This window comes from Brassica rapa, chromosome A01, assembly GCF_000309985.2.
Source record: "Brassica rapa cultivar Chiifu-401-42 chromosome A01, CAAS_Brap_v3.01, whole genome shotgun sequence".
Lineage (NCBI taxonomy): Eukaryota > Viridiplantae > Streptophyta > Magnoliopsida > Brassicales > Brassicaceae > Brassica > Brassica rapa.
The window spans coordinates 4,152,506-4,284,455 of record NC_024795.2 but is presented as its reverse complement, the minus strand read 5'-3'; the positions used below and the strand labels follow the sequence as shown (position 1 = coordinate 4,284,455).

The 131,950-nt window shown below is 36.6% G+C and overlaps 27 protein-coding genes, 2 long non-coding RNA genes and 1 pseudogene across 41 annotated transcripts; 22 read left to right on the top strand and 8 right to left on the bottom strand.

The window, feature by feature from the left end:
* The first annotated feature begins 1,049 nt into the window (after window positions 1-1,049).
* Window positions 1,050-3,861, top strand: LOC103855244 (annotated as a pseudogene).
* Window positions 3,862-11,053: 7,192 nt separating this feature from the next.
* On the top strand, window positions 11,054-12,670 carry LOC117132419 (transcription factor bHLH23-like). The gene is made up of 3 exons (XM_033286432.1): window positions 11,054-11,530; window positions 11,657-12,538; window positions 12,589-12,670. Coding segments are annotated over exons 1-3 (966 nt in total). The 5' UTR covers window positions 11,054-11,528.
* Window positions 12,671-12,969: 299 nt separating this feature from the next.
* Window positions 12,970-14,382, bottom strand: LOC117132081. The gene is made up of 3 exons (XR_004455572.1): window positions 13,925-14,382; window positions 13,681-13,826; window positions 12,970-13,518 (listed from the first exon to the last, which is right to left on the bottom strand). It is a non-coding gene; the product is annotated as an uncharacterized LOC117132081 (long non-coding RNA).
* Window positions 14,094-18,958, top strand: LOC103855208 (putative transcription factor bHLH056). The gene is made up of 5 exons (XM_033285585.1): window positions 14,094-14,308; window positions 15,280-15,345; window positions 16,867-17,193; window positions 17,286-17,364; window positions 17,458-18,958. The coding sequence occupies exons 1-5, from the start codon at window positions 14,270-14,272 to the stop codon at window positions 17,460-17,462; spliced, it is 516 nt and encodes a 171-aa protein (XP_033141476.1). The 5' UTR covers window positions 14,094-14,269; the 3' UTR covers window positions 17,463-18,958.
* LOC117132084 lies at window positions 17,206-19,558 on the bottom strand. Its single transcript, XR_004455573.1, has 2 exons — window positions 19,474-19,558; window positions 17,206-19,392 (listed from the first exon to the last, which is right to left on the bottom strand). It is a non-coding gene; the product is annotated as an uncharacterized LOC117132084 (long non-coding RNA).
* LOC103854095 (putative transcription factor bHLH056) lies at window positions 19,266-21,704 on the top strand. The gene is made up of 7 exons (XM_009131011.3): window positions 19,266-19,410; window positions 19,487-20,261; window positions 20,348-20,425; window positions 20,512-20,577; window positions 20,650-20,715; window positions 20,878-21,210; window positions 21,310-21,704. Coding segments are annotated over exons 1-7 (1,527 nt in total). The 5' UTR covers window positions 19,266-19,408; the 3' UTR covers window positions 21,517-21,704.
* Window positions 21,513-23,145, bottom strand: LOC103854107 (zinc finger HIT domain-containing protein 3). Of its 2 annotated transcripts, none has more exons than XM_009131021.3 (8): window positions 22,904-23,145; window positions 22,790-22,821; window positions 22,575-22,616; window positions 22,400-22,474; window positions 22,160-22,252; window positions 21,991-22,079; window positions 21,858-21,908; window positions 21,513-21,759 (listed from the first exon to the last, which is right to left on the bottom strand). In XM_009131021.3, the coding sequence occupies exons 1-8, from the start codon at window positions 22,984-22,986 to the stop codon at window positions 21,721-21,723; spliced, it is 504 nt and encodes a 167-aa protein (XP_009129269.1). In that variant the 5' UTR covers window positions 22,987-23,145; the 3' UTR covers window positions 21,513-21,720. The 2 variants fall into 2 exon arrangements, with proteins under 2 accessions (XP_009129269.1, XP_009129271.1); XM_009131023.3 differs by having other exon boundaries at window positions 22,400-22,471.
* Window positions 23,146-23,208: 63 nt separating this feature from the next.
* LOC103854070 (methyltransferase-like protein 5) lies at window positions 23,209-24,715 on the top strand. Of its 2 annotated transcripts, XM_009130988.3 has the most exons (8): window positions 23,209-23,305; window positions 23,379-23,435; window positions 23,632-23,729; window positions 23,812-23,881; window positions 23,967-24,015; window positions 24,084-24,220; window positions 24,312-24,371; window positions 24,457-24,715. In XM_009130988.3, the coding sequence occupies exons 1-8, from the start codon at window positions 23,246-23,248 to the stop codon at window positions 24,550-24,552; spliced, it is 627 nt and encodes a 208-aa protein (XP_009129236.1). In that variant the 5' UTR covers window positions 23,209-23,245; the 3' UTR covers window positions 24,553-24,715. The 2 variants fall into 2 exon arrangements, with proteins under 2 accessions (XP_009129236.1, XP_033141454.1); XM_033285563.1 differs by lacking the exon at window positions 23,967-24,015 and having other exon boundaries at window positions 24,089-24,220.
* An 8,512-nt stretch (window positions 24,716-33,227) lies between these two features.
* On the top strand, window positions 33,228-36,483 carry LOC103854061 (protein SPEAR3). Of its 2 annotated transcripts, XM_009130981.3 has the most exons (6): window positions 33,234-34,519; window positions 34,619-34,848; window positions 35,180-35,254; window positions 35,726-35,799; window positions 35,959-36,034; window positions 36,178-36,483. In XM_009130981.3, the coding sequence occupies exons 2-6, from the start codon at window positions 34,621-34,623 to the stop codon at window positions 36,268-36,270; spliced, it is 546 nt and encodes a 181-aa protein (XP_009129229.1). In that variant the 5' UTR covers window positions 33,234-34,519; window positions 34,619-34,620; the 3' UTR covers window positions 36,271-36,483. The 2 variants fall into 2 exon arrangements, with proteins under 2 accessions (XP_033141465.1, XP_009129229.1); XM_033285574.1 differs by lacking the exon at window positions 35,180-35,254 and having other exon boundaries at window positions 33,228-34,848.
* Window positions 36,484-42,058: 5,575 nt separating this feature from the next.
* Window positions 42,059-44,400, top strand: LOC103854043 (probable xyloglucan endotransglucosylase/hydrolase protein 26). Its single transcript, XM_009130962.2, has 4 exons — window positions 42,059-42,920; window positions 43,015-43,115; window positions 43,221-43,414; window positions 43,849-44,400. The coding sequence occupies exons 1-4, from the start codon at window positions 42,749-42,751 to the stop codon at window positions 44,258-44,260; spliced, it is 879 nt and encodes a 292-aa protein (XP_009129210.1). The 5' UTR covers window positions 42,059-42,748; the 3' UTR covers window positions 44,261-44,400.
* A 239-nt stretch (window positions 44,401-44,639) lies between these two features.
* Window positions 44,640-47,648, top strand: LOC103854025 (casein kinase 1-like protein 3). 5 transcript variants are annotated; one of them, XM_009130934.3, is made up of 14 exons: window positions 44,640-45,002; window positions 45,084-45,124; window positions 45,242-45,311; window positions 45,417-45,565; window positions 45,647-45,742; window positions 45,813-45,883; window positions 45,973-46,034; window positions 46,097-46,160; window positions 46,252-46,336; window positions 46,413-46,539; window positions 46,624-46,700; window positions 46,779-46,836; window positions 46,937-47,061; window positions 47,164-47,648. In XM_009130934.3, exons 1-14 carry the CDS (start codon window positions 44,927-44,929, stop codon window positions 47,314-47,316), a joined length of 1,254 nt encoding a protein of 417 aa, XP_009129182.1. In that variant the 5' UTR covers window positions 44,640-44,926; the 3' UTR covers window positions 47,317-47,648. The 5 variants fall into 5 exon arrangements, 4 of the variants coding, with proteins under 4 accessions (XP_009129182.1, XP_033141384.1, XP_033141381.1 ...); XM_033285493.1 differs by having other exon boundaries at window positions 46,624-46,836; window positions 47,164-47,338; window positions 47,446-47,648; XR_004455508.1 differs by lacking the exon at window positions 47,164-47,648 and having other exon boundaries at window positions 46,753-46,836.
* A 1,577-nt stretch (window positions 47,649-49,225) lies between these two features.
* On the bottom strand, window positions 49,226-52,663 carry LOC103854017 (E3 ubiquitin-protein ligase ATL42). Its single transcript, XM_009130924.3, has one exon. The coding sequence runs from the start codon at window positions 50,846-50,848 to the stop codon at window positions 49,595-49,597; it is 1,254 nt and encodes a 417-aa protein (XP_009129172.1). The 5' UTR covers window positions 50,849-52,663; the 3' UTR covers window positions 49,226-49,594.
* A 27-nt stretch (window positions 52,664-52,690) lies between these two features.
* Window positions 52,691-54,972, bottom strand: LOC103853999 (AFP homolog 2). 3 transcript variants are annotated; one of them, XM_009130900.3, is made up of 4 exons: window positions 54,783-54,972; window positions 54,446-54,494; window positions 53,378-54,333; window positions 52,691-53,314 (listed from the first exon to the last, which is right to left on the bottom strand). In XM_009130900.3, the coding sequence occupies exons 3-4, from the start codon at window positions 54,267-54,269 to the stop codon at window positions 52,926-52,928; spliced, it is 1,281 nt and encodes a 426-aa protein (XP_009129148.1). In that variant the 5' UTR covers window positions 54,270-54,333; window positions 54,446-54,494; window positions 54,783-54,972; the 3' UTR covers window positions 52,691-52,925. The 3 variants fall into 3 exon arrangements, with proteins under 3 accessions (XP_009129148.1, XP_009129161.1, XP_033141398.1); XM_009130913.3 differs by having other exon boundaries at window positions 52,691-53,311; window positions 54,783-54,971; XM_033285507.1 differs by lacking the exon at window positions 54,446-54,494 and having other exon boundaries at window positions 54,783-54,944.
* An 8,769-nt stretch (window positions 54,973-63,741) lies between these two features.
* LOC103853983 (bark storage protein A) lies at window positions 63,742-67,119 on the top strand. 2 transcript variants are annotated; one of them, XM_033285526.1, is made up of 5 exons: window positions 63,742-64,682; window positions 64,952-65,024; window positions 65,132-65,287; window positions 65,751-65,984; window positions 66,446-67,119. In XM_033285526.1, exons 1-5 carry the CDS (start codon window positions 64,462-64,464, stop codon window positions 66,803-66,805), a joined length of 1,044 nt encoding a protein of 347 aa, XP_033141417.1. In that variant the 5' UTR covers window positions 63,742-64,461; the 3' UTR covers window positions 66,806-67,119. The 2 variants fall into 2 exon arrangements, with proteins under 2 accessions (XP_033141417.1, XP_009129133.1); XM_009130885.3 differs by having other exon boundaries at window positions 63,742-64,687; window positions 64,957-65,024.
* A 936-nt stretch (window positions 67,120-68,055) lies between these two features.
* LOC103853975 (DNA topoisomerase 2) lies at window positions 68,056-74,108 on the top strand. Its single transcript, XM_009130872.3, has 18 exons — window positions 68,056-68,822; window positions 68,892-69,184; window positions 69,275-69,341; window positions 69,431-69,701; window positions 69,793-69,989; window positions 70,066-70,275; window positions 70,361-70,474; window positions 70,557-70,664; window positions 70,751-70,915; window positions 70,999-71,340; window positions 71,405-71,538; window positions 71,634-71,982; window positions 72,056-72,242; window positions 72,319-72,368; window positions 72,459-72,896; window positions 72,986-73,148; window positions 73,235-73,399; window positions 73,488-74,108. Exons 1-18 carry the CDS (start codon window positions 68,253-68,255, stop codon window positions 73,901-73,903), a joined length of 4,239 nt encoding a protein of 1,412 aa, XP_009129120.1. The 5' UTR covers window positions 68,056-68,252; the 3' UTR covers window positions 73,904-74,108.
* A 393-nt stretch (window positions 74,109-74,501) lies between these two features.
* LOC103853965 (rac-like GTP-binding protein ARAC7) lies at window positions 74,502-76,491 on the top strand. Its single transcript, XM_009130860.3, has 7 exons — window positions 74,502-75,123; window positions 75,296-75,383; window positions 75,470-75,579; window positions 75,663-75,726; window positions 75,805-75,929; window positions 76,010-76,119; window positions 76,217-76,491. Exons 1-7 carry the CDS (start codon window positions 75,025-75,027, stop codon window positions 76,248-76,250), a joined length of 630 nt encoding a protein of 209 aa, XP_009129108.1. The 5' UTR covers window positions 74,502-75,024; the 3' UTR covers window positions 76,251-76,491.
* A 377-nt stretch (window positions 76,492-76,868) lies between these two features.
* On the top strand, window positions 76,869-78,951 carry LOC103853953 (cyclin-dependent kinase F-1). Its single transcript, XM_009130852.3, has 3 exons — window positions 76,869-77,431; window positions 77,591-78,523; window positions 78,726-78,951. The coding sequence occupies exons 1-2, from the start codon at window positions 76,928-76,930 to the stop codon at window positions 78,503-78,505; spliced, it is 1,419 nt and encodes a 472-aa protein (XP_009129100.1). The 5' UTR covers window positions 76,869-76,927; the 3' UTR covers window positions 78,506-78,523; window positions 78,726-78,951.
* Window positions 78,952-78,999: 48 nt separating this feature from the next.
* Window positions 79,000-80,953, top strand: LOC103853943. Of its 2 annotated transcripts, none has more exons than XM_033285519.1 (3): window positions 79,000-79,412; window positions 79,740-80,163; window positions 80,282-80,925. In XM_033285519.1, exons 1-3 carry the CDS (start codon window positions 79,235-79,237, stop codon window positions 80,784-80,786), a joined length of 1,107 nt encoding a protein of 368 aa, XP_033141410.1. In that variant the 5' UTR covers window positions 79,000-79,234; the 3' UTR covers window positions 80,787-80,925. The 2 variants fall into 2 exon arrangements, with proteins under 2 accessions (XP_033141410.1, XP_009129092.1); XM_009130844.3 differs by having other exon boundaries at window positions 79,169-79,412; window positions 79,854-80,163; window positions 80,282-80,953.
* Window positions 80,954-81,185: 232 nt separating this feature from the next.
* Window positions 81,186-84,622, top strand: LOC103853935 (protein tesmin/TSO1-like CXC 5). Its single transcript, XM_009130831.3, has 8 exons — window positions 81,186-81,949; window positions 82,224-82,331; window positions 82,564-82,741; window positions 82,830-83,189; window positions 83,270-83,373; window positions 83,457-83,551; window positions 83,645-84,004; window positions 84,090-84,622. Exons 1-8 carry the CDS (start codon window positions 81,630-81,632, stop codon window positions 84,314-84,316), a joined length of 1,752 nt encoding a protein of 583 aa, XP_009129079.1. The 5' UTR covers window positions 81,186-81,629; the 3' UTR covers window positions 84,317-84,622.
* Window positions 84,623-84,664: 42 nt separating this feature from the next.
* Window positions 84,665-89,364, bottom strand: LOC103853925 (peroxisomal fatty acid beta-oxidation multifunctional protein AIM1). Its single transcript, XM_009130821.3, has 18 exons — window positions 89,099-89,364; window positions 88,939-89,010; window positions 88,698-88,760; window positions 88,563-88,619; window positions 88,372-88,439; window positions 88,197-88,278; window positions 88,052-88,107; window positions 87,667-87,969; window positions 87,500-87,586; window positions 87,200-87,374; window positions 86,881-87,002; window positions 86,604-86,767; window positions 86,268-86,522; window positions 86,054-86,175; window positions 85,866-85,987; window positions 85,633-85,781; window positions 85,299-85,437; window positions 84,665-84,936 (listed from the first exon to the last, which is right to left on the bottom strand). Exons 1-18 carry the CDS (start codon window positions 89,193-89,195, stop codon window positions 84,901-84,903), a joined length of 2,169 nt encoding a protein of 722 aa, XP_009129069.1. The 5' UTR covers window positions 89,196-89,364; the 3' UTR covers window positions 84,665-84,900.
* Window positions 89,365-92,805: 3,441 nt separating this feature from the next.
* Window positions 92,806-93,549, top strand: LOC103853913 (glycine-rich protein 23). Its single transcript, XM_009130812.3, has one exon. It carries the CDS (start codon window positions 92,885-92,887, stop codon window positions 93,326-93,328), a length of 444 nt encoding a protein of 147 aa, XP_009129060.2. The 5' UTR covers window positions 92,806-92,884; the 3' UTR covers window positions 93,329-93,549.
* A 1,352-nt stretch (window positions 93,550-94,901) lies between these two features.
* Window positions 94,902-95,660, top strand: LOC103853905 (glycine-rich cell wall structural protein). The gene has a single exon (XM_009130803.3). It carries the CDS (start codon window positions 95,028-95,030, stop codon window positions 95,391-95,393), a length of 366 nt encoding a protein of 121 aa, XP_009129051.1. The 5' UTR covers window positions 94,902-95,027; the 3' UTR covers window positions 95,394-95,660.
* A 2,055-nt stretch (window positions 95,661-97,715) lies between these two features.
* On the top strand, window positions 97,716-100,011 carry LOC103853893 (S-protein homolog 74). Its single transcript, XM_033285593.1, has 2 exons — window positions 97,716-99,600; window positions 99,674-100,011. The coding sequence occupies exon 1, from the start codon at window positions 97,782-97,784 to the stop codon at window positions 98,256-98,258; it is 477 nt and encodes a 158-aa protein (XP_033141484.1). The 5' UTR covers window positions 97,716-97,781; the 3' UTR covers window positions 98,259-99,600; window positions 99,674-100,011.
* Window positions 100,012-100,253: 242 nt separating this feature from the next.
* On the top strand, window positions 100,254-103,634 carry LOC108871108 (S-protein homolog 21). The gene is made up of 2 exons (XM_018657167.2): window positions 100,254-102,239; window positions 102,354-103,634. The coding sequence occupies exons 1-2, from the start codon at window positions 101,988-101,990 to the stop codon at window positions 102,576-102,578; spliced, it is 477 nt and encodes a 158-aa protein (XP_018512683.1). The 5' UTR covers window positions 100,254-101,987; the 3' UTR covers window positions 102,579-103,634.
* Window positions 103,635-103,865: 231 nt separating this feature from the next.
* Window positions 103,866-106,298, top strand: LOC103853882 (26S proteasome regulatory subunit 4 homolog A). The gene is made up of 6 exons (XM_009130785.3): window positions 103,866-104,409; window positions 104,480-104,725; window positions 105,293-105,462; window positions 105,545-105,761; window positions 105,849-105,989; window positions 106,078-106,298. Exons 1-6 carry the CDS (start codon window positions 103,936-103,938, stop codon window positions 106,159-106,161), a joined length of 1,332 nt encoding a protein of 443 aa, XP_009129033.1. The 5' UTR covers window positions 103,866-103,935; the 3' UTR covers window positions 106,162-106,298.
* LOC103855178 (L-type lectin-domain containing receptor kinase V.9) lies at window positions 106,102-109,335 on the bottom strand. The gene is given in 2 exon segments (XM_033285476.1): window positions 106,102-107,256; window positions 107,258-109,335. Coding segments are annotated over 2 exon segments (1,710 nt in total). The 5' UTR covers window positions 108,196-109,335; the 3' UTR covers window positions 106,102-106,484.
* Window positions 109,128-111,743, top strand: LOC103853873 (aspartate--tRNA ligase 1, cytoplasmic). Its single transcript, XM_009130776.3, has 10 exons — window positions 109,128-109,163; window positions 109,327-109,830; window positions 109,907-110,017; window positions 110,096-110,209; window positions 110,307-110,597; window positions 110,683-110,793; window positions 110,865-110,918; window positions 111,020-111,215; window positions 111,297-111,411; window positions 111,472-111,743. The coding sequence occupies exons 2-10, from the start codon at window positions 109,345-109,347 to the stop codon at window positions 111,596-111,598; spliced, it is 1,605 nt and encodes a 534-aa protein (XP_009129024.2). The 5' UTR covers window positions 109,128-109,163; window positions 109,327-109,344; the 3' UTR covers window positions 111,599-111,743.
* Window positions 111,744-112,039: 296 nt separating this feature from the next.
* On the top strand, window positions 112,040-115,988 carry LOC103853867 (altered inheritance of mitochondria protein 21). Of its 2 annotated transcripts, XM_033285456.1 has the most exons (8): window positions 112,040-112,262; window positions 112,408-113,749; window positions 113,840-114,048; window positions 114,130-114,202; window positions 114,267-114,562; window positions 114,645-115,063; window positions 115,139-115,463; window positions 115,535-115,988. In XM_033285456.1, exons 2-8 carry the CDS (start codon window positions 112,408-112,410, stop codon window positions 115,817-115,819), a joined length of 2,949 nt encoding a protein of 982 aa, XP_033141347.1. In that variant the 5' UTR covers window positions 112,040-112,262; the 3' UTR covers window positions 115,820-115,988. The 2 variants fall into 2 exon arrangements, with proteins under 2 accessions (XP_033141347.1, XP_009129019.1); XM_009130771.3 differs by having other exon boundaries at window positions 112,041-112,262; window positions 113,840-114,202.
* Window positions 115,989-116,115: 127 nt separating this feature from the next.
* LOC103853860 lies at window positions 116,116-117,676 on the top strand. Its single transcript, XM_009130766.2, has 3 exons — window positions 116,116-116,211; window positions 116,643-117,255; window positions 117,335-117,676. Exons 2-3 carry the CDS (start codon window positions 116,643-116,645, stop codon window positions 117,460-117,462), a joined length of 741 nt encoding a protein of 246 aa, XP_009129014.1. The 5' UTR covers window positions 116,116-116,211; the 3' UTR covers window positions 117,463-117,676.
* A 161-nt stretch (window positions 117,677-117,837) lies between these two features.
* Window positions 117,838-119,537, bottom strand: LOC103853851 (auxin-responsive protein IAA27). Its single transcript, XM_009130760.3, has 5 exons — window positions 119,025-119,537; window positions 118,677-118,936; window positions 118,463-118,604; window positions 118,291-118,352; window positions 117,838-118,136 (listed from the first exon to the last, which is right to left on the bottom strand). The coding sequence occupies exons 1-5, from the start codon at window positions 119,393-119,395 to the stop codon at window positions 118,099-118,101; spliced, it is 873 nt and encodes a 290-aa protein (XP_009129008.1). The 5' UTR covers window positions 119,396-119,537; the 3' UTR covers window positions 117,838-118,098.
* Between the last annotated feature and the right edge of the window lie 12,413 nt (window positions 119,538-131,950).

Sequence of the window (131,950 nt, the reverse complement as noted above, 5' to 3'; positions counted from 1 at the left end):
GAAAGAAATCAGTAGAAGAAAAATAAATTCAAAGGATCTGACCCAAACACACTAACTTCCAAACATAACCCTTTAGAAAACATCTCAGTTGTGTTGAACAAAAAAAAAAAGGGTATGTCTCAGTTGTCAACATTTTTTTGTGTTCTATAGGTAGTTTCTTGGAGCTTTATGGCTCGCTAAACCAGAAGTGAAACCAGAACAACAACAACTTTTTCTTTTTTTTTTCATTAACAAACAACTTTTTCTTTTACGATGTCAAAATCTTTTATTCACTTTTAACAATCACTTAATTTAAGAATACTATATAAGACAAATCTCACAAAAGACCCTAAAATGATTTTCTTTTACCAAACGAACAAAGAAGAAAATTACCAAAAGATATTTTATTAAAAAGTTAAAAGATCTTTTAACACTTAAATTATATAAATAAACATTTAAATAACTAAAAGATTCTTTTTGAAACTTTTTTGAATTTATTCGAAACTTTTTTGAATTTTTAAATGTTTTTTTTTGAAATTTTTATTTTGAAATCAAACTTTTTATTTTGAAACTATTTTTAAATTTTAAATATTATTTATTATTTTAAAAAAATTTTAAATTCCACCTCAAACCACATCCCTAAATTTAAACTATGAATTTTGATTAATAAATCTGATCAGTATAAATGTCTTTTACATCTTCAGTCCATTCTATGTAGATTATTTTGATATCCCCGTGTTATATTTGTGATAAAAACATTTTTATTGTTATCTTAAAAAATATATTGTTAATGATAAAAGGTGTAGATACACAGAATTTCACAAGTTTCCACTGAGTTTTTGGGCTACTCCCACAGGGTTTTGTATCTTTATGTCTTAAGATATGAATCAGCTCTGTTCCCGACTTTGGAACCGACGATGATTCTTCCTCACCTTCTTCTACTTCTACTTCTTCTTTCTCCTCCTTGAATCTCAATCTCCTCCAGAACATTAATCCATCATGTAAGTTCCGTTCTGATTGTCTCTTTATCTCTTCTTACTCACACGGTTCTTTTTTTTCCTTTTCATGCAATGTAATGACAGGAATCTGAAGTTAGGGTTTGGTTTTCTTTGTCAGGGGTGAAGATGATATAGTGGAGCTCTTATGGAAGAGCGGCCAAGTTGTTGAAAGCAGCCAGACACAGAGACCACCTGTTCCTCCTCCCATTCTCCGAGGCAGCGGAAGTGGCGGCGGCGGCGGAGAAGAAAGTGCTCCGCTTCCACCGCCTCCGCCTCTCCATAGTCACCAACAGCAACCGTCTGATGATCAGAATCTATTCATAGGCGAAGACGAAATGGCGTCTTGGCTTCTCCATCATCCTCTCCGCGAAGAAGACCAGTTCCACTCCCATCTTTTCTACTCCGGCGTCGTCTCAGCCGTCTCATCTACTCAGCCGCAGGCCTCCGTCTCTCTCACACCACCACAGCCACCAGCAGCTAATACGGTTTACACACCGACGGCGACGGAGAGACCGATGGGTCAGGCTATCGCCGCGAGAAGGGCGGAGAGCGTCTTCAACTTCTGGAGGCTAAGAGAGAATATACATAATACACGCGGTAGAGTTGAAGCAGCAGCTGCACCGTGGGTTCCGGTGGTTAAAGATTCGACGCAGGTGGGATCAAGCGCGACTCCGTCGTCTTCGGTGGCGACGGCCACTAGCGGAGTCTTGCAGGCTTTTGCAGTTCCGAGTCTTTGTCAGAGGGGGGTTGAAACGGTTTGCGAGGTCGCCGGACCATCTTCGTCGGTGGTCTCAAAGACCGAAACGGAGCTGCTTGGGATAGAGACGGAAGCTGGTGATGATGAGAGGAAGCGAAAGGAGAGAGAAGAACCCGCTGATGATACCGAGGTGAGTAGGTGCATGTTAGTCACTTTGACCGCGTGCAGAGTCAGTCAAACTGTTTTATGGTTTACGTGGCGTTACAGGAAACTGGTGAAGAAGCTCGTGGTTCAACCTCTAGGAAGAGGTCACGGGCTGCGGAAATGCATAACATCTCCCAAAGGGTTCTTTCACATTATCCTTTCTTCAGTTTCAAGCCAACAATGTGATGTGATGGCTCTTCTGTTTCATCTAACATTCTTTTTCTTTTTTTTGTAACAGAGAAGGAGAGAAAAGATCAACGAGAAGATGAAAGCTCTCCAAGAACTCATTCCTCGCTGCAACAAGGTTAGTTTTATACTTACTCAAGGTAAGGTTGATGATTCTGTTTGAGATCTCGTGTTCGGCTTCGTCTTTGAACAGACTGATAAAGCTTCAATGCTGGAAGATGCTATCGAGTACGTTAAGTCGCTACAGCTGCAAATACAGGCATGTCCTAAAAAAAAACAAAGTTGTATTTCTTTTTCTTGGTAATAGATCTCATGCAGAAAAAATAAAAGGTTTAGGGTTTTAGAGTTTTTTTTTTGTTAATCAACAAGCGTTTCCAGCCACCATGGATTTTGGTTCCCTATACGTCTGCAGAAGATTCATATTCGTGGAAGGTTTTATAAAAAAAGTTTCATGGAAGAGGAGGATATGCAATAAGTCTCTACTTGGAAACTATGGTACTTGGTTTAGATAAATGGACTTGATAGCTGATCGCTTTTATTATGCCCTGTTTCTTGCATGTCATGCATATGCTTCCCACGTTTACAGCGTTATGAAGAAGGGTCATGACTCATGACCGAGTCAATTTTTACCTGAATCGAAAATGCAGATGATGTCCATGGGAAGCGGTGGTATGATGCCGATGATGTATACACCAAATATGCAACGTTTCATGCCCTCCTCGGCAATGGGAATGATGGGTGTGAACCGGCCTCCATTTGTACCTTTCCCTGGCATGGCTTTACCTAGGCCGGCTCATATGGAAGGTCTAGGTCCACCGTATCCACCACCGCGATATCCTTTTCCAAACGTCCAAGCCTTTGACCCATCCAGAGTCCATTTACCAACTCCGCAGCCTGACTCGAACCAGCCTCAGTTTCCGGGTTACGTGAATCCTTATAGCCAGTTTGTTGGTCTCCAACATCTGCAACAACCTCCTCCTCCTCCTCAGTTGCAGGTAGTTCTTTCCCATTATCCATTGTCTTTTTTCATCTGTTCCTACATATGGCCGATAGCTCACAAGATAGTGTTTAAAAATGTTTCTATAGAATCAATCATCATCACAGCTGAGTTTCAGCCAGGCAAGTAGTAGTAAGGAACCTGAAGATAAGAATCAGGGAATGTCCTGAGGCATTTCTAGCGAGATGAGTTAATGCTCATGATTTGACAGATACATCTCCATCGTGTTGTTGCAGGTTAATAAAGGGTCGGTTCTCCAAGCAAATCCACAATGTTGAAAATATAACCAGAGACATAGCATGTAAATTTTAGTCAAGGTTAAAGTAGGCCCTCTTTTTCTGTTTCTGTAAATGTCAGTACATGGAATCTTGAGGCTAATATAGACAGATAAGGTGAGTAATAAGAGAAGAGATATATGTGTTCACCAAAACGGTCTTGTTTTTTCTATAAAGACAATGAACATTTCTCTCCTGCAACTAACAACGTTGTAACGAAAACAATAATCAAGAGTACTTTTGGTCTGGAACTTATGTTTGGATGCTGCGACTACGATCATTGCTTGTCATTATTCTTGGAAGCTCGATAGGATCTGAAACTCACAAGTTGAATATAGGAGCTAATTTCTTTGGATATTTGGAAAAACTAGTATTTGTAAGATTTTTTTTTTTTTTTTATAAATCCTATCGGTTGATCCGGTCGATCTCGGAAAAAAATACATTTATAGTGCTACAAAGTGGACTATCTCGAAAGCGTACCATACTGTCTGATCCAGCCATTATGGTTAATGTAATGTATAAATATACAAGTGAAATATTTAAATATAAAGGAATCCACCCACACCTCTTTTTTTTTTATAAATGTAAATCTAAATGAAAATAGAATACGAAATTTATGTACATACTTTCTCAATTTCATTTCTTTGTTCGATCTATTTAATACGGATAATCCGAATTCGATGGGAACCTTTTGATATTTCGAAAAAGGGTTATCCCATAAATGATAAATGGTTAACGAAAAACTAGTATCTGTAAGATTTTTTTGAATAAATTCTATCGGCTGATCCGGTCGGCTCTGGAAAGAACGCACTTAGTGTTAGAGAGTGAACTACTCCGAAAGCATACCATACTCTCTAACCCGAATTTAAAATACTTTCTGGTTAATGCGGAGGTCTACCGATTATATGTGATCCACAATGTAAACTACTTGGACAAAAATTCAAGTGCAGACTGACCAAAGAGTAAAATTTAATCTCTATGAAAAATCAAACTTAGAACTGTACACATGTTCCATGAAATTATCACTAGACTACCACCACTCGATTATTTTGGTTATTGTAAGATATTTACTACGATTGATAAAAGAAACTCAGTTTTGAGAGAATATACCGCTAGATTTTCTATCGGTCATCCTCCAGATTCTTCTTTTTTTGGTATGTTGTGGTATCTGAAATGGTTTTATGAAAATAACACTAGCTTGCTTGTTCTTATATGTAAAATACTATTATTTATGTACCAATGTGGACCCATCAAAAGAGAGAGACAAAAGTCCCCACTTGGAAAGTGATGACGTCATGTAGATATAGTAAACTTTGTAGCACGCACACAAACACACTCACTTTCGGGGAAGAGGAGATAGAGAGCTGATTATTTGTGTAAGACACAAAATTCGAAGTGAACATTCAGATAAACAGAGAAAGAACCGAAAGAACGCAGGAGAAGGAAAAATAGATTTCGTTGTCCAAAAAAAAAAAGGAAAAATAAATCCAAATAATCTGACCCAAAACACACTATCTTCCAAAAAGATAATCATTTTTTTTCTCTGAGGTTTTCCGCAGGGTGTTTTTTTGGGTGCGCTCTGGGTGGTTTCTTGGAGCTTTATGGCTAAACCAGAAGAGAAACAGCTACAAGAAAAAGTTTATTTTGTCTTTTTTTTTTTTGGTCAACTTGAAACTTTCATTAAAAATAAACTTGAGAGGTGTTCATGGCCTCAGGCCCAAAGAAAAGAGACAAGACTTAGCTAAAGAGTCCGCTGGGCCGTTTTGGGCTCTAGGGATAAACTGAAAGAAACAATTCGAGAAAGATGAGGACGGAGAGAACGCCAGGGAGTCGATATCGGAAAGGACTCCGTGAAGATCCATCGTTCTACTTCTCGAGGAGATTGCTCGTACGAGCACTTGGGAATCTGTTCTGAGGCAGATTTGATTGATGTTAAGGGAGGAGGCGTGCAGGAGTGCTTCTCTGATGGCTAGCGCTTCAGCCATGCAGGCGGAGGAGACATGATGATGAAGACGTGATGCTCGATTTAGTTCCACCGAGTCCTGATCACTGAAAATCCAACCTAGACCCGCCGCTTTCTGATCTGATCGCCACGCCGCGTCTGTGTTGCAGATGACAGTTGAGGAATCGATCACCGATGATTGGAGAGGCAAGCTGTGCGTATGCGGAGCTGATCTCTCTGGAGTTTGTGCACTCTCCCACTCTCTACACAGACTAATGGCTTTTGTCACCACCGCTTGCGGCGTACAAGTTCTATTCTCGAAAAGAAGTTGGTTTCTTGAGATCCAAAGGGTCCAACAGAGCCAAGGGATGAAGTTTCCCAAGATCCCATACGGTGGGAGGTTTATCCAAGTGTGGGACGCTTGTAGAAGTTCTTTGAAGTTGACAAAGTGCAGTGGGTTGGGCTGATGGAGCCACGGTCCCACCTCCCATACCTCCTTTGCAAAGGTACAGTGAACAAGAATATGATCGATAGATTCAGTCTCTCCACAGCGAGCACAGTTGGTATTGATAAGAAGTCCCCTTTTTTGCAGATTGTCACCAGTTGGGAGTGCATTGAGAGCTACCTTCCATAGGAAAAACTTTAGCTTCGGTAGCAGGGGAGGGGACCAGATGTTCTTCTTCCAGTTCCATGTATCAGGTCGCATTCCAGGGGAGCTGATCGAAGTGTCACCCTGTGTATGCATTGAGAAGTAACCCGACTTTGCTGTGTACTGGCCTGATTTTTGTAGAGGCCAGACATAAGTGTCTTGGATTCCAAGGATACTTGGTCGGATAGAGAGGATCTGTGACGATAGTTCTGGGAGCAAGCAGTCGATCTTAGCCTTATTCCATTCCCGTGTCTCTCGAGACAGGAGGTCTGAGACTATTAGATCCATATCTTGGGCGAGTACAGGGCCAAATGGTTTTATGTTGCTCGCTGGCTCGATCCAGTTGTCTGACCAGACGTTAATAGAGTCTCCATTCCCCACTGCTTTGCCTAAATGCTTGATCAGAAGATCTCTGCCCAGAAGGATGCCTCTCCATCCATGCGATATGGAGGAAGAGGGATTAGTCTTGAGGAAAGAGACTTTGTGGCAGTACTTCCCCAGCAGAACTCGAGCTAAAAGGCAATCTGGCTTGGTTATAATTCTCCACGAGATCTTTGCCAAGAGGGCGTGATTGAAAGTTTGGATGTCTCTAAAGCCCAAGCCGCCGATGCTCTTAGGTTGCGTTAGTTTGTCCCAGGATATCCAGCAAATCTTTCTTTCTCCCTCCTTTGAGTCCCACCAAAACCTAGTGAGCACTGACTGTATGCGCTTACATAGGCTCACTGGTAATTGGAAACATGTCATTGCAAAGTTCGGGATGGGAGATAGAACAGACTGTAACATGGTGGCCTTACCCGCTGTTGACAAGAACTGGGTAGTCCAGCTCAGAGACTTCTGCTTCATTCTGTCGACTATGGAAGAGAAGAGATCTTTCTTCCTTCTGCCAAAGTGCTCTGGCAGGCCCAGGTACTTTCCTACACCTCCTTCTTTTTCTATACCAAGAAGCAGTTTGACTCTCGCTCTGACTTCTGGTGACGTTTTTGATGAGAAGGTTATTGATGACTTTTGTGCATTTATCATCTAGCCTGAGACTCGCTCGTAGCTATGCAAAATCTCTAACAGGGCGGAACAGCTGTGGGGGTCAGATTTAGTGAATATCATCGTGTCATCAGCGAAAAGGAGGTGATTTATCTTTGGGCTGTTTCTGGAAACTCGGATACCTGGTAGAGATCCCACTGCTTGCGCTTTCTTGCAGAGCCCGGAGAGGACTTCCCCACAGATGATGAAGATGTAAGGTGAGAGAGGATCTCCCTGCCGAATGCCTCTCTGTGGCGTGACTCTCCCCACAGCTTCATTGTTTAGGAGAAAAGTGTAGGACACGGTGGAAACGCATTGCAAAATCCAGCCGATCCAGGTATCGCTAAACCCCATTCTTTCCAAAACCGCCCTTATGAAAGACCATTCAAGTCTGTCATAAGCCTTACTAATGTCTGTCTTTACTGCCATTGAACAGTTCTTTATAGCTCCAGAAATTTTCAGATAGTGCAAGACTTCATGGGTAATGAGAACGTTATCCGAGATGGCTCTTCCAGGTATAAAGGCGGATTGATTCTCAGAAACAATGTCTTGTAGTACTGGTTTGAGTCGTAGAGCAAGGATCTTCGAAATGATTTTGTAATAGACATTACAAAGCGCTATAGGTCTGTAGTCGGAGACAAGCTTAGGACTTTGAATCTTTGGGATGAGTCGTATATGAGTCTCATTTATGGAGCATGGTAGATCGCCTGAAACAAAAAACTCTTGTATTTCCTTGGTGATCGCAGGGCCGAAAGAGTCCCAGTTGGATTGAAAGAAACTAGCCGAGAAACCATCCGGGCCTGGGGCCTTATCGGGATGGATGGCAAAAACTGCATTTTTGATCTCAGAAAGTGTGGGAACAGCCGTTAGCCCTTCGTTTGTTGCAGCCGAGATACAAGGAGTGATAGCTTTGTTCACTATCTCGGTTGCAGAGGGATTAGTGGAGGTGAAAATCTGTTTAAAATAACCCGAGATGACCTCTGCAATCTGTGTGTCTTCATAAACAGGTAATCCCGCGTCATCCTCAATAACTGATATTCTGTTCCTAGCTCTTCTGCTTTTCGTTGAGGCGTGAAAATAGGAAGTGTTCTTATCCCCTAGGTTTAGCCATAACTGTCTGGACCGTTGTTTCCAAAACTCTTCTTCTAACTTGTATGCCTTTAGCAGATCCTGGTTAATCAAAGAGATGATCACAGAGTTCGAAGCGTTGCTAGCCATAGCTGCTTCGAGGGCATTCTTTAACCCCACTATCTTCTTCTGGCTGTTGAGGTGAGTCTCCCTACTCCACTTTGCAATTGCTCTCCTGCAGTTACTGATTCTCTCCATAACGGATATATTTTGTCTAGCGTTCCAGGCTTTATCCACCAAAATCTTTACTTCCTCATTGTTGCGTAAGCGTCGATCATATCTAAACATACCAGAAGGTTTTTTGAAGGTTGAATCAAAAGTGGAGAGGATAGGTCTATGGTCAGAGCCTTCAAAATCTAGATAGTGCGCTCTCCCGTACGGATATCTATCAGACCAGGCACTATTCGCGAGAGCCCTGTCCAGCCTGCAGTGGACCAGGTGTGTGTGCCTTTGTCCCCGCCAAGATAGAAAATCCCCCGTATGCTTCAGATCAAAGAGGTCGCAGACAGAAAGGAAAGAGCGGAAGGCGCTAAAGGAGGTTTCAGGTCTCTCTCTACCTCCTGATTTTTCCGCATTGCCAATGATATCATTAAAATCCCCGGTAAGAAACCAGGGGAAGTCTCTTGAGGATGCGATATCTATCAGTTGATCCCAAACTGCTTGTTTCTCTGCTAAGACAGGAGCACCATATACGAAGGTTCCATTGAAAGAGGATCCCTTAAAGGATATCAAAGTATCAACGAAATTACTGTTCGAGGTGAGAACCTGTAAATCAATATCCTTCCTCCATAATAGAGCTAAACCTCCTGATCCCGGATTGTCAGGTGAGACGAGGAAGAGTGAATCAAAGTTCAGGGGTTCCAGCTCTGTACGTACCATATCGTCTTGGTTCTTTGTTTCAGATAGGAAGATAATATCAGGGGAACATTTTTTGTTGAGTTCCTTGAGCCTTTGGACTGTTATGTCGTTCCCTAGACCACAACAGTTCCAGCTCAAAACTACTAAGGAAGACGACGATGGTGGGTGTGAAAATCCTCTTGAGATCTTCTAGAGGGCTGCGCCAGCGGAGGAGGGGGTTGATTGGAAGCCCCATCGCTTGACACTGTCTCCCTCTGGATTGGTCTGACAGGGGACGAGTGAGGAAAACCATGCCTGGTTGAGGACTGGACTCGAGACATGATACGCCTCCTGGAACTTGCACCAACGAAAGTACGGGGACTCGCTGAGATTCTCTTTGACTTTGTGATTTTTCCACTGCTCCTTCTGACAGATAGCCGTGAAGAGGTTTCAATTGGTGCGATGGGAGTAGATTGGACGGGAGGTTCCAGGAGTTGAAAGTTTGCCCTTTCGATGTTACGCTGAGCTGCCTCAATGATTCTAGCTGCTGTAGATTCCATCAATCCCGATTCCTCGCTATTGATGACTTTTTGTTTCCTAGCTGCCCTCTCGGTGGGATCAGGACAACTGATATATTGGTAAGTAACCTCTCGCAACTCGTTCATAACCTCTTCAGTAGTTGGGACTCCTGGAAGCGGTGGGTAATCACTTATGGCGAGATTTCTCTCTAAAGGGGGGCGTTCCTCAGGCGCCACAGAGGTGATTCCATTTGATTGGAGTTGAGAAGTGCCTTCCAAGTTTGCAGATGGTGGGGTTAATCTTTTTTCCCTCCAAACTTGTTGAAGAGGTCTAGTGAACTGATGTCTATCAGAGGTTGCCTCCTCCCTCTGTGGTGCTTCGGTTCGAAGCTGGGGTGAGATCCTCCTCACTGACCCATGAGAGATTCGTTCGGTTGGGACAAGATGGGTCTGCATAGTTGAGTGGGGAGTGATCTTATTTGTGAGAGGAGGTCCTCGTGAGGGTGGGGGAGGGAGTCTCTCTCCAAACGGGTTGCCATGTCGATCAACTCTCTGATTGAAAGCTGTATCTGGTCGCGAGCTCACTGGGACCAGCGTAGACTCATGTAGCGGAGCTCTGTCTCTGGGTCCCTGTAGTTCTCCATAGTTGTTTCTTCTACTGGGGGACAGTCTGGCTGAAGGAGGGTCCCTTCTGGGTGCTGGCTGGTTCCTGTCGGGACAGGTTCTGGCTAGATGCGTCAGTCTGTTGCAGTTGGAGCAATGGTATTCCAGAGCCTCGTATTCCAGCGTGATGGGTAGATCTTCTCCTTGGTCAAACTCAATGAGAGCTTTTTTAGTTAGAGGTTCAAGTCCATTTATGATAACTTGGATCCTTACTGAAGATTTTGTTATCTTGTAGTCCGCTAGAATTCCTAAGTCTAGGCCCACATTGTAGATCATCTTCTCATGCCAGAAGTGGAGGGGAATCCCGTGGAGTCTGATCCAAAAAGGTATCTGCGAGGGGAAGAGAAGAGAGATGACCGGCTCCCATTGTTGCAGAACTAACATCCAGTGGTTGTAGTGATAGGGCCTCCCCGCTAGGACTGCCTTCATGTCTTCTTCTAGTTCAAATCTAAATTGGAAGCATGATTGTCCTAGGTCAGAACCTGAGATATGGCCTCTGAGGTTCCATTTCCTAGGGAGAGCAGCAATGAGGGCTTCCACTGGTTGTTCTCTCGGGTTAAGGGTCCTTCCTATGAGAGTGAGGGCGTTGTGTCTATCTCGGGGGCTCTAATGCGTCTATACCCTTGCAACGTCTGTGAGATGGCGACACTCTTGCCCTTCTCTTCTGTTGTAAACCTACGAGCCATACTGTCTATGGGTGAGCGAGCTAGTTGGGTGGTTCGTGAGAGCAGGCGGTACCGAGATCTGTGTGTGCAAACTTCAGGGCAGTGATAAAGTTGCGTGCTAAGTACGTCAGGAAGCAGTTCTTGTGTCTTTGAGTTGAGGGAGTGTGTGAGCTGGTCCGAAGTAGGGGCGAGAGCGGTGGAGGTGAGCGGCCTAGAGGAGTACCGTCGACTCTAGGAAGCCGCTTACGTGAAGTAGGAGTTCAGAGGGGAGCGTCGACGAGCTGGTCTCCGGTGGTTAACCGGAGAGGGAGTTCCCCGGAAACAAGATTTTCCAAAGGGCGGTTTGAGATTTGAAAAACTTTACTTCTTTTAGTTAAAACCAGGTGGTTGAGTTGAGACTTGGTGAGTGGAAACCTCTTATCGTTGACCAAAGAGGAAAGCCGGTATTTTCAAACCCTATCTCGAAAATCGTGCCTGGAAGAAACTCTCTCTCTCTCTCTCAACGATTGCCACTTAAGTTTATTTTGTCAAAACTCTTTTAGGAATATTTAAAATACTATATATATATATGGTGGTACATAGATACAAGTTCACAAATTTCCAATATCAGTTTTTGGGCTACTCTCAGAGCTAGGTTAAGGTGTCTCTATATATCTCTAAGATATGAATCAACTATGTTTCAGACTTGGGATTTGACGATGACTCTTCTTCACATTCTACTAATTCTACTTCTTCCTCCTCCTTGAACCTGTCTACCCCAAGAACAGTCCATTATGTAAGTTCTTGTGTTTTTTTTTGTGGTAAAAAGTAAGTTATTGTTTTTATCATCTCTTCTTCTCTATTTTTTCTTTAACTGTATCTCTTCTTACCCTTTTAATGTAAGTTGTGCTTTTTTGGTTAGGGGTGAAGATGATATCGTGGAGCTCTTATGGAAGAGCGGCCATCTTGTTCGAAGCAGCCAGGCACAGAGACCCTCTCTTCCTCCTCCTCCTCCTGTTCTACGAGGCAGTGGAAGTGGCAGCGGCGGTGGCGGTGGAGAAGAAAGTGCTCCGCTTCCACCACCGCCTCCGCCTCTCTACACTCTCCAGCAACCGTCTGATCAGAATCTTTTCATCCGTGAAGACGAAATGGCGTCTTGGCTTCACCATCATCCTCCCCGCGAAGAAGATGAGTTCAGCTCCCAACTTTTCTACTCAGGTCTAGTCACCACCCCATTTACTCAGCCGCAGGGCTCCGTCTCTCTCACACAGCTACTACCGTTACAACCACCGCCAGCAGCAGCAGCAGGTAGTGCTATTTACACTCCAACGCCGGCGGAGAGACCGATGGGTCAGGTTATAGCCGAGAGAAGGGCGGAGAACTTCTTCAACTTCTCGAGGCTAAGAGGGGACCTACATACAAGCGGTGGAGTCGAAGTAGCAGCTGCACCGTGGGTTCCGGTGGTGGTTAGAGATTTGACGCAGGTGGGATCAAGCGCGACACCGTTGTCTTCGGCGACGACGGAGTCATGTCTGACACCAGCGATGGTCACTGGCGGAGTCGCGCAGACTTTTGCAGTTCCCAGAGCGGTTGAGATGGTTTGCGAGATCACCGGACCATCTTCTTTTGTGGTCTCAAAGGTCGAAACAAAGCAGGTTCAGATGCAACAAGCGACGGAGACGGAAGCTGCCGAAGAGAGGAAGAGAAAAGAGAGAGAAGAACCCGTTGACGATACCGAGGTGAGTCAGAGAGCACCGAGTGCGCATGTTAGTCACTTGCGCGTGCAGTTTAGCAAGTCTCAAAGGTTTTAATAAGTCAACTGTTTTTTTTTTTTTTGGGTCTCGTGGCGTACAGGAAACTGGTGAAGAAGCTCGTGGGTCAACATCTAGGAAGAGGTCAAGAGCTGCAGAAATGCATAAGAGCATCATTATCCTAGAGACACTAAATGGGTCTCTTATTTTTTTTTAAATATTTTTTAATTGTAAAAGTGAATTAAGAAACTGGATTAAGAGACCCGAAAATTTACATGCTCCATTGCAAGTCTCCTATCTAAAGGTTCTTAAAAAAAAAACATACAAGTTTTGAATTAAATTTAAACTTTTTCTTAAGTAATACTAGTTTCATTTATACAAGTTTTGTAACGCATATGAATACTAGTACTTACAAAAACATACAAGTTTTGAATGTATTCAAAAACAAGAAACGATATGAAGTGTAGCTTTGAACGTGATGATATCAAAGGTGTAATATAATGAAATGATTTAACAAATGTGAATAAGGTCTTACAAAGCGTTTTGTTCAGTTATGGCAATTCAAGTTCAAATTTAATTTTATCTCGTTGCTAGGCTGAACGTGCGAATCATATGTTGCCGTAGGTACTACATTCGGTTACCATTCACTTTGTAAACACAAGTTCAAGCATTCAATAAACTTGAAACTGATTCAACTGCCTTACCACAGACATGGAGCTGAAACAAGGCAGTCTAGAGAAGAAATCAATTCGAATTAAGAAAAGTAATAGGAGAGTATAACGCACCAACTTCTGTCCACTCATCAATCTTCGCCACTTCGTGATGAGATAAAGCAGGCATGCATCTCCTGTCCACAATCTCAAGTATCTTCTCTGTTCTCCCCAGATGCATCGCAGCTTCTCTCACTTCCACTGCCGTCACCAAACACTTCATTCCAATCACCTGCGCCGCGTTGCAAAAGCATCCCGCTACTATGTCCGACTCCATTCTCTCCACATTTTTCAACAGAGCCTCCTCCTCTGTTCCAACATCTCTGAAATAACCAAAGCCAAAAAACACCAAAACTCAGACTGATTGAGATTCCAATCTAACAAGAAACGATTCAGATTCGGAAAAGTCACGAAATCAAATCAATATAGTGGAGTATTCAAACACGAAATCTACTAGATTGATTGCTATTTGAAAAACAACTCACCTGCGCCCATAAGTTCGTCAAACAGAGCTCGTTGAGCATCCATGGCAGATTACGAAGAAATCGAATTGAATCCAGAGGAAGAATTAGGGTTTCGTTCACTTCCCACAACTCACTCGGATGTCCATACAAACACAAATTCTCCTTCTCTACACAAACAAACAAACAAAAAAATCACATCTCCCAAACAAAAAAGGCCAAAACTTTCTTATCCTGGATCGCAGAGGAAAGGAGATGAAGAGATTACACCGGAAAAGTCCTACTCCTGCCATGGCTTCTTCTTCTTTCTTCCTTCTTCGCGATAGAGAGAGCAAGAAGAGACCGTCTCTTCTTTTGCTTGATTAAGAGACGTAGTTTGAGATAATTGCTATTTTTTTTTTTTTTTTAATTCTGAAAACACTAAGAGACGGGCTTAAAAGACCCCGATAATGATGCTCTAACATCTCCGAAAGGGTTCTTCATATTATTTATCCTCTCTTTGAGTTTCAACACTGGGGCTCTCTTGTGTTTCTTATTCACTAACAATGTAGTATTCTTTTTTTTTCTTTTTTTTTTTTTGTAACAGAGACGGAGAGAAAAGATCAACGAGAAGATGAAGGCCCTCCAAGAACTCATTCCTCGCTGCAACAAGGTTAGTCTTGTACATATCTTTCTCAGGGCATATACAACCATATTCCATATTCTACTACAAACATCATTTTGAACTCAAATCTTTTTCAACCTTCAGTTCAAAAAAAAAAAAAAATCTTTTTCAACCCCATTCTATTTTCAGTCCCAAAATAGAGTATGAAGTAATCTTACCATTACTTGATTTTGGGTTGAACTTTTTCTATTTATGAAACTGTCCTTTAAATCTTGAATGTTTTGGTTTCTTACTTAAATAATATTTTAAAATAATACAATAACATAAATAAACAAGATATTCCATTATTTAATAATTTTACATAAAAATACATAGTATAATTAAAAAATGTATAAAATAAAATAACATAAAAGGATCTACAGTTGCTATTGTGAAATGACCTGTTCGGTTTTGGAAAAAATGTGTTACATGACATCATGAATACATGTATAATTTTACATAGCACAATAATTGAGGATGAACGTGAATTCGATGCACCAATTAAACTTGGAAGAGAAACTCCACTTCTAGATATCGAAATTGCAAAAGTTGAAAACGTTCGATTTCAAAATTTTCTTGCTCAATTTAGGAATATCAAAGATAAAGAAGCTTATTTTTCATTACAAAATGCATTAGTTGATCATTTGTGAGAAAAATATTCTAATGTCATTATTGAACCAATTTATAAATATTGTTTTTATTTTATTTTTATGATTTCTTGTATTTTTAATAATAAATATTTAATTCAAATAAATTGTATTTAAGGAATTTTTGTAATCATAAAATAGTTGGAGTTAATTTATAAACTTTTATAAGTATAAGATATTACTAACAATTATAATAAAATATATTATTTTTAGAGCAAAAAATGAAATAATACATTAGAGTAAAATCTTACTCTATTTTGGTGTTTCACCATTTAGGAATAAAAATGAAATAATACATTGGAGATGCTGATAAGAGTTTCTGTCTTTAAACAGACTGATAAAGCTTCAATGCTGGAAGATGCTATCCAGTACGTGAAGTCGCTACAAATGCAAATACAGGTATGTCTTTAAAAAAGACTTGTGTATTAAAAATATCTCCTAAAAGAAACTCTGTTTTAAAGTTTACAAAACTCTATATTTGAAGTTTAAAGGTGTTCTTCTCCAAAAGCAAAAAAACTCAATTTCAAAACTATTTGTATTTTATAATATGGTCCTTATATTTGTCATAACTAATTTGAATTCATAAAAAAGCATAACTAATTTGAATTCATAAAAAAATTGTAAACAACTAGCACATATAAAACATATTACAATAATATTAATTAATAAAATATTATATTAAAATATAAAATTTTAAATAAAATAACTTAATTAATATTAAACTTCAAACAAAATACCATATTATTCTATAAAATAATTTTTGTAATGCATATATGAACTACTAGTACATTTCGAAGTAAAAATGGCTCTCCTCATTTTTACAGTGTAGATTACAAGCTAAAAGTTGTTGAAATCGGGTGATATTAATACTTGTAAATACATTAGATCAAAACAAGAAAGTAAAAGAGAAACATAAAATATTGCTAAAAGAATATTTTTTATCAATGATATTAATACTCGTGAATATATTTGATACGAACAAGAAAGAATTATACGAAAAAGACATCAAAAACAATAATAACAACCATCTTCAGTTACACAAAACAAAATTGGACAATATTTGAAAACTTTGAAGGTTCTGGATCAAACTTACCTGACTATTAGTGTTGCTGTAATATTTAAATTTGCAATAGTTATGTCTTCATGTAATTTTAAAAGCTTTTTTGTAAAGTTTCTTTTGTATATTATTGTTGTCTAAATCTAGTTTAAAATATTTTAAATCTTATTTTAAAATTTTATTTAATTTTATGTGTAAAACTTAAATTCTGTAAACAAAATTTAAAATATTTATGAGATATAATTTTTTAAAGGATTAAAACAATAAACAAGAAAATATTTATGAATCCTAAATGTGTTGTGTAAATTGTAAGGACCAAAATGCAAATACAAATATAAAACTTCAAATTTGAAGTTTTGAGTAGTGAAACTTCAAATATAGAGTTTCACTCCTCAAAACTTCAAATTTGAAACTTGAAGTTTATTTTTGCAGAGCAAAAAAAATCATATTTAAAGTTATAGAGTATCTTTTGGAGATGCTCTTCGAAAAAATATTTTTTTCCTCGTCATTGGTCGTCATAGATCTCATGCAGAACCATAGAGGAGGGTTTAGGAGTTTTAGAGTTTTTTTTTTCTTTGTTAATCAACCACCGTTTCCAGCGACCATGGATTTTGGTTCTTAAATGTCTGCAGAATATTCTTCTTCGTGGAAGGGTTATAAGAGTTCTATGGAAGAGATGAGCAAAATATATAATGTCTCTACTTGGAAACAATGGTACTTCGTTTAGATGGATGGACTTTGATAGCTGGTCGCTTTTTGTTTTACCCTGTTTCTTGCATGTCATATTTGCGCCAGACGTTTACATCATTATGAACAAGGATCATGACCAAGATTTCAACTAATCCCATGAATCAAAAATGCAGATGATGTCTACAGGAATGCCGATGATGTATACACCAAATATGCAACGTTTCATGCCCTCCTCGGCAATGGGAATGATGGGTGTGAACCGGCCTCCATTTATACCTTTCCCTCGCATGGCTTTACCTAGGCCGGCTCATATGGAAGGTCTAGGTCCACCGTATCCACCACCGCGATATCCTTTTCCAATCATTCAAGGCTTTGACCCATCCAGAGTCCAACAGCCTGACCCGGTCCAGAACCAGCCTCAGTTCCCGGGTTGCTTGAATCCTTATAGCCAGTTTGTTGGTCTCCAACAAATGCAACAACCTCCTCCTCCTCACTTGCAGGTGATTGTTTCCCATTATCCATTGTGCTTATTCCTCTGTTCCTTACAAATGGTCCATAGCTCACAAGATGGTGTTTTAAAATGTGTCTACAGAATCAATCATCATCACAGCTGAGTTTCAGCCAGGCAAGTAGTAGTAAGGAACCTGAAGATCAGGATAACAAACCAAAAGGTTAGTAAGAATCAGGGAATGTCCTGAGGCATTTCTAGCGAGATGAGTTAATGCTCATGATTTGACAGATACATCTCCATCGTGTTGTTGCAGGTTAATAAAGGGTCGGTTCTCCAAGCAAATCCACAATGTTGAAAATATAACCAGAGACATAGCATGTAAATTTTAGTCAAGGTTAAAGTAGGCCCTCTTTTTCTGTTTCTGTAAATGTCAGTACATGGAATCTTGAGGCTAATATAGACAGATAAGGTGAGTAAGAGAAGAGATATATATGTTCACCAAAACGGTCTTGTTTTTTCTATAAAGACAATGAACATTTCTCCCCTGCAACTAAAACTTTGTAACGAAAACAATAATCAAGAGTACTTCTGGAACTTATGTTTGCATGCTGCAACTACGGTCATTGCTTGTCATTACTCCTGGAAATGCTCGATATAATTTGAAATTTACGAGTTCAATATAGAGCTATGGTTGTTGTACTGAATGAGCTGAAGTGAATTAAAGATGTGTTAGTAACTATGGGTATATGTTTTTACATTGCAGATAATCATGTGTTTCATAAGAGGAAGGAAACATGTGGAATCGCATTGTCGCTTTATAAAGGATGATATACAAGTAAAGATTCTACGCGTGAATCAGATACCCACAACGGATAAATTTGTGTAGATGTCTTTGTTATAATATTTAGATGATGTCTTTTTCAAATGATGTTACCCAAACTAAATACTTATATCTTTATTATCTTCCAATTTGAAGGGGAATTTGAGATCTATATATATTATATAATAGTTATGAATTAAAATTCAGATGTTTTAGTCTATCCAACCATTCTAGTTATGTAAGAACAACCTTGTTGAGATAATATCTTAAAATGGATTTTAGCAAATTTATAATACTAGTTTAATATAAGTTATATAACTTATGATTTAATTTTAGTGCTGAAAAATAACTAGAAATAAGTGTTTTATGGTATATCATAGGTTATTTTTGAGAACTCTCTTATATTCTCTTTCATACTTTTATACTTTCTTCATTTTTTCAATGTTAGGGGTACTCTTCAAATACTTCCATTGAAAATGTTCTAATAGCATTAGAGCATCTTTGTTCTATATATCCTATTCAGGTTTTTTTTTTAGTTTTTTTCTTCTGATTTAAAAAAAAATAAAAAGTGAACCAATCGCGGGTTGCCACATGTCGGTAACTTCTTATGGCTGACTCTTTAGATACTTGGAAAACTAGTTTGTGTAAGATATTTACTACAGTTGATACAAGAAACTCATTTTTGAGAGAATATACCTACAGATTCACCGCCAGATTCTCGATCTCATCCTCCAGATTCTTCTCAGGGATGTTGTGGTAATCTAAAATGATTTAGAAAATACCACTAGCATGTTGTTTTCATATGTAAATACTATTATTCTATGCTCAATGTGGACCCATCAAAAGAGAGAGACAAAAGACCCACTTGTAAAGTGATGAGGTCATGTAAGTATCGCAAACTTGGTAGCACGCACAAAGACGCTCACTTTTCGCGGGCAGAAAAGATAGGGAGCTTATTATTTGTGTAAAGCACAAAATTCGGAGTAAGCATTCAGACAAAATAAGAGAAAGAACTGAAAGAAAGGCGTAGAAGCAAAAATAAAATTCAAAAGATGAGTGTAATGAGACCCAAATGCACACTATGTTCCAAAATATATAAACAAAAATATCTCAGGTTTCAACAGTTCACTTTTTGTTCTTTGGGTAGTTTCTTGGGGGTTTATGGCTAAACCAGAAGAGAATCAGCTACTACAAAAAAAAAATGTTTTTCATGTCAAACTCTTTTAACAATATTTAAAATACTATATATATATATATGGTGATTCAACTTCTCAAATTTCCAATAGGAGTACTCTCAGAGGTTTGGTGTCATTTTATGTCTAAAGATATGAATCAACTCTGTTACCGACTTGGGATTTGACGATGATTCTTCTTCATTTTCTACTACTTCTACTTCTTCTTCCTCCTCCTTGAAACTCAATCTCCCCCCTGAGACCAATCCATCATGTAAGTTCTTGTGTTCATTGTCTCTTGACTTGGTAAATACTTTTTCCTTTTAAAGTAAGTTACCGTTTTTGGTTAGGGGTGAAGATGATATCGTGGAGCTCTTATGGAAGAGCGGCCATCTTGTTCGAAGCAGCCAGGCACAGAGACCCTCTCCTCCTCCTGTTCTACGAGGCAGTGGAAGTGGCAGCGGCGGCGGCGGTGGAGAAGAAAGTGCTCCCCTTCCGCTTCCGCTTCCCCACAGTCAACCGTCTGATGAGAATATTTTGGCGTCTTGGCTTAACCATCATCCTCCTCCAGGCGAAGATGAGTTAAACTATCATCTTTTCTACTCCGGCCTCGTCTCAACCCCATTTACTCAGCCCCAGGGCTCCGTCTCTCTCACACCTCGTCCACCACCACAGCCACCGCCACCGCCACCGCCAGCTAGTTTTATTATGTTCACTCCGACGGCAGCGGAGAGACCGATGGGTCAGTTCATCGCCGGGAGAAGGGCGGAGAGCTTCTTCAACTTCTCGAGGCTAAGAGGGAACGTACATACAGGCGGTAGAGTTGAAGCAGCAGCAGCAGGTGCACAGTGGGTTAAAGATTCAACGCAGGTGGGATCAAGCGCGACTCCGACTTCTTCTGCACCCGAGTCCTGTCTGACACCACCGACGTTCACTGGCGGAGTGGCGCAGACTTTTGCAGTCCCCAGTCTCACTCGGAAGGTGGTTGAGACGGTTTGCGAGATCGCCGGACCGTCTTCTTCTTCGACGGATACAGAGCAGGTTCAGATACAACCAGCGACGGAGACGGAAGCTGCGGATGAGAGGAAGAGAAAAGAGAGAGAAGAAGCCGTTGACGATACCGAGGTAAAGTCAAAGCTTGGAAGCGCATGTTAGTCACTTGGACGCGCGCAGTTTTGATAAGTCAACTCTTCTTTTTTTTGGCGTTACAGGAAACTGGCGAAGAGGCTCGTGGTTCAACTTCTAGGAAGAGGTCACGCGCTGCGGAAATGCATAACATCTCCGAAAGGGTTCTTCTTCACATTATCCTTTCTTGACTTTCAAGCAACAAATGTAATGCCTCTCCTGTTTCATTCTTTTTTTTTTTTTGTAACAGAGAAGGAGAGAAAAGATCAACGAGAAGCTCAAGGCTCTCCAAGAACTCATTCCTCGCTGTAACAAGGTTGGTCTTGTACATATCTTGACTCAAGGTAAGGTTGATGATTCCTTATAAGAGTTTCTCTTCTTCAAACAGACTGATAAAGCTTCAATGCTAGAAGATGCTATCGAGTACGTCAAGTCGCTACAGCTGCAAATACAGGCATGTCCTCAAAAAAAAAAACAAAGTTGTGCTTCTTTTTCTTGGTAATAGATCTCAAGCGTCCATGGATTTTGGTTCCCTATTACGTCTGCAGCAGATTCATCTTCGTGGAAGGGTTATTATCATTTTGATTTCAACTAATCCCTGAATACCAAAATGCAGATGATGTCGACGGGAGGTATGATGCCTATGATGTATGCTCCAAACATGCAACGTTTCATTGCCCCCTCGGCAATGGGTATGAACCGGCCTCCATTTATACCTTTCCCTGGCATGGCTTTACCTAGGCAGGTTCATATGGTAGGTCTAGGTCCACCGTATCCACCACAAAGATATCCTTTTACAAACGTTCAAGGCTTTGACCCATCCAGCGTCCATTTACCAGCTCAGCAGCCTGACCCGAACCAGCCTCAGTTTCCGGGTTACATGAATCCTTATAGCCAGTTTGTTGGTCTCCAACAAATGCAACAACCTCCTCATCCTACTCAGTTGCAGGTAGTTCTTTCCCATTATCCATTGTCCTTTTTCATCTGTTCCTACACAATTTGATACTCACAGGTAGGTGAGTTTTCAAATGTTTTTTTTTTTTTATAGAATCAGTCTCAGGTGAGTTTCAGCCAGGCAAGTAGTAGCAAGGAACCTGAAGATCAGGACAACAAACCAATAGGTAAGCGGGGAAGGGGGCAGAGACATTTCTTGCGAGATGAGTTAATGTTCACGATTTTGGCAGATCCATTTCCATCGCGTTGTTGCAGGTTAAAAAAAAAAGAATCAGCTATCCAAGCAAATGCTCAAAGTTGAAGATGCAACCAGAAAGATAACATGTAAAATAATATAGTCAGTTTATACAAAGAGGTTAGATAAGTCGGAGAAGAGATGTAGGCGTTTGCGTTGTTTTTTTGTTTTAGGCCAATGAATATTTCTCTCCTGCAACTACAAACTTTTGTAACGAAAACAATAATCAAGAATGCTACTAGAACTTTTGTTTGCACACTGCGACAATGATCATTGCTTGTCACTACTCTTGGATATGTTCGATAGAATCTGAAATTAACAAGGTCAGAAACTTAGCAGATGCTGGTCATTTACTCTTTGCATGTTCTTGAAAAAAAAATGGATAAAAAAGGCTTCAGAAAGTGTACCTTTTCTGTGAGTACGCGGAAAGCTTCTACTCCCATGGCTTCATCCAGTTCCTGATACATCCACATATAGTTTCGTCAATACCAGTAAAAGATTTCATCTTTAATGAAACATGAAGATGTGGAAGGGCGTAACCAGTAAAGGGTTGGGGGAACTATCGATACTGGAGATGAGTTTCTGAAGGGCTTTATCCTTTAGAGCTTCTCTGATTTCACTACAAGAAGCTGCAAAAAGTTTCTAAAATTAAGAAATGGTTTATGAAGAAGACACGGATTCATTCATACTTTTCTTGGGAGAACATTACCGATGGCCTCGAGCTGTGTCTTCTCTACGACATACTTTTCTTCCTCCACAATTATCGGTCTAGCCACTGGAACTTCCTTTGCTGCAGATGAAGCTACAAAACACACAGGTAATGTGACTCAAACCAAAGTTCAAATGTTCCTTGTCTGATGCTAGATGCTAGCTAGCATCTCTAACTGCTTTAGAGGTTTTAAAGCGCAGCACAAATATCTAAAAGAGACTTAAGTTGGAAGAACCATACCACTAGCCTTGTGATCTGTCTTTACTACCACATCTTTGTTTTCCACTACCGAGACATCCTTTGCTGGAGAAGCTGCTACAAAACAAGATCAAGACTCAAACCATGATTGACACTAAACAACTGAGCAAATCGATAAATAAACCAAGAGACAATAACAATGAGTAGATGCAGTAACCTGGCTTCTCCTCGGTTGAAGAAGGTTTAGCACATGGAGTCTCTGCATCATAAGTCAGATTACATAGTTAGTAACCTACGTCAACTTAAACCTAAAGTAACTTCAATGAGGCAAAACAGATTACTTCTCTTGGGAGCACAATCAAGAGACACTAATCCAATTCACAATTACAAAAGACAAAACACTTTTTAGGTGAGAGTTAAAAAATAACTTGCCTTTGTGCTTCTTGAAACAACCCAAGGAACAGCTGCAGGACACAGAACGAAGTAATATCAATGACAATGCCAAAAATAAAAGCGACAGCTAGATGAAAGAGAAGAAAGACTTACTAAGGAACAAGGCAAGAGGGACACTTGTACTTGGATACAACTTTCTCGCAGATTTCGCATGTCGGAGCAGCTCGAGGACACATCTCTCTGTCTGTCTGTTACCTCAGCAAGCGACGCGACTCAGGGTATAGAGAAAACCCCTCTCAAGAGGGTAATGCGTTGTTAGTTTGTTACCTCTTGAAACAGACGGAGAGAGAGAGAGAGAGAAAGCCTAATGGGCCTAGAGTTTAATTATTGGCCCATAAGTTTAATTATTGGCCCATACTATCTTTTTTCTTATTTATTTTTATTTCTCCGAGTCATTGTGTAAAACTCAGTAGTAGTTGAGAAGCGCCGGAGAAGATGAAGCTGAAGCAGTTAGAAGGCTTGTTGGGTGGTCTTAAACAGTTCTATAATCCTAAAGTATGCATAAAGTTTATGTCTTTTATTACCTTTGATTGAAAGTTGAGTTTTTTTTTTGTGTTTTGTCTTGCAGGTGGAATTGGAGCAGTACCCAACTGGTCCTCACATTGCTTCTCGCATGCTTTTCACTGTAAAGTCTCTTTCTTTTGTTATTATGCGATCACTTTCATTCTTTCTGTGAATTGGGTTGTTTCATAACTGGCTAGTTAATGATTTCAATGAGTGGATGTGTGTCTTAAGTTGTTGTTTGGCTTGCCTTTGTTTCTGTATTATTTTTTTTAGGACTAAAGTGTGTTTTGGTTGAATCAATGTGTGTCTTGTTATAGGCAGAGAATTCATATGGAGACATAACTGATAAAGTTGTTGCGGATTTTGGTTGTGGCTGTGGTACTTTAAGTGCTGCTGCTTCTCTTCTAGATGCCGCGTGAGTTTAAATCTTCATCTTTGCTTTAATCTTTATCTCATCAATACTTAGCTGTATTCACTCTGTGTATTGCTTCAAACAGCTGTGTGATTGGATTCGATATCGACCCTCAATCTCTTGAAACAGCAACACTAAATGCAGAGGAGCTTGAGGTTAACTCTTCTTCATGTAAATGATGAATCTTCTTATTTTGTGGTTCTAGCAAATACTGTTAGCTGTAACTGGTTAGTTTGGCAGGTGGAGATAGATTTTGTTCAGTGTGACGTTACAAAGTTAGAGTTAAAAGGTGAAACCTCCTTTTTCAATTTTAGTTTCTTTAGACAAATAAATGAATCCATATTTGCTTATTGATAGGCCAGATTGTGGATACTGTTGTGATGAATCCTCCCTTTGGGACAAGAAAGAAAGGAGCTGACATGGAGTTTCTCTCCGCGGCAATGAAGGTCGCCTCTCAAGCTGTTTACTCCTTGCATAAGACATCTACCAGAGAAGTAAGCTGGATGAAGCCTTTCTTCTTCTTCTTCCTTAACTATCTAGTTTGGGTATATATTATAGTTTGTGACAACATTTTGATTATTGCAGCACATTAAAAGGGCAGCGTTGCGTGATTTTAATGCCAAGAGTGCCGAAGTTATATGTGAGGTGAGGGCTATAAAGATTTGAAAACATCATATGAAACTCTGATGAACATGAACATTCTAATTTATTCATGTTGTTCCCCATGCAGCTCCGGTATGACTTGCCGAAACTCTACAAGTTCCACAAGCGAAAAGAAGTCGATATCGCGGTTGATCTCTGGCGTTTTGAACCTAGACAGAACTAGACCGCTACGATCTTGCAATGTTTAGCTTTGAGTTAAGAGTGTGACAATATGTGAAAGGATTCATGATATGTAATGTTTGCTGATAAGGCTTTATTAGGTAACCTCACAGTTACAACTTACAAGCATGTTTCCTGACATAACCAAATGTGTTTGTCTAAAGAAACGCTGCACTAACATACATAAAATTGATCCGTCAACCTCTATGATTAAGATGACAATCGGATGTTAATATGGGCTCAACATAACATGCTTAGCCCGCATTCGAAAACCTGTCGAAACCTTAATTTTGCGAGTTTTTCTTGTTTTGGTGGAAAACTCAACTTTGCAGTTTTGATAGAAAAACTTGATTTTGTGGTTTTGGCGGAAAAACTAGATTTTACGGTTTTAAAGGGAAAATTCAATTTTCCGGTGTTGGCGGAAATTTTTATTTTGCAGTTTCGACGGAAAAACTTAATTTTTCGGGAAAATTCGATTTTGATGATCAACAAGCTGGAGGAAGAAATCATTTTACATCTTAGTTTTAAAAAAAAAAAAAATACCAAGGTTTTTTTAATTTTATGCTTAGGTACAGAAGACAAAAATGAATTAAATAAACTTTTTTCAATTAAATTGATTAACTCTGGTACCAGCCTTAACTAAAATAGGGCTGGGGCTTATATTAAACAAAAGAGTACTAGGCCCTACCCTATAATTAACATCTCTAACAATCATCAACAACTTTAATAACATTGTTTAACTGGTTGCCTCTGAAAATGTTATACCTTGTGGCTTGACCACTATAGTCTCCAGAACTTATCTTGGGGTTACATTCAACAAGCTAACTCAAGAAAAGTAGAGGCACTCATCGAATTCTCAATTACAAAGTCCAACACTTTGTAATTAAAAACAAAACAAATAACTAGTAGTAATATATTGATGTAATGGCAGGAACAACATGGATGCCAACTTAATTGTTTAATACATAATCAACCAACGGATCAAATCTGTACTATCTAACACATAGTTAAAGCTTAAAAGTAATCATTCAGAAAAAGCTGGAAAGCTATTAGTTAATACAATGGTGGAGGAAGCTTCATAGAACAGATAATGAGATACTCCTTAATAAAGATCCAGACATCAACGATTCTCATGATTTAATTATATCTTCTCCCACGTGGGACGAACAAAATAACTCTTAGATGGATGTCGCATTAATCAAAATGTACATTTTGATTAACATCGACCTATATATATGATGAATATTTTCTTGAAGTGGTTTAATAAGTGTATGCATTACACACTCATACACGAACATAACCTAACAACAGTTGCTGCGTAAAACGAAGCTCCAACATGTACTGAATGTATATCTAGTTGAGTTATCGGACGGAAGAAACTTTTTCAGTTCGACTGCTCAATAAAAACCATCAAGACATCAACAGTTATACTTTATATGCGACTGAATCAATGAGATATTAAAATTCGTAGACGTATATAATTCCTCTAATAATCTAGGCATAATATTAACAAAAAAATAGTTTGGAATAACCTTAAAAATAAACCATCGTATCCATAAGCGCTATATCCAAGGATAGATCACACGGGGAAACTATATAGGGATGTCGTTTTAGCTACAAAACCAACATATCCATACTTAGCTATACGACGACTTAACCAATACTTGTAAGGATACTGTATAACATTGTGATCTATAGGAAAGATAAATGATTTATTCTTATTAAAAACATGATTTATTTATTGGGGTGTCACCAGTTATCAATCTTGACATAGATATAGCTTTCTCAAAGTGTATAACTTGTGATCATTTAAATGCATGGTTTGGATTTAAACGAATCAACGTAATTGTTAAATTATCGTGTATCTACTTCTATATAAGTATATGTACGTACAAGCATAGTATTTTGAAAAAGAAAACGTTATTCTAATTTTTTTTTCCTTGTTTCAAAAAATATCGTTCTATATTTTTAATGCAATTTTAATATACACTTTATTTCTTATCCTTTTAACTAACTAATATATGTTTATTTAAATTATTTTTATTTAAATAGTTGTATATTAAATATTAATATATTTTATCATTTTTTTAATCTAAACAAAATATTTTTAAATGATATTTTTATGAAACGGAAAAAAATATATCTCGATATCATACTATATATAAAAAAATCCGAAGTGAGATTGGTAGACAACTAGAGAGAGATGATTGACCTTGGAAAATGAAAACTGAGATATCAGCTTCCCGAATCCTGAAGCCCTTGCATGTGGTGAGATGCTCTTTTGGACATAACTTAGGTTCACCCCCTAGGGTGAACCTTTAAATTCACTCCACCATTTATAACCAATCAAATTTCCACTTAGATTATTAATTAAAAAACATTAAAATAAACAAAAAATAGCTGTAAAAAATAAAAATGCTAATTTTAACGACGCTAACGCTTTCAGCGAATCCCTAAACCCTAAATTTTAAATTCTAAACCCTATACCCTAAATTCTAAACTCAAATCCAAACCCCTAAACCCAAACCCTATACCCTAAACCCTAATCCTAGACCCCTAAACCCAAACTCTATACCCTAAACTCTAATCCTAGACCCTAAATCTAAACTCTATACCCTAAACCCAAACTCTATACCCTAAACCAAAAAACTAGACTATAAACCTAAACTCTATACCCTAAACCCAAGTCATAAACCTTAAACCCAAACCGTAAACCTTAAACCCAAATTATATACCCTAAACCCAAAACTTTAACCATAAGTCCAAACGGTAAATCCTAAACCCAAACGGTAAATCCTAAACCCAAAACCTATACCCTAAATCCAAATCTTAGACCTAAAATCCAACCGGTAAACTCTAAACCCAAACCCCAAACTTAGATGCTATAGGGTTTGGGTTAAGGTTTACGGTTTAGGTTTAGGGTCTAAGACTTGGGTTTAGGGTATAGGGTTTAGGTTTATAGTCTATTTTTGGGTTTAAGGTATATAATTTGGGTTTAGAGTCTAGAATTAGGGTTTAGGGTATAGAGTTTGGGTTTAGGGTCTAGGATTAGGGTTTAGGGTCTAGGATTAGGGTTTAGGGTATAAGGTTTGGGTTTAGGAGTTTGAATTTGGGTTTAGAATTTAGGGTATAGAGTTTAGAATTTAAAATTTAGGGTTTAGGGATTCGCTGGAAGCGTTAGCGTCGTTAAAATTAACATTTTTATTTTTTGTAACTATTTTTTGTTTATTTTAATGTTTTTTAATTAATAATCTAAGTGGAAATTTAATTGGTTATAAATGGTGGGGTGAATTTAAAGGTTCACCCTAGGGGGTGAACCTAAGTTTTGTCCTGCTCTTTTTTTTTGTCAAACACTTCGCTTTTATTTTCTTTGCTTTATTGTTTTTCTAAGTATATATATTAATTAACTACTCTCTTCTTTTCTAAATATATATTAGATTTTTTACATAAAAACATGAATATTAAAAATTACATTTTATCAAAAAAATATAACTAAAATTTAAAATAATTTGATCAATCACAAAATAGACTATTAAATATGATTTTCTACACATATTTTAATAAAGTGAAAAATTACTTTAAAATATAGAATATTTTATATATTGAAACATAAAAATATATTAAATATCTTATATTTGGAAACGAAGGAAGTATAATTTAGCATTTTATATTTTAACATTTTTACCTCGGCAAGTTAAATACGTCCTGGCAGCGTCCATGCTCACTTCGATCTCTAGTCTGGCCCACCTCGGTGGGGCCAGAATACTCGGTTAGAAAAAACAAAAAAAAGTTAAATACGTAGGATTTGTATTGTATACATGATTATAAGATTTTTAACTGTCAACACTTGGGACTTTTATTATTATGTTACATATATACCATATGATGCCTAATCTAGAGCAATAAGTCAACAAATTTTGAACTGTCCAATATATCTACATGATATGGTATTGGAACCTTCACTTCTGTGTTCTGTGTGTTCGTGCAAGCAAAACCAAATATGATCGATGTATTATTAATCTGAATCAAATTTAATTCGGTAAATATGCAACAACCAAACTCATCATTATTTAATCTATTTATTTAATTTAAGCTATTGTTTACTTTCATTCAACAAATTACAAGTTCAGTGCACCAATTTTTAATAATGTATGAGCTAAACTTTGAAATTCAATAAAAAGGACAACACATTGGTGTTGATCAACAGAACTCCAATCTCTAACGTAGAATTGTATGCACGTCCGCATTACATCGCAAAATCATTACTAAAATCAGGATAAATAAAAATTTCCAAAATAAAACTACATCGCATGCACGGAAATCTTCATAATACTTTATTTGTGTATTTGATATAGTTGTTGAAATTTGAACAGCCAGTTGGTTTTGTTACGTTATGCATGTGTTTTTATGTGACCAATCTCTTTGTTTAATGAATTAACTAGATTTTTCGTCCGCACATCCGTGCAGATAGATTTTCATTTTATAAATATATAACATATACCATCGCAAAACTTTGAAAGATATAATTTATATTTTAATGTTATATACTGTGTAAATCTATAATGTTATTGGTTATCTTATTCGATATTATTAATGTATAATGATTTGTTTAATATATTTTACTTTATTATTAATTGTTATTATATATTAATATATTTTCGAGTTTGGTAAAATAAATTCATAGTATGAAATAAGAGAATCTCCTTCATTTTTTTTCTAATTTTTACAAACTGAATACAATACATTTTAAAATTTTATTTAGTTATACTATAGAACTGATATTTTCTTAGCATAATTTATATTTCTATGTTATTTATTTTAGTATATTGTAGAATTTTATAAGCATATAGATTATAATAATACTATATTATTAATTATGAAATCACTTGCTGCATTAATTTAAAAATATTTTATAATTTTATTAAGATTTTGTTAGATTTTTTCAATATATTTTGTTATAAGTAAAAATAAAATTTAAATTTACAGTTAAAATTTATTTTTTAATATCTATATAATTTATAAGATTTTTAGAAATGTTATATATTAAAAATATTAACTTAAATAATCAAATATATCTAATTGATGAAATAGATCTAGTATGAATTTTTTATGGTATTTCTTTTAATAAAGAAGATATAGAATATAATTACAAAATTTTAAAAATAGCATACACTTTTATTTTGTTTTGTTTTATAATAAAATCTTAATTTAAATGAATGTATAATAGTATATATTATTAGTTACGAAATTAATCAATGGTATTAATTTAAAGAAAATATTTTAAATTTAAAAAAAAAATTGTTAGATTTTTTCTCAACATTTTGTTGTAACTAAAAACAAAATTTAAATTTACAGTTAAAATTAATTTATTATTAATATCTTTATATATTTAATAGATTAATATAAATAATTAAATAAATATAATTAATGAAATAGATTCAATAAAGCTAGTATGACTTCTTTATGGTAGATAAAAAAGGTACTTCTCTTTTAATATAGAAGATTTGATCTCCATCGCTGAAGCCAATTTAATTGGATACATCTTATTAGATATATTTAGCTAATAATTAAATGTGCATATATAGTCGAAACATCTAAGCAGTGGATAATTATTTGTTACAAACGATAATTATTTTTAGGCCCCTGCGTCCATAATTCATATGTGATATTGTCCCCTGCTCGAGACATATACACTACGACAGAGAGTAAATATTTTAAAAAGAAAACTCCGGAATTCTGCTTCAAATTTACTCTTTATCTTCTTAATCCTTGTTCATGCTTATTTATGGTTAGTTCCGACTATTCCAGCTTTTTTTATCTTATTTCTTAACTGTTTGTTACTCTTCTTTTGCTTGATTCGTTTTAGTTGTTTAATCTTTTGCTTGTTTTGCATGTTAGTACTAGTTAACTTTGAGACTTTGATTGCCTTGTTTATTGTCAGCTTAAGATGTAAAGGGAAAAAAGCTTCCAACTACAAATCTTTTACCTTATCTTAATGCAATTTACCATCATCTTTATCCTGTATATAAGAAAAAAAAAATCTCTAGAACTAAAACTCGAGTACATTGATATTTACATCTCAAAAAACACCAAACAAAAATTAAAAATATGATTAAGATAAATATAAATAATAGGATTATTTTGCAACATGAAACTTTATGTTTGATTGGCTGTCAACGTAAGAAGAGGATCAACAAGATTTGATTCTGATCCCTATTTTATAAAAAAAAAGTATTTCAGAAAATAATATGACACCATTTAAAAAAGATAGAAAGAAGGATATGGACAGTGTAATAATATTAGTAGCAGGAAAATGCATGTGCAGGAAATCTACGGTAGATATTATTTCGTAGATTATAAACTAGTTATGGTGTATACATTCGTTCCACTATGCTATGTAAATTATTGTATCATGCTATCAGGATATATAATCTAGTGGGTTTTACTAGTGTTGTAATAGCTTCACACCATCTAAATTTAAATATGCATATATATGATTTGATACTTGTATCACTTGTGCATTATGGCAGCTTAATAGGCGTCTGAGTTTTGATTTTCTAGTAGCAAATTTGATCAAATTAAAGCGTAGTAAAATCGAGAGCTCTCTGTTCGCCGGTAGATCGAGGCCGAGGACGGTTTCTCTCAATAATTTGTTTTAGATAAAATATGATTACCACTCAAAACCTATTGATGTATTAAACATAGTATAACTCAAAAATTAAGTTTACTATGAAAGTGGCGTCATTACTAAGAAAGAATATTAACTCGTCACCATCTGACCTACCAAGTGGCACACACCTGTTAGTTCATTGTCTTTAAAAAATGTGACCCTTTGCTACTTAATTGTTATTTATTGAGTTACTAAGGCTAGGAGAGATGTTCGGGGGATCACATGATTCACGACATACTTATACACTCCAATTTATAATTGGTATTCTTTTGGCAGATAATATAGTATGATAAATTGATAATTGTATTGTAGCTAATATAATTAATCGATGGCGATTGTTTTATATTTATAGAGCATCCTTAGTCTAATAGTACTAGTGCCGAAAACTCGTCCTCGCGTATAAAGCAACCACACAACCCGAACTAAAGAAAGTTCTTATAAGCTACTTATAAACAATGGTTAGTTAAGTATACATATTGTGACAAAGTCTTTAGAATTAGAAAGTAAAATATAATTAAACTTATTGGAATGAACTCTTAGACTATTAGTAATATTTTTTGTTGGTTGATACTATTTCAACTGTCAGTTATTATTACCTCAAATGACTTACGAGAACATACTTAAATTAGGAAAATTAAAAAAAAAATTATCGATCTTTAGAGATAAATGGAGTGAAAAAATTATTTAATCTTTGCTGAGGCTCTCAATGCAAGGAGGGCATCGATAAAGTATTTATTGAATCTGCAATATGAATGACTTTTGAGTTTTGATCAAACTATAATATGCAATTAATTATATCTATGTCGTTTTACGTTATAATATATTGGTCGATTGCTTTCCTTTTTCAGCTTTTTAAGCAAGTCCCTTATGGAAGTGTTTATCTACATTGCATCCCATAAAAGTAAAATTTCAAAGCTATTTATAATCATCGCTGTCCCAGAAATTTTTTTTCTTTTTATTTACAGCCAGCACACTTATTTATAATACAAGATTAATGATTACTAGATTTTGACCCGCACGCCCGTGCGGGTGTATTTTTAAAAAAAAATATGATGCTATTTGCTTTTTATGTCACTATTTAGGGTTGGGCAAAAAACTCGAACTCGAAAAATCGAATCAATCCCAATCCGAATAAGTAGTACTAAATCCGAACCGGAATTGATTAAATATTTGAATTATTCAAAATTTTGGTATTTGAAGAACTGAAACCTAATCCGATCCAAACCGAAGTATTTTGGGTATCCAAAATAGATTTATATACTTATATATATTAATTATTTTTAGATTTAATATATTTAAAGACATCCTAAATATATATGATACTTTTAAGTTCGCATAAATACTTGAAAATATATATAAATAATCAAACGTAAATATTTTAAATAGTTAAAAAATACTCAAAACTCCAAAAATACGTAAATAATTATTAATTCTCTATCCAAATATTTAAACCAAACCTATTTAAATTGGTTATCCAATTCCGAACCAAATCCTCAAAGATCTGAACTGGGCATGAAATCCCAAAAAGATCCGAAAACGAACACGAACACCCACCCCTAATCACTATTATATATATATATATATCCTATATGTGTCATCATAGGTTACAATATATGTGTTATCTTATAATTAATTGTATTTTATATGTACCATCAAATAAGTTTTCTTATAGTTAATAATATTTTATACGTACAATCATATAAATAATCACATATATTATATTTTTAAATTTAATATGAAATATAAAAACCATAATTTAAGTTGGTATTTGAAATTGGGCTTTGTATTGTATTTTTATTATATATATTGAAAACATTTTTATAATAGTTATTGGAAAATATGTTAGCAAAAATCAAATTTTAAATATATGTATATTTTTGAATAAATTTTTGATATAAATCAATTTTAAATTATTATTTTGATTTGAATATATATATATCAAGTAACATAGACCCATTATTTTTTAATATAATGTAATAGACTTTCAAATTTTTAGTCCCATTATTTTTTTTCCTAACTTACTGCTATCCATGTTTCCAAACAGTACTATTTTTTAACTACTATCCATATTGCCAAACAATCTCAATGTGTACTTCAACTTTAATAATATAGATATATGCAACACCAGAATAATAATAAAACAACTATACTTTGAGAAAATTATGATGCGGCATGAAAAAAGTAAACAAAATATTACACAAATGGTCAAACCTTAAGCTATGGGTGTCTTAGTAAAAATCCGTTTCTGGTCCAGTTTCAGAATTTACAATATAATTATATATTGCGAATTGAGTTTTGGATTGTACGTAGTACTGTAATCAGAAATAGTTAATCAGAAGTATTTTCTTACGCATAAATGTTTTTAATTGGTGTATGTGTATAGATGTTTTGTTCGATTAAGATTTATATGAATATCTAAAATGTACAATAGGATTTTTTTCTATCTATTTTAGCTTTTAGATCTATTTGCCAGGTAATTGTTGGTTTTAATTGTACATCTCTAGTATAGCCCGATAATTAAGATTTCAAAATTGTGATTTCATTTTCTAATCATTTAACATATCCATCAAAGCTTTACAATTTCTATTTTAATAAAGTAATATCGATATATCATGAGGACAAGGTAAAAACACTATAGTAAAAATGAAATATTTTTAACTAAAAGAATTTTTAGCATTTTATAATTAATTTAAAAAGAAAAGCAAGCCCAAGTTATAATATTTTTTGCTATCATATAATACTGATATTGTATATACAAACCTATTATTATGTGGTTTACTGGTTTTTATTAAAACCCCTCATTTACTAAAATACTGAAATAAACTGTTAGCTAATGAATATCATACATGAAAATACTGAAATAACCCGTTAGCTAGTGAATAATATTGTATTAATTAAGATCCTATATTTTTTTTTAATTTATGTAGTCTTTTGTGTTTGAAGTCATTCAAAAACGATTTAAATAGGAAAATATATGATAAATCATGATTAAAATATCACACAATCATTGTTATTTATTAAATGATATATTTTTGTCAGAATTAATTGTGAAATCAAATAAGGGCATAAATTCTATGTAATGTATGTATGTGTGTGTATGGGACGTATCTAATGAAATCTGGACACAATCTGATCCAGCGATGCAATAGTTACTGATCTTTAAAACAAACCAAAAAAGTTGTTTTTTCTTTCTTAAAATATAAAATAAAAATCTTATAAAAAAAAAGTCTTATAAAGAAGAGATCACCATTGGACATCTCTTTGATTCCTCAGCTCAAAGCTAACCAAACCAACCCCACAGGTACACACACATACACACATATTGTTGGGTCTCTCTCTCTCTACCAATCTTGTCTCTCTCTAGGTATTGATTATCAGTTGCTTCGGTGTATAAATCAAGAAATGGGTAGTAGTTTCTTTGGGAGACCAAAAATGGGTGGATCTTCGTCTTCCTCACCAACATCTTCTCCGGCAAAGAGAGGGAAGAACAAGAATGGTTCTGACAAGCCTAAGCAGCCACAGAGAGGTCTCGGGGTGGCGCAGTTAGAGAAGATTAGATTACACAGCGAATTAAACTGCAAGAGTTTCAATACTTATCCTTCTTATCATCCCTCAACTAATAATGATCAGGTAAAAACTCCACACATATATAGATTCATTAATCTAACGTTAAAAAAATATCAAAATTAACTTTGGTATTGAGTCTATTAACCATGATAGTTAATTAATCCAAGAACGTATTTGCTTTATCTGTTGTGTGTTTTAAAGATTTTGAAGCACAGGTTTAGAAAGAAACCATATTTGCATTTATAGCATAACATCATATGATCATTTATCGCAAAAAGCTTATATATTTTAATTTTCAGTTACAAGAAAGTATTTTTTATATTTAAATCGAGATGAATTATGTAGTTTTAGATGCATTTTTCATTCGTTTGTTTCATCTTATTGACTACTTCAGGAGGATGTGAGGATTCACGCAGAATATTCATCTATACCATCATCAACTCATTATGGCCTTCATCCAAACATAATGGTAAATATATATATATATATATATATATATATATATAAGCGTTGCATGTATACACACAGTCTATACGGTACTAAGTATAATATCATTAATTGATTTCACAAACTAATGTACACATCACATGGTGTTCCCAAGTGCATATCTTTTAGATTATAAGAAATTTCAATCAGATTCTTAATTGAATTCGAAATCATTTTCTTTTCAAACATCTGATCTTATAATACGCAAAATCTTTAATTGTGATTATCATGTTTTAAAAAAATAGTTACAAAAAAAAGAATTATCATGTTTTCTAACTATCAAACAAAAGGAATTTTAACAAGTTTCATACCGAATTCTAATTATTTTTATGAACTGTAGTCATGAACTGAAAACAAATAAATAAAATATATTTAACTAAATTCGAGGTAAATAATAATATATAACAATGTTTTATCAAAGCACTTTTTCATTATTCTATTTGCGATCTTGCAGATGAATGCAAGTAATGATCTATACGAGAGAACACCCATAAGATACAGAGATGCTCAGCCTCACATAGCAACAAGGTGTGTACACATTGTTATAACTAGCTCATAAATAAATGTATAATATTTAATTATATGTCATGGTGTTTTTACACACACACACACACATATATATATATATATATATAATAGATTTATGTGTTATATAAATAAAGGCTAATGATTTTTACATGTGTACAGTTGGAACCCCAACTACGGCATCTTGGAGAGCCAACATTTTGTTGAACCTAACATAACCAGACACTTTTTACATGAGGTTAGTACGTACTATATATATATATATATATTGTGTCAAGATATTTAATGCAACTTAATTTGATATGATCATCTGCGTTCATCGTCTTAAAATTAGGGCTTAATAATATATGGATCTCTGAATGATTTTCCGTAATGATATAGGACCAGAGAAATAAATTGGGATCGGGTATCCAGATGAACTTCGAAACAAGTGACGCAACTGAGCCAGATTTGGAGTTGAGATTGTCACTTTGAGTAATGTATGAACTCATGTTATTTTCAATGAGGCCATGGATTTGTTATACACTCAAAGCAACTTAGAAAGAAATAATATGTAACTTAGGTCATCATTTGATTTCATTTGATTTTTGGGAATCAGATTTTGATATCATGATGCTATGTTTTCTAAAGAGTATGTTTGTAAATCAACATAAGTTTCAAATACAAATCAAAGCAGTTATAAAGTCATCTCCGTATATTGCTAAGCCATGCAAATGCAGTAGATGGAATTATTAATAAGAAGACAGAAGATCATGAGCTAAAAACTGTATACCTGTTTTTTTCTTGTGTAATTAGCACATACTTCAAATTACGTAAGGGAAGAATATGGTGAGCTTGTCATCAAAAACAAAAGAGGATGGTGAGCATACTTACGTACCGTAATTAAGTAAACAAAATCCTGACAAAAGTATGTTCGGATCAATTTAAATGTTAGTCATACTTTTATATGATTAGATGTTGTAAGAAGAGCCAACAATGGTACAACGTCATAAAAATGGTGTTGACTGCTTTCTTTTCTGATTATGATTAAAATTCATTGTTATGTAATTGGTTGGCTTCTTCGGTTAAGCGTAAAATTATTTGGAATGATAGGGACTGGTGGCACTGAACAATAATGACAAGAAATGAAAATGAAACTAAAAGTTTTGAATAGACAATCATGATCATTTCTGAACAAGACTATCAAAAACGCGATCAACATTCTCTTTTACTCATTATCAAACTTTGTCTCGTACAATATTTGTCTATTTACCATTGATCGAGATTTATTGTGAATATAACATAAACGAATATTCCAATACTAATCAACCCCACCGAAAGTTATTCTTGATTGATCACTAGCTAGATTTGATTATTTTTTATCACAAAAAACTTAAAACACGTTATTGTTATGTCTTAAATATTTAGTCCTTTATGAATGTGAATAATCAGAATGAAGAATTACAATGTTAAAGCTTACAAATTCCAATGTTAAAGCTTACCATGGCCGAAATAATATTGCTTTTGAAAAGAAAAGACACATTATTTTATTTTCCAATCTCTGCTATGTTCAAAAAGAACAAAGATTGTAAGATGGCCAACTCAATGGACCCAGCCCGCTTAGGCCAGCTGACCAGCTGGAACGATCGCGACAACGTTTAGCCTGTCCAGAAGGGCTATATACGGGTCCGATACTCAAAGGAAGTAAACATAACCAACGACATAAACAACACCATTATCTAACGTGCAATGTTGGCGGTACCAAAACTGATCAAACCTGGTTATTTAAATTAAGTAGTTGTAGATTATGGAAAGTGATAATATTATTAGAGCCTTTGTAGAGTATTTATATACATAGAGAGTAGGGTTTAGGAGTAGACTAATTACATAGAGATCCTCTACTATTTATATTTACATATATATACAATACGCCCCCTCAAGATGGAGGGGCTGTAGTCACTCCAATCTTGCTGCAAGCTTGATGAAAATGATTCCTCGGGAGTGGTTTGGTTAATGCGTCTGCGAGTTGATCTCTAGTGGAAACGTGAGCAACCCGCAACTGGCCAGCTTGTATCATGTTACGCGTGAAGTGATAGTCCAATGCAATATGTTTCATACGAGAATGAAAAACCGGGTTGGCACAGAGATAGGTAGCACCAACATTGTCACAGTAGATAACCGGTGTAGTGGGAAGGTCGATGCGAAGATCAGAAAGTAAGGAACAAAGCCATGTTACCTCTGAAGCTGTGTTGGCAACAGCTCGATATTCTGCTTCCGTTGATGAGCGAGCAACACCATTCTGTTTCTTAGATGACCAAGAAATCGGGTTTCGTCCTAGATAAATGATGTAGGCATTAGTGGAGACGTAATCATCAGTGTCACCGGCCCAGTCTGCATCGGAAAAAGCATGTAGTGCCAGTGGAGAGTTCTTGTGAAAGAAGATACCATGACTGCGAGTACCGGCAAGGTATCTGAGTACACGTTTAGCTGCCTGCCAATGCTCCATAGTCGGCTGATGCATGAATTGTGAGAGACGAGTTACAGCATAGGAGATGTCCGGTCTAGTAAATGCCAAGTACTGGAGACTACCAACAAGCGATCTATAAGGAGCCGCATCAGTGAGAAGAGTTCCACCAGAAAGTGTCAACTTCGGTGAGGTTGGTAATGGAGTCGACACTGGCTTGGCGTCTACCATGTTCTGTTTACTGAGGAGATCATTGACGTATTTTCTTTGCATGAGATGGAGTCCTTGAGGAGTCCTAACTGCTTCAATGCCCAAGAAGTAGTGTAGATCAACCGGGTCTTTGATGGAGAATCTTTCAGCAAAAGATTGTAGAACTTGTTGAACAACAGCAGGGTCGCTTCCAGTCACAAGTATATCATCAACATATACAAGAACATATGTGACAATATGGCCATGTGTATGAACAAAGAGCGAGGCATCAGCAGTGGAGTTTATAAAGCCGATAGTGAGAAGATGATGTCTGAGCGAGAGATACCACGAGCGTGGGGCTTGCTTAAGACCATAGATTGGTTTCCTCAAGCGACAGACATGATCAGGACGATCTTTATCAACAAAACCGGGTGGCTGCATCATATAGACGACTTCAGTGAGATCACCCTGGAGGAATGCATTGTTAATGTCCAGCTGTTTCAAGGTCCATGATTTTGTTACTGCAACTTCGATGACAAGTCTGATGGTGGTAGACTTGATAACAGGACTGAATGTTTCTGAATAATCTACTCCATATCGTTGTGTATATCCCTTGGCAACAAGTCTTCCTTTGCGACGTTCTTCCTGGCCATTAGAGAGATACTTGGTTGTAAAGAGCCATCTGCATCCAATCACATTTTGATCCGGTGATGGTGGTTCAAGATCCCACGTGTGATTGACAATGTGTGCATCAAACTCTGCAATGGCAGCATCTCGCCACTTTTTGTCTTTCATAGCTTGAATAATTGTTGTTGGTTCTGGAGATTGATGCTTGGGTCCTGCAAGATGAAGAGTTAACTTTTGGATAGGTTTTGTAATGTTATTTTTGGCCCTGGTTTTCATTTTATGGATATTTTGGTGGTTTTCAGGAGCTGGATTTTCTGGTTCAATAGGTTGAACTGACATGGGTGATTGTGTTTGGGATATATTTTCTTGTTGTGTTTGCTGAGTTGGGGGTTGCAACTAATTTTGTTCTTGAGCAGTGGGCTCATTGGAAGGAGCAAGGTTTGGCTGAATCGGGGTTTGTGATTCATTTTGAGAAAGAGCAGTGGGCTCTGAGGAGGAAGAAGATGATGTAGGTGAAGAGTGAGAAGGTAATACCTGAGGTTGCGGTGGAGGAGGAGCAGTGGGGTGAAGAGTCTCAGGCACGGGTCCCATTTGTTGCTGTGGCATGACATTGTTGACCGGAATCGTTGTAGCAACAGAGGCTGGAGCAGGAGGTGTGCTCGTGGGTTGTGGATCACTAACCGGTACTTTTTCTTGGAATGGAAACAATGTCTCGACAAACTGGACATGGCGAGATGTATATATGCGGTTTGTAGTGCGATCAAGACAGAAGTAAGCACTCTGAGTTGGTGAATATCCAAGAAAGACACAAGGTTGAGATTTGTCTTGAAGCTTATGAGCATTGTATGGTCTCAACCAAGGGAAGCATAAGCACCCAAACACTCTCAGCTTCTCATAGTTTGGTGCTACTCCAAACAATATCTGAAACGGCGATTGCATCGAGAGAGTAGGGGTGAGGAGACGGTTGATCAAGTACACGGCCGTAGAGAAGGCAAACGTCCAGTATTTCTTTGGTATCGATGCCGTGGACAGCAAGGTAAGGCCAGTCTCAACAATATGGCGGTGTTTTCTCTCCGAGAGACCATTGTGTTGTGGTGTGTGAGGCGGTGAGGTCAGGTGTGTGATGCCGTGAGTAGAAAGAAAACTTCTTAAGGCAATGTATTCACCCCCATTATCCGAGAACAGTGTGCCAATGGAGGTCTGAAACTTGTTTTCAACCAGTGCTTTGTAAGCAATGAACACCTCTTTCACCTGCGATTTTAGTTTCAGAGGATAGAGCCATGTATATCTCGAGTAGTGATCAATAAAAACCACATAGTACTTGTAGTTATCAACTGAAAGAATTGGTGAGGACCAGACATCACTAAAAATGTATTCAAGAGGTCGAAATGAGAGAATAGAGGAGTTTGTGAAAGGCAGTTTATGGCTCTTATTAATTAAACAATCAGAACAAGACAAGTGTTTTTGAGTACTGGAAGCAATAGGAAGAGAAAACTGAGAAACAATAGTGTTTAAAATAGAAGAAGAAGGGTGGCCGAGCCGAGAATGCCACGAAGAGATAGATGTTTTGGGGTTGGACGATGTGAGCATGGCCATTGGATAGGAGTTGTGAACCGGCCATTCATACAAGTCATTCTTAGTCTTTCCTTGGAGCAATGGGACCCCCGTGCTGAGATCCTTCACCTGAAATGCAGCAGGGAAAAATTCCACCGAAACACCATTAGTGTTGCATAAACGATATACAGAGATGAGATTTTTATCAACATGAGGAACACATAGAATGTTTTTCAATGATAAATCGCGAGTAGGGGTTGAGAGAGTAGATGAACCAGTATGGGTTATGGGTAGACCTGACCCATCAGCAATGAGGACATCATCTCCTCCTTGATACGGGTTGTGGAAAGCAAGGTTGTTGAGATCAGAGGTGATATGGTGGGTAGCACCAGAATCCAAGAGCCAGTTCGCTGCTGGATAACCCGAGTTCATAGCGAGGTTAGCACGCGGCTGCCAAGGACGGAAAGGACTGGTTGCTTGTTGGTTGAGAGCAGGTTGGAGACCCTGAAGCTGAGGACAACGTCTGGCGCTGTGTCCCTGAGTGTTACAGAACTGACACTTACCCAAGTAAGGTTTGAATGGGCGTGTATCCGAACGTTGCTGAGTGGTGTCGCTGTTGTAGGAGTTGTTGTTGTAGCGCCTGTTATTGTTGTTGTTGTTGTTGCGGTTGGTGGAGTAATTATGTCGATGTTGAACCGCATTGGCCGATGTAGGGATCACCGATGCTGTGGTATCACGAACAGCAAGGAGTTTTGCTTCATGGTTCAACAGGCGTTCATGGACCTCAGTGACACTCGGAGCAACGTCTTTGCCTTCAATCTGATCAACCACATTCTTGTACTCCTCAGGTAAGCCTCCAAGTAGCAGTTCAATTTGATCCTCATGATCATAAGGCTTGCCTAAGAGTGCAAGTTCATCAAACTTGGTGACGGCGCCTTGAAGGTACTCGTCAATGGACTTAGTACCTTTAGTGTAGTTCTTCAGTTGATCTTTGAGTTGTTTGATATGTCCACGGCTTGGCTTGGCATAGATCGAAGCTAACTTCTCCCAGATTTGTGACGCAGTTGTCGTGCGTGACACGGTTGGCTGGATCGGTTGAGTTATGGCACCAAGGAGAGCAGAGTAAATGAGTTTGTCTTGGCGATTCCAGCATACGAACTCAGGGTTCTCTGTGACATCATCTCCAGTGGTGAGTGTTGGTGGTGGGACAACAGGGGAACTGTCAAGGTGCTTTGCGAGAGCATAACCATCCAGGAGGGCATGAACTTGCAAGCTCCACATGAGGTAGTTGGTGCTTGTGAGTTTAGAAACGTTTGACATGTTGATATGCAGCAGCGTGTTGGGGTTGAGCGAGATTGCCTCGGTGGTGTTGGTGGAAGAACTCATGACGACTTGAGTTTGAGATTAGAAAAGTTTTGCTAGGTTTAGGAGCATAAGCTCTGATACCATGTAGATTATGGAAAGTGATAATATTATTAGAGCCTTTGTAGAGTATTTATATACATAGAGAGTAGGGTTTAGGAGTAGACTAATTACATAGAGATCCTCTACTATTTATATTTACATATATATACAATAGTAGTTACAGTACAAAAAGAATCATATTTTACCTAATTCTGATTACGAATAAAAATATACGTGATATGCCTACAAAATTATTTTTGTAAAACTCTGATTAGGAATAAAAATAATTTGGAGACTGGAATAAGAGAAGTGAGAAGCTGATGACAAGGTCATCGACCCCATTAGTATAGTCTTACGCACGTTTATTCCTCGGCTTCTGTCACAACCGCGTGAGCTAACACTGTCCATGTTATTCTATTTTTGTTATCAATTTTAAATTTATCAAAATCCACATAGTGGTCATTAAAAAATTTAAGAAAAAAACTAGTTCAATGTACCCTTTTAGCATAGCCATTTCCTTATATACATGAAAATGTTTTTTAATTGTCATGTTGTTCAATTAATGTATACATACTTCATTCTCTGCACGTCGAAAACTAATATTCTTTTTGGACAAACATCAGAAATTCGAATTTTAGAAGTTATATATAAATAAAGCCTTCCTCACAGCCAAATGGTGATCAAATAGAATACCAATTTATAACGTGTTTCATACAACACTCAAAATTCGTAAGAATGGCCGGTCTCCGAGTGCAAACGCTGATCTTCGTTCTGGTGGGCGCGTTAGCGATTCTAGATCGTACATTCGTGGAAGCAAACTTCGACAAGAATTTTATTGTTACATGGGGTAAACATCATATTGGAACGACTAACGGCAACCTTCGACTTGTCCTCGACAAATCTGCAGGTATATTGTAATATAATATCATCGACGTATATTATGTGAGAGTCTGATATACTATAATGCGTGAAAAGTAATTTTCTTTTTGTTTATTTTCAAGGATCTGCTATTCGCTCAAAGGTGGCTCACTTGTTCGGAACTGTAGAAATGCTTATCAAACTTGTGCCAGGGAACTCTGCTGGAACCGTTGCAGCTTATTACGTAAATTTTCGCCTTAAAATCGATATTACGAAATTATTCGTGAAAAGTTGGTTAATGTTTTTTTTTAATGAGAGTAATGATGAATACTTTTTTTTTTTAAATTAGATGTCGTCCACGGGAACTGCACACGACGAGATAGACTTTGAGTTCCTAGGGAATTCCACTGGCGAGCCGTACACGATCCACACCAACATATTTGCTAAAGGGAAAGGAGATCGCGAGCAACAATTCAAACCATGGTTTAACCCGACCAATGGTTTCCACAACTATACCATTCATTGGAACCCATCTGAAGTTGTGTAAGTAGTAGGACTTGGGGTCATGTCTTAAGTTTTAAAACACTCCAGACAAAGCTAAGAACTTTTCTTTTATCAGTAAAATACTACATAAAAAGCATAACTAAGATTAGGAAAGTATAGAGCAGATACTTTCTTTCTTGATGCATGTAAACATTGAAGTACCCACTTTTTGATAATTTTGTCTTATGTTCATATTTTATGATCATGCTTAAAATCCCAAAAGAACTTCTTAGAATCCAAATGATTGCATGTTTTCTTTATAGTCTTACATAGATAACTAAATGTAATTATAGTTCTATACTACATATACATGTCAGACATCATACAGTATACTACTACCAGAAATAAAAACGTTATAGGAGAGATTAATCAACGTATCTATTGTATCATCGTTGTTCATATTTAATTTACATTATGTAAAATCTGTTATATAGGTGGTTCGTGGATGGAACTCCAATCAGAGTTTTTAGGAACTACGAGAAAGAAGGAATCGCATACCCAAACAAGCAAGGTATGAAAGTGTTTGCGAGTCTATGGAGCGCAGACGACTGGGCGACACAAGGAGGTCGAGTGAAGACAAACTGGACACAAGCACCGTTTGTCGCTGAGGGCCGTAGGTACAAGGCAAGAACTTGCTTGTGGCAAGGACCGGCTAGCATCAAGCAATGCGCAGACCCAACCATCAAGTCTAATTGGTGGACTTCACCGTCGTTTAGCCAGCTAACTCGATCGCAAATAGACAGGATGCAAAAGATACGATCTGGCTTCATGATCTATGATTACTGCAAGGACACTAACAGGTTCAAAGGTGTCATGCCTCCCGAATGCTCCAAGAGACAATTCTAATCAAAGTTTTTTTTTCCTAATATATTTTCCCCTTTTTTGAATTACAATCGTAATATGTTTTCTTTGTGTGGAATTCGTCTTGTGTGTTGATTCATTTATAATTTTCCATTTATATAATAAACAAGGATAAGTTTGTTCTTTTCACTTAAAACTCCAATATAAAGATAAAAACCCCTAATTAGAGTCAAAATCTAATACAATTTTATCCAATGTTAGAGAATATCCAGGGAAAAAAAAGTCTTGTATGTCAAATAGTTTTTTTATTAACATATAATATTACTACATAGAAATCTTATAATTAGGGACCTTTTATATATAGTTTACAAACAATTATAAATTATACTAACAAATTTGTAACATTTAATAATTTTCATTTAAGAATAGTATCTACATTATTTTATTTTATAAAATGTATATTACTTTTTTACTTTACCCATTTTATATATTTTCGTGTAATTTAAAATAAAAATTAAACTTAAATACTTAAATATATGTATACTATAAATGTAAATATTACCTTTGCGTTGACCAAAAAGACAAGTCTGGCAATAATGCATCTGTCCACATCATCCAAACACAAATCCACTTGTGTCTCGTCTATTCAAACAAAGTCCTAAACTCTCATCTATTGATCTCCCACCAGATTGGGTTGTAATCGGAGCTTCCATGGAACGTATCATCGGCGGGAAGTACAAGCTCGGACGCAAGATCGGCCGCGGTTCCTTCGGAGAGATATTCCTCGGTCTGTGTCATTCTCATCTATACTCTTTTGGTTTCAAAATTGATTCCTATTTGAACTTTCTTGTTTTGCTTTTCTCCGCAGCTACACACGTCGATACTTACGAGATCGTAGCTGTTAAAATCGTAAGTTTAAGCTACTTTGAGATTTTAATTTTGATTTGGATCTCTTCTGTCTGAATTGATGTTGTCGGAATTGGAATTTAAATTGTCTTTAATTCGATCGTCTTGGATTTGTTTCAGGAGAACAGTAAAACAAAGCATCCTCAACTTCTATATGAAGCAAAGCTATACAGAGTTCTTGAAGGAGGAAGTATGTATGCTCTCTTTTTCTAGGAGTTTTGATTTATTTTGGGCCCAAGCCCGTAATCCTCCAGGCCCGAAACCACGACATGTAATATTAGTTTCGTCCCTGCAGGTGGGATACCGCGCATAAGATGGTTTGGAGTGGATGGAACAGAGAATGCTTTAGTAATGGATTTGCTAGGACCAAGTCTTGAAGATCTGTTCGTGTATTGTGGGAGGAAGTTTTCACCAAAGACAGTTTTGCTGTTGGCTGATCAAATGGTATGGCATGTGTGTTTGGCTGCTTACAATTGATCGTTCTAGTGTGTGATTCAAATTTCTTTTATCCTACTACTGTTACAGCTAACGAGAATAGAGTATGTACACTCCAAAGGGTATCTGCATAGAGATATCAAACCTGATAACTTCCTCATGGGCCTAGGGAGGAAAGCGAATCAGGTATGTTTACTGTAGTTTCTCTTCTCTATCTGGAACTTTGATAAGGGAATGATAAGTTTGAGTTAATCAGGTTTATCTTATTGACTTTGGACTTGCTAAAAGATATCGTGATGCTAACACCAACCGCCACATCCCTTACAAGTAATCTTTTGGCCACTGTTCGTTATAGTATTTTTTTGGCTATTGGTCATTACAGGTCACATTATACAAGTTATTCGCGTTTCTTACAGGGAAAACAAGAATTTAACAGGAACTGCACGGTATGCAAGTTGCAATACACATCTTGGGATTGGTAAGGAATGCTATCCACCTGTTCTCTTTAAGACTCTATGCTCATATACTTTGGTTTCACAGAGCAAAGTCGACGGGATGATCTAGAATCTCTTGGATATGTGCTCCTTTATTTCCTAAGAGGCAGGTGTGTTGGACTTTTCTGACTTGAAAGAAACTCTCTAGCGTTGTATTTTTTCGAAGTTTGTGTTTCTAGTTTCATGAACCTCTCTTTTTAGTCTTCCATGGCAGGGTCTTAAAGCTGTTGACAAGAAGCCAAAGTATGAGAAAATCTGTGAGAAGAAGATATCAACTCCTATTGAGGTCTACCTTCTCTCTACTGTGAGTTAAAATTGTTTTCCTCTTTCAACTGCATATTCATACCACAATCCTTTTGCAGGTTCTATGCAAAGATCACCCTGTGGAGTTTGCTTCATATTTTCATTATTGCCACACACTGACATTTGATCAGCGCCCTGATTACGGGTTCTTGAAGCGGCTTTTTCGTGATTTATTCTCACGGGAAGGTACTTATAAAAAGGCATGTCTCTATCATCTTCACCAGAATCAGTTAACTACCTTTCTCAGTTAAAGTGTTTGTATGTTTGCAGGATATGAATTCGACTATATATTTGACTGGACTATAATAAAGTATCAGCAAGCACAGAAAGCTAGAAACCAGTCTCAGGTATACTTGTATGTATGCATATTTTGTCTCATTCATAAAGAAGTTTCCTTAGTGATAAGCTTTACTTGTATACTGCAGGCAATTCCTGGGTCTAGCAATGGTCGTGCAATGCCAATGGACACAAGCAATCATCAAGGTTAGCAGCTCTAGTTAACAATTTTGATTTAGTCACTTGCTGGTTAATAATAATGATTCCAGTATCTCTGTTGTGTTGATGCTAACTCTTTTTCTTGCAGGAGTAACTAATATCTCACATGAAGCTGAGTCCTCTGAGCGTGTTAGATCGGCTAATACCATTGGTCCAACCCGGCAGATGAATAACAATAGGAGTCCAGGTTTTGATCACTCCCTCCACAATAAGGTACATACTCCACCCCTCTTGTGTTAACATCTCTTGGTTGCTTTTATTCAAAGTGCCTTGTCCTTGACCGTTACTTAACTGAAAACTCCTTGTCCATTGCAGATGCAAATGCCATCCACTTCAGCATCTCCTGCGGGTACTTCTAAAAGAAATGACGGAAAGACAGTGTTCCCTCCTGAAACCTCAAGTTCTAGGAATGGGGGTGGGAAGAGAACCGGTGGCTGGGCTTCATCATTCATGTCTCGAGGGAAATGACGCCAAAGCAAAAAGACAAAGTGCAGTTTTTCTTTCTTCTAATCTGCTGAGCAAAGATTATATATAGACTTTGGGAGAAATGAAGGAGTTAGTGACTAAGTGAGAGCTTTAAAACTGTGATTTCTGCAGTGGAATCTCTAGGCGAGGCTGCAGATTCTACATGACCAAAGCCTACTGGTTTCACACAAGGCATGAAAGTCTTATCTTTCCATGAACAGCTTACTGACTTCACCTTTGTATAATATTTTGCAATCCGGACATGTAATTTGATTCTTGTGTTCCATTATCATCAGTGTATTCTGGTTTCATATACATGTTCATAGTTCACTTGACTTGTGGCGTAATTTGCGTTTTGCTACTTGGTCATCATTTTGTTTGTAGAAAATCAAGAGCCAGGCCTTGAGCATAGAGTTGTACATGTCCTAAAAAGGCTTTTGAGTCAAGAGCTTGCTTGTGGCAGAGGACTTCAACATCATTTAGCCAGCTTTCTGATATCAATGATTTTGCCAAGAGTGGAGCAGTTTAATCTGGAAAAGAACAAATGTTAGTGAGCTCATGAAGCCAGTCTACTGGTGTCGGCCTGTGTTTCTGCGGTATCAGACAGCTCGGTTTGTTTGCGCTCTTTAGGAAAACCATCATCACTTGCGTCATCATCCTCATCATCATAATTATCATCATCACTATCATCCAAGAGATAGGTGTAGGTGTGTTATCTGCAGCTTCAACGGAAACAATATCTCTAGGCGTAAGAGAGGACCTATTCACTATCGTCATAAAGTTGAACCACCACATGATATCATGATGCAGTGACTTGCTTTCTACATAACAACAATCTTTGGCCTCATTTACCTATTTCTTATTATATCTATTTTTTTTTGCACATTTCTTATTATATTTATGTTCTTTGAATTGTTTACATATGTAGATGAAACTTTCTCTAATCTGAAAATAATTATTTATTTTGTTGTTGTCAGCTATCCCAGTAAAGGGCAATTAAAACGAGAATTTTTTTTTTTGGTAAAATAAAAAAAACGAGAATTTATGTCAATCATAACAAAAGACTACTTCAATATTGTGGACAAATGGGTTTCGTGTAGTTAATGAACTCCACATTTTGTCTTGTATTATAAGTTATAACACATTGCAGAACCACTTGGAACATATATATTTTTCATGATTCTCAAATGTAGAAATGAGATATATTAACGCAAATAAGTTATGTATATCCTATTATCTTATAAGATTTTAGATGAAATATCACATCATACAATATTAAAAAGGTTCCCCCCAAGGTGCTGCACAGCCTGCACTCAAGGCATCCCAGGTCCTATCCTCGTGTCCCTCGTTACAAGGTATAATAATGTTCAAGTAAAAGAAAATGTTTTCCATTAAATTATAGAGACTTTTAGATATAGCATATTTACGTGCATATGTGCATGACGAAAATATACGTCTATTTTAAGTTTAGTGGACAAGATCCGAGGAGTCAGATTCCTACATCAAATCATGATATATAAATATCATATATTATATACTGATTGGTGATATGATATAATAATTTGCAATTAGAAAAAGGTTTTAAAATACTCCAAAGGAAAATGCTAGAAAATGGGATTAGGTTTCATATTATTGGGACTGTTGAGAAAGTGACAAACTAATATGTTGCTTATTAATAACCTAGATTCATTGTTTCTAACATTCTATTTTATTAAAATGAGATATTTATTGATGATTAAATTTGCAAATGTAGTGTTCGTATGAAGCTAAGTTTACATTATTAGCAGTTTAGTTGACCTACTATTATGTGTTTTGTAATCAAACACTTGAGTTAGTAATGTTAGTCCAAACAAGAGAACACAATTTATCAAGAGCCGAAACCAATTTGGTATAACTAATACTTTTTTTTTAAAAATCAAATAGACGTTTAAGCAAATATTACATGTGTGTATTTCTATTGATATGATGCAGTCGTTGACAAAAGAATCAATAATGCAGCCATATTAGTAAATTTAATAAATTTCAAATGAGCGTGGTTGCTTCTGTAACCAGGTAAGCTGACATGTTCTATTTATTGAAAACAATTAATAAAAAAAAGATAATAATACCAGAATAAAACCCAGTAATAATTAATATGTATTGTCAAAACAATCATATATATATCAAATTTATTTACGGAAATCATCTTCTTTGATCTAACTAACATGTGTAAGAATTTTTGTAAAGAACATAGATCAAAACTAAATATTTTGTAAAATGTTTAAAAAAAATTGCAAAGAAACTAAACATCAAAGTGTTGGTGTGTTGTGTTAATTTGATGTCTTTTTTCTCTATTGGCAAACCATTGAGCGGTTTTTCTAGCGATGGGCAGCCACAAACGCCGTCGTCTCTCCTCCGTCTCGTTTCCACCGTTTTCTAACGCAGACGCTGCGTTTGAACCGCTACAATCTCCATGGACCACAACACTCAGTCTAGGAACCGCAGTGATGTCAGAAATCGATCTTCTTCCCGGCTCGATCATAACGTTTCTTGATTTCGAACCAAAGTCTCTGTTTTCCGACAACTTGTTCTCCAACATTCCCTTCTCTTCCTTGATTCCCACGTTACCTCTTTGATCCTCTTCATCACCTCTCTTCACTCTATCCATCGACGAGAATCTCTCACTGGAAATCGAACTAACCATCTCCGAGTTCAAAAACATCAAATCAGACGAGCTCACGTTGCTCCAACGGTTCTTGAACACAACATCAGACACAAGGATCCTATGATTGAACTTATGCATCGCCTTATCTTCTCCGTGTTGATCAAGTAACGGTTTATCTTTATGACCTAATTTCAAAATCTTCCTGAAACTCCCTCCGATGCTGAACCTCGACGACCCACCAAGTTCCTCTCTCTGTCTCCTCTCTTCTTCCTCTTCCTCTCTCTCGATGTAAAGCTCCAAGCTCGAGTCTTCCCTTACCTCAGACTGATTCAAGAACCGGAAGCTGTTTCCATAAACAGAGGACTCATCTTCCACTGAGACTCTCGCTCTGCATAGAGGACACGTTGCGTGCTGCTCAAGCCACTGATCGATGCATCCCACGTGGAAAGCGTGACGACATTTAGGCAACAATCTAAGAATCTCGACGCTTTCGAATTTAGATAGACAGACAGAACACTCAAGCCCTTGTTTCGATCCTTTCAAAGCAGAGAATCTAAACAGAGGAAGTGACTCTATCGCGGTTTTGTCTAAACCGGAGAACCGGTCCGAGGAGTTGGTAGACCGGTTAAAGAATATTCCTTGTCGGAGCCGGCGATCTTGACGTCTTCCGTCGCCGGTGCCTGAACGGAGATCTATGTGGCAGCACTTAGCGTAGACGAGGAGGACGAAAGTGAGTGTGAACATGATGGCGAGAACGCCGGTGACGACGGCTAAACTCGGCTCGAAGTTTGTGACGAGGTCGCCGTTTCGGAACGGAGGAGCAGGAGGCTGAGCAGATGCATAGTAGTAACTGTGGAAGATTGTAAGAAAGAAGATGAAGATTTGATACATCGGAAGAAGAATAGTTTTTACAGAGAACTTTTTTGTTTTTCTTGATTTTCCTGGAAAGTCTTTTTCTTGTGTCTTAAATAGTTTTATTGCAGAGGAGAATTAATTTTTATTTTCCATGTAGACATAAATTAATATAATCACGTCGTCGTCATCTACGTGACAACATTTTGTATGCTATTGCTTTCTCATTGTCTCTTCTACTACTACTATTCTCTCCATTAACTAAAAAACAAATCACCTTTTGGTGGGCTGACCTCATTTTTATCATATTTAGGACGATAGACTAATCGAAACTTGTTTGTACATCTATATATAGATTTACAACTTGCATCACATTTGGTTCTTTGATTGATTTTTGGTGCATGGTTCTAGAAAATAGTTTAACTATACAATTAAACCAATTTTCTTCTCAATTCAGTTCAATGTATTGTTGATTTTGAAAAGAAAAAAAGTTTTGAACTTCAAAAATAAGGATATAACAATCAATTAGTGGGTTTGTTGGTATACAATATTTTCAATGAGAAAATAGACCACTTTCAAAAAAAAAAACAGTTCTATATTTTGATCAGCTATTGTTTTTCAAATTCAGAACCGGATTTGAGGGGAGTCCCACGAAACATTTGAATGGGGGTCCCTGTTTATGGGGCTCCCGCATTTTAAAAAGTTGATATATATATATATATATACACACATTAATATAGTGTTATATATAAGTATTAATTATATTAAAAAGTATTAATTATATAATATTTTTGCTATATAGAAAAATAAATTTAATTGTATAATTAAAATTTGAACATATATTTTATGTTGCTAAAACTTACAACTTTAATTTTCCATAAAAGAAAATAATTTTTAGACTAAATATTTGTTTTCAAATTATATATTTAAAAACTAATTTTTTTTTCTTCTAATTTTAAATAGGGCCTCAAGTTCGTCAGGACCGGCTCTGTTCAAATTAGTGTAAAATTAATTGAAATATTAGATTTTGATAAGTTGTTTTTGGTTTAGTTGATCTGAAACACGTAGGGCAGTCCTTGCTCATGTTTTTTCAGTTATGGTTTTATAATTTGATATTTTCGTTTATAAAACATCAAAATGGAAAGCTATGGTTGAACAAAGAACTATAGATATACTATATCCAACATTCTTGTTTTAGTTAACTAATAATCAAAGCCAAATACCCTAAAAATATTCTCGACAGTGTTTATTAAAATATTTATATATGAAAGGCCACTAACATATAACCAATAAAAATGTTATATTCTTAGTAATTATAATTTAAAAAATGATAGTTGTTGAGATAGTAAATGGTGATGAGCTCAAAATAAATACTATTAAAATGTTTTTTTTGCTGCACTCGCCGGAAGTGTAAGTCAACAAGGACCAGTTGCACATAATTCCGGTAGGGAAAAGAAAAGTCAAAATTTGCGTTTTTCATGATTGAGTGATTATATAGGCTTCCATGCATTACTATTTTACTCTTACAATTATTGCACAAACCAATTCCCTAATAATAATCTTAGATTTGAAATGAATAAACTAACCTATATGTCGGTTTCACGATTCAAGCATCTGCATAATGATATATTGATATGAAATTTGATGTTTAATATAACTAAATCACTTTGCTAACTAAAATTTAATTTGTTTTTGTAGTTTTTAAGCTGTCTTAAAGAATCTTTTGTCATAAGATAAGAGCTTACATATCAATCATTAGGCCCATTTGCTTAATTAGTGGGCTCTAAGATCATGTGCTATTGTGTGTTAATCTAAATCAACAGACTAACAAAAGTAAATTCTCAGAATACAGTATTTATTTTTATTTTTTTTTTGATCAAAAGAATACAGTATTTATTTGAACCCAAAAACAAAGAGAAGAATCTTACAAAACTAAATGGTAATACACAAAAGTGATGAAAGCTGAAACGAGGAACAAAAGAAACAGAGAGATTACAGTAACATAGTGGAAAGCTCCAATAAAACTTTGGCCTTAGAGTATATCTTCCGAAAAGAAACCCCTCTTCTTCCATTTGTTTACAAAGATATAAGACACTTCTGACTTCTCCGGCGACTTTCAGGTATGAGCCGAGGCAGCAGTCATTCCTATAAATGACTCCGGGCTAGCATACTCCTCGCTTGCATGCCTGACAAACTCCTCCGGCGACATGTGTGAGCCATGGCAAGCACATACGATTTTGATCTGGTTTGCATTGTACCGGTACGTGACACCCGAGATTGTTCGACCGTGGGGACCTGAACCTGTGGTTGAGACCCAGGGCAGGTTAGGACGTGCACCAGATCCTCCAAACTTCACATCCGCTGCCATTCCAGGTTTTATGGCGGAGAAGTCGAAAGAGAAAGCATTACTAATGTTGTTGTTGTCTGCTGCCAGTCGTTCTGATGCATCCTCTGATGAGTCTTCTTCTGCAACAGGCTGTTTTCCCTCGCCTTTAGCAGTAGCTTCTTGAGAGACAAAAAGAAGTTGTTATCTTTGCAAGTAAAGGACTTTATGACATGTTTGCTTACCCGAGTTTGATGGGACTCTTCCGGCGAATGGAGACTGAGAAAGCGAGACAATGCCGCCTGAACCATCCTTATCCAGCATAGGGAGCTGAACCGGTGAGTATCCGAACATAGCTGGGAGATTATTCCCAGCATTAGCAGTAGGTTGCGTTAGACTTGTACCTGCTGCATGTTGTCCAGACTCTTTTGCCGGTAAAGAATAAGGTAAACCAGTGACGACATTCTGTGGATGAGCAGTGAATGGTTTGGTGTTGTAACTCGTGTTACGGACTGTGGTAAACTCTTCAGCGCCATGGCTGTTCTTCCTTTGACCGGCTAAGTTGTCCACAACGTTTGTATCAGCGGTAGGACGAGCCACCTGCTTAGCGAGGTTGGAGGAAGAACCACCACCACCTACTTCAGATTCTGCTACATCTTCGTTTTCAGCTGTTGATCCTTCATCTGTGGCGTTTGAAACATGGGATGCTTTAGTCTTCTTCTCCTGCTTATCAACATGTGAGGAGTCTTTCTCTTTCTTCTTCTTCTCATCGTTCATCCCCTGGAACCCAAACTTTCTTTTGTTTCCTGCTTCTTGTCGTGTTGTCTCATCCTCCACCCACAAAGGTTTCGTGGAAGCTTCAGCGTCAGCGGTAGGAGCCTTGGAGAGATCATTAAAGAAATTCTGTGGAGGTTTTTGTTGACCAGAATCGCTTCTCTGACTCTGGGAACCAGAACTCGGCTCAGCTGGTCTCTGAGAAGTTGGATGAAGGAAGTTCTTGAAGTCATCAATCACTTTAGCACTTCTATCTCCTCCTTCTACTATGTGCTTCTCCGAGGAGCTCCCAGCGTTACCCTTAGCTAAAGATCCTCCACAAGAGAGACCCAAGCTGAGCTCAAGCCCATTATCATCATCCATTTTTTAAGTAACTCCGAACAGCTTAACAGATGTTTAGAATATCCTCAGCAGCCTTGACTGTCATCTGAGAAGCATACCACAGAAAAGACTCATTATCACACAAAAAAAGGCTAAACTTTCTGATTAGCAGCAGCAACACATGAGCAACTAAAGCCACAGTCTTGTCAAATTGTTACCTTAGGGACGAAACCATTGAAAAGAACAGTGCAAGCAAGTAGAACCGCCCTGTAGTAGAAACAAAGAAAGCAAAAGGAGTTCATTTTCTACAAGTTTCCCCTTTTGAAGATCTAAACTAAAAAAGGAAACGAAGCAAAAGGAGAAGCTTTCTATCAGCTAAAAATAGCCTAAGCAACAACGATTCATAACAAACACAATATGCAGCAGATCCGTCAGATAACGAAAGAGCTTCTTCACTCATCTTTAAATCAAAAGAAAATCACTCCAATTTTTCGAGTTCACAATCAGCGAAACATTCGTATTTAGATGAAATCGAAATCGAGGCAGAGAAGTAACCTGAAGCTGGGAAGGAGATGACCCTAGAACGTAGCTCCTTGCAGCGATTGGGGACTCAGGCTATGACTACTTTCGTTTTTTTTTTTCCCATGTGAATCTCGTGTGTTCTTTTATTTCCTAATCTTATTTATTCAATTTGTTTGTTTTTTTTACACACACTCGATACTCACAATGGCATGTTGTCTTTTTTCTTTTCACTGATATTTTATAAAAAGAACCAGGCCCAACAGGCATGGCCGAACAACAAGATAAACAAAGGGGCAAAAGGCCTATACAAAAACAACTTTCGGCACAATGGCATGTTGTCTTATTATAACTAGTTTCTGTGTCCGCACTACGTGCGGATTGGATTTTATAAATTTTATTCAATCATATTTTACATTATTTTTAATAGTTCTACATAATTTAAAACTAATAAACTGGGAAATGTCTAAAGAGTAAAATAATAGAGCATAAAAGACAGAATGTGTTTTCCTATATATATATTGTTATATCTGGTAGAATGGTTGGTCTTATGTATTTTCTAGTGTTTTCATATTTGATCTAAGTGGTCTAATTTGACTAATGTTGCTTTTCTGAACCTACTAATAACATATATGGTAGGGTTGAAGTAATTGGTTTTAAAACAAAATAAAATTTTTATATTGTTTATAAAATTAGTAACCATAAAACGTATATGAATTTTATTTTATTTTCAATTTTATATATGTTTCGCTTATGTTATCAATATGATTTTACTTTGCGATTTTGGATTCTATAATGGTCTAAAATTTGCAACTTTGTCATCGTATTATGAGAGATGTATGAAAGTTGACCAGCGAAAAAGTTTTAGATTAAACCACTGTCTCCAATTTTCTTTGTATCTGTTTTCTTTGTGTGAGTTTTAATTTTTAAAGCAGCTGATAACTTACGATAGTCACAAACATAATTTTTTTTTCTTTTTGAAACACAGTCACAAACATAAACAAAAATAGAAGTGTAGGAATAATACAAATTGCTTGCGCTAAAACTACAGTTATACATTTATAATACAACTATTTTAAGGAACTGACCAGGAGTATACAATCCCAAAAAAACTCTTAAGTTGATTCACTGAACAAATGGTTTTGTTATACATAGCAATGATTTTTTTTATTTACTTTTCTTTTCTGCTCATCTGTTTACCCTCTACCACTTAAGTTATCTCTTTTATAAAAACCGGCAAAACATAAGTTGTTATATTGTAAGACGCAATAATCCTCTTGCTTCACACCTAAGCTAAGTCTCGATCTCAGCCATATCAGTTACTGCAGTTTAGTAAGACCCCTGCGTGCCAGTTTCCTGTAAAACTCTGCAAAACGATCCTTAGCATCACTTATATAAGAAAAAACCGATCACCTTATTAATAGCTTGATCACTCAGCTCCTAATGTTGCGAGCGATTCAGCACTTAAAGCGCTTCCAACGACTGCTTTATTTCTGAAAATCTTAAATGCCTCTCCCATGGACTTGTGAAATATGGTTTGGTTCTCGAGACACTTACATAGACTATGTACTTATCATGTGCCTCCAATTACTTTTCTGATTGCGGGCTGATTAGTAGCCATGTCTTCACCAGCTTCGTCTCTGGCATGCTGGTTGAATATGTTTGCAAGCCTCGGTAATTTCAAGGAACTCTGAATAACTTGAACTAACACCAATGAGGGTTTAGTAATGCATAGCCGATATGCAGTATATGGATGCAGATTAGTTATGCAGTCGGAAATAACAGAAAGAAGAAGCAGAAACTGGCCTGAACAACTTGGTGGTTTGGCTAACTGTGGCAGTGTCTTGAAGCTTGAACTCGAGCCAGTCATGGCGTCTGGAGCTGAAATCACGCAGAAGAAATACGAAAAAGAACTATTGTAAGGTATAACAGAGATCAGTGCAAAAAGATAATAATACATCAAAACTCCCATCATAGTGTTAGTGTGGTTGTAGCGAATACGCTTCCCATATTTTAAAGATGCGTACTGAAAAGCTCACCTGTTTCCAGTCATGTCTCGTCTTTATCTTGACCACGATGAACCTGGGGAAGATCACAAAGCACAAACAAAAGTCAGGAAATTATAATAAGCTCGAGTCATGTATTAAATTAACTGGGACGAAACACATACCATTACAAAGAGCATGCATTCTCTATATCCTCATCATCTACAACAATTACCAACTGTAGTAAAAGCAAGACAAAACTTTCACTAAAACTTACCAACGATTGAAATCTTGAGGCTTTAAATCTAGGAATAGAAGTTAAAAACAAATAATGAAGCATATAGAATCCAAGGAAACTTATGGGTGTGTCATATTCCTCTCAAATTTGGTGATGTCGAGATCTTTCTGAAGATCCAGGAAAGAAATAAGAAAGATACTTGAGAGGAAGCCATTGTTGCTTAAGATTTGACAGGGTTTAGGATGACTACATCGGCATATATATAGGGTTTGAGAGGGGAAGTTGAAGTGATTCGTGAAAAATCTGTCTTTGATGTGAGGAATGTAGTTATAGCTAAAGTTACAACTGAAATGAGAATCTGAAAAGTGACGAAGATGGGGAAAGAATGGGAAAAGGCGAGAGGTTGAGAGCTTGGTTTCGGCAACGAAAATTGAAGAAATGAAGATGTTTTAGGTTAGTCTAGACAGCTGGCTATTTTTATTGGTTCGAACATTTAATCAGATGTAGCCAAGCCAAAAACCTTTGCAAATTGATTGGTTATCTTGATGGGTTTGGATTATTTGAGGCCCATAAGCTAAAAACCGACATGGCAAAACGATTGGTCTGGAATATTTCATCCTATGTGGCACCCTTTAGAAGCTCTAAAAATAGCTCCTTTTATATAGTAGGATTTTCTTTCATTTATATTTAAGGCAGTAACTGACATTGAATAATTGTGAAACAACAACACAATATGAGTTCAATGCAATTGATGACATATTATTATTTTCTTATTTTAATGATTTGATTTTCTCTATGAATTTTTATTCAGTTTTTAAGTTTTTTTTTTAAATCCAAATGTTAGTTCTGTGATATTTATTGAGCATTATCTCAATCTGAACGGCTCATATTCACTTTATAGTATGGATCTATGTTATACCATTTACTTCAAACAATCTGTTTTTAAAGAAAATATAAATTTAATCTAATTTTTAATCTGTGGTATAAATAAACGAGGCTAATATGCTTCGTGTGATTATGAATATATATATATATGTTATATGTACATGCAGAGTGTTCTTAACAAATTAGCCAGTCAAAAAAAGAAGAATGTTATCATCATTCTAACTGAACTCAAGTATATATGTTGTCTACAAATTTGCAATACATTTGGATATTAGCATGAATCCATCAATAAATTTTGTTACAAAACATATTATTTTAATTGTTTTACAAACATACTATTTTAACATAACAAACTAATCATCTTCTTTTCTCGTACGCAGTACGGGTATAATATTAGTACTACGCAAAGGAAAAGAAAATTGTACACGGGTAAAAGATATAAAGAAAAAATAATCGACAACTAACTGAATTTATTTGAATTTGTAAAACCTACCTTAATTCAGACATCGTATCGTAGCTCCCTATAGTTTTTAGCCTTATTTCGGTCGACACGTGATGATTCTTCTTTTCAGTAGAGGATCTAACAACTATATATTGTTGGAGTAAGCATGAAGTTATTGGATCAAGCGTGAAGACTTGCCGGCCAAGCTAAGCAAAGTTCTAATCCGATAATGTTGGGGATTAAGATAAAGATGTTTTAGGAGTTATCTATAAGCATATCTTTACTAGTAGGATTAGGATTTGTGTTTAGCTATATATATATACATCCATCGAGTTATGATGTGATTGTATGAGTTTGAGGAACAAAAGGTTTTGAGTGAGTTTTGCCTTAAGAGCTTAATATAAGAGAGTTATTCTTAATCTTCATTCGCATACACAGAGAACAATCGGATACTAAGTTTCAATATTTGGTATCAGAGCTGATAAATTGAAACTATGGGAGATATTATTGTCGCCACGGACAAGAAGAAGGAACCAGGGTCGTCGTCAATCAAGTGTCCAATTCTGAACGCCACGAATTATACAGTTTGGGCGATCAAGATGAAGATTCTGATGAAAGTACACAAGGTTTGGGATACTGTTGAAGCTGAAGGAGGAGACGATGAGAAAAACAACATGGCCATGGCGTTGCTGGTTCAATCGATTCCTGAAACTCTTGTCTTACAAGTAGGTGAATTAGACACAGCAAAGAAAGTTTGGGAAGCAATTAAGACAAGACATATGGGAGCTGACAGAGTCAAGGAAGCTCGTTTACAAACGCTTATGGCTGAGTTCGACCGACTTAGGATGAAAGACAACGAAACTATTGACGACTTCACGGGCAGAATATCCGAAATCTCTTCAAAGTCTTCTGCACTTGGAGAAGAGATAGAGGAATCAAAGTTAGTCAAGAAGTTTCTAAAGAGCCTTCCTCGGAGAAAATACATACATATTGTAGCTGCGCTGGAACAAGTATTGGACCTTAAGACTACTAGTTTTGAGGACATTATCGGACGTCTAAAAGCTTATGAAGAACGTATTAGCGAGGATGAAGAGACGTCTGAAGAGCACAACAACCTCATGTACGCTAACTCTGAATCACAATACAACCGAGGCGTCAATAGTGAAGCCAGAGGACGTGGACGTGGAGGAAGGTTTTACGGTAGAGGTAGAGGTCGAGGTCGCTACAACTACGTAAGAGAGACAAGAGATGCAACAAAGATCACATGCTACCGATGCGACAAGCTAGGACATTCCGCTACAGATTGTCCGGATCGTTTGCTAAAGCTTCAAGAGGCTCAGGAGACTAAAGAAGAAGAAACACATGAAGCTGACGAATTAATGATACATGAGGTGGTGTTCCTTAACGAAGAAAAGGTACAACCCAGCATCTTTGATTCAAGTCTTGAAAGAAACAACCTCTGGTATCTTGATAACGGTGCTAGCAATCACATGACGGGTGATCGCTCCTATTTCACTATTCTTGACGAGACAATAACGGGAAAGGTCAAGTTTGGTGATGACTCTCGAGTGGATATAAAAGGAAAGGGCTCCATCAGCTTCATCTTTAAAAACGGTGTGAAGAAAGTTATGTCCAACGTCTACTATATACCGGCTCTTAGAAGCAACATCATAAGCTTGGGTCAAGCTACGGAGACAGGGTGTGAAGTTAGGTTAAAAGAGGACTTGCTACACATATATGACCGTGATGGAAGGTTACTTCTCAAGGCTAACAGGGGAAGGAATCGTCTATACAAAGTAGTAATGGAAGCCGAGGGTACTTCTTGCTTACAAGTGATAACATCGAATGAGTCAAGCAAGTGGCATGCACGGCTTGGTCACATCAACTTTGACAACATGAAGCTAATGATTGAGAAGGAGCTTGTCACAGGAGTGCCAAAGATCTTAGTTACAAGGAATACGTGTGTTTCTTGCCTACTTGGTAAACAGACAAGACGACCGTTCCCAAAAGCAACAACATTCAGAGCATCACGGAGACTTGAGCTGCTGCACGGAGATCTCTGCGGTCCAATCAACCCTCCAACGATCGGTCGAAACAGGTATGTATTTGTGATAATCGACGATCATTCTCGTTATATGTGGACGTTGTTGTTGAAGGAGAAGAGTGAGGCCTTCATGAGGTTCAAAGGTTTCAAACGATATATAGAGCAAGAAACCTGCACCACCATCAAGACTTTTCGAACAGACCGGGGAGGAGAATTTACATCTCTAGAGTTCAACAGTTTCTGTGAAGAGAACGGGATTCAGAGACACTTAACCGCGCCGTATTCTCCCCAACAAAACGGTGTAGTCGAGAGGCGCAACAGGACAATACTAGAGATGACTAGGAGCATCTTGAAACACATGAGTGTTCCAAACTATATGTGGGGCGAAGCCGTAAGGCATGTTACCTATCTTGTCAACCGCTCTGCAACAAGAACACTAGCCTCAAAGACACCGTACGAGATGTTCAAAGGAAGCAAACCAAACATAGCTCACCTGAAAGTTTTTGGATGTGTCGGGTACGCAAGAATCTCAACGCCTCACAAGAAGAAGTTAGATGACAGATCAAAGGCTTTGGTACATCTTGGAACGGAGCCAGGAACTAAAGCTTATAGGTTACTCGACCCCTCGAGCAAGAAAATCATTGTAAGTCGAGATGTGGTATTTATGGAAGAAGAGAGTTGGAACTGGAACAAGGAGAGCGACGCAGGCTCTCTGAGTATCGGCCTTGGCCAGTTTGGAAACAGAGGACTTAGAGAAGTCGAGGATGACGTGAATAACAAGGAAGAAGATAATAAAGACGAGACAGAAGAAATTGTCAAGAATGAATCTGAAGGTGATGATAAGAGTGTTGTAGACATCTCTGATGATGATGAAACAGAGGAGCAGCCACAATTGAGGCGATCAACGAGGGTAAAAACAACAACTGAATATCTATCTGACTACGTTCTAATGGCTGAAACGGAATGCGAGTGGCTCCTAATGGCAATCAACGAGGAGCCATGGGATTTTGAGGAAGCTAAGACTATGACTGTGTGGGTAAAGGCCTGTGAAGACGAGATAGCTTCCATCGAGAAGAATCACACTTGGCACCTAGTTGATCTACCTGCAGGAGTTAAAGCCATTGGGCTAAAGTGGGTGTTCAAAGTGAAACGCAACCCTGATGGAAGTGTGAACAAGTACAAAGCGAGGTTAGTGGCAAAGGGCTATGTACAAAGGCATGGGATAGATTACGATGAAGTCTTTGCTCCCGTTGCAAGGATAGAAACAATCCGTCTTATCATTGCTTTAGCTGCTTCTCATGGTTGGGAAATACATCATCTTGATGTTAAAACATCATTCCTTCACCGAGACCTTAAAGAAGAAGTTTATGTGAAACAGCCAGAAGGTTTTAAAGTCCAGGGAAGTGAAGAAAAGGTATACAAGCTCTCTAAAGCTCTCTATGGATTGAAACAAGCTCCTAGGGCTTGGAACTACAAGTTAAACAAGATACTAAAGGAGTTAAAGTTTGGCCGCTGTTCCAAAGAGCCCTCGCTGTACCAAAGAAAGAGGAATGAAGATACTCTTATTGTGGCTGTTTATGTCGATGACTTGCTTGTCACAGGCTCGGACATAACCATGATAAACGAGTTCAAGGATGAGATGGCTGCTAGGTTTGAGATGAGCGACTTAGGGAGGCTTACATACTACTTGGGCATCGAGGTTGTACAACACGACTATGGCATCACATTGAGACAGGAGAGATACGCCTCAAGGATTCTTGTTGAGACAGGGATGGACAGCTGCAACCCCACTCATATTCCAATGGACATGAACACAAAGATATCAAAAGCAGTTGAAGAAAGGGGCGTGGACGAGAAGAAATATAGAAGAGCCATTGGATGTCTGAGGTACCTCATTCATACCCGACCTGATCTTTCATACAGCATTGGAGTCTTGAGTAGATACATGCTCGAACCTAAGGAGTCACACGATGCGGCCCTGAAGCAAGTTCTTAGATACTTGCGAGGTACTCTTTCTTTTGGTCTTACTTACAAACGGGCGAATCAAGTTAGGCTATTGGGGTATAGTGACAGCTCTCTCAATGTTGATGTTGACGATGGAAAGAGCATAACAGGACACATATTCTACTTGGAGGATAGTCCCATTACATGGTGCTCTCAGAAACAGGAAACTGTAGCCTTATCTTCCTGCGAAGCTGAGTTCATGGCAGCCACTGAAGCTGCTAAACAGGCAATCTGGCTGCAAGAACTTCTAAGTGAGATCACTGGCAATGAGTGCGAGAAAGTGACCATACGAGTGGATAACAAGTCTGCAATATCACTCACCAAAAACCCTGTTTTTCATGGACGTTCTAAACACATACATAGAAGATACCATTTCATAAGGGAGTGTGTCGAAAATGGACAGGTAGAGGTTGATCATGTGTCTGGAAACAGACAGAAGGCAGATATTCTGACAAAAGGACTTGGGAGGACTAAGTTCAAGGAGATGAGAGAGTTTATTGGCGTTCTAGATACAGCACAAGATAACTTCAAGCTTAAGGGGGACAATGTTGGAGTAAGCATGAAGTTATTGGATCAAGCGTGAAGACTTGCCGGCCAAGCTAAGCAAAGTTCTAATCCGATAATGTTGGGGATTAAGATAAAGATGTTTTAGGAGTTATCTATAATCATATCTTTACTAGTAGGATTAGGATTTGTGTTTAGCTATATATATATACATCCATCGAGTTATGATGTGATTGTATGAGTTTGAGGAACAAAAGGTTTTGAGTGAGTTTTGCCTTAAGAGCTTAATATAAGAGAGTTATTCTTAATCTTCATTCGCATACACAGAGAACAATCGGATACTAAGTTTCAATATATATTACATCCATATGATCACCAGAGCAATCATAATCATATCAAAAACACAAACATCCCTCTATTGTTGAGACAAAACATAGTATTTGCTAATTTTTCAAGAGTTTCTTTTTGTTCATTAACCTATCAGATTTATGTGATTATGATCATAATGTTTCAGTTCGCAAGCATTTAGTTGACATATGATACATCATGGGAAAGCTTCAATTTGTAGATAAGATAACATACGCATCATTAAGGCAATATGTCCACCACAATATATTGCCACTTGATAAAATTAAAAGATAACAAACACATCCAATCTTATAAGCATTGAAGACAAATTGTATTAGACAAGAGAAGGATCTTTGAGTATTTTGCTACAAAATTTACCTTTTAGTCTGGAAATTTTGGTCTGCGCAAGGATGTCTCTCTTTTAGAAATAAATCTTTGAAAACACACGTCTGACGATTGCAAAGGGAGTTGCTGGATGTGTCATTGGCTCCAACGTAATAGGGATGATAGAGACACCTAGTAAACCTCAGCTCATATCGTTGTGTTTGTTTATAGAAAATTCAAAGAGCCAAGTGAGTGGAACGTAAAAGGAAGCAACCAAGTAACAAGTTCGTCATCCATGTCAATAATATAGAAAGCTAAAGTCCTGAGAGTAACAGTGAAGCCTCAGTTACCTACCAAAGAAACCGATGTCATATGGATAATCATTACTTTACTTGTCTTTCAATATTAGGGGAACTTTTCCACCATATGGAAAATAATATTAGGGGAACTTTTCCACAAATCATCTTATACTTTTAAAGGGCATTTTCAATAATAGTCTCTCACCATAAAAATATATAAAACAATTGAAAATGAAGAAAAAAGTGTAGGAGACTATTGTTTGAAAAAAAAAGGGTATTGAGAAATCCATTGTGCATGTGTCATTCACAGATTTATGTATAATTAATATTAATGTATTAATTCTTTTTAATAGGCTTATATGGTATCTAAGCATTGCTGATACTTATAGTTACAACTCATGCCATTATATTTAATTTGTTGTAAAATAAAGTTAATAATTTAAAGATGAAATCAAAGTAGCAAAGATTAAACCTTGATACTTTAGGGGCACACATAATAGTTGAGCATATATAATGTCCACTTTCTTGTGTATTAGACTATTCGTCTAGTACATTTGCGTGTATGTATAAAAGGAACCTAAGGGCAGATATGAGACTCACGATCGATAAGCATACAAGAAAGGGTGAGAGAGAGAAGAAATTATGGGATGCTTTTTTATTGGTCTTCTTATGGTTATTTTGTCGATTGGAAATATTATTGAAGAAGCAAATGGTGAAATATCTCCAAAAGTTTTGAGCAACATAAAGATGATGAATAAGAGAGGTCCTTATTTGGGGATTGTAGCTCCAAACAACTTTGAGCTTAATCCTCTTCTCGCTTCTCAAGCCTATGTTCCTTATCCCTCTTTACCCTTCATCGATTTTGCGGGTAACAATGTTTCTATAATCTAACTTTAGGTTCATTGAATCAATTCATAAAGTCAATCTCCTTCTTGTATATGTCATCGATTAATACAGTATGTTTTTGAACTGTTTATTAGCATGCGTACGTATAGCTTAAGTTGTTTTTATTACCGTTCGTCAAAAATTTTAAATAGGGTGTCATTATGATTTTTTACTATTAATTAAGAGAGCTTTTCGTGTGAATGTCTATATATATATATGTCGATATTGATCTGTTTTTTATAAATTACGCAGGTAGAAGATTTCGATTTGGAAATATATCAAACCAACGGGTGGTGATCGTAATGACGGGATTAGGAATGGTTCGCTCATTTATCAAATACAACTCTTTCGCCCATCTATACATATATAAAATAATATTATCATTTTTGAATGTAATATTCTTTAAATAATATACATTTATGAACAGGTAAATACAGGAGTAGTAACACAATTACTAGTGAGCCTGTTTAGGCTGAAAGGAGTGTTGCATTATGGAATCGCTGGAAACGCAGATGTTAACCTTGATATTGGTGACGTTACTATTCCTAAGTTTTGGGCACACTCTGGTCTTTGGAATTGGCAGGTAGAGTTGTATCAAAAAGATAGTTCATAGTTTTTTTGGGATAAAATGTTAAGAAGGATAGCTCATATAGTTATTTTGACATGTTGGATCTCATATATCATATATTCACATCTACATGCTAATCACTATATCTAGCTATTTCGTTGGAAAGACTAGAAAATCTATTGGACCAGGTCTCAATATATATTGCCGTGGCCTTTAGTTTATATGGTTACATCAATATTAAATATTGAAACTTGTGGTCGTCGATGCTAAGAGACGTATATGAAAAGTTTTTACTATAGTTTATCATGGGTTGGATTCTCTGTACGCATTAATTAGTATCATTTGCACATGTTCAGAATCTGATATCATATATCAATAACAATATTCTACTTTGCAACTGTCAATAACGATCTCATATTGATGATGCAATGTTGAGAATATATTACGTATATATTTTACGTGGTATCTAAATATACAGAGGTATGGAGATGGGATTGACGACGAGCTAGCTTTGGAAGCTGGTGGAGACTATACTCGGGACATTGGTTATCTCCAGTTTTCTAAGTACAATAACCAAAGCGACAATTTGCTCAATCGAGTTTGGTACCAACCAGAAGAAATCTTTCCGGTCACCGGAACTCCGGAACTCCGGGAACACGTCTTCTGGGTTCCCGTTGACAAGTCCTACTTGGATCTTGCACGCCAACTCCAGGTTTGACTAACATTCGTTTCGTTAATACTCATTAACTGATTTTATATTCAAGTTGCATTCTCGGCAAATATGTACCACACGTTACCTGGATTAGATATCATTGACTACAAATTAAATTTCAACATTTTATGGACGCCCTATAAAACCATTCACTGTCCAACTATATAATTCGGAAAATAAACATATCAATGTCGTCCATTGAACGTTAGTAGTAGTACTACACGAGCATAAATTAATAAATTTGAAAATGTACATATTAGTCATATGAGCATAAATTAGTGAATTTGAAAATGTACATATTAGTCATTAAATGTACATATGTTCTTTTTCTCTTGGTCAAAGATTTGTCAAATTTACATCAATATAAAAATGACGTAAGCTCGACAATTATATAATTCATTGTATGAAATTATTTTGTCTACGTTACGTGAACTGAAATAATATATTCAAACAAACAACAGGACATGAGACTACCACAATGCGTGAATACCACGTGTCTCCCTCGACCACCGAAGGTAACCATCGTTGACCGTGGGGTGAGTGCAAGTGTCTTCGTCGACAACGCCGCTTACCGGACTTTCCTACGCTCCAAATTCAACGCCACCGCGATCGACATGGAAAGCGCCGCCGTTGCTCTAATCTGCCACCAGCAAGCCCTCCCTTTCGTCGTTATCCGGAGCCTATCCGATCTCGCCGGAGGCGGCTCCGACGTTTCCAACGAGGCTGACTTATTTGGCAGCTTAGCCGCGCAAAACTCCGTCGATGTGCTTGTGAAATTCGTTGGTTTGTTACCTAGACACAAAAGCAAGACTCATTCATAATAATAAGTGTAAAAACAAGATGTATGATGTATCTGTCTTTTTCAATAATAAGAGCTATGTTTGTATTCCAAAATAAAACTGTGTGTTTGCTCATTTCCTCAAACACATTCATACACTTTTATTTTATTTATTTTGAGTTGTGTAGAATGAGTTTTGATTGCATAATAAGATTGTTTCGTATATTTACAAGGCGTTAAAAAAAATCAAAAACAAAACTGAATACTGCATGGCAGAGTATGCATTGGCCATACTGAAATAAGTAAGTTTTATCGAGAAGTCTATAAAATAAAATAAAATGTAATATTATAACAAAATATAGAAACTATATGAATTAAAGACGGCTATCGTAGTAAATATTTTTAAATAGTCATTTTTAAGTTTTTGTCACAAAAATAATCTTAAAAATGACTAAAATAGCCCCTTTTTTATTTTAAAATTTTTGACATTTATTTTTTATTTTTAAAATTTTGAAACTCTATCCCCAAAACTCAATCCATTAACTTTAATAAAACATATTTTAGTCATTTTCTTTTTTGAACGTTATTTTTGTGAAAATAAACTAAAAATAATATCCTAGGAAATTTCTCTTATTTTATTTTAAAATTTAGCTTTTTAAAGTCTAAAATCAATAGGGCAATTTTCTCAAATAGATTTTTTAAAGTTTTTGTCACAAAAATGCCTAAAAAAATGAAAATGACCAAAATAACCATTTTTATTTTAAACCCTAAATCATATCCTCAAAACCTTACCCTTTATCTCTAAACCCTAAGTCTATGTTAATTAATCCTAGGATAAAAACACATTTTTACCTTTTAATAAAATTTATTTTGGTCATTTTTTTCATTGAGTGCTATTTTTGTTACAAAAACTAAAAAAAGTCTATCCTATGAAATTTCTCAAATCTCAATAAGTAGTATAAATATAAGTTTTTTTTTTGAACAACGTATAAATATAAGTTAATATAACACATATTAAGCTAATATATGACTCATAATAAGCCCACGTATGACATACACATATTAGCTTTGTTTCACAACACGGGCTTAACTGAGTCATGGCTGTATTCTGAAATAAATGGGCTTTGATTGGGCCCTAATAATAATTATCATAAAATATCTTTTTACCTTTACTTTAGTTCTTTCATCTCGAAATCTGATCTTCTGCAGCCGTCAGATTTCATCGTACGATGTTGAATCCTTTTTGAAAAACCCTAATAATTATCCCGCTCCTATCGCAAAATTCAAATTTCGAATTCTGATCCGACGACTTGCCCAACCGTTGTCTCTCTCTCTCTCATCTAATATTTATTTATCATCTCACTCTCCTCTCTATTTCCATCCATCGTCTTCTCACTTCATTCCTTAATTTCGTAGACTGATTCAATCCTCACTCCATTCCTTCAGATCTACACAGTTTCCCTCTCAGAAACTCGCGATCCCCCCTCAGGATGGCTACCAAACTCCCTCTGCAAACCAGCAACAACGTCAATGTCGCGAAGGCGGCGGCGGCGGCTTCTCGCGGCGGGAAGACGATCGAGGAGATGTACCAGAAGAAATCTCAGCTGGAGCACATCTTGCTCCGTCCCGATACCTACATCGGCTCCATCGAGAAGCACACGCAGACTCTCTGGGTGTACGAGAACGAGGAGATGGTCAATCGCCCCGTCACCTACGTCCCGGGCCTTTACAAGATCTTCGACGAGATTCTGGTGAACGCGGCTGACAACAAGCAGCGGGATCCGAAGATGGATTCCGTCAAAGTTGTGATCGACGTGGCGCAGAATCTGATCAGCGTCTGTAACAGTGGCGATGGAGTCCCCGTCGAGATCCATCAGGAGGAAGGCGTGTATGTTCCCGAGATGATCTTTGGTCATCTGTTGACGAGCAGTAACTACAATGATAACGAGAAGAAGACTACTGGTGGGAGAAACGGTTACGGGGCGAAGCTTACCAACATCTTCTCCACGGAGTTCACGATCGAAACTGCCGATGGCAAGAGGCAGAAGCAGTACAAGCAGGTAGACATTGCTTGATTTAGGTTTATGATTCTGTGATCGATTGATTTACATTTTGTGGTGATTGTGTAGGTGTTTGAGAACAACATGGGGAAGAAGTCTGAACCGGTTATAACCAAGTGCAGCAAGAGCGATAACTGGACCAAAGTCTCGTTCAAACCCGACTTGGGGAAGTTCGGGATGACTCATTTAGAAGACGATGTGGTTGCTTTGATGAGTAAAAGGGTCTTTGATATTGCTGGGTGTTTGGGAAAGACTGTGAAGGTGGAGCTGAATGGTAAACGGATTCCAATCAAGTCCTTCACTGATTATGTTGATCTTTACCTGACTGCAGCTAACAAGTCAAGGACTGAGCCTCTCCCAAGGTTTGTGTTTTTTCTTTGTACTATGAAAGTGATTGGGAGATTTGTGTTTCGGAATTTAATTTTGTTATTTTGGTTTTGTGTTGTGATTAGGATGGTCGAGAAAGTTAATGACAGATGGGAGGTTTGTGTGAGCATTAGCGAAGGACAGTTTCAACAGGTATGGATTTGGCTGGATACTACCACCCTCACTCTCATCTCGTGAAGACTGAGTTGAAGTTTTAACAATGTTTTCTTGTGTTCTTTCAGGTCAGCTTTGTGAACTCTATTGCTACGATCAAGGGTGGGACGCATGTTGACTATGTGACCAGTCAGATCACGAACTACATTGTTGGTATTGTGAACAAGAAGAACAAAACCGCTAACGTTAAGGCTCACAATGTTAAGAACCATCTGTGGGTGTTTGTCAACTCTTTGATTGACAATCCTGCTTTTGATTCTCAAACCAAAGAAACATTGACCCTTCGTCAGAGCAGTTTCGGGTCTAAATGCGAGCTTTCAGAAGATATTTTGAAGAAAGGTATGTTGTGCTTCTTTTTTCTTGTTGGATCACTAGTGTATTCGGTTTCTTGAAGAGTGCTTAAAATTTGCTTCTGTTTCATTTTGTCCAGTGGCTAAATCTGGAGTAGTGGAAAATCTGCTTTCATGGGCAACTTTTAAGCAGAGTAAAGATCTTAAGAAGAGCGATGGAACTAAGACTGACAGGGTTCAGGTTGAGAAGTTGGAGGACGCTAACAAAGCTGGGGGAAAGGAATCCCAACGCTGTACGTTGATTCTGACCGAAGGAGACTCAGCTAAGGCTTTAGCGGTAAGGGGTTTGTGATCTCTTGTCAGCTACTTATATTGTTTTACCCCAACAGACACCTAACACTCATTATGTTTAGATGGCGGGGATGGCTGTTGTGGGTCGTGACTATTACGGAGTGTTCCCTCTCCGAGGAAAGTTGTTGAATGTCAGGGAAGCCACCACCACTCAGATCACAAACAACAAGGAAATTGAGAATATTAAGAAGATCCTTGGACTGAAGCAAAATATGGTGTATGAAAACGTTAACTCACTGAGATATGGGCATATGATGATCATGACAGATCAGGTATTCTACTATCTGTCTCTGCATTATATGTGTGCGTCTCTTTATATGCTCATTTAACGAAATTTTCTCTGTCCACCTTGTTCAGGATCACGATGGTTCCCATATAAAGGGTCTCTTAATCAACTTCATCCACTCTTTTTGGCCAACATTACTGAAGGTTCCATCGTTCCTCGTTGAGTTTATCACCCCCATTGTGAAGGTAAATATAAATTCTTCCTTGTATAATATCTTAGTGCTTGCGAATGAATGTTAACAACTGCAAATAAATACGTTGTACTCAGGCTACGCGCAAGAATGAAGTTCTGTCATTTTACTCCATGCCTGAGTATGAAAGCTGGAAAGAAAGTCTGAGTGGTAATGCAACCGGTTGGACTATTAAATACTACAAGGTTTGCGTTCTGTTATAACTTTTAAGTTTGTACTCTTGTAAACGTCTCATGTTCTTTGTTTATTAACTGTCACTGTGTTTTTCTAGGGGTTGGGAACAAGTACGTCTAAGGAGGGCAAAGAGTACTTTGGAAACCTTGATATTCACAAAAAGGATTTTGTTTGGGAGGATGAACAAGATGGAGAAGCGATTGAACTTGCATTTAGTAAAAAGAAAATTGAAGCTCGAAAGAACTGGCTTTCACATTTCGAGGTATGCAGGACAATTAAGTACCTTAAATATTTGTTCTTTGCTCATTATTTCTGTATGTTCTGATGTCAGTTTATTTTTTTCAGCCTGGCACTCATCTTGATCAGAAGCAACAGAAAATTTCCTTCAGTGATTTCGTAAACAAGGAACTTATCTTATTCTCCATGGCGGATCTTCAAAGATCAATTCCTTCCATGGTGGATGGGCTCAAACCAGGCCAGAGAAAGATACTTTTTTGTTCGTTTAAAAGGAATTTCACAAAGGAGGCCAAGGTTGCCCAATTCTCTGGTTATGTATCTGAGCACTCGGCATATCATCACGGCGAGCAGAGTCTTGCCGGTACGATCATTGGCATGGCGCAGGATTATGTTGGCAGCAACAACATAAACCTGCTTCAACCAAATGGTCAATTTGGCACACGGAACATGGTAAGTATAGACATTGAAACTGTTCTGTTTATCTCATACTCATCTTGTACATTGATTGTGGTAGGGTGGAAAAGATGCAGCAAGCCCAAGATACATTTTCACTAAGCTCTCTTCAGCAACAAGGGTGTTGTTCCCCAAGGATGATGATGTCCTCCTTAATTACTTGAATGAAGATGGGCAGAAGATAGAGCCTACTTGGTAATTCGTTGGGATGACAAAGTCCTCCTTAATATCTCTTCAGTACACACATTTTTTTTTTGCAGAGACTAACTTGATATGTTATTCCTTGTTAGGTACATGCCCATCATTCCAACTGTGCTTGTCAATGGTTCTGAAGGAATTGGAACCGGGTGGAGTACATTCATACCTAACTACAACCCAAGAGATATTGTTGCCAACATAAGGCGTCTACTTAATGGTGAAAGTATGGTGGCTATGGATCCTTGGTATAGGAATTTTAAAGGAACAATTGAGAAAACTGCGTCCAAGGAAGGCGGGTCTACCTACACTATCACTGGTGTATATGAGGAGATTGACGAAACAATTATCCGTGTTACGGAGCTACCAATCAGAAGGTGGAGCGAAGATTATAAGCAGTTCCTGGAGGCTTTGAAGACAAATAATAACACCCCCTATTTTCAGGTAAACGCCTAAAATCAGAAAATGATCATATTCGTAGATGCTTCTTATTTACTCATTCTTCTTATTTCTGCAGAGCGTTAAGGCGTACAATGATGATAGGTCTGTGGATTTTGAGCTTCATCTTAGCGAGGAGAACATGATGATGGCTCGGCAAGAGGGCATTTTGAAGATGCTCAAACTCACCACGACAATCGCTACAACAAATATGCATCTATTTGATGAAAACAATTTGATTAAGAAATACGCATCTCCAGAACAAAGTAAGAATCAGATCCAAATTGTTCAGTCTGTTTTTCGTCTTCATAAGAGGCACTAACGTTTAATACAACCTTGCAGTCGTTGAAGAGTTCTTCCAACTCAGGCTCCAATATTATGAGAAGAGAAAGGTTTGTACATCTTATAATTCGATCAGTCTTTAAAGGTTTTCAGCTATTGAGGTAATGGCTTAACATGTTAACTGTCTGTTATGTATGCAGAGAGTTATCCTGGAGAATCTGGAACTTGAGCTCTTGAAACTAGAGAACAAAGTGAAGTTTATTCTTGGAGTTGTCAGTGGAGAAATCATAGTGAACAACAGGAAGAAGTCTGAACTTGTCCAGGAGTTGGGACAGAAAGGGTTCACACCATTCCCCAAGAAGGGCAAGCCTGTTGAAGCCGCGGTTGCTGGAGCAACGGATTCAGCTGAAGAAGAATCTGAAGAAACTTCGGGCGTTCCTGGTTCACGCTCAACGTTTATATCTGGTTCAGAGTATGACTACCTGTTGTCACTAGCTATAGCTACGTTGACTCTAGAGAAAGTGCAGGAGTTATGTGGGGAGAGAGATAAAATGGAGAAAGCAGTCGAAGACATGAAGAAAGCCACACCAAGATCTCTCTGGTTCAGAGACTTAGAGTCTCTTGATGCAGAGCTTGATGTAAGCATTCACAACCCTAAACCCTCTATAATGCTTTAACAAAATCGCCACTTAGTCGTTTATGCAATGTTTTATTCCTTTTTTTCCAGAAACTTGATCAGGAAGATGCTGAAGCCGAAAAAGAGATAGAGAAAGCACAAAAGAAGCTCAGGGCCAAGGCGGGAGCACCAAAGGGTGGTAAAGCAGCAGCGCCAAGGAAACAGGCACCAAAGAAAACAACAAAGGCGGCTTCAAGTTCTGCAATGGAGATAGGTATGTCATGTGCTATTTGGAAGCTTTTTTCTTGTATGGATCTGATTGACATATATTTTGGAAACCTTTTAAATGATTTTGTGAAGGTGACAACGTAGTGGAAGTGGCTAAGCCGAAAGGTAGACAAGGAGCCAAAAAGAAGGCGCCTGCTGCTGCTCCAGCTGATGTAAAGGCTGATGATGATGAGATGATGGATCTAGCACAAAGGCTTGCTCAATACAATTTCGGCTCCACCTCTGAGAATCCAAGCAGTAAGTTCATAATAACATTTTTGAGAAACAGAATTGAATGATCATGAAGTTTAAATCTTATACTTCTTTTATGCTGGTTTATCAACAGAAGCGGCAATCTCTTTGAATGACGATGATGACGACGTGGTGGTTGAGGTTGCTGCACCAGCAAAAGGAGGAAGGAAACCAGCGGCGGCGAGCAAAACCGTGAAACCACCGGCAGCTCCGAGGAAGCGTGGACCAGCGGCGAGCAAGAAGCAGCCAGCTGCGGAAGTTGTTACTGTGTCACCGGAGAAGAAAGTGAGGAAGATGAGATCTTCCCCGTTCAACAAGAAGAGTAGTTCGGTGTTGGGGAGGTTGGCTAACAAGGAAGGAGAGGAGGAGAGTACTGAGACTGTGGCGGTTGAAACCTCATCGAGGCCAAAAAGAGCAAATAGGAAGCAGATGAAGTATGTGCTGAGTGATTCAGAGAGTGAGAATGATTCTGAGTTTGATGATATTGAAGACGACGAGTATGATGAGTAGAGTGAAGAGGAAACCAACTCGGTTCTTTTGCTATTTCCAAAACTTGTTTGCAAATGCTGTCTCAAACTTTATATTCTCTTTTAGACTTTGTGTTTGACAATGCCGTATCTCGTGTTTGGTTGTGATTTCGGTAGACTATGGTCAATAACTTTTGTGTTAATCTTTGGCGCTAATCATATGACTAAATAAAATCTATATTCAGAAATTAGAGTTGCTTGTCCACAACTAATTGAAAAACAAATCGGTTATGTGTTAACCACCGCTATGCATCAAATCTAACTAGTTGATTGTGAAGAAAACATAATCATACATTGTACATGAGAGGGCTTGTTGTTTGATCAATGGACGCGAGTCATGAGCCCCACATAACTAAACCTGATGAATCTACTTCTAAGTATAACCCAACGATTCCATTCAAAATTGGCCCACATACATGAGGCCTGAAGCATTTGATCCAAGAATATTCGAATTTGAATTTAATGTAATATCGCGTATAAAAAGAGTATGTTATATTATTCATTATTGTTTGAATTTGAAGGAACAAAAGAAGCATTCTGAGGTTTACAAAAAGTTGAAACTCCACTTGAATAAAAGAGTTATGATTAAAATATAAAAGAAAAATCCATGGAAGGGCTCAAGAGAAACTCGTGCATGAGAAGAAACGTGAAACTCCCAAGAGAAACAAAAAACACACACACTTAGCTGGATACCAACAAGAGGACAAAAAGTGGAAACTGTGTCGTATCTCGCAACGGTCGATACGTGTTTCAACTAAACCGTTGATAATACCAAACTTTTTTGACAGAAAGGTTATAGAAACCGAAGAAGTAATTTCAAATAATTTTTCTAAATATAATAATAATTTTTTGCTTAGTTTTTGAAATTAAATGAGAGGGACAATAAAAGTTTGACCCTTTTTTAGAGAGACTATTGACTTGGACGAAACCTGAGAATCCGACACATTTAACTCTCCTCTTCTCTCTCTGTCTACAAACATTCATTTCTCTCTAATAACATATCGAAATTCACACACACTCTTGTAAAGCTTATCTCCACACTTCTCCAGCACTCTTCTTCTTTAATTTTCTTCTAGGGTCTTAATTCTGGTTCTTGGTAAGACAATGAGTGCTTCAAAGTTCATTAAATGCGTTACTGTCGGAGACGGAGCTGTCGGGAAGACATGTATGCTTATCTGTTACACTAGCAACAAGTTTCCCACTGTAAGAGTTCGTTTCCTTTTTTATCATTTTCCATTGTCAAGCTTTAATTTTTTTCTTGCTGGGTTTTGAAAGATTTCATTTGGGTCCCTCAAAAGGTTTAAGCTTTGAACTCTTTAGGTAGAGATCTCGTGTATTTGTGGGTTATATATATTTTGATTCTGAATGTGTTCAGGATTATATACCGACTGTGTTCGACAACTTCAGTGCCAATGTCTCCGTGGATGGACAGATCGTGAATCTAGGGCTATGGGACACTGCAGGTAAACCATTAAGGCAAATAATTGACATTGAAGAGGTTTCTTCTTTTATAATCTCACTCACATACATTGTTGTTTGATTTGTTTAGGTCAAGAAGATTACAGTAGGTTGAGGCCATTGAGTTACAGAGGAGCTGATATCTTCGTCTTAGCCTTTTCTCTTATCAGCAAGGCCAGTTACGAGAATGTATTAAAGAAGGTATATGTTTTTGATTTCTCCTTTGCATTGGAAATTAGATGTTTGATTGTGAATTTTGGTGCTGATTGTTTGTTTTATGACAGTGGATGCCTGAACTTCGTCGGTTTGCGCCTAATGTTCCCATTGTCCTTGTTGGTACAAAGCTAGGTACGTTTCTTATCTTCTTTGCTTTGAACTTCTTCCCTTTGCTGATACTTCTTTACGTTGTGGTTTGTGTTCTTGAAGATCTCCGTGATGACAAGGGATACCTCGCGGATCACACCAATGTCATTACCTCTACTCAGGGAGAGGAATTGAGGAAGCAAATCGGTGCAGCTGCTTACATCGAGTGCAGTTCCAAAACTCAACAGGTAAAGTTAAGTTCCTTTTTACAGAAAGACATAGAAAATATATTTTTTTGTTGAACTTTTGCCTTGGTCTTTTGTTGTAGAATGTGAAAGGAGTGTTTGACACAGCGATCAAAGTGGTTCTCCAGCCACCACGGAGGAAAGAGGTCACTGGGAATAAGAAGAAACACAGAAGATCCGGCTGCTCCTTTGCGTAAGCCCTTTTACAGTTTGTTCTTCTTCTTTGTTTTTTTTTTCAATCTGTAAATAGGTTGCAGTAAAAGCTTACAAACAAGAGTTACAATATGCAGGAGTATTGTCTGTGGAGGCTGCGCCACAGCTTAGGACATAACACAAGTGAAGTGACAAGTCCCAACAACATTGTCTGGGGTCGGTTTATTGGTATTGTTGTAGGTTGAAAGATAAGGGAACTGTTGGTTCTCTTATTTGTATGTGAATTTCCTTTCTCTGTCTTCTTAGTCTCTTGATGTTTTTTGTTCTGTTGTAAACTTTGCTGATTCCAGTAATATTCTTGTGTTGTTGTTAACAATGTTTGCATCATTTTGAAAGTCATGCTTGTAATCAAGGGTGGAGACTATAACCGGACTAAACCAATATCCAACCAATCAAAATGTTCATCTCCATCTCCATTATCTAATGTTCTTATACATGCTCATAAAAGCATACATAACTAAAACACATGCAGCATAAATAACATCCAACAATAGTTATAGGCAAAATACAATTGACCGTCTCCATCTCCATTATCTAATGTTCTTATACATGCTCATAAAACATCCATAACTGAAACACATAGTAGCATAGCTAAATAACATCCAACAATAATAGTTAGCAAAATACAATTGAAACCAAAACAGAAACAAAGGAATAAAATCATTGAGGGTAAATTCGTAATTTTCAGCTATGGGTAAATTCGTTACGTTATATGTTAGTATCAATTTAGAATCATCGTCAAACCGGGAAACAAGGGGAGAAGGATCTGTTCAAAAAACGACGCCGTAATGGATAAACAGCCGGCGAGCAGCTGGAGTATCCACACCCGGCCGGAGATAATCGCCAAGTACGAGATCTTCGAGCGAGTCGGATCCGGCGCCTACGCCGACGTCTACCGAGCTCGCCGCATCTCCGACGGCCTCACCGTCGCGCTCAAGGAGATCTTCGACTACCAATCAGCCTTCCGGGAGATCGACGCCCTCTCGCTCCTCCACGGATCCCCCAACGTCGTCCTTATGCACGAGTACTTCTGGCGCGAGGACGAGAACGCAGTGATCGTCCTCGAGTTCCTCAGGTCTGATCTATCCGCAGTGATCCGAGACGCCAAGAGGAGGAAGAAGAAAGGATCAGGAGGAGAGGGTTTCTCCGTGGGGGAGATTAAGAGATGGATGATTCAGATTCTCAATGGCGTCGATGCTTGCCATAGGAATCTGATCGTTCACAGAGATTTAAAGCCTGGGAACATGTTAGTGTCTGATGATGGAGTGCTCAAGCTTGCTGATTTTGGTCAGGTTTGTATAAAGTTTCGGTCTTTGAATCAAATTTAGTTTACCCTTATTGTAAAGTTTCAATCTTTGAATCAAATTTAGTTTACCCTTATTGTAAAGTTTCGATCTTTGAATCAAGTTTGTAATAACGTGTGTTGTTTGGCTGCTTGGGTTGTTTTACAGGCTAGGATACTCATGGAGCCTGATAACGTCGCTACAGATGAAGAGAGAGAAGGAGAAGCCAGCAGGGAGCCACCAGAAGTGATTCCTGATTATGTGAACTCGTCTCAGAAAGGCTCAGAAGGTCAGGAACAGGAGGTACTGAGTAGAGACGAGTACTTTCGACAGGTGGAAGAGCTCAAGGCTAAGCAGGTTGTGAGGGATGACACTGATAAGGACTCCAACGTGCCTGATGGAGACGCGTCTTGTCTTGCCACGTGTACTGTTAGTGAAATGGATGATGATTTCGGGACGAACTCTTTTGCTTATGATGAGGAGGGATTGGATGGTGGTGGAGAAGGTTTGATGACATCTTGCGTGGGGACCAGGTGGTTTAGACCACCGGAGCTTCTTTACGGATCTACAATGTATGGGTTGGAGATCGATCTGTGGTCGCTTGGTTGCGTGTTTGCGGAGCTCTTGTCTCTCGAGCCTTTGTTCCCTGGAGTTTCGGATATTGATCAGATCAGCAGAGTGACCAACGTGCTGGGGAACTTAAACGAAGAGGTTTGGCCAGGATGTGTTGATCTTCCTGACTACAAGTCGATCTCGTTTGCTGAAGTAGAGTCTCCTCTTGGTGTAGAAGGATGTCTTCCCAACCATTCAGGGGATGTTATAGCGCTGGTCAAGAAGCTTATCTGTTACGATCCAGCTAGGAGAGCTACTGCTGTGGAGTTGTTGAATGATAAATATTTCAAGGAAGAGCCTCTTCCGGTGCCTGTTTCAGAGCTCTATGTGCCTCCGGCGATGAGTGGGCCAGATGAGGAGGATTCTCCTAGGAAGTGGAATGATTACAGAGAAATGGATTCAGATTCAGATGGCTTTGGACCTGTGAATGTGAAGCCTACAAGTAGTGGATTTACAATAGAGTTCCCCTGAGCCTTAATGGCATTTAAGGTACGCAGTAAAAAGCTTTGCCTCTTTCTCCTTCAGACAAATGTGTGCTTGCCTAAGGTCTTAATACCACTAGGCCTTAGCTTGTTTGGTTTTATATTGCTTTTGGAATTATTTGCTGCTTTCTTCTCTCATAACTCTGTTTTTTTTTTCTGCGCCGTCTCATCATTGATCTCAATTGTGTTTTTCTCTGATGTTTCCTCAGATGGATTACATTGTGCATGGCTCCATGATTGAGAATCTTGATCAGCCGACTTCCCTGCATCTGTGTCAAGATTGTGTTGTGTATTGTTTCTCTTGTACTGAAAAAAAAAAACAGTTACAATTACAATTGGAAAGTTGGTTATGATCTGTTTATCCATTTTGTTCTTTTCATATAAAAAATGTGTAATATTTTCTCTCATCATGGTCATTATTCATAGTTGGTGATGGTTCAATGAGTGATATAATAAGGCCACGAATCCTCGTTGTCATGGAGTTTTTGCTTATCTCTATTATCCAAATTTTAGGATACCAAAACTAGTTTCTGCATTCATCTTGTGAAAATAGCACGTTATAGGACTAGAATGTTAAATAATAAACTTGAGGGGTTATTTGGGAAATTAGACTAAAGATGAGAGGCTAAAAGATAAATTAACAACAGTTTGCAGCTCTACACACCCTTTAGGGTTTTTTTTCTTGAGGGGAACCAGGCCTTGAGAGAATCGGAGAGAAATGGGGTCAAACGAAAGAGAGCATCAGACGCTGCAGCATCACCCGCTTCACATCAGCAGTCTCGTCGTGCGTCCGTCCGGAAGCAACGACGGAGAAGGCGACCGCCACGCCGCCGCCGAAGATGACTCTCGCGACCGGCCCTCATTCCCCCGCTCGGATCGTCATAAGAGTGACAATGGTTCGTATCTCCTCCACAATTATTACATCACATCCCATATAGTTTCGGTTTCTGAATTTTGGGAGTGTAGAAAACTAAGCAGGGTTTTGTCTGTATGTCGTGTATTGAGAATGTTAGTCTGATTGTGTCAAGTTTCTGTTTTGAGATTCTTTTGTATACAACTTGTTTTTGACAATGCCCCATGTGCTTTTTTTTTTTTCTCTTGGTGATAGAATCTTGTTTTGCTACAGGTGATAGAATCAGTTACACTTGTATTCTTGAGATGTTAACACTGCTACAGATGCATAACAACATAGCTTTTTCTCTTGCATGTTTTGTTTGGTGTAGTGTATACGTTGAGGCACCAACGAGCTTGTCATTTCACATTGTCAGCACTTCACTGTTTTCTATTGTTCTTACCCCGTCTCCTTCTGCTTGGCATCTTCTTCTTTTTATGTTTAGGACATAGAACTCGTGCAAGTTCTAGCTCACCACTCCGTCGTCCATATGAAGATCACCACCGACACGGCTCTGATCTTAATCATTCAGGAGCTCTACTTCGTGGTGGCCGAGAGTTCAGCAGTAGAAGGGAGTCATCTGGGAGACACAGAGACTATTCACCACCCCATGCTAGAGTTGGAGCTGGATCTCGTCGCTTTGATGGGCCTGAACCTGCTCATGGCCGCTCTTTTAGAAGCGATGGCATTGGCAGAAACAATAATCATCCAAAGGTGCAACCAAGAGATGGAGATTGGTACTGTCTAGATCCACTGTAAGTAGTATCCTTGGCTATGAATTACAACACCTGAGAAGTTTGTTTATCCCATGTCTTTACAATCTACAGAAACTTCTAGTTTTCATTTGTATATGGCTTTTGGTTATGAATACAGATGTAGGAACTTGAACTTTGCGAGACGAGAAGTGTGTTTCAAGTGCAAGAGGCGTCGCTATGCACCTGCCAATACTCCTGCACCTCCTCGTCTTCTTCCTCCTCCCATGAATCTCTCCCCAAGAAGAGACTTTAATGGCTACAGGTCTCCTCCACGTGGCTACCTTAGAGACTACCCGCCTCCAAGACTTGACCATCCCACATGGAGAGACAGAGACAGAGACAGAGAAGGAGGAGACCGTCTGCGTTACTCAAACCTTGAGTATCCTCCTAGCAGAAGATTAGCATCTGACTGGGTCCCGGAACCTCACTATGAGAGACGACCACCTCTCAGTCCACCTCGTGGTGGCGGATGGGGACGACATTCAAGAGAGAGGAGCAGATCACCGCCAATGAGAGGGCCTCCACCACCGCTAAGAGATTACCGCCGTGATAGTTACTTAGAGAGAGGAGGGAGAGAGGATCAGCGTGGTGGCGACAGAGACAGGATGAGAAACGGTTACTGATACCAGAACAGTGTGTATGTCTTGGGGAACATGGTTTAGACAGTCAAAAATTTTCCCTGAAAATCAAATCAAAGCGACCTTTGTATTACACCTTAGATTCTTTTGTGCTAAATTTGAACGTTTAGCGAAGTTTTGTGCTCTTTATGCAAAAAAAAAAGTTCCGGAAAGAAATCAAAATACTGCTCTTCTTTTTCCTACTTCCAAAACTCGACGGTAAGAGTGACGACTAGTCTGCCTACGTGTCGGTTCACAATTGGTAGGCATCTAAAACACGCACATTTTAAAGGTCTTTTAGATAGTTTTTTTATTCAGAGACGATCGAACGGTGGAAAGACGGCGAAACATAAAGCTTTTATGAATTTAAACCGTTGGATCAGTGTAATATAACACAAACCGTACGATCAAAACGCCGGGTAAATCTAACCGTCGAATATAATTTAAGAAAATTGAAATTTCAAAACATGTTAGAAAGAGGGAGGAGAGATGCTGTGTGGAAGAAGAAGAAGGAAGAACAAAACCGAAAGTGTCTTATTGAGGGGGGCTTCTCCTTCTTCTGCTTCGTCGTCATCGTCTTCGTGAGCTAAAACCCCAATAGAAACCCTAATTCTCCCCAATCTCTCTCTCTCCCAAAGCTTATCACTTTCTCCCTCTCTATACGCGGATCAAATTCAAAGTCCCGAGCTTTAACAGCCGCCGGCGAATCGGTTCTGATTCTTTTTCCGCGCTCCGTCGTGGGGGATACGGATCTGGGTTTTCTCTGCGTGTTACTTTGAGCTGATCTGTGTCAATTTTGTAGAAAAGGAAACTTTCTGGGTTCCTTTTGGAGATTCGAAAATTGTGGAGATGGGTGAAGGAGGCGGCGGAGGAGGAGAATTCCCGCCAAAAAAGGAAGGTGTAACTGATGAGTCTGGTTTCCCGGCGAAGACGCCAGCGAGGCAACTCGACTTCACTGGTGGCTCCGCTGAACATTCACTGTCTAAACCAGCTCCTCCTACTGTCGTTGCTACGGTGGTTAAGACAATCGCCACTCCGTCCGTTTCTTCTTCACCGATTACGACGACGATGGCGTCGCGGCTTCATCCGGTGGTACGACCGACGGTGCCAGTGGTGGCGACTAATTCGCCTTCACAGTCACAAATCGTTAACGCGCCAATTAGGCATCCGTAAGTTTTTTTGTCTAGTTGATTCCTTTTGCTTCCTCCTTCGATAAATGTTTTGAATTTGCAGAAGTTTGATTTTTTTTGTTTTTGTGAAAAATCCAAACTTTTAGTGATTGAATTTGCAGAAATTTGATTTAAATCTTCAACCTTTTGAATCTTTAACATATCCAATAATTAAAGCTTTCTTAGTACACTCTTATTCACCTTTCATATTACCTCAATGATTTTTTCGAAATTTTCAACCTTTTCTTCTTTTTTTTGCTTTTTTTTTTTACAGAAAGCCGGAATCTCCAATATCTAGAGCAAGGCCTATTGTGGAAGGTAGAGATGGAACCCCTCAAAAGAAGAAGCAGTGTAACTGTAAACACTCCCGCTGCTTGAAACTGTATGTCTTCTTCCTATTCATGCTTAGAGATTAGCATTTATCAAAAACTTGTTATGTTTGTAGTTTCTTTGTGTGCTAACATGTTAGTCTGGTTAAATTGACTACTCAAGCTATTGCATGTTCATACCATTCCCTTTATATGTCCTTAATTGTAGATTTTTGAATTGCAGATTCTGGTTGTGCTTTAGTCTTTTTAACCTTCGTAGACTTAAACTCTGCTGTATCTTTACAGGTACTGTGAATGCTTTGCGTCCGGAACATATTGTGATGGTTGTAACTGTGTCAATTGTTTCAACAACGTTGACAACGAACCTGCAAGACGAGATGCTGTTGAAGCAACTCTGGAGCGGAATCCAAATGCTTTCAGACCAAAAATTGCTAGCAGTCCACATGGTGTTAGGGATAAAAGGGTACGTTGTTTTGAGGATTAACAACGTTACTGATAAATAAAAGCATTTACATAGTGAGATGCTTAAACTGTTGATGTGTCTTTTGCAGGAGGAGATTGGTGAAGTTGTGTTGTTAGGGAAACATAACAAAGGGTGCCACTGCAAGAAATCAGGATGCCTTAAGAAGTATTGCGAGTGCTTTCAAGCCAACATTCTTTGCTCCGAGAACTGCAGATGCTTGGATTGCAAAAACTTTGACGGAAGTGAGGAGAGACAAGCTCTGTTTCACGGTGAACATGCCAACAATATGGCTTATCTTCAACAAGCAGCAAACGCAGCCATTACTGGAGCTGTTGGCTCCTCTGGCTTTGCTCCTTCTCCAGCACCGAAGAGAAGGAAGGGTCATGATATTTCTTTCAACCAAGCAACCAAAGATTCATCTACTCATCGACTTGGCCAGTTTCAACAGGTTTGCAAGTTCCCAATTTGAATCTATATATGCTTTTTATATCTTTGCTTAATGAATTGCAATCTTGTTTTGGTGTTTAGGGAAATAATGGAAGAACTAGTGGACCAACCTCAGGTACATCTCCAGCAACTGTTTCTAGGCCTGGTGGCACTTCATCGGCAGCTCCATCAAAGTTTGTATATAGGTGAAATTTCTGCTGTTCTCAAGTTATATATTTGATCCAAAGAGCTGCATAGAACTGAAGTTTAGCTGTATATTTTTTTGAAGGTCTCTCTTAGCAGATATAATCCAACCTCAGGATGTGAAAGCGCTTTGCTCTGTGTTGGTGGCTGTAGCCGGAGAAGCAGCAAAGACATTAACAGGTTTAACTTTGAGTGAAAGACTCTTTATTGCTGACGTTTCACCTCTCTCTCTCTGTGTATTATTCATTGACCTTCCTTTAATTTTGTTCTTAGATAAAAGAAATGAAACAGAAACTTGTTTAGCTTCTTCTGCTCAAGATAACTCCCAAGGGAATAAAGATGTTGAGATGGTTGCAGCTGATGCAAACCAAGCTGATAAGTCTGGACCAGAGGGTTCCAATTCAGATGCCTCTAAAGGAAATCCATTATCTCCAGCAACTCTGGCTTTGATGTGTGATGAGCAAGACACTATCTTCATGGTAGCAGCAGCTGAACCTAATGGTTCAGTGGACCCCGGTGGCTGCGGAAAAAACTCACAGGAGCAGTCAGAGATTTACGCTGAGAAGGAGAGGGTGGTGTTAACCAAGTTCAGAGATTGCCTTAGTAGACTTATCTCTTACGCAGAAATAAAAGGTACTGTTGTTACTTGTTTCTCTTGCTTCACACAGTAATGGAGAAAGTTTCTTTTCTAATGTTAGTCAAGTTTGTTGGTTTGCAGAATCAAAGTGTTCATATTTAGCAAGGAGGCATATACAGCCACCCCCAACCGCAAGTGCAACTGTGAAAACCGAGAACGGGATTCAGCAAATACCAGAACCACGAACCACTGCTCAACCTACACTCACCAAACCACAGCCGTTGCAGCCAACGACCACAACAAATACATCAACTACTCAGCATCCTCATAAACCTCAAGCTTTGCCGGAGAAGAAAGACTCTACTTAGGACAAAAATAACTTACCAGAGAGAACATAAACAACAAGCTTCCTCACCACTGCCTCACTTTACGAGGTAATGTTACCATAGTTTTTCTCGTCTCTTTAAAAGCCTCTTCCAGATTTTGGAGAGAGCTTTGTTTCTTTACTACACGAGTTATTTATTTTTATTACTTGTTAGTTTTTCTGTTACCTTTTTTTCTTTTGATTGTTTTGGTTGCCGAAACATCCTTGTTTGCTATGTCTAGTTATGATGTTCTCTTTTCAACTTATGTAACATTAGAGAGTAACATATAATAAAATCCCCAATTTTACTAAAGTTGTAACTGATATATTATTTTCTGTTTGACCAAAACAATGAAGTAATTCTACTATTTTCTTAACCATTGGAACATACATGAGAATGGAGTCACTACAAACATTTTATTAAGAACATAATAATCAAGTGTTTAAAACAAAACACCTTAGGAACTGTTGCTTTCAAGTAACAAGAGAGATTGATTTATTCTCATTTAGTGACTAACACTTTGAACCTCCATAAACATATTTCAAACGTTTATTTGCTGATTACTTTTAAGCTCCCTTCTTGTGCATTCACATTCGAGACCTCGATGACGCCTTAGGTTCACTCTGCAGTCAAAAACCAGAGTTCCATTATGAATCAGGGCAAAAAGACCGGGAAAAAATGAATAAACTGATGCTAGCCGGACTACTACTGCGTTCATAAGCTTAGAAACATTTATTTCATAGCTCTAAGTAGGCTATAACCATACTACATGATCGTCTTTGCAGCCTTAGCGAACCAAATTACAAAAACAAATCTACATGGGTCAATGCTAAACTTAGTCTCAAGATATTATATCTATAATTCTGTTTGGGGGGTTTAATCCATGTTCACCTTGTCAAGCTATTTGTTAATAGGCAACTTAGTTGGGGAACTGTGTTCTCTTGTGACATCATAAAATGTAAAAGAAAGCTGAGAGAGACTTTACCAGAAGCATTCCATTCATTGCCCTTTCCTCCAGATACCTAGAAGGTTTGAAAAAGCCTCCATAAGTCTCGGACAATCTCTTGAGCCTTTCATATATGTACTTAGGTCCAACCGTGTCTGCCCAGAAAATAATTCCTCCGCTGCAACAAGGAACCAAAAGAGAAAAGATCATCACCAACTTTTTAGTCATAGAAAAATAAAAAGGAAAAACCTTTGCTTATTGACTTGTTAGCAAATGACCAAAGAGACTCAACGAGATGATAAAGATGAATACTTCAACTTTAAGTGCAAACAGAGCATAATTTTTCTTTTCTGAATTACATTAAAATTCTTACCGGTAAGAAGGAAAACTCATTCCAAGGACAGATGCAACGTCCAAGTCCGAGGCTCGGATCACAACTCCTTCATCTAGGACACGGCACGCCTCGTTAACCACAGGGAACAAGATCATCTCTACAATTTCTTTATCAGTTACTGATATAGGCTGCAAAAGAAAGACAAGGCTACATTAAAATTTATTAAAAAGGACCTAATGTGCATGAAGTTAAGAAGGACAAGGCTTCCTTACCTTCCCACCGGGCATTATATTGGTAAGTTTCCTGGATTCCTCAACAACTGAAAGCACTGATGGATCAGGTTTTGGTTTGCTTCCCTTCTCATAAATATAGTATCCTCTCCCGTTTATTTTGCCTGAAACAGCAAAATGTTAAAAGGGGGCAGATGAGAAATTTGCAAAGACGAGAGCAAATGACATACCATTTCGCCCGCTCTTAACCAGAAGCTCGGTCAGTGGAGATCTGAACATGCGGTCACCATAGGCCTTGGCATATATCTCCTTAACTGCCATTCCAATCCCATGTCCAGCCAGATCACCTAGCCTGCGAAGTAAGTCATCCCATAAAGAGTAAAGCTCTCTACACACATTCAAAAAGTGGTAGGTGGCGGAATAAGGAAGGAGGGAGAAATTTACTGGAAAGGACCCAATGGCAAGCCAAAAGAGGTGATAACTCTGTCGACTCTGAACAAGTCAACACCTAGATTGACCAACATATGAGCACCTTGTGTATACGGAAAGAATGTCCTGTTCACTGCAAAGCCTATGCAGTTTCCAACCACCACAGGAACTTTCTTTATGGCCTTTCCAAGCGCCATGAGATCCAGGATCACCTGAGCAGAAGTATTCTCTGTGCGAACTATCTCGAGAAGGGTCATGATATGTGCCGGGCTGTATAAAACAGACAAACCTTTGTTAGTTACATTAAAAATAGGAAAAGCTTAGAAAGTCTTTGAGATATTGAATATGCACCTGAAGAAATGTGCGCCAACAATGCGATCTTTTGAGTTAGTTTTTTCCCCAATTACGTTGAGGTCGATAGTAGATGTATTGCTCGCCAAAATGCAATGTGGTGGACAGATCTCTTCGATTTCTTTGAATATCTTTTGTTTCAGCTGAATGTTTTCAATCACTGCCTGAAAAGTGACACCAGAAGCAACACCTTATAGTCAGAGGAAAATTTTATTCACTAAATAGATTTGATTATACTTGAAAACCAAAGAGAAGGGAGATAAAGAGTAAGGCATACCTCTATGACCATGTCCACATCTTTGAATTCTGCGTAATCAAGTACCCCCTTGAGCAACGAGAGGGCCTTTCCTGCTTCGTCTTGTGTAAGTTTTCCCCTAGATACCAAGCTTTTGAGATTTGCTGTCACAAGAAAAAACGAACTTTATTGCATCTACTGTAAACAGGAACAGTGATAACCATATAGTCTATTACTCCATCATATGCTATGTATGCTTCTTTTGGCTCAAAACAACTCACGGAGGTATATACTTCTTATAATACCAAGATATATACTTTTATTATATAGTAACTGGATATGTTCTGGATAAGATAAGAACCTTCAACTGATTTTAGTCCTTTCTGGAGGTAATCTGGATTAATTTCTTTGAGCACAACTCTTGTATTGCTTAGAAGTAGAGCGGTAGCGATGCCAGAACCCATCAGACCTCCACCAATAACTGCAACTTTCTTCATCGGTCTCGGTTTCAATCCAACGTCAGTTACATTAGGCACCTGGAAAATGTTTAAAAATATACTCAGACGTGGAAACAAGAAGTACTAGGAGCAACAAACGCAGTGCAGTTTAATCCTAACGAAACTATAGCTTTAGGAGGATTAAAAGGTTTGGCCAATCTCACCTTTGATGTTGCACGCTGTGCGAAGAAAACATGAACAAGAGCCTTTGCAGTGTCTGACATTACTAATTGCTTGAAAACTTCTGCTTCCTGCATAGTGAACCAAGGAGAGTTATTAACAAAGAAAAAGATGTCCAATGTACAGAAACAGAATCCTAAAGAAAGCTCACCTTAAGAACCCCACTGTATCCTCCATGGATGATTCCTTCTTCAATCACATCAATGCAAGCATGGTGCTGAGGCATATTCGGAGCTATCTTCTTGGCTAGCTGTCTAGTATCCTTCAGTATAGCACGAGCTTCAGATAAAGAACCAATCTTGTCGGTCCTGTGCAGTGAACGCAAAAAGGGTTTACGTCCCTCTGCAATGTCTAGAGCCCACTTTCTGGACGTGCTCAGCAATTCTCCAGACGGCACCAGAGCATCAACGAGACCGAACTTCTGCCCCTCCTCTGACGATATCGACTTGGAAAGCTGCAAAAGCAACAAAACTCTCAGCCAAACAAATCAGATTTTGGTAATTGAACTGTTGGTAACTGCAAAATGCCATTCGTACCAGGATCATATCAGTTGCTTTTGCAAGGCCTACTAATCTTGGAAGACGTTGTGTTCCTTCATAGACACACAATTAGCTTTGATTATTCACAAAACTGTCTTTGTCCACTTAAAAGAAGACCAAGCTGAACAACACAAATACGTACCTCCAAAACCTGGAATGACTCCAAGTGTCAGCTCTGGTAAGCCTAGCTGAGCTTTCGGAGCAGCAACTCGAGCATGACACGCCTAAAGAATTACAAGTGATACAATAATCAGCACAACAACAACAAAAACAACAAAAGGATATACTTTTCAAAATAAACATGAAAAGTCTTCTACCATAGCCAGTTCTAAACCACCACCAAGAGCTAATCCTTCAACTGCAGCAACAAGCGGCTTCCTGGAGTCTTTAATAACCAGAAAAAAGTATCAACATCACGTCGTGTATTAGTTAGAAGCCATCTTATTGAGAAATATATTAACCTTCAAACAAAAAAAATAATCTAAGAAACCATAGCTAAGCTAGATACCTTCCATAAGGTTGCACACAAGATCAATGGATACTTCAGGCATAAGCGATATATCCCCTGCCCAAGAAAAGATATTGTCAACAACACAGGACTTCACTATAAAAAAAAACTTAACAACAGAAGAAACTTGTGTACCAGTCTTATGAACTTGCTGGAAAACATTGATGTCGAAACCACCCGAGAATCTTCCACCGTTGCCTGAAATGATCAAAAATACAATCAAGGGCCTTCAGCAAACTAGACACACGAAACAAGTATAAGTAAAAGGATTGAACTTTCCAATCTTTAGCCACACTTAAGATCCATAGAGATTAACACTACACGATTCGAATACAATCCTTCAACAAAAGAAACTCAATTTTGTGTGTGTATTTACCAGTCAAGACAATGGCCTTAACATCGCTCCTCTGATTCGCGTCTTGAAACTTCTCCTTCAACCCAGAAATAACTGAAAAAAATCCAACAAAAATCAGCTTAAAAGAGAAAGCAAATCAACATATCGACAATGATCAAAAGTAAGGAGCTTTTTCTAATACTTGGGCTGGCCAAAGAGTTAACAGGAGGATTCGAAATGGTGATCACAGCAACACCATCGTTCCCTACTTCCATCGTCACTCCCATCTTCTTCGCCATAGCTTTTAACAAAGTTTCTAGCTTTCTCCCCTAATCGGATAAAGATCTGTTCTTTTTATTTGTCTCAGATAAGATCAAGCGTTACGTACATTAGCTTAGTAACGTGAGTGGGTTGTCTTTCCTAACATTGTTTGTTTTGTTTCGTCGTTTTTGTCATAAGCAGCAACCAAACCTCTTAGGTAACAAGGCCGAACCGATGTTTTATTGGGCCCTTGTGGCCTTTTTCACCTAACTCATTAATATTTGGACCTTTAGTTACTTAAAAGTTAAAACCAAACAAAAAAAATTGCCGCCAATATATTAAACAGTAATATTAGGCTGGTTCTTCTTTTTTTTCTTGTCGGCAGGCCAATTTAAAAGTGTCTTCAAGTATTTTGAACGGAGAACAATTTACACAGTAGATGAAAATCGGTTTCAATTTGACACCACTAGCTACAAACAGATCAAATGGAAAATAAACCAAATCAAAAGCTAATTTTAAACTGAAGCTTCATATGTAGCACAAAAAAAAATTGAAGCTATCTTTATGATTATGAGTAATATAATCCCAAGAGAAGAAAGAAAGTAATGTATATGAAACTCTTAGTTATCATGTGAGGACAAAAGAACATTATAGAGGTGAAGTAAGTTAACTATATAAGCAGGCCCAAGGACATAACTATTTTACTGGCTTCAGGCTGTCATTCTTAATATTATGCGTTGGCTAGTAGAGTTATTGCTACTGACCGAAATCTCGTGATCATTTATTTTCCACTGGCCATTTATATATTCCACTTGTTTGGGTGTGTAGATTACCTGTAGTTCAGTTATGAGTTATTACTTAGATATCTCACTCTTTCACCAAGATTTTGACCATATGGATAATGGATCGTATCCAAGTCTGTCTGTGCTTAAAATATGAGACCACCGTTTTCGTTTCAAACCCTCTAAATGTACAAAATCAAGGGTTTCATTTCGTTTATTTCATTGTTTTTGTTTTCACTCGATTAACTAGTCATATTGCTTCATTTAACTAAATTTATCAATCTTTTTTCGAGAAATGCGTATTTACGGATTTATTTTTGTTAATTTCCATATCAATATTTTTTTGACTTCCAACTGTAAGTTCAATGCATTTACATGCTCTCTACTAACTTTGGGCTTTGGGTGCAGCCACATGCCCTGCATGCTCACATTTATTTCACTTGTATTGTATATATGTAGTACATTATAAACTACTATTTTTATATACATCGTTTTATATCTACATTTTTGTATGCATATTAATTTCATTGAGTATAACTACATTTTGAATCCACAGTTTATAACTTCGGACGTTTATATAAGATCGATTAAAACACTTTAATATCAAGTCTAATCTGCGTAAAAGTAACGATGCAAAAGTACATCGGTATTTCAACAAAAAAGCAGAGAAACAATCTCATCCACAACCAGACTTCGATCCCAGCTGCAACGGTCTTTAACGGCATTAATAAGGAGATGAAGAACATCATCTCAGCTAGGAGACTTAGGAAGCTATTCAACTATCTAATGCCTTTGTGGATAAGATAGTCTCTTCTCTAAGTTTATTTTGATCCATCTTGTTTTTTCTTCTTTTTTGTCAAGATGGCTCAGAACATAGATTTTTTTGTAAGCTCTTTACTCATCTTAATGATATTTACAGTTTAGCAAAAAAAGAGCTAGAAAAAAGTTCTGGTGGTAAAATCCTAGCAGTGCCATCTATACTATTAAAAGGGAATCATTCTGAAAAATCTACTTATACAAAGTTGTTGGACTTATTTATTAGTTAATTTTTTTTTGGTCTTACCTAAAATTTCTCTAACAATATAAGGTAACATGAGATACATATCAAATTTAGTGGTTTACTCAAACCATATATATTACATATGTATATTATCACAACACCTATATACGAAATTGAAAACACCATGAAATACTTTAGTGAATGTAAAGCTTTCCTGAACACTATTTACATATAGTTTGAGGTTTATTTTATCGATAATATACTATGATAAAATGACATTTTCGTAGCACTTATAAATTTGTAATATATAATTCCTAATTGTACAAGTGATGTGTTGTAACATATGATAAAACGTCAATTCCGTTTTGGATCGAACTGACTTCCAATTTAATTTTGAAATTGAGATTCAAGCCATATATAAGAACATCCCCATTCACGAACGGGGATAAACATATTCTAATGTTTATAACATAGTATATGACCGGTTTACTATACGTATACGTACTGATATATATATATTAATTATCATAGTATTCTAATGTTTGTAGAATATGTATACAGCCAAGTTAAGAATTAGTGTTTTAATATCCTAGAAGATATTTTTAAGCCTTTTGCGTAACAACATATCCCGATTCGTAAAAGATCATAACTTATACGTTCCATATTTTCATTTAACTTCTATATATATCATGTACGGTAAATGTGATAAATCCCGATAGCTATTATAGCATTTCTTCCCGTTTAATAAGGAGCTATTATCATTACTCCCATATATTAAGCATCATAAATATTATAAATGTTTTAAGCTATATTTATAGAGAATCTAAAATATAATAATTTTTTGGTGATGTCAATTTTTTTTTTGGTTTAGATTTGGATCGGTTTCTTTCGGGTATGAGTTGGTTTGGATCCATAATTTAAATAGTCGTAAAATACGTATAATTTTCAGGTATATAGTGGATCTAGGTAGGTTTGTAGTAGATCCAGGGAAAATACATATAATTTTCAGGTATATAGTGGATCCTGATAGGTTTGGATATCTAGGATCCCAAGTACCAGTAAACCTGCAAATATATGAAACCCACAAAATACATGAAAACCAGTAAATATCCGAAATATATTCAAATACTCGAAAAGTCCCGATTTAACTCAAAATCTGATCCGCGAAACCAAAAATGCCTAAAATTTAACCAAATTATCCTAAATATATTCTTAAAATTTTGAAATTTTGGTATCCGATCGAGTCTCATGTCTGATTAGAACAAAGTCAAAACCTACGGGTCTTATAAAATAACCAATAGGTACCTTTCCCATGGACTCGAACCGAACCTATATTATCGGGTAGATCTCGGTTGTTTTGGATCAGATAAAATGCACAGACTTAGAAAGAGTTACATAAAAATGTATATACAAAAAACTAAAGAACCTAATTTATAATTTTTTAAGATTATCTGCTTCAATATAATATGATTTCGTAACATAATAATGTACAACAATCAGAAATACTAATTCATATAAAACTATGTTTATAGTTTTAAAAAACCCGCGCTTTCGAAGCGCGGGTCAAAATCTAGTAATATATTACTCTAGATTTTGACACTACGAAAAACCAATACGAACTACTTATTTATTTTTTGGTAAGGAAGAACTTTATAGCTTATCCGCTCCGTTTGTGAGTTTATAACCCTAACTGTATATTCTATAACATATATAGAGTAGTAGAAACTAGAAAGTAACTGTAAACGTGGAGGGATCTGCATCGAACAAATAAGAGATGAGACGGTCCAACATTCATTTACAACTTATCTCCATGTGTCATTTTATTGCCCTAGTTTTAACCGGTCATTCTCCTATATAAACCTCCCAATGTATCATGCATTCTTCACTACACACTCTCTACTTACAAAACACACAATAAAGTTCGTTACAAAAAGATTGACAAGAGATGGCAATAAGGTGTTTAGCCGTGTTCCTCGTTGCTCTCACTGTGGCTCAGTCCGTCAGTGCCACAAGACCGGCCCCGGCCAAAAATGTCGGAGCTGGCCTTGATGACCAAAAGAACTTTGTTGCGTTTGCTGGGATCGGTGGAGCTGCTGGAGTTGGTGGTGTTGGTGGTGTCGGAACAGGTCTTGGTGGTGTAGCCGGTGGAGTCGGTGGTGTCGCCGGAGTTTTGCCTGTAGGCGGAGTAGGAGGAGGAATTGGTGGTTTAGGAGGTGTAGGTGGTCTCGGTGGTGGTTCAGGTCTCGGTGGTGGAATCGGTGGAATTGGTGGTGGTTCAGGTATTGGTGGTGGTGTCGGTGGACTCGGAGGTGTAGGCGGTCTAGGCGGAGTTGGTGGCTTGGGAGGAATTGGCGGTGGAAGCGATTGCGGTGGTCTCATTCACCCTTGATGATAAAAGCGTTTTTTTCTTCTCTCTATATAAACAAAATTAGATCGATCGAAGGGTTCACGATTATTAATATTTGTATCAGTTTTATCATGTTGTAAGTTTTTCCCCGGATGTTATATGTTTATGTCTTTATATAATTTATATATATGTTTATTTTTCATGCTGTTTGTTATGTTGTGAGAAACCTTGATATCAATAAATAGAGTGTTTTTGTTGTAGCACAGCAGTGTTGCTTTCTTGTGATCCAAGATATTCATATAACTGCAATTAGCATGCAAGAATATCAAACTTAATCTCGTTTGTAAAAGTTAACAAATGAAAACAAATCTCGTCTCACCGTGCAATTTCTCATTATGACGAGATTAAGTTTACAAAACTAAGCTTATGCGTCAAAGTGCTAGCAGTTATTTACATATTTCCAAGAGCCTACAGATTTGAATCCCCAAAAAACAATGGACATCAAATATTGTTAGACTTTGTTTTTGTTTTGAACTAAATCTAACTGGATCTCAATCAATTTAGCAGTTTCTAAAAGAGTTTGTATGTACCTTTTTAAAAATCAAGAGATTAAGAGTCTGAGAGTACTCTCGAATATCGTCGGTGGAGTATCTTACTATGTTATGAATGCAGTATAATGCATTGCTTGAGATGTTTTGCAGGATCTATATGGTGGGAGCTCACACTATTCGTGAATGAATCATGTGTTTCAATTGTTACAAATATATACACATATTTACCGATTTAGTTCCAATAAGGGATAACAAATGATGTCAAAAAAAGGATAACAAATTAGTTACAACCACCAATAAGCTGAAGAGTAAATGTGTAGTTTCGAAAGAGAAGCCTCTTTTGAAGCTGAAGTTAGCTACAGCTCTCTAAACAAACTAAATACATTTACTATGTAATGTAGCTGGACTAATTATAATGGTTTAAATAATTCAAGAAAATTATTTTAGTTTACATCGACCAAAAAAAAAAAATTTTACTTTACTTTTCATGTATCTCTCAGCGAAAGTGTGTACCAGCATGTCTTTCAGAAGAAAGGTGAACCATTTGCCACTTCTTTGTAAAACTGGAGACTACCAATTCTTTTCCTTTTTCGATCAATCAAACTCTATGCACCACCGTATTAAACGTGAAGCTAATACAACAGATCTACAAAACAAAATCATTCGATAGAGACTATCGTTTTAAAGAAAATCATTTTCACCAGGTGTTAATTTGATGTACGCATGAATCAATCTTGGCCATTATTTTCAAAGAGGAACCAGGACAGGATTATTTTTAAGATGTTTGGTCGCTTGATAAAGCTAAATTAAAAGCCTTAAAGAAAAATTACAATTCTCTAATTTCAATATTTTACCGTCTAAAATATCGTTCCAAATTTTAACAACTTTATCTGATAGCTTTGACTGGCTCAACCGCTTACACAGCCGTGGCGGAACGTTAGTTACTTACCACGTCACCACCAGTCATTTTCAGAATGTAAATAAACTTAAATTTGACATCAGAGCGTTTGGTAAAAAGCATTTACATTGGCAATAACTATCTTCACCGGTCATATTTTTGTATGTGGTCGCTCGGGGCCTTTAAAAGGACCCAGATATCTCCCAGATCATCGGCAATGCAATAAACATAAAAATTCAAATTTGTCTACTTTCCTGTTATCAATATTACCGTTCTTAACCACTTTGAGATTATGGCGAAGTGTCTTTTCAGTCTCTTCTTGGTTCTTGCCCTAGCCTCAGCTTTCGCTTCCGGAGCAAGAAACATCCCAGGAGGGCTCTCTGACCAGAAGAACTACCTCGGATACGGTGGCGGGTACTCCGGCATCGGAGACAACGGTTTACCTTTCGGTGGCGTCGGTGGGGGTGTGTCTGGTCCCGGTGGTAACCTTGGTTTTGGTGGACTTGGTGGTGTTGGTGGAGGCTTAGGCGGTGGCTTAGGAAATGGGATAGGCGGTGGTTTAGGAAACGGGATAGGCGGTGGATTAGGCGGTGGACTAGGTGGTGGAGTTGGTTCCGGAGTCGGTGGAGGAAGTACTGGAGGAGTTCATTTCCCTTGAATAGTTGAGTTGTTACTTTTGGTTTAAGGATTTGTAACGGTCCTTGAATTAGGTCTAGCTTAAGATGATGTCAGGGCAACAATAATAATCATGTTTTTTTTTTTGGAATTTTCATTAGCCGTTTGACGTGCGTCTTAAGTTACTATGGTGTCCTTAGAATCAAACTCGTGTCTTTGTCGTGTCATGGCTTGGTCCAATTTCAAATTCTATTTAATTTCCAGTGTTTCACTTAATAAATTAGTCAACATATATGACTACTTTTTATCATAAAGTCTATTTATAGAGTTATAATAAAGCCGTGTTACACAAAAAAAAAGAGTTATAGTAAAGCCCTCTAGGTACATAAATGTGTTTGGGACGCACCTCGAGCTAATTGAAGTTCAACTAAAATACAAAGAAAAGAAGTTAACAAACGAATATCAAATAAAAAAATTTTACTTAATGAAATGGGATTTTCGTTTTATATGGAATTTGATAGATGTAACAAGTAATTAGATAGGAAATATGAAAACAATAATGTACGGATGACAACAAAAAATCAAAACAATATACATAAAGAAAAACATGATTTAGTAGATGTAACAAGTAATTATATAGGGTGGAAACGATATACTTATCGAACAACACTTACACTTAAGTCGATCGATCTACAATTTTCGTGTTTGGGATAGTTAGGTGACAACATATTAAAGTCGAAATGAGTACGTTGATACGTTCCAAGCTAGAATTAGAAGGCAAAAAAAACAGTCAAACTTAGGCAGAGCTGACGTTGCATTTAAAAATATTTTTTGCAAGGTTGGTTTTGTGCATTTACTCTTTCTCTTCTTTACAAAATGTGTGAGGTTGGGAACTTGGTCTACTACACGTTGTGTTGCAGGTGAATATTAACTCATGGATGTTTCTTTTTTTAATGATGAGAACTGAGAAATGTTAACTTCGCCAAACAAAATTTTAAAGAAATTGCGATTTTGTATTATTTTTATTTCATATCATAGTCTTTGGAACTTCCAGCGTCAAACAATCACATCCAAAGCAATTCCAAACAATTCTGTCAAATAATTAAAAAATATAAATCAGAAAAATTCATTGTTTATATATATATATATATCATATATGAGTGTGCCTAGCAGCGTAGGGATGTCAATTGGGAATATCCAACCGGTCCGGTTATGTCAGTTGTGCTACTTTTGTACGAGGTTAGTGAATAAGGAAGAGTTAAGAGTACGTAATACGTTACACTTGGGGAAAAGACAAACAACACCAGAAATATTTCCTTTGATCTTGTTTTGATCTCAATTTTGTAGGCTACAAGCAGTCATCTATAACGGAGGTTCACCGTAATATCTAATTGTATGTTATTTCGAGGGATACTTTAGGGGTTCGAGTTTAACCCAAATCAAAGAAAATATAACTATGTCCAAGATTAATTACTCATGATATGATATGAGAATAAGATGTGATATTATATGCTTTGTAGCTGTTACTAAACTTTATGAATTCTTTACTGAATTCTTTGTGGATATATCCTAATGAAATAATAATAAATAAAAAATTCAACCAAATTAATCGTAATTTGGTTATATCAATTTTAGTTTGTTTAGCATATCAAAAAGTACAGCCGAGCGAAAGCTATTATGAAGTGTCTTGATTTTTCTGTCCGTCCAGATTTGTTTTTCCTTTTTTCTATATAAACTTGAATAGTGCGAAACCTTTCACTATGTAGACTGCTTCGAATATTTGGATTCGTATTATTGTGTTCTTAGAATTGACTAACTACAATGTACTTAATTGTATTGATTAATTTTTTTTTTGATCGAAGTATTGATTAATTTTTGGTATTGTTTTTAAGAAGAAAACTGAAATCGTTTTTCGAAAAGGTGTTCTTCAAACACTCCAGTGATCCAATATTTTATATTCCAATAATGTAACGTACAACGTTAATGGTACTTACTTTATACTTTAAATAACAATAATAAATCAAGCGTTTAGTTTAACTAAAGGAGGCTCAGGAAATACTATTTTTATTAGAAATAAATACCCCCACCATGCTGAAACCTAAGGAAAATAATTTATTTTGACATAATTACATAAACATTTGAGTTATAGTTTTGACATCCTAATCTATACTAACTTATATAATTTAATTTTGTTCGACTATAGATTTCGATGATACTAACTGGATCACAAAAAATTTTAAGCTAACTTTTTTTTTGTTTTCACAGAGAAGGCTGACCTTTAAGCTTCAAAATGATCACCCGTCAATGATCACGTAATTGATTTAATGGTTAATGCAATGCAATAACTTCAGAGTTCATAAGTTAATTAAACGTCAATTACCGTTTCGCTCTTCCATTATATAACCAAAGCAACAACAACAATTCTTCACAAATGTTTACTAGAAACAAAAGCATGAACAACATCAAACAGTTTCTCTTAGCCATTTTTATTTATCTTGTTTTATCATGTCATGATCGTGTATTAGCAAGCAGCACGACCACCAGAGACATCATAGTCCCGAAGATTTCTGACTGGCAAATCACGGTGGTCAACGGTTTAATCACCAGTGAAACTCTCTTCGTCCATTGTAAATCTAAAGACGACGACTTAGGCGAACAAAATCTGCATCTGGGAGATAGATTTTCTTGGACTTTTGGAGAAAATATGCTTCACTCAACGTTATTTTGGTGCTACTTGAGTAAAGATGATGGTCATATGAATGTGAAAGTGTTTTGGGATGATGTAATTTTGTTTCATAGATGCGGTTGGGAAAAATGCGTTTGGACCGCTAAAACTGATGGGCTTTATCTTTGGAACTCTGCTATTGGTGAAGGCTTATTACTAGAGAAATGGGAAACTGGGTGGTGAAGAAATTTTTCTTGCTAATTGTATGATTATAAATTAATTTTGTTGTTTTATGCATAAAAAATACTAATTCATAATAGCTTTCATAAATCTCCATGTTTCACTTTTAAACTTTTCCACTAATAATAAAATGTTTTGTTTGTTATTAAATTTATATATCTATATATACAAACCTGTTAATATAAGTGATGTACTCATGGACATAAAATGATAAAAAAATCATTAATTAAAATATATTGTTGCGACACTATAATGATAATGCATTACATAGTTTTTTATTTAAATGATTTTCTTTAAGAATTTTATCTGAAAATAAGATTTTGATTTAAAATGTATTGTTATGGCATTTTTATTTAAAATACTCTAACACACATTTTGGACAACAACATGAACTTCATTCGATCTTGTATTGATCTCAATTGCTTATGGATATAATACGAAAATGTTTTGTTTCTGTTTGACATACATCACTGAGGTTTGGTTTGATCTATAAGTGTGATTATCATTCTCTAGAACTCGAGAAATACTCTAGTTGGTTATGAATAATTATTTTTTTACTAATGGCTTTCATTATTTATGAATAAGTGGTAAAACCCCATCTTAAACAAAATCTAACTGATAATCATTAGAAGAATATGAGAAATAAAAAAAAAAGGAATGAAGAAAAATAAAATAAGAAGAAAATCTATTCTTCTCATAATTTGATAAAGAATAATTGTAGTCTATTATTCCTTAAATGTAAAGGAATGTAAAAAAATAATAGGTAATAAATATTCTTTATAAATGGTATAAGTTATAAGGAATGATAAGAATTCACTATTTTCACTCATTCTCTTGGTCATCACTTAGAACCTTAGAATATTGATATTTTGTGGTTACAGAGTTTACGGGAGTAAATCCCAAACCAGGAATTATTTTACTAGTCAAACCGGTAAAAACAACCAACTAGGCAAGTATATCACATTAAATATAAAACGCAGTCAAAGTATTTAATGGATGGACAAATATATTCGTTCTTATTTTTTGTATATATATATGAGTGACAGATATATTGTCATATTCGTCACAAAACATCTGTTATACATCTGAGAAAAAAATGGGAAAATATTTACTAATTTTTTTTGCTATCCTCATTTCCTTTGATTCTATAAACTCGTTGATGCCTCCTCTTTTCAGAAAATTCAATGTTGAAATCGTAAACAAGTTAGGGTTTAACAAGAAACTCAAGGTTCATTGCAAGAGCGGAAGTCATGATTTTCCGATTACGTATCTTAATATCGGCGAAAGTTTTCAATTTAAATTTACAATCCTCCTAACTACTCTATATTGGTGCAATTTGTGGCAGGTGAAAGATGTTTATACATTTTCTCGACATATGTAAATGCAGCTCTTACATAATATATATAATTATGTTTCAGGGCCCAAATTACAAACACCACGTGGTTTTTGATGCGTTTCTTCCGGACAAAGATTTTATAGATGGTACATGTACTGGAATGCACCCTAATGTATGTATGTGGATCGCAAGGGAAGATGGAGTCTATGTCCTCAACAAGAAATTTCATGGAGAATATTTCATGTATAAATGGGATGCTCCCACAAGAAACACTTCAGAGGTTGCACCTGCGAGTGAATATGAATTTAATCATGTATAAATATATATCGTACAAGTGGATAACTTGTTTTTGGGTGGTCAATTCTTAATATCGAAACCGTTATGCTGTCGCTTTGGATAAATTATCAAATAACTTTTATTCCAGATCTACAATTATCAAATAAGTTATGCTGTCGCTTCTATGTAGGGAGGTAGAGTACAACTGCTACAAATATCAGAGTTGATGTTATAGGAGTTACATATTAATACTCCTTTCGCTTCGATTTAATTGTAGTAAAAAAAAATTGTTTCAAAATAAATGTCGTTTTAGAATTTCAATGCAAAATTTATTAATAAGATTCTCCACTTTATTTTTTATTGGTTGAAATATGATTAGATGTATAGATAATTGTGTTTTTATTTTGAAAATATACAAAATTATATGTTTTTTAATCTATGTGCATAAACTTATAACGATAATTAAAATTAAACGGATGGAATATAGTTGATTAATTGGTAGAATTACTATTTTAACTTTTAAGGTATATAAATAATTCTATGATTATGACGAAATATGTTTCTAATCAATCATGTTTTCATTTTTAAATATAAACTACAAGTGGGATGATGTTTCACTGTCGAATTACTTTAGTCTGTTCGAGTATGTTATTAAACAAAATCCCAAGATGTAGAAAATCGATCCTTTACATAGTTTTTTTTGTAACAACTAACTTTATTTATTTATATAAAATAGCATTACAGAAACTTGCAAATAAGAAATAAAAAATTACAGATTTTTTTTTGATATGGTCTATTGGTTGATCCGGCAGATTGAGGAAATAACACATTTAATTTTACAGAGTGGACTACTTCAAAAACGTACCATATAGCATAATTCGAGTTTGGAATATTTTATGATTCTGACTAATGTTAAGGGTGAACCGGTCATTTGTTATGGTCTATCATGTTAACCATTTGGGCTGAAACCTAAACTCATATTAATTAAGTAGTGATAATTTAATTTCTAAGAAAAATGAAACTCAAAATTGACGTGGATACATACCAAACTCTAAAAGATTATCACTAATCTATCACTATTTGGTTAATTTTTTTAATAGAACAGAACAACACCACATAGGAAGTAAAGTTCGAAAACGATTTTCCAGAAAAGTCTAGAAAGTATATCCGAATAAATCCCAAATCAGGAAATATTTTACTGATCAATAAAAATTACCAGTCAAACAACCGCACACTAATACCATTTTCTATTTGTTTAGACAAGTATAGGGGTGATTGTGAAGGGTTGTAAATATCATGGACAGCCATTTTGTAAAGCATTTTATTAAAACAATCATGTTTTAGGCTTGAGAAAAAATCTACAACCAAAAAGTTAGAAAATAAAATATATTAGCTATGAAAATCATATTTTCTAGATTTCATTAAATGCTTTGAATATCTTTTAAAATAAATCTATAGCAAATGAATTAAAGTCAAAACAAAAAAGTTACAGCCTATTTCTATAGTAAAGAAACTAATGGAATAACAATAACCAATTAGTTCAAATATGTGTATGCATATTAAGGACATTTCCTATCTTACTCTATATTTTAATCTAAAATAGAGTAATGAACAAAAATAAAATATTACTCAATTACTCCATTTATAGAGTAGTGTTTTTATTTTGTGTTTCATTACTCCATTTTAAAGTAAAATATAAAGAGGGATTGAGATGGTCTAATACCATATAAACTTGCTTTTTAAATGTAGTAAAAAAGACTTGCTTTTTAATTGAATGATTCATAAATGCAATAAAATAGAGTAAAAGTATTTAATGTCTGGACTTTGATCAACAAAATATTTAATGTATGGACAAATTTAGTGGTACGTTTTTTTGTATATATATTTTACATGGTAATAGATTTATGAGAAATTGCACCCAATAGCTAATAAAAAAACCAAAATTCACTATCTAACTAAAATCCCACCCTCTCTCCTCTTTTCTCTTCCTATTTCTCTTTTCTCTCTCTCTAAAAATCTAATTTCTCTTTTTTTTTTTGGTGATTCCCTAAATAAGCCCTAGATTTATTGTGGTACTCGGTACAAACATTTATTATACGTCTGATAGAAAAAAAAATAAGATGGGAAAATATATACTATGTTTTTTCCTTGTCCTCCTTTCTGTTGATTCTATAAACTCTTATTTGATGCCTCCCCTCTTCAGAAAATTCAATATTGAAATTGTAAACCAGCTAGGGTTTAACAAGAAACTCAAGGTTCATTGCAAGAGCGGAAGTCATGATTTTCCGATTACTTATCTTAATATCGGCGAAAATTTTCAGTTTAAGTTTACTATCAACCTAAAGACTCTGTATTGGTGTAATCTATGGCAGGTGAAATATGCATATTTAAGGTTTTATACATTTTCAATATATGTAATATATATTTGCCTGTAGTAGAAACTAAAATAGATCAGATTAATTTATATCTTATGTTTCTGCATGCAGGGACCAAATTACAAACACCATGTGGTTTTTAATGCGTTTCTTCCGGACAAAGATTTTATAGATGGTACGTGTACTGGAATGGACCCTAATGTATGTAGGTGGATCGCAAAAGAAGAGGGAGTCTATGTCCTCAACAAGCAATTTCACGGAGAATACTTCATGTATAAATGGGATGCTCCCTCAAGAAACACTCGAGTGGGTGCACCTGCGAGTGAATATGAATGAGTTCAGTGATCTATAAATATATATAGTACCATATATTATCTTTGTATTACTATTATCATGTAACCAGTGGCGGATCCAGTAAACTTTTTTACCTGGATCATAGGCCCAACTAATACAAATAAAAGAAAATATAACTAGGGCTAGGCACAAGCGGTTACTTGCGACTTGATTTGTCTTGTACGAGTAATGAAACTTTTGACTTGTACTTGCCTTGTTAAAAACAAGTACTTGATATTTCAAGTACTTGATCAAAAATAAATTACTTGCAAGTTACGTGCATTGCTCTGTTACTTACTATTTACGAGTATTTATGAATTATTTACGAGTTTTTCGGAATATTTAAGAATTACTTACTAAATAATACTCTATTAGAAATAGACATAAAATTTGTTTTATTTATTCTACTTGAAAATTTAGTTATATGACTTGTTATTACATGTTACATGTTTAGAGAAGACATTTTTGTTATCGTGAAAATTATACAATGTTTATATCGAAATATGCATATATATATTTTTTATCTGTCTTCTTTATGTAATATTTGACTAGAATACAACGATTATTTAAAAATCAAGATGAATACGAAACAAGTAACAAGTATAAAAAGAGTAATGAGTATTTGTGTTGAATCCTAAATGCAAGTAAAAGAAAAGACAAATATAAACAAGTAACTAATAGATCATGTAACAAATAACAAGTAGTAGGGCAAGTAACGGGGCGTAATGAATCAAATACTAAAAATAATAATGATACTTGATACTTGAATTGATCTTGCAAGTAATGAAAATTATCGATTTGTTACTTGTCTTGACAATACCGAGTACTTGAATTTTCAAAACGGATACGAGTCAAGTAGCGAGTTTAAGGCAAGTAACAAGTAATGATACCCAGCCCTAAATATAACCAAGAGAGCTAAGATCCATTACAAATACAGGTTTACAAACCTAAACTTTATATTTAACATGTGTCAATTGCACCTCCTTCCTTGTACGTAGGTCCGCCACCGTATGTAACAACAATAAACAATACACAAAAATTAGTTCAAAAAAAAAAAAACAATAAACACTAATAAAGATTTATTAAATGGTTTTCAGTTTACGTAGTAAACTTCATGGTGGTCTCTTTAGGTTTGGTTACGCTTCGGAAGGGTAACTTCAAATTTTATGGGCCTTGTTTTACGTAGCACAATTAAGCTCGATTCCTTTTTGGGCCTAATACATATATAGGCCCAAAATCCGATTATTAATTATTAAAAAAGTAATTAGATAAAAAAGATATCTTCTTCCCAAAGCCAAGAATCTCACTACAAAGAGAAGAAACACAAAAGGCAAAAAGCTCTCTCGTAGAAGAAGCAATCATGGGTCAAGGACCATCCGGAGGTTTGAATCGCCAAGGAGACAAGAAGCCCGATGGCGGCGACAAGAAAGAGAAGAAGTTCGAGCCGGCGGCGCCACCGTCCCGCGTCGGGAGGAAGCAGCGTCGTCAAAAAGGACCCGAGGCGGCGGCGCGGCTCCCGACGGTGACGCCTTCTACTAAGTGCAAGCTCAGGCTGCTGAAGATGGAGCGGATCAAGGATTACCTCCTGATGGAGGAGGAGTTCGTGGCGAATCAGGAGAGGCTGAAGCCTCAGGAGGAGAAGGCCGAGGAAGATAGATCTAAGGTCGATGATCTCCGCGGGACGCCGATGAGCGTCGGGAACCTCGAGGAGCTGATCGATGAGAATCACGCAATCGTTTCGTCTTCCGTGGGGCCTGAGTATTACGTTGGGATCTTGTCGTTCGTTGATAAAGATCAGCTCGAGCCTGGGTGCTCGATCTTGATGCATAATAAGGTATTGTGAGATTAGGGTTTTGAAAAGATTGGATCTTTTGATGAGATGTGGTTTTTTTTTTGTGGTTTAGGTTCTGTCTGTTGTTGGGATACTGCAAGATGAAGTGGATCCGATGGTGTCTGTGATGAAAGTTGAGAAGGCGCCTTTGGAGTCGTATGCTGATATTGGAGGTTTAGAAGCTCAGATTCAGGAGATTAAGGAGGCTGTTGAGTTGCCTTTGACTCATCCTGAGTTGTATGAGGATATTGGTATTAAGCCTCCCAAGGGTGTGATATTGTATGGTGAGCCTGGAACTGGGAAGACTCTGCTTGCTAAGGTTTGAACTTTCTACCTTCAATCTGTTAGGAGTATAGATTAGTTTCTTATTTAAGGTTTCATTTACATATAGTGACTTGTTCGCGTGAATCTAGAGTCACTCGCAATGTGGTTGCAACAGAGTTCTTCTTGTTAGGAGTATAGCTTAGTTTCTTGTTTAAAATTTCATTTACATTCAGTTACTTGCTAAGGTTTTGCCTTTATACCTTTAATCTAACTAGTACTAGTATCTGTTAGGAGTATAGCTTAGTTTCTTGTTTGAAGTTATATTTACATTCATTGACTTGTTCAGATGAATTTATAGTCTGATTGCAACAGAGTTCTTCTTGTTATCTAGCTAAAAAACATATGAGGCTGTGCTCTAAGCACAAATATTTGAAAAAGGCTAAACCTTTGTTGTGCTTGTTACCTGAATTACAGAAACTAAATCATAGCCAGAATGTTTTTTGTCTCGTTTCACATACATGGAACTGCTGCAGTTTGGTGGCTTAGTTTTTGTTTCGTGCGTGGACATACTTTACTTTTGAACAATGTGGGATTAAGCTCTTGTATCTTTGTTTCGTTTCAGGCGGTGGCGAACTCTACATCAGCTACTTTCTTGAGAGTTGTTGGTAGTGAACTGATTCAGAAGTATCTGGGAGATGGTCCCAAGCTTGTGAGGGAGCTTTTCAGAGTTGCTGATGACCTTTCACCATCAATCGTCTTTATAGACGAGATTGATGCTGTCGGTACCAAGCGGTAAGTCAAACTAACACAACTAACTTGATATAACCTATTGTTCTTCAGAGATAAGAACTGACTAAAGCTGGAAATGAAACAGGTATGATGCTAACTCAGGAGGTGAGCGTGAGATCCAAAGAACTATGTTGGAGCTTCTGAACCAGCTTGATGGATTTGATTCAAGAGGAGATGTTAAAGTCATCCTTGCAACAAACAGAATCGAGAGTCTTGACCCAGCACTTCTTCGACCAGGGCGTATTGATAGGAAGATCGAGTTCCCACTTCCAGATATCAAAACGAGAAGACGCATCTTCCAGGTAATTAATTAAGCTGAGAAATCATAATCAACCGCTGGTTCAAAAGTTTCTTTGTTCATTGAGCTCGTGTGTCGTTGTTTAAAATAGATACACACATCGAAGATGACTCTGTCGGAAGATGTAAACTTGGAAGAGTTTGTGATGACAAAAGACGAGTTCTCAGGAGCTGATATCAAAGCTATTTGCACTGAGGCTGGTCTGCTTGCGCTCAGGGAGCGACGTATGAAGGTAAAGAGTCTAAATCATTTGGTTCAGCCCACACACCTTGGGAAATTAGTAGTCACGAACTCTAATGTTTGACGTGTGATCTGTTCAGGTGACGCATCCGGATTTCAAGAAAGCCAAGGAAAAGGTTATGTTCAAGAAGAAAGAAGGCGTCCCTGAAGGCCTTTACATGTAAAATCATCATATCATCATCCTCCTCTACACTTTTGCTTATGATACATTTGCTTCTGCTTAGGATCTTTCGGGTTTGTTTGAGTTGATGTCACCTGATTTCCTTCAAAATAACAATTTGTTTTCATTTACATTTTGCAATCTCGGATTTAACCTTTGCCCAGTTGAAAACAAGACGAAAAATCTGATCCAATCAAAACTCACCTTTATTACAACGACCCTTAAAATGGCTGAAACACACATTCTCGTAGAAAAACACTCGGACAATAGTTTTCAAACAAAACTGTGACATGAAGAAAAAGAGTGTGATTCTGCGGCTTTGATGTTTTAGCGACCGTGTGAGGTGAAAGGTTCCGTAAACGTCACCATGGCGACCGAACTGGGCTGCGCAAGAAACTTGGCTGCTTCACCTAAGGCTTCAGTGCCTGCAACGATTTCTCGAGCTTTCACAATGTCAAACAAGTTAGGAGGTGGCTGAGCCACACCGTCCAAGAACTGGACAACGCTAGACATGCTCGGTCTAATGGCAGCAACCGGGTGCGAACAGAGCAAGCCGAGCTTTAGAACCATTGTTATTTGCTCCTCAAGGTACGTATTATCATCATGTTTTAACCTCTCATCAACCACTTGCAATATCTCATCTTCCCAACAATCTAGCACCCAATCCGTAAGAACCATCTGGCCAGGCGAAGATGCTCGTGGCAAAACGGGTCTTCGGCCGCAAGCTATCTCCAACATCAACACTCCAAACGCGAATACATCAGAGCTTGTGCTTGCCTTCCCGGTTCTTGACAGCTCTGGTGAGATGTATCCAAACGTACCCGCCACGTTAGAGGTTTGCGGATCAATACCGTCATCACAGAGCTTGGCAAGACCAAAGTCACCAAGCTTTGCGTTCATAGATTCATCAAGAAGAATGTTTGCTGGCTTAATGTCCCTGTGAATGATAACTTGAACCCACTGTTGGTGCAAATAGCAAAGACCAGAAGCTACGTCTTTGATAACCTTGAACCTTTGTGACCAAGCAAGACTCTGTTCTTGTTTGTTGTATAGAAACTTATCAAGACTCCCTTTTGGCATACAGTCGTAGACCAAACTAACCAAGAAGCCGAACTAAGTTAGCATGTCTGAGACGCCCAATGGTGGCGATCTCTGCTACGAACTCTCTCATCCCTTGTCTTGAATCATGTGAAACTCTCTTCACCGCGATGTCAATCTTCGACGTCAGCAATGTACCTTTATAAACTTTTCCGAACCCTCCTTTACCAAGAAGCTCGCTGTTCTTGAAACCCTTTGTAGCAACGTAAAGATCTTTGTAAGCAAACCTGTGCGGACCAAACTGAACCTCCCAGTCCTCGAGAACTTCCATTAACTTCTTCCTTTTCAAGAAAAGGGTAATAAGACTTATGGCCAAGAAGACGAGGACAGTGAACCCCGTTAAGCTCAAACTAATGGCCAAGATCCTTTTCAGACCACTTTCTTGATTGTCGTCATCAGGAAGTTTTGGGACACGAGATATATCTAGGTTCGAAGCTTCTCCATTGAGCTTGAATGTCCAACCTAGAATATACTGAGATGAACGAAGCATGCCGTTGGATGAAGTGAAGCCAACGTACATAGACTCAAGGAGATACGGTGACAGATCTTTGGTTAGAGAAAGCAATGGGATATTTGGCTTAGGGAGATGAGGAGGATGGAGCGTGACGTTAAGCTGTTTCCTTGATGAATCATATTCAACCCATGCTTGTATCGGCTTACGTTTTGCAAGAGACATGTTTTTGAAAGTACCGTCTTCTTTATAGTAACCTGCTGAGGAAGCTATCTCTGATTGCAAGCTATTGATGTCGATGCCGACATGGTTACTATCTATGTCACCAAACTCTTGGTTTTGGAAGGTATCAAACTCAACTGCTACGATATGATTTGAGGGATCTCCATTGTTGGTCGAGTTAAAGATCCCTAGATGTTGGGCTGATGAGCTATAGGGAGGGCAAAGCCTCTGGTGGGACAGATGACAACTTGTATATAATAGATTCATAAACAGATTTGAAAAAATAGTTGAATATGTTTTTTTTTACTGAAAATAGTTGAATATGTTCGGTTATAAAAAAGCAAAAATCTGTAAATAATCAATTTGTATATAGTAAATTAAGACATACTTACTGTTACCTAAGTTGCTTACAAAGTTTTGAATTTTTTTTTCTTCTTCTTTGAAAGAATTAAGTTTTCGAAATAGGAGAATACTTAAGTAAGATTTTCAACCTAAATCATGTAGAAAGAATTAGAGAGCACAAAAATTGTTAAACTGAGAAGGAAACAAATAAATATGAATATAGGCAAGACATTTGTATAATTTTTTTTTGCTACACTCGAGCACAAAATGAAAAATGAAGAAGAAAGATGAAAAACAAAAGAGCGATCTTTTGAATTGTGGAGTAATGGAATAATCTTATAAATAATAGAACATAGGACGTAAAAACTAAATGGTGATCGTGGAGGTGTTGAAAGAATAACGGACGGCGAGGTAAAGTAAATTTTTTTTTTTTTGATTTTATCTAGTAACTATGTAAATTAACACGTAACTGTGAAACATGTTTCTTGCATCTTTCTTTTCTATTTTTTTTTTTATTATTTCAAACTATTTTTATTTTATTTTAATGATAGTGTAATTAAGATCATTTACCATTGCGACATATTGTGTTTTGTCTTTTGATGTTGCTGTTGTATTCTTCGTTTTTCTTATATTTTTTTGAATTGGGAATCTTTTTTACACCGTGGATTGGAAATCTTCATTCTTCCAGCTTGTAGTGTAACGTAGGTTTTGCTTTTGCTATTTTTTCTTTTCAATTCTTTTATTTATTTATTATTTTGTAAAAAATTTCACATGTCATATTTAATTAACTAGGCTACTTGACCTTTAGTATATAAAGGGATCACACAGAAAAATCCCTAAACCTATTTCTTTCTCAGTCGCGCTTTTCTCAGTCGTGCTTCTCCATCCTCGCCGTACTCTCTCTCTCTCTCTCTCTCTCTCTCTTTTGTCTTTTTTTTTTATATTATCCAATTTCAGATTTTTTATATTAGTTAATTGAAACTTTTGAATTACAAAGGAAGTAGGGTTTAAGTCATCTTTCTGGTGAGTGAATGGGGGGGAATATATAATGTGTAGGGTTTCCAAGGAGGCATCATGTCGTCATCCAACGAAGAGAAGATGAGCAAGAAAGCAACAAAGAAGAGAGCCGCTAAACTGGAGAAGTTGTCCCGTAAACATGAACGAGAAGAAGCCACATCATCATCATCTTCTCTTCCTCTGGAGGAGGAGGATGAATCGTTTTCCAGCAACTACGGTGACGTGACTCCTAAGTCGGCTGCAGGTAGATGCTGGAGAGAGGCTGTTGAAGGAAAAGAGCTCACTGATGTGAGCAACTTGGTGGAAGAGATTGTGGGGTCAGAGGTTTCCATCAGAGGTCGAGTGCACAATCATCGCTTAGTCGGTAAAAAATTGTTTGTCATCTTGAGGCAAAGTGTATCCAGTGTTCAATGCGTCGTGGAGGAGGCCCGAGTTGGTACGAGCATGTTTAAATTTGTCAAGCAGCTAAGTCATGAATCCGTTGTTGAGCTTATCGGTGTCGTCTCTCTCCCTAAGAAGCCTCTCACAGGAACCACTCAGCAGGTTTGCTTCTTGTTTCCTTTTCCTTTTGATTCGAATAGTGTGACATTATTAACTCATCTCGATAATAATGTTGCAGGTTGAAATACATGTCACAAAAATGTACTGCATCAGCAGATCCTCGCTAAATTTACCACTTGTTGTGGAGGATGCTGCTCGAAGTGAAGCAGATATTCAAAAATCTGTCAATGTAGAGAATAATAATGTTTTTAAGATTTGGAGAGCTGCATGCTAATGTGCTTTTTTAATATCTGATTGATTGTTGCAGGATGGCAAACCAGCTGCTCGTGTCCTTCAGGACACGCGTTTGAATAATAGGCCTCTTGACCTCAGAACACCGGCTAATCAAGCCACCTTCCGTATTCAGTGCCATGTCCAAATTGTAAGCCCTGATTATAACTAGTTTTTGTCATTATTATACATGTGTTACTTAATCCTAATACGTTCCTTGCATGCATGATTTTTAATTGTTTGTCTAGGCGTTCAGAGAATTCTTACTATCCAAGGGGTTTCTTGAAATCCACACACCGAAATTGATTGCTGGCAGTAGTGAAGGAGGTTCCGCTGTATTTAGGTTGGACTACAAAGGGCAGCCTGCTTGTCTGGCTCAGTCTCCTCAGCTTCATAAGCAGATGGCGATATGTGGTGACATGCGTCGCGTCTTTGAGGTTGGTCCTGTTTTCAGAGCTGAAGACTCTTTCACTCATAGACACCTGTGTGAATTCGTGGGTCTTGATGTCGAGATGGAGATACGAATGCACTACTCTGAGGTGTGTTTATATGATTGTGCGCTAAGTGTTAAAAAAATATTAATAATATTTCAATCTCTCTAATAATACTTCCTGTTTTGTGCAGATTATGGATCTTGTGGGGGACTTGTTTCCGTTCATATTCACAAAAATAGAAGAAAGGTGCCCAAAGGAACTTGAATCTGTCAGAAAGCAATACCCATTTCAATCTTTGAAGGTATCTATCGTTTGGAAAAAAACTTAGTTTCTTTTGTATTGAAAATTGACGATTTGGCACTAAACTTGTAGTTTCTTCCGCAAACATTGAGACTAACCTTTGCACAAGGGATTCAAATGCTTAAGGTATGACTGGATTTTTTTTTTTTTTTTTTTGCATTCAACTTGATGAGTTAAGAGTATGAATAATAATAATAATAATAATAATAATTGGGTCATGTTGACAGGAAGCTGGCGAGGAGGTTGATCCTCTTGGTGATTTAAATACAGAATCTGAGAGGAAACTGGGCCAGCTTGTTCTGGAAAAGTACAAGACAGAGTTCTACATGCTGCATCGCTATCCATCGGCTGTCAGACCGTTCTACACGATGCCATGTGAAGACGATTCTAACTACAGCAACTCATTCGATGTCTTCATCAGAGGTGCGAGTTTGTCACTCAATTATGTTACTTGTACACTTGATTTAATAATAATACACTAAATTTGAGGTTTCTTTCTTATAGGAGAGGAGATCATGTCAGGAGCTCAACGTATCCATGACCCAGAACTCTTGGAGAAGCGTGCAAGAGAATGCGGCATTGATGTCAAGACAATATCCACATACATCGATGCATTCAGGTACTACATATCCACATACTATGAGTTGAGTTGAGTTGACAAGTGGCTGCATGTTTACAGGTATGGTGCACCACCTCACGGTGGATTTGGAGTGGGGCTGGAGCGTGTGGTAATGCTCTTATGTGCCCTCGATAACATCCGCAAAACTTCTCTATTCCCTCGTGACCCAAAAAGGCTTGCTCCCTAATCGCTCTTTCCCTCGTGTCTCTCAAAGCCTTGCTCCCTTAATATCTATCTTATCTTTGATAATTGCTGATATTTTCTCATTGAAGATCACTGACAATTCGTAGTGTTTTTGCATGAATTGAGGACAATATGGACTTTTTGTAAAAGAAAGATTAGATTATTGGTAATACAAACATATTCATCCTTTTGCAAATCTTGTTTCTTCCTGATGAACGATCTTTTACCATTTTTTTTTTTTGATCAAACGAATGATCTTACCATATGTTTATAATTATTGGTAATGAAAAAACAAGCTACAGTAAAAAAAAATGTTGAATAGTCGTCTGGTTCCTCACCAATCACAGGCTCAGAAAATTTAGCAGTTTCAGTCAAACACTCAAGCTTCAGAAACTTTATGGGCTTAATTTTAGTAACAGAATGGGCCTTAGACTAAAGCCCACAATCGAGTCAGCCTGGAGTTTGAGCTGATTGGTGCCGAGGAGAGAGAGAGAGATAAAGACAATCATCTGGTATGTAATCTTTGAAGAGACAGACAAAACGAGATAAGGCTTTAAAGCCTCTCACCACTTCCCTCGTTTCTCTTCTAAAGCTTATCAGCGAAAGCCAGCGACTTTATCGCTTTCTGGGAGAGAGTTTTCTCAGAGCAAGGCAAGGCCAAGTAAAAGGTAGCTCCTTTTCTTACTTGTAATCAAATGGGTTTCTGCAATCATTCTGGTCTGGAGATATGAATTGTCAATTGTTTAGTTAGACTCTGTGTTTGTTCGATGGAGCTTTTGATACTGGGTAATGAATGCTTAATGTTTTTTTTAGATGGCTACGGTTACTCCTTCCTCTATCAGCAAGCCATGGCTCGTTCCCGGAGCAGCTTTCACTGTAAAGAAGAATGATTGCTCCATCAAATGTTGCTTCTCGCGCAAAGCTGGCAAACAGATACCACCATCAACTCAAAGACTCGTCCTTCCTCTTTCCACTTCGCTTAAACTGTTTCCTACTCACGGAAGACACTTTGTGCTGCATCCTCATCGTACTAGAGCCACCACAGAGACTGATGTTGTCGCGGCGGCTGTAGAGGGACAAGACTCTCCTCCTGTTGCGGGAACCGACGCAAATGACAAGTCAGAGGAAGCTGCTCTTGCTGCTCCTACTACTTCAAGGGGAACAGCAAGACCTGGAAGGAAGAGCGAGATGCCTGCGGTTAAGAACGAGGAGCTTGTTGCTGGTGCAACCTTCACTGGTAAAGTAAGAGCCATCCAGCCCTTTGGTGCTTTCATCGATTTTGGTGCCTTCACTGATGGATTAGTCCATGTTTCTCAACTGAGTGACACCTTTGTTAAAGATGTTGCGAGTGTTGTCTCCATTGGGCAAGAGGTGAAAGTGAGGCTTGTGGAAGCTGACATTGAGTCTAAACGTATTTCTCTCACTATGCGTTCCAATGACGATCCTCCTAAACGCCAGTCCGGTGGTGGTGGTGGTGGTGGTGATAATAAGCCGAGGCCCGGAGGGAAAAGAGGGGGACAGAAGAAGGAAGATGGGTTCAGCTCAAAGTATGTGAAAGGGCAGATGTTGGATGGGACGGTGAAGAATTTGACTAGGTCGGGTGCGTTTATAACGATTGGTGAAGGTGAAGAAGGGTTCTTGCCTACGAATGAGGAAGCAGATGATGGGATTGGGAGTATGATGATGGGTGGGGGGTCTTCGTTGCAAGCTGGACAAGAGGTTAAGGTTCGTGTGTTGCGGATAGCGAGGGGACGTGTTACTTTGACTATGAAAGAGGAGGATGATGGTAAGTTTGATGAGACGCTTAGTCAAGGGGTTGTGCATACTGCGACGAATCCGTTTGTGCTTGCTTTCCGTAAGAACGAGGAGATTGCTGCGTTTCTTGATAAGAGGGAGGAAGAAGCTGAGAAGCCAGTGGAGCCTGTGAAGGAGTCAGAAGAAGCTATCACCTCTGAGAAAGTTGATGAATCTTTATCTGTATCACCTGAAGAGGTTCTTTCAGAAACTCCAAAGGTAGAAGAAGAAGAAGTGATAGAGACCAAAGCTGAAGAGGAGACAGAAGAGCAAACGGAAACACTTGCTGCAGCAGCTGAAGTTGAGGAGGTGGAAAAGATTGAGGAAACGCCAGATGTTCCTCCAGTTCCAGAAACCAAAAGTAGGTTGAGTTGCCTTTTTACTAGTACTAAATCAGTTAATTGGTTTTAATGTTTAATATCATTGATCCGTTTATTCTACTCGTTACCAGGTGAAGAGGAAGTTTCTGAGAACTCTATTCCTCAAAGTTCAGCCACTGATGAAGTTTCATCTCCAGAGGCTGTGGTAAGTGAAGACGTTGAGAAGAAGGAGGAAGTGGTGGCTGAAGTACCTGTTGCTGAAGCTGTACCTGATGAAGTTCCATCTTCAGAAGCTGTAGCAAGTGAAGACGTTGAGAAGAAGGAGGAAGTGGTGGCCGAAGTACCTGTGGCTGAAACTGTACCTGATGAAGTTTCATCTCCAGAAGCTGTAGCAACTGAAGACGTTGAGAAAGTGTCCGAAGTACCTGTTGCTGAAGCTGAGACTCCTGCCGCAGTAGTCACAGAAGCTTCTTCTGAGGAAACTGGCATCAAAGGTATTTCTTTAGCTTCTTTAGATCTCTGCTTCATGATCTAATGAGAAACTTCTATCTGTTGCAGCTGGCATTTCACCGGCCTTAGTGAAGCAGCTCAGAGAAGAAACAGGAGCAGGAATGATGGACTGCAAGAACGCTCTCTTGGAGAGCGAAGGCGACATGGTGAAAGCTCAAGAGTACCTCCGCAAGAAGGGACTAGCGAGCGCAGACAAGAAAGCCAGCAGAGCCACAGCCGAGGGAAGAATCGGTTCCTATATCCACGACAGCAGAATCGGTGTCCTCTTGGAGGTTAACTGTGAGACGGACTTCGTCTCACGCGGTGACATCTTCAAGGAACTGGTTGATGATCTGGCTATGCAGGTAAGTAACTCCAAAGATTCTAGCTAACAACATTTTCTTCGCTTTTGCTATCACTGAGAACATTAATTGACTTGTTACATAGGTGGCTGCGTGCCCTCAAGTGGAGTACCTTGTACCTGAAGATGTTTCCGAAGAAATTGTGAAGAAGGAAAAGGAGATAGAGATGCAAAAGGAAGATCTTCTGTCGAAACCGGAGCAGATAAGGGAGAAGATAGTGGAAGGTCGGATAAAGAAGAGGGTAGACGCACTTGCATTGCTGGAGCAACCATACATTAAAGACGATAAGGTGATAGTGAAGGATCTCGTGAAGCAGAGGATTGCAACCATTGGAGAGAACATCAAGGTGAAGAGATTCATTAGGTACACTCTCGGAGAAGGCCTCGAGAAGAAGAGTCAGGACTTTGCTGCTGAGGTTGCTGCTCAAACCGCAGCTAAACCAAAAGCCGAACCAGAGAAAGAACAGCCAAAGGCTGAAGAGTTGCCCAAGGAAGCTGTTCCAAGGTGAAATGATATTTATACTCTCTTCTTGATTATGTTCGTTAGAGACTTAAACTATTTTGAAAATGGCGTTTGCAGTCCACCAACTGCAGTGGTTTCAGCTGGTCTTGTGAAGCAGCTGCGTGAAGAAACAGGAGCTGGAATGATGGATTGCAAGAAGGCGTTGGCGGAGACAGGAGGAGATCTTGAGAAAGCGCAAGAGTATCTCAGGAAGAAAGGTCTTTCAACAGCTGATAAGAAGTCAAGCAGGCTTGCAGCTGAAGGTAGAATCGGATCATACATCCACGATGCTCGCATTGGAGTTCTGATAGAAGTGAACTGCGAGACTGATTTCGTTGGAAGAAGCGAGAAGTTCAAGGAACTGGTTGATGATCTTGCAATGCAAGCAGTGGCTAATCCACAGGTAAAGAACATTTCTCATCTGAAAACAATAGCTTGGTGGTGGTCTCTGACATGAAACGTGTACACACGCAGGTGCAATATGTGTCCATCGAGGACATTCCAGAGGAGATAAAGCAGAAGGAAAAGGAGATAGAGATGCAAAGAGAGGATCTAGAGTCGAAACCAGAGAACATAAAGGAGAAGATTGTTGAAGGAAGGATCTCAAAGAGGCTTGGAGAAATGGCATTGCTTGAGCAGCCTTTCATTAAAGATGATAGCGTTCTGGTCAAGGATCTTGTGAAGCAAACGGTGGCTACTCTTGGTGAAAACATCAAGGTCAGGAGGTTTGTGAAGTTTACCCTTGGAGAAGACAACTGAAGGAGGAAAAATGTATAAGGGAGTTCTCTTTTGTCACATGAGTTTAAAGCAAAGTCTTCCCTCTTTCGTTTTGTAGACAAAAATCATTCAGTATTCACCTTTTGATTAGAGTTTTTAATCAAAAATCTGTAAACTTTTTTGATTCATGAAAATATGAGATTGTTTTTCATTTGTCTACAACACATTTTACACACTACCTTGTGATGATCTAGTTCAGACTTCAGACTTTTTTGTGATAATCTAGTTCCCATATGGGCTATAACGTCGGCCCACTAAAGTTTTCGGCCCATTAAAGTTTCTGATGAATAAATTAAAGGGTTAGATAAAACTTGTGAAGGAAAACGGAAAAGCTGTCTTCTTCTCGTAGCGTCTCTGTAAAATTTCCTGTTCAGGTTCGTGAATTTCATCTTGATTCAATCAGTCTGATTCTATTTCCATTTTGGAGATCTTAATCTAATGTAATTTAGGTTTAGTAAATTTTAAATGTTTATTGAGATCTCGACTTGTTCATCATCATCATCCATTAAAACTGCTCTCTTTGCATTATCATGAAATTCAAAAACTTGAATTCCCAAACACTCGCGTCTTACTACACAGACCAAAGTTTATTCCTTTTCTTACACTACTAACCTATGTCTGAAAAAAATTAAAACTTGTCTTCTTGTCTTGATCATTACACAAAAAAGGTCGGTTTCTAAGAAGTTTCAGAAACAAAGTCTTGTTTTTTTTTAATTACTCAAACATGATTATATTCATAGTGATGACAGAGTTGATACTTGGTTTCTGAAGTCATTGTATGTACTGCTGTGTGTTGTTTTTACAGATGAACTTTGGGTTACCGAGCATCCCCTGGTTTAACAGCAACAGCTCGAAGAAAGATGTAACCATGGTAGAAACCGTGACATCCACCACTTCTCTCCTTGAACAGCAAGATGATCAAGGGCAAAGCTTGTTCGGCATAAAGATATGGACTTTCTCCCTTGGTTCTGTGTTTCCTTGGGCTGCAACCTCACGTGATGGGAAGCAGCAGAAACCCACTACTATAAACAGAGGGTTAAAAAGGCATGCCGTGTCTCGCAGGTCATCGAGAGTTAACACTGTGACTACTGTCCATCGGTTTAGACCCTACGTGTCGAAGGTTCCGTGGCACACAGGGCCGAGAGCGTTTCTTTCTCAGCTTTTTCCGAGGTACGGGCATTACTGTGGACCCAACTGGTCTAGTGGGAAAGACGGGGGTTCGCCGATTTGGGATCAGAGACCTATTGATTGGTTGGACCATTGCTGTTATTGCCATGATATTGGTTATGATACACATGACCAGGCTGAGTTGCTGAAAGCCGACGTGGCGTTTCTTGAGTGTTTGGAGTCGAACAAGCGCGTTGTGACTAGAGGTGATGCGCAAGTAGCTCACTTCTACAAGACAATGTGCATAACAGGTAACTATCTAAGTCATAGGTTGTTAGAAACCAGAAATGTCTTTCGTTTGATGAAACTATCTATCTTGAATGCTCTCAGGTCTCAAGAACATACTGATACCTTACAGAAGCTACCTCGTGAAGATACAATACGGGCAAAATCTACTCGACTTTGGCTGGTTAATGAACGGCCTTAGCAAGAGAAGCTGGAACTTCCAGAAGAATTGAGAGACATGAGGAAGCATATCGTGAGTTACTCTACAAGTCCTGTAAGCCTTTCCAGTTTCCAGTTTGGTACATAGAGGTTTAAAGAGAGGGAACTGAGGATTAGGTTCTGTAATATATATTAGATCAAATACATTTAATATGAAACTGTGGTGTGAGTGTTTTAATCCCTTTGTACATGTTTAGTAATAGTATGATCCGTATCACTTCGTTTGAATCCACTAGTTCAATCAAATGAGATATCACTTTAACGTAAACTCTGAACTAGAGAATGTTCGAACTTCTGTTTCACTGCGAATTTTAGATATAATCGTTTGGTTAGCCGGGACCAAACCAGAGAGAGATTACATCGATATGAAGTTTAAAAACTGCATCTGGTTTACACACTAACAAACTTTTTATACATATGAGTTATGAAGTCTTACTTAGCAAAAACACACATACACAAAACCCATTTGATGGATTGGAGACATAGGGAGAGGCCTTATTAGAACTTAGTAGAGGCTGTTTCAAGAAAGATCAAACATCATCACTCTTAAGCACACAAAACACACTGAGAATACTTAGAAAACAAAATGGCTATTACATTTCTTAATAACATCTTTTTCTTTCTTCCATATCATTTTATCATCACATTTACTAGTTCCGGCTTCTGCATTTCTCCATCACCCTTGGAGCTGCAAAACAAACAAGATTTGTGTTAGGGACAGTTCTTAGTGTTTCAAGAGCTCGGAAGGGACCAAGTGGTATCCTTTCTGAGCTATTCCTCACTAAGAAAAGTTTAAGGAGCAGGTGATCGGCGTAGAACAAGAGTAGAGAAGGAAGACTAACCTAAGCCTATAGCCTCAGAGCTCTTCATGATCCTCAGCTTCTTGCAGGAGCATATAAACATTCTGCAGAGAAAAAGACAGTAAAGAGTTTCACTGATCTATCTTCTTTGGTTAAGCTTAAGTTGTTGATTGATCTTAGTGGTTTCTAAAATTGAGCAAAATCAAAGACTTACTCCCAAGGGACATCACCAACCAACATCCAGTCACTGTCTTTGTCTTCATAGGTAACAACATACTCAGAACCACGCAAGAGATCGGTCAAGCGACTCTCGTTTAACCCATCTCGGCCACACCCTCCGTGAGACCCAAACTGACCTGTAGAAAATGAAACAACTCACTCACACACATGTATTATCATCTTCAATGAAAGAGAGTTAGAAACTATACCAATAGTGAAGCAGCTGAACATCTCCTCAAGAGCAGAAGAGAGCTCAACGTAGCTCTTGTAAGTCTTGAGATCGATTTTCCTCAAGTAAGGAGCACCTTCCATGCTCACTTTAACATACAAGCAAGGCTCAGCTCCAGACTTTGCTTCTCCATCAGTCTCTGAGTTATTATTATCACCACCACCTTGTTTCTGAGATTGAGAAGAAGCCATTGTGTTCTTCCTGAATGATCTAATCGGTGGCCAACCCACAACTTGTGCCCTGCTCCAACAAAGAAACATCATTAAAGCTCTAAAACAGAGATGTCTGAGTAGAAAGGAGAGAGCTTTTTTTTTTTTATATATCTTACTTGGAAGCTGGAGGTGCTGCTGCAGCAGAGCTCTTCTTCTCCTTAACCGGAACTGCCGGTTTAATGTCTTTGACATCAGTAGCGGATCCAGGAGAGAAGACCCATTTGGTAGACCCGTTAATGGCGTCGGAAAACACCCTTTTGGCACCTGACACTGGACATGAGCTCTTGAGAGGCAAGAACCGCTGGTCAACTCGCTCCGGTGACTCAGAACCGGGTAAACCGAGTCTTAACTCGGTTGCTTTGAAATTCAGAACGTCGTCGTTTTTGTTGTTGTTGTTGTCTCTGGTTTTGGTTTTGTTGTCAGACATTTGTGATGCTTCCATGGACAAACCTATGTAATCATGCTCTGCTGCTACGGATTCAGACATTCTCAAGTATGATGAATGTGGAGTAACTGTTGAAGCATATAGTGATTTAGAGAAAACAGTACAACACTTTCTGTGCGAGAGAGAGAGAGATGAGATGAAGAAGAGGAAAAATTAAAAACTTGTGTGATAAACAAAAGCAAGAGCTTTCTCTTCTTTATTTATTTATTTAAATAAATATACTTAAATTAATATTTTTTATAGTCAATAATTAGAAGTAAATTATTTCCTCTTTGGGGTTTAAACACAAATCACTATACATTAGATTAACCTTAAAATAGAGTACTGACATTGAATTAAGAAAAAATGGTAGTACTGTATTTGGCAAATTGTATATACATGTATGAATCTATATATACACGTTACATATGTATAGACATCTACTCCCCGACAGGTCACAGAAAGCGTCCTGTTAGCTTTCCGATTCTGCCCTTGTCTCTCTCTTTCTCCATTTTCTTATTTTATTTTATTTAAAAACTAGTATTTGCTTTCTCTTGGAGGCGCATGTTATGCTACCATGCATATGATTTAGCAGCTAAAATACGCGTTCGTAATGTAATCCGTCTTGATGATTGCACCGATAATTATGTTTAGTCAGTTAATTATAAAATCAACTTATAATAGAGTTCATGACTTTTGTGAATTTGATTGAAATGAGTACAAGTATGTAACTTTTTTTTCACTGCAATATCATTTTATTTAAAAAAATGAAACTTTACATATGATGTTTCTAAATCGTAATGTATTAGTAATGTTACCCGTTCACTAATGGTATAGAGATTTACTAAGGGTCTGACTGGTTCAAACGCAGCGGTTGCGGTTGCGGTTGCGGGAGTTTGTGGATGCAGGCGGTTGCGGTTTCTAGCGGTTTTAAGAGATTTGTACGATTGGTACTGCGGTTAAAAATTGGTGCGTTTGCGGGTGACTTATGACTGGTTAACTATCAAATGTGATAACAGTCAAATAATAAATTAACAATATTTACGTTTAATATAATCATAAAAATATCAAAAATCATAAAATTATAATAAATATAAGATTTATATTTAGAAAGTTATAATTTTAATTTTTGAAAATTTATTGAAATTGTTTTTATTATAAAATTTTATAATATTAATTAAAATATAATAGATATATTTTAATATTTTCAAAATTTCAATTTTAAAATTTTTATTAAATATTTTTACTTTTATATATATATTGTTTTAAAAAAAGAAATTTTTTTTACCCTCCCGCAACCGCCCGCAACCGCAAACGCTAGCTGGAACCAGCTTTTGAATTTATGAGATTTGGAGCGGTTTGAAGCGGTTTAGAGCGATTTGAATGATTGTTGCAAACCGCCGACAACCGCTACCAACCGCAAAAGCTGCGTTTGCGGGTGGTAGCGGGAAATCCAGTCGTCCCCTAAATCGCCAATAATTGCAATGAAGATGATGAGACTTGAGGATGAGGGAGAGAAGAGAATCTCGAAAAGTTTTGGGCCCATGGGCTCTCATTATTGGGGCCACACGGGGCATGAAAAGTGGAAAGAAACAGTAGGGGTAGGTCTTTGCCACTTAGCCGCAGTAGCAATATTGAGCAGTGTTCCCAAATAAAGAAGTGTGGTCTCCACAAACCACCTTTTTATTTTATACTATGCTTTCCCAAAATCAGGAATATGTTTAAAGTTTTGACCTATAATAAAATTTTGGATAGTTGGATTAATGTGTGAAAGTCATTAAAAAGATCAAGAATGGAAACTCTGTGTTAGTGTCTTTAGTATAAATGTTTATCAGATTATATATACATCATTTTTTTTTGGACAAATATACATCATAGTTCACTCGAATTTAGTGGGTTTTTATGTATCTATTATATATTTGCATCAGGATGTTTCATGTATCATATTTATACTATTATTTACGAGGTGATTTTTAGCATTCGAACTCTCACATTAAAAATTAGAGCGGATAATATCGTTTCTACACATAATGAATTAAATATATTAATTAGCTAAAAACAAAAATGAGTTTTTTTTATAAGATAGGTAATTTTATTTGCGAAGTGGTTTTTTGGTATTTAAGCTCTCACGTTAAAAGTTAGAGCGTATATATCATTTATCCATAATGAATGAAAAATATTTATTAGCTAAATAAAAAAGAGTTTAATTTTTTTGATAACATAGGCCCTATTCAAAAACGCGGGTACTATACGGGCGATTAGTCGGCGAGGAGCCGCTCGGCGGTGCTTGGCCATGGCGAGTTGGCTGTAGTTGGCCAATTAATCGGCAACAACAATTTTTTTTTTCTTTTTGCGGTTTGAATGCTTAAAATCTTATATTTTTATGACAGATCTATAGGTTTTAAGTATAAAAACATGAAAACGCACCAAAATCTGATAATATGTGTGATTATAAACGTTTTACGGCCATGGAAAAGCTGTAACAATAAAAACCGTAAAGACAGATGGGGAAAATGAAGACGAAATGACGATAGTACTCATCATTAAAGGAAAAAAAAAAGTTAAAAAGAAGAAAAAACAAGTGGATCGAGGGTCGAACCCAGATTCTTACGCTGAGCAAAGATTATGTAACCACCAGGCTACTTCGACTAATTGTCTATTGTCAAGCAAACTGACTAATTATGCATGATATATTTATAAAAATAAAAATAAAATTAAAAACTAAGCCCTGATTAGTCTCCGATTACTTCCCGATTAATTGTTAACTCGCTAGGCCCATATCATCCGCCCGACTAGCGTCTAACGTAGTTTCGAACATGGGTAATTAAAATTAATATAATAAGAATTATCCAAAATTTTAAAAATATACTTTAAAATAAAAAGATACGTCCTATAGATATTGTGTTGTTAACCAAAAATATATTTTAATCAAAATTTTAAAATTAAGAAACAGAAAATACATAATTAAATAAAAATCAAGTAAAATTTCTATTATATAACCGCGCGGGTGTTATTTTAAATTTTATATGTATGAATATATTTATTTTAGATCATTAGTATACATTTTAATTTTAATCATATATTTAAATGTTTATATAACCATTTCAAATATAATAATTTATAGTTTATATGTTGTAAATAATCAGTTGTTTAAAACCATCACATGTAATTGTTGTTTCTTATTATATATTTATCTTATTATATTTACATTTAGTTATTAAATAAATTAATATGTGCATGAAAAACATATTTGAAAATTATTTGTATTTAATTTATGTTACCGCCTTTTAAAATTGGATTTCATTTTAGTAATATTTTCATTTTACATAATATAATATTGTATATACAAAAATCAAAGATATGTTAATTTTTATACATGTATTGTAGTCTGTCATCATATTATATTTTTAAGTAAATCTTTTATATGTTTGAAAATAAAATTTATAAATCTATCAATTTAATATAATTTTATTATATGTAGTTCAATATAAGAATTTTATTTTTTCATTTGATTATGATTATAAAATAGATAAAATTAAGATAGAATTTTATTTTAAATTTTATAAAAAATATTAATGCATAATAATATTTCATTGATAATTAAGAAATTAGTGAAACTATTTACATAAATATTTTGAAAATTAATATATTGTTAAAATATTTTGATGAACATAATAATTTTCATTTAATATGACTGATTGTGATTATATAATTGATAAAAATATGATAGAAATATATTAGTGCATAATAATATTTCAAAAGTAATCATGAAATTAGTGAAATTATTAACATATAATTTTTGAAAATTAAGATCTTGTTAAAATCTTCTTAAACAAATTTTTTCGAAATTTTTAATATTTATTTATTTTTATTTTAAATGAAAAGGAAATCAAAAGATATTATGATTAAAATAATTCAAATTTTTTGTATATTATTAGTCTTATTAAAATATATTTAATAAAAAAAATATTTAGAGTGGTCCAACTTAAAAATCACATATGAAATGAGGTTGTGACTTCTATTTTAATACAATAGATATATATATATATAGAAAATACGTGTACGTTGCATTGTTACACCATGCATAGTAATTTGGTTAACTAAAGCCTTGTATCTTATCTAAAGCTTTTTGGATTTGTGTTTTTGTGTAAGTTCGAGGGTCTTAATCATAAGGTGCCTTTATTTTCCTTTTTCATTTGTCTTTCTCTCTCTTTTTTGGCAAGTTTTTGTCGTTTTACAAACATCTCATCTTAAATTGCACCTCAACTCACCATCTAATCGAGCCATTAGTTCATTAAAAGTTACAGTTACAATGTTTTATCACTATCGAAATTTATGCAATATGTAAACTCTAAAGATGTCTATGGCTGTTGCTTAATCAATTGTTGCATCAGATATTCAGATGTGCTGATTATAATTATTACTAGCTAGTAGCACTTTGTTTGACTAAATCATATAGGTTTTAATTATATTAGAAAGAGACACCAGTAACTTATAGATAAAATGTTGGCCTTGTATGTGTGTATATTATTTTCAACGTATTAAGGGAACATAAAAAGTGTGTGTGCTAAGTGCTAACTGAAGTGTAAATTATGATGATATATTAAAAACGTTATCAGATTCTAATTAATGCTTGTTATATTACTATTATAGTTCCTGCAAGGCATCAAAACAATGACTAACTGAAAATATATTTAGTTGAATATCGACTGGAATTACACTAAACCTAAAAACGTTAAATCAGTGAAAGATTGTACATACGACGTTAGTGAAAGATCGATTTGTGTAGCAATGGAAAGAAAAAGATCAAAGGGACAGTGTGAATCTTTACACAAAGCAGCCACTTACTCCACTGATTTAACATCTATATACAAGAACCTCATGCTCCATTATAACCTACTACCGAATCAATACGACGACCATGAATGATTCGATATTATATCATCTTCATTCAGACGCGGTTATTTCACTCTATTAAGAAATTGCTGTGATTAATAATAATGTTAGTGACCTTTGCCGCAACAGTAAAAGGTCGGTTATACCAATGACACTCCCGGTTGTTTTGGGGAAATTATATCAAATTTAGGAAAATTGTTTTTATCCTCGATGCAAATATAAATATATATAGGGTTACTGTGAGTATGCATTTGATCGGAGGGTGTAATTTTTTTAAAGATTTCAAATACTGTAATCATGAGACACTCCCGGTCGCTTTGAAAAAAAATAGAATTATTCTTCGATTCACGATTTTTAAGTTCACCAACCAATACGATTCCGTTATTTCATATTTGATATCTTTTTAGAAAATGAAACAAAATATATTATCAAGTTACATTATGTTTTTAAAATAAAAAGGTAAAAATAAAAAAAAATAATAGTTACAAAAAAAAATTTTAAAATATTTTTAACGTCGTCATCAAAAACATTAAACCCTAAATTCTTGTGTAAACCCTAAATCTTTGGATAAATCCTACACTCTAAATCAAAAACATTAAACATTAAAACACTAAACCCTAAATTCTAAACCCTAAATCCTAAACCCTTGAGTGTTTTAGTGTTTTTTATTTAGATTTAGGATTTATCTAATAATTTAGGGTTTACTCAAGGATTCAGGGTTTACCCAAAGATTTAGGGTTTATCAAAAGATTTATGTTTTACCAAAGGTTTAAGATTTAGAGTTTACTCAAGAGTTTAGGATTTAAGATTTAGTGTTTTGTTGACGACGCTAAAAATATTTTTTTTTATAACTATTACTATTTCTTTATTATTTTATTTTAAAACCATAATATAACTTGACATTATTATTTTTTTTTTAAATATTGAATATGAAATAACAAGATCCTATTAGTTGGCGAACCTAGAAGTTCACCATAAGAGGTGAACCCAAAAATAAGTCAAAAAATTATATCAAATTAGGAAAATTGTTTGGTTATGCATATATAAATATAGGGTTAGTGTGAGTATACATTTGATCGAAGGGTGTAATTTTTTTATAAGATTTCAAATACTGTAATCATGAGATTCATTAAAATTTTCTTTGACAAATATATGGTAGACATTTTAGAAAGTGCTTGGTATTGGAAAATTGACTTTGTCAATCAGAGTCGACGTTTATAAGTCGTAAGCCTCAATGATGTAGGTTTATATATATGCTCCATTTATATATGCATATTGCATTATTGTGTTCCACTATCAAGATTTATGAAGATATACCACATGATGATGCTTATTCATATTATTCTATTTGCCGAAATCTGTAAATACCAAATGTAATATTTATCATGGCCATTGGCACATATAGGGTTTGTTCGATTTAGTTAGGTTTGATGAGTAGCTGATCAGAACGGATATTGATATGGAATGGAAACCGGTTGACCTCAGATGGTCTCTACTCTCTAGACTCCAGTTACTGGAAAGTCAATGAAGAAAGCGGCCTACTGGCTACTGCCGTACTGCGTAGTGCGTACAATCTCTTATAAAGCCATCTTTCGAAATTGTTGAAGCACTTACTATAGTGATTTGATTAAAATTTGATTAGTGTTTTTATACCAAAAGGTCTAAGTTTAGAGTATCAAAATATGAATTGTCATTAATTATAAAAATTAATAAGAATAATTTACATAAGATCTTTAATATGGTGTGTTTAGTTTATCGGTTTGTAGTGTCGGTTCCAATTAGTCTGGGTGTGTTTAGTTTTGTTTTCTGTTGATCTGCTTTTTGTTCTCTCTGTGTTTCTGTCAAAAAAGTCCTCGTAATAATATATTTACATTTAAATATTTTTTTGTCACGTATTAATTGATCTCTCGTGACAAACCTTATTCGAAGCAATTTCAAGTTTAATGTAAGGAGATGGATCCAAGCCCATTCACTAGTCTAGTATTATATCTATACTATTATTTGCGAAGTAAATTTTTGCAATGAAGCTTTCAAATTGAAAGTTAGAATGGTTAATATCGTTTATATCCTTAATGAAAAAATTGTATAAATAAATTAAAAATAAAAACGAAATTTTAATTGATTTTGATTAGATAATTGATTATTATTAAGAATAGTAAGAATTATCCAAAATCTGAAAATATAATTTAAAAAAGAGATAACTTTTGTATATATTGTATTGTTATCTGAAAAAGTCTTTAAGTAAAAAATTAAATACATAAATTCTATAACTAAATATTAATTAAATAAAATTATTAATTATATAATTAAAAATAGAATACTGAATTATCCAAAATCTAAAAATATAATTTAAAAAGATAATTTCTATATATATATTGTATTGTTATCTGAAAATGTATTTTAGTAAAACGTTAAAAACATAAATTATATAATTAAATATCAATCAAACAATTTTTTTTAATTATATAATTTAAAACTATTATTTGCGAAGTAAATTTTCGCAAAGTAGTTCTCAAGTTGAAAGTTAGAGTGGTTAATATCGTTTAACCCTTAATGAATAAAATGTAAAAATAAATTAAAAAATAAGAACGAAATTTTAATTGATTTTGATTAGATAATTGATTAATATTAAGAATAGTAAGAACTATCCAAAATTTGAAAATATAATTTAAAAAAAAAGATAACTTATGTATATATTGTATTGTTATCTGAAAAAGTCTTTAATTAAAAAGTTAAAAACATAAATTATATAACTAAATATTAATTAAATAAAATTATTAATTATATAACTAAAAATAGAATATTGAATTATCCAAAATCTAAAAATTATAATTAAGAAAATAATTTATATATTTATTGTATATGAAAAAATAGTTATATGAAAAAGTATTTTAGTGAAACGTTAAAATCATAAATTATATAATTAAATATTAACCAAATAATTTTTTTAATTATATAATTAAAAATATAATATTGAGTTATTTTAAGATTTATTTTAGTAATGAATCTATCTATATATATAAAAATATGTTTGCCTTTCTCCTAAGCTATCCACGTGGAAAGTCACTCTCTGAGAGACTGACATGTGTTTCTGGGTTTTATTTCTTTGGCTAGACTTGAGTTTAAGTTTGGGCTTATACTATGAACAATTGACAGGATTTTTTACTCTTTAATATTATTGAATGTGTTAATTATTTGTTAATACATAGTAGATAAAACAAAAAAAAACACACATTACGATATGGACGTTATATTATCATCAAAGCAATTTTTACCATATGTACCTCATCCTGTGATAATTTATAAAATAGCAACGAATCTATGAGTTCAGCAAATTTGTAATTAACTACTTCAGAATTTTAATTATATAAACAGTCAACAGTAGTGTGTTGAATATTATATTCATATGATTTAAAAGCCTTTATAAATTTTTATTTTTAAACATACACCAAAATTTTTATGAAAGTAAATATCCATTCAGATTCTCAACCATTTCAAATACCACCAACGCCAAAAAAATTTAATCAAGTGCACGAAAACTATCTATACTATTAAAAGGGGAAGAGTTTTAAAAAATCTACCTATGAAAAGTTATTGTGCACCCTTTCATTAATCTTTCAAAATAAGACTAGCTAAAATAATCTTTGTAACATCTCCTAATATTAATCCTATATGTACGCTTCTTATTTGGAATATCATTAATATCTTTAGAATATTATAATAACAATCTAGGCAACTACATAAATATGCTTTTATGGTATTACCTTTTTACTATATAATATAGTTACCATATAATACACTACTATTTCACGTGAATTATATAATATTAGTGTCCCTATTCAAATCATGATGATGGCTAATACATAACCAAAACCAAAATTACATGGAGACACAATCGTATAATAATTTATGTATGAATAAACAGTTTAAGTATGCGCATTTCTGATCCTATACATTTGGACCAAATTAGATATTTAAAAAATTTCAGTTTAAGTTTGGATTGATTATTTTCGAATCCATAATTCAAACACCTGTAAAATACAAATAATTTTTGGGTATATAATAGGTCCAAATTGGTTCAGATATTAAAATCCGAAACAGACTTGAAATACTCGACAGTCCAAAATAAATATCCAAAATATTCAAATATCTAAAAGACCAAACATTTTACCTGAAATCTGATCCGAAGAACCAGAAATACCTAAAATGTTATTTCAATATCCAAAATCTATTTCTTAAAATTTGAAATTGTACCTAAAACCCGAAAACCCAAATCTGGAAATACAAAATTATCTGTAATACCAAAATCATATTTAAAATATCCAAATATATCTAATATACATAAAATATTCAGGTATTTTGGATACCTGATCGAATCTTTGATAGGACCTGAACTCGACATAGACTCGCGGGTCCAAAAAATACGCAATATGTACTTTGTCCTGGATCTGAACCAAACCCGAACATGTATTTCTGGGTGGTTTTTATTCAGTTTTTCTGATCCATATAAAATACATAGGCCTAAGAGACAGTTATACAAGAGTATATATATAAAACTTCAAATAAACTAATTTATAAATTATTAGCTTAAAAAACTATTTTTCGATATAATACGACTTTTGTAACATAATAATCTAAACAATCATAAAACACTATTTCATATCAAAATTTGTTTTTAATCAAAAATAAGCCGCGCTTTCGAAGCGCGGATCAAAATCTAGTAATATATTTAAAACTACAATAAATACGTTAGTTAATGAAAAATCCTTTTAAAAAAAAATTATGGATGCATACATAAATATTAAGAAAAATGTATAAAAAGAAATAAAAGTAACAATAACTTGAAGAACAAAATGTATAAGACTAAGAATATTTATGATTTGTGGTCTAAGATATATTCAACTTATTGTCACAAAAAACTTAATAAAAAAATACAAACTTTGTTTTAAGGACATTAAAAATCACGTTAAAATTTTTAACATTTTAAGAAAAATTATGAATCAATAATATTAATATAAAATTTTATCCGAAAAACTCAGAATTAAATGCATAAACAAAAAAACAAACAAACCCTAAATCCTATAATCCTACGCATTATTCTAAACCAAACCGTAAACCCAACCTAAACCAAACGCTAAACCTTTTCTACTACCTAAACCCTAAATCCTACCTAAACCTAGACCTTAACCCTATCTAACCCTAAAACCTACATAAACCTAACCCTAATCCCTAAACCCTTCATACTACCTAAACCCTAAACCTACCTAACCCAAAACGTAAACCCTACCTAACCCAAAACCCTATTTAACCCTAAACCCTACCTAACCCTAAACCCTTCCTAACCCTAAAACCCTACCTAAAACCTAACCCTAAATCCTACCTAACCCTAAACCCTACCTACCCTAAACTCTACCTAACCCTAAACTCTTCCTAACCCTAAAACCCTACCAAAAACCTAACCCTAAACCCTACCTAACCCTAACCCTAAACCCTACCTACCCTAAACTCTACCTAACCCTAAACCCTACTAACCCTAAACCCTACCTAACCCTAACCCTACCTAACCCTAAACCCTACCTAACCCTAAACCCTACTAACCCTAAACCCTTTCTAACCCTAAACCCTACCTAACCCTAAACCCTACGTAACCCTAAACCCTACCTAACCCTAAACCCTACCTAACCCTAAACTCTACCTAGCCCTAACCCTACCAACCCTAAACCCTACTAACCCTAAACCCTACCTACCCTAAATCCTTTTTAACCCTAAACCCTAAACCCTACCTAACCCTAAACCCTTTCTAACCCTAAACCCTTCCTAACCCTAAACCCTGCCTAACCCTAAAAATCCTACCTAACCCTAAACCCTGCCTAAACCTAACCCTAAAACCCTACCTAAACCTAACCATAAATCCCATTTAACGCTAAAACTCTATCGACCCTAAACACTAAAAAATAATTTCAAAACTTAAAGCTAAAAAAACCTAAACTCTACCGCTATGTAATTTTTTGTTGTGATATTCAAATAACAAATTACATAGTAGATTTTAAATCTTACATCCATTATTTTAATTGCCAAAATATTTTGAAAGTTGTATCTTATGAATAAAAAAGATAAATTATATTTTAATAACGTTAAATTTTGTTAAAATAGAATGAAAAACTATTATCATAAATAAATAAAGAATTTTGATGAAATTTGAAAATCTTCTAATCAATAACAATTAATTAGTAATATTTCAAAAACCCTTAAACTATTATAGCAGTAGAATCTCAAAAAAAAAAAAATTAAAGTTCTCAAACATTTATTTGCCAATAACCATCCTTAAATCTTTGCTCATTCACAAAAAATAATATTCTTTACATAAATTGGAAACAAGTTTTGTTTTTTGACTAGAGACCCAAGTTTAAATTATACCAATAAAATATTTTAATATTTAATTGTTCAGAAATAACAAGTTAATCTAACAATAATAAAAGGAAGATATCCTCAAATTCTAGCTATGCCACGTTGGTTAAGAAAATCAACCTATCAGAAGCTTCCAAATCGCCACGTCATCTTTGTTACTTGAAACAGGTTTTAAACGGGTCGGTCAATTCACGTGAGCTCAAAATATTAAAAAGAGCCCAAACCTCCTTCCAAGCATTGTCCAAGTCGTCTCTGTCTCTTCAACTTCACGATAACCTCTGCAATCCAAGTTTCTGTTGCTCTCACTCATTCAATTTTGTACTTTAAACTATCTTAATAATAAGAGATATTACCCCATCAAAGCTTTTCACCTCCCCTTCTTTCTGTTCTTATATAAACTAATAAACCCTACATCAAAAAAAAAAATTAAAAAAAAAAAATAACCCTACATCAAAGCTTTCATTGAGGATCTGCGACCTTAAGACAACCAAATGAAGATATGGCTATGAAATCGGCTTATATCTCCAGCAAGTCTCCGGTATGAATGTTTCTTTCCCAATTTTGTTTCATGGATTATAGAGAAATCTCATTAACCACTCACTGGTTTCTTTTCCAGCAGGACACTGTGATGCAAGGTCTCATCTAATTGTGCTCCACTCTACCTCCCTGACCTCAAACTAGGATTCACTTATAGTTCAGGAACTTTTTTGCTATGAAAAGCAAAGAGATCTATCGAGTTGCTGATCTTGGTTTGGCCATTTGCTTCACGCACAGCTCTGTCCTCTCCGATCTTGACCACATGTGCCTCCCTATTGACGCAGACAGGTTTAGGTTTAACTTACATGAGGTTTTGAAGCCAACTATGGACTCAGGGGTGACCTCTATTGTAAGCTGTTACAACTTTAAAGTCATATTCAATTTGATTGCTTATCTGCGTAGTTATAGACATTTGAAGGCCCCATTTAACTGCAACTTCCCAACCATTGATGTAGATGTCGTTGGCCACATGAAACTGCTAAATGAACAGATGCTCATTCAACGCCCGGTCCTTCACGAAGTGGCAATAGCAACCACACAGTGTGTCTTGATCCATTTGCAAACTAAGTAGTATATTGTCTTCAACTATTGCACATTCTCTGTATAGAATAGTAAAGTTTATAGCTATGAGTATGACATATATTTGACGTTCTAATCATGGTTACTTTCCATACTCATGGTTCTGTTTATATTTGTATGGTTAGTAATCTGTATAGAATAGTTAAGTTTCTAGAATCGGTACTTTGACGTTCGGCTCCCGTATGTTTACTGACTCTT

Excerpts from the sequence above, each read along its gene's own strand:
- LOC117132419 (XM_033286432.1), top strand. Across the intron at positions 12,539-12,588 it reads CAGTTTAGCAAGTCTCAAAG|GAAACTGGTGAAGAAGCTCG; the intron begins GTTTTAATAAGT and ends CGTGGCGTACAG.
- LOC103855208 (XM_033285585.1), top strand. The coding sequence starts at position 14,270 with ATGAAGGCCCTCCAAGAACTCATTCCTCGCTGCAACAAG. Across the intron at positions 14,309-15,279 it reads TCATTCCTCGCTGCAACAAG|ACTGATAAAGCTTCAATGCT; the intron begins GTTAGTCTTGTA and ends GTCTTTAAACAG. Across the intron at positions 17,194-17,285 it reads CTCCTCCTCCTCACTTGCAG|AATCAATCATCATCACAGCT; the intron begins GTGATTGTTTCC and ends ATGTGTCTACAG.
- LOC103854095 (XM_009131011.3), top strand. Across the intron at positions 20,262-20,347 it reads AAGCCGTTGACGATACCGAG|GAAACTGGCGAAGAGGCTCG; the intron begins GTAAAGTCAAAG and ends TTGGCGTTACAG. Across the intron at positions 20,426-20,511 it reads TGCATAACATCTCCGAAAGG|AGAAGGAGAGAAAAGATCAA; the intron begins GTTCTTCTTCAC and ends TTTTTGTAACAG.
- LOC103854107 (XM_009131021.3), bottom strand. The coding sequence starts at position 22,986 with ATGTGTCCTCGAGCTGCTCCGACATGCGAAATCTGCGAGAAAGTTGTA. Across the intron at positions 22,617-22,789 it reads TTGTTTCAAGAAGCACAAAG|AGACTCCATGTGCTAAACCT; the intron begins GCAAGTTATTTT and ends CTTATGATGCAG. Across the intron at positions 21,909-21,990 it reads GTTCCCCCAACCCTTTACTG|GAACTGGATGAAGCCATGGG; the intron begins GTTACGCCCTTC and ends TGGATGTATCAG.
- LOC103854070 (XM_009130988.3), top strand. The coding sequence starts at position 23,246 with ATGAAGCTGAAGCAGTTAGAAGGCTTGTTGGGTGGTCTTAAACAGTTC. Across the intron at positions 23,436-23,631 it reads CTTCTCGCATGCTTTTCACT|GCAGAGAATTCATATGGAGA; the intron begins GTAAAGTCTCTT and ends GTCTTGTTATAG. Across the intron at positions 23,882-23,966 it reads TAAATGCAGAGGAGCTTGAG|GTGGAGATAGATTTTGTTCA; the intron begins GTTAACTCTTCT and ends TTAGTTTGGCAG.
- LOC103854061 (XM_009130981.3), top strand. The coding sequence starts at position 34,621 with ATGGGTAGTAGTTTCTTTGGGAGACCAAAAATGGGTGGATCTTCGTCT. Across the intron at positions 34,849-35,179 it reads CCTCAACTAATAATGATCAG|GAGGATGTGAGGATTCACGC; the intron begins GTAAAAACTCCA and ends TGACTACTTCAG. Across the intron at positions 35,255-35,725 it reads GCCTTCATCCAAACATAATG|ATGAATGCAAGTAATGATCT; the intron begins GTAAATATATAT and ends GCGATCTTGCAG.
- LOC103854043 (XM_009130962.2), top strand. The coding sequence starts at position 42,749 with ATGGCCGGTCTCCGAGTGCAAACGCTGATCTTCGTTCTGGTGGGCGCG. Across the intron at positions 43,116-43,220 it reads GAACCGTTGCAGCTTATTAC|ATGTCGTCCACGGGAACTGC; the intron begins GTAAATTTTCGC and ends TTTTTAAATTAG. Across the intron at positions 43,415-43,848 it reads TGGAACCCATCTGAAGTTGT|GTGGTTCGTGGATGGAACTC; the intron begins GTAAGTAGTAGG and ends TCTGTTATATAG.
- LOC103854025 (XM_033285493.1), top strand. The coding sequence starts at position 44,927 with ATGGAACGTATCATCGGCGGGAAGTACAAGCTCGGACGCAAGATCGGC. Across the intron at positions 46,035-46,096 it reads CAATACACATCTTGGGATTG|AGCAAAGTCGACGGGATGAT; the intron begins GTAAGGAATGCT and ends TTGGTTTCACAG. Across the intron at positions 46,161-46,251 it reads CTTTATTTCCTAAGAGGCAG|TCTTCCATGGCAGGGTCTTA; the intron begins GTGTGTTGGACT and ends CTCTCTTTTTAG.
- LOC103854017 (XM_009130924.3), bottom strand. The coding sequence starts at position 50,848 with ATGTATCAAATCTTCATCTTCTTTCTTACAATCTTCCACAGTTACTAC.
- LOC103853999 (XM_009130900.3), bottom strand. The coding sequence starts at position 54,269 with ATGGATGATGATAATGGGCTTGAGCTCAGCTTGGGTCTCTCTTGTGGA. Across the intron at positions 53,315-53,377 it reads AAGAGTCCCATCAAACTCGG|AAGCTACTGCTAAAGGCGAG; the intron begins GTAAGCAAACAT and ends TTGTCTCTCAAG.
- LOC103853983 (XM_033285526.1), top strand. The coding sequence starts at position 64,462 with ATGGGATGCTTTTTTATTGGTCTTCTTATGGTTATTTTGTCGATTGGA. Across the intron at positions 65,288-65,750 it reads CTGGTCTTTGGAATTGGCAG|AGGTATGGAGATGGGATTGA; the intron begins GTAGAGTTGTAT and ends CTAAATATACAG. Across the intron at positions 65,985-66,445 it reads ATCTTGCACGCCAACTCCAG|GACATGAGACTACCACAATG; the intron begins GTTTGACTAACA and ends AACAAACAACAG.
- LOC103853975 (XM_009130872.3), top strand. The coding sequence starts at position 68,253 with ATGGCTACCAAACTCCCTCTGCAAACCAGCAACAACGTCAATGTCGCG. Across the intron at positions 69,702-69,792 it reads AGAAGATATTTTGAAGAAAG|TGGCTAAATCTGGAGTAGTG; the intron begins GTATGTTGTGCT and ends CATTTTGTCCAG. Across the intron at positions 73,149-73,234 it reads AAGTTCTGCAATGGAGATAG|GTGACAACGTAGTGGAAGTG; the intron begins GTATGTCATGTG and ends GATTTTGTGAAG.
- LOC103853965 (XM_009130860.3), top strand. The coding sequence starts at position 75,025 with ATGAGTGCTTCAAAGTTCATTAAATGCGTTACTGTCGGAGACGGAGCT. Across the intron at positions 75,727-75,804 it reads CCTTGTTGGTACAAAGCTAG|ATCTCCGTGATGACAAGGGA; the intron begins GTACGTTTCTTA and ends GTGTTCTTGAAG. Across the intron at positions 76,120-76,216 it reads AGATCCGGCTGCTCCTTTGC|GAGTATTGTCTGTGGAGGCT; the intron begins GTAAGCCCTTTT and ends TACAATATGCAG.
- LOC103853953 (XM_009130852.3), top strand. The coding sequence starts at position 76,928 with ATGGATAAACAGCCGGCGAGCAGCTGGAGTATCCACACCCGGCCGGAG. Across the intron at positions 77,432-77,590 it reads AGCTTGCTGATTTTGGTCAG|GCTAGGATACTCATGGAGCC; the intron begins GTTTGTATAAAG and ends GTTGTTTTACAG.
- LOC103853943 (XM_033285519.1), top strand. The coding sequence starts at position 79,235 with ATGGGGTCAAACGAAAGAGAGCATCAGACGCTGCAGCATCACCCGCTT. Across the intron at positions 79,413-79,739 it reads TCGTCATAAGAGTGACAATG|TGTATACGTTGAGGCACCAA; the intron begins GTTCGTATCTCC and ends TGTTTGGTGTAG. Across the intron at positions 80,164-80,281 it reads TGGTACTGTCTAGATCCACT|ATGTAGGAACTTGAACTTTG; the intron begins GTAAGTAGTATC and ends TTATGAATACAG.
- LOC103853935 (XM_009130831.3), top strand. The coding sequence starts at position 81,630 with ATGGGTGAAGGAGGCGGCGGAGGAGGAGAATTCCCGCCAAAAAAGGAA. Across the intron at positions 82,742-82,829 it reads ATGGTGTTAGGGATAAAAGG|GAGGAGATTGGTGAAGTTGT; the intron begins GTACGTTGTTTT and ends TGTCTTTTGCAG. Across the intron at positions 83,190-83,269 it reads GACTTGGCCAGTTTCAACAG|GGAAATAATGGAAGAACTAG; the intron begins GTTTGCAAGTTC and ends TTTGGTGTTTAG.
- LOC103853925 (XM_009130821.3), bottom strand. The coding sequence starts at position 89,195 with ATGGCGAAGAAGATGGGAGTGACGATGGAAGTAGGGAACGATGGTGTT. Across the intron at positions 87,970-88,051 it reads AAGCAACTGATATGATCCTG|CTTTCCAAGTCGATATCGTC; the intron begins GTACGAATGGCA and ends TTGCTTTTGCAG. Across the intron at positions 85,438-85,632 it reads ATGAGTTTTCCTTCTTACCG|CGGAGGAATTATTTTCTGGG; the intron begins GTAAGAATTTTA and ends TCCTTGTTGCAG.
- LOC103853913 (XM_009130812.3), top strand. The coding sequence starts at position 92,885 with ATGGCAATAAGGTGTTTAGCCGTGTTCCTCGTTGCTCTCACTGTGGCT.
- LOC103853905 (XM_009130803.3), top strand. The coding sequence starts at position 95,028 with ATGGCGAAGTGTCTTTTCAGTCTCTTCTTGGTTCTTGCCCTAGCCTCA.
- LOC103853893 (XM_033285593.1), top strand. The coding sequence starts at position 97,782 with ATGTTTACTAGAAACAAAAGCATGAACAACATCAAACAGTTTCTCTTA.
- LOC108871108 (XM_018657167.2), top strand. The coding sequence starts at position 101,988 with ATGGGAAAATATATACTATGTTTTTTCCTTGTCCTCCTTTCTGTTGAT. Across the intron at positions 102,240-102,353 it reads ATTGGTGTAATCTATGGCAG|GGACCAAATTACAAACACCA; the intron begins GTGAAATATGCA and ends TTCTGCATGCAG.
- LOC103853882 (XM_009130785.3), top strand. The coding sequence starts at position 103,936 with ATGGGTCAAGGACCATCCGGAGGTTTGAATCGCCAAGGAGACAAGAAG. Across the intron at positions 104,726-105,292 it reads GGAAGACTCTGCTTGCTAAG|GCGGTGGCGAACTCTACATC; the intron begins GTTTGAACTTTC and ends GTTTCGTTTCAG. Across the intron at positions 105,990-106,077 it reads TCAGGGAGCGACGTATGAAG|GTGACGCATCCGGATTTCAA; the intron begins GTAAAGAGTCTA and ends TGATCTGTTCAG.
- LOC103853873 (XM_009130776.3), top strand. The coding sequence starts at position 109,345 with ATGTCGTCATCCAACGAAGAGAAGATGAGCAAGAAAGCAACAAAGAAG. Across the intron at positions 110,794-110,864 it reads ACCCATTTCAATCTTTGAAG|TTTCTTCCGCAAACATTGAG; the intron begins GTATCTATCGTT and ends CTAAACTTGTAG. Across the intron at positions 110,919-111,019 it reads AAGGGATTCAAATGCTTAAG|GAAGCTGGCGAGGAGGTTGA; the intron begins GTATGACTGGAT and ends TCATGTTGACAG.
- LOC103853867 (XM_009130771.3), top strand. The coding sequence starts at position 112,408 with ATGGCTACGGTTACTCCTTCCTCTATCAGCAAGCCATGGCTCGTTCCC. Across the intron at positions 113,750-113,839 it reads TCCAGTTCCAGAAACCAAAA|GTGAAGAGGAAGTTTCTGAG; the intron begins GTAGGTTGAGTT and ends ACTCGTTACCAG. Across the intron at positions 115,064-115,138 it reads CCCAAGGAAGCTGTTCCAAG|TCCACCAACTGCAGTGGTTT; the intron begins GTGAAATGATAT and ends TGGCGTTTGCAG.
- LOC103853860 (XM_009130766.2), top strand. The coding sequence starts at position 116,643 with ATGAACTTTGGGTTACCGAGCATCCCCTGGTTTAACAGCAACAGCTCG. Across the intron at positions 117,256-117,334 it reads CAAGACAATGTGCATAACAG|GTCTCAAGAACATACTGATA; the intron begins GTAACTATCTAA and ends GAATGCTCTCAG.
- LOC103853851 (XM_009130760.3), bottom strand. The coding sequence starts at position 119,395 with ATGTCTGAATCCGTAGCAGCAGAGCATGATTACATAGGTTTGTCCATG. Across the intron at positions 118,605-118,676 it reads GTTCAGCTGCTTCACTATTG|GTCAGTTTGGGTCTCACGGA; the intron begins GTATAGTTTCTA and ends CATTTTCTACAG. Across the intron at positions 118,137-118,290 it reads CTCTGAGGCTATAGGCTTAG|CTCCAAGGGTGATGGAGAAA; the intron begins GTTAGTCTTCCT and ends TTTGTTTTGCAG.